The following is a 121,896-nucleotide window of genomic DNA, read 5'->3' as shown; positions in this document are numbered from 1 at the left end:
CTGAGTTTACCAAATCGACTCGTTGCTAACTCCCATTCTCGACAATGCTACTGCCATCTTATAAAAACAAGTAGGAAGTCTTGTCAAATACTAAAATTGTGCTAACATCCAAAGAATTATGTCTATAGAGTTCCCCATTTGTATCTAAAGAAGGGAATGAGGCTAAATTGATGTGACTTAAATTCTTAGGACCTAAGTCAGTTGCTCATTACATTTTCTCCTAAATGCTGACAAAATTATCTAGTACTTTTAAGAGTTTTCAAACTTCCCAGACTTCAGTCTTGAAAATTTTTATTTCCCTATCCCCCAATCTTTTGGCACCTCATATTTTCTGTAGTTTTCTAGATTACTGACAGTGACTATACTCAGGAATATATCTGATCCCAGGTTTATGAGCTCATTGAAATAGCTTTGGTGTTTCTTTAGCATTTTTCACCTAAACTAATATTTTCCTCACAAAATCTGTTTCAATAAGTCTGGAGATACTTTTCCTTTGTTAATATTATTATAAGGATGTTATCTTTTCCTAGCAAGTAGAATTTGACTTCCCTGATCTTAGTTCAGATAGTAAAAGCCCTTTTCATTGTTTTGAGTGTTCTTGTTGACACTGTTATCCTGCTATTTTGTTTTGTGTGTCCGATTTCCAAGCTTGGCGTGGATCTCTAAATTTTATTCTCAATGATTACAATCCCTCATTGTTCAAGATCAACCCTGAGTTTTATTCTCTTAGCGTTTCCAGAAGTAACTAGTCATAGCTTTGTATTTGCCCTTTTAAAAAGTTGAATGTTCTGACATTAAAACTTCCTAAAATGACAGATATGACACTAATTATAGCAAACATTCTCTCTTTCCATGCTTTGAAATGCCAAGAAGACAGGGGTGCTTTTTCTGACTGATCAGATATTCAAGAAGAAGCACAGGAAATGCTGAGCAATGTGTGGCTAGATTGAGCTATGTGTGGTGCAGAGACAGTTCTCATGGATGCAGAGAAGACAGTGTAAAAAGAAAGTCTGTGCAGCACAACTACTATAGAACAAAGATAAAAAATGCAAATTATTACACTCAAATTCACTCCAGAGAAATAGTTAACTTTTTTTCTTTAGGAAAGCTTGAGTGAAACTAAAACTAGAAAAAAATTTCCAAACCTGCTTTGTAAAACAGGTTGCCCAATACAGATGTTTCCATTTATGTAACTTGTCATCTACTTTGTATTATCTGAAATTTAGCACATTCAAGAACAAAATCATGACATTTCTCTAGTTCACATACCAATGAGATATAACACACTATACACCTTAACTGACCATGAAAAGATTGTTTTATTCCATGAAAATATTCTCAACAGAGAACACTATCTTAAACAAAGCATTTACCATTAAGAAATCAACATGTGCACAAAAAGAGTAAAAATTACTGAAAAATTAAAGATTTTTTTTGGACAAGTCACATGTTCAAAATTTAAGAATGATTTAAACTGTGCAAGTACAAATGTCTTTCCTATTGTAATAACCCATATACAGGTTGCACTATTCCACATGAAGGAACTTGCCTCCTACGGAAGCAAATCCTACTTTTAGAAAAACAAACAGTAGCTTGAAAAGAACAGTTAGTCCTTACAAGAAAACCTTAAACTTTGCCCTCTGTGGCTGCTAGCCAAAAAAACACAAGCACTTCAGGCTTTGTACAGAAGACAAACACAGCCAGATCACATTTCCTCCTCATTGCTAACCTTTAAAATACAAATAGCACTAGGATTTAAAACTACTTTATGTAGTCTGTCAGTATTGAATAATATCACATTATATAAATAACCCTGTAACGAGATTCAAAATCTAAACTTTATAGTTTACTAGCCTCAAAAGTAATACACTATATGTCAGCTGTGTAACAGGAGCACACTTGATCTTATGAAGGCATTAACTTTAAAATTGTCATTCAGCTTTAGTATAACTGGTAGTACGATTCAAACAACACTGGGAAAAAATTATTAAAGCAGTCACACGGCTTCTAAAATATTGCTTAAAATCCAACAATACACAGACCATTTCACGTTCTCTTTCTTCCCTCAAAACAGTAAAGAACCAAATTAATGAAGCTTCCATTGGTACAAACAGCCCCCCACCCCCACCCATCTCCCTATTAAACACCACTAAGAAATTAGTTAAGATACAAGTCATTAACAGAACCACAAATGTGAGGCAGGACAACATGAGCAACAGGGCACTAACAACAATTATATTTACAAGTATAAACATACAGAAATTTCCATTTTACAAGTAAAAGTGCACATAGATCATTACAAAGTTCCACTAAATTTTATCTGGTTCAAACAAAAGTCTCACTTGGAAACATTATAATTGTAAAAATAAAATGAGAACATGATAACCCCAATTAAAAGACAATGGGGTAGTGGGGAGAGAAAGGTCCATAAAACTTCTCATAAAAACACTAAGTAAAATGGACTTGAACATGTCTTTAGTTTGATGCAGAAATTTGAAGATGCACCATCAAACATGGCAGAGCTCTAAAAGCCACCTACCGAAGCTACATCGGCAGCTGCAGCAGCCCTGCCGAGTTAAAGGAGGTCGCACTGAGCTGACATATAAAGCCCTTGTGGGATACTGTAGTGGTAGTGTTGGCAATCAACAGATTTAGGCACTCTAGTTTAAGGCAGCATTTGAATGGAAGCAGCTGACTTCTGACAATAGTCCTTTGTCTTGAGGTGGTGAGTATCTTCTGTGTTTATTATGCCAGGATTTCAGTGCTGACTATAGATTCTTCCCAGACTGGGGTGCTGAAGATGTGTCATGTCTCAAAGAGTTCTTTCAACTGGGCTGTAGGCTAGAGCAGAGATGTTTTCTTTTTCTTATCATAAATACTTCAGGTTCACAAACTACTTCTTCATAATGCCAAAACTGGAATGTTTTGCAGTGGGGAAGTTACAGCAGCATACACAAACACTAGGATGGAAACATTAGTGCTGGAGATGTTTGACAAAGTGATGTGCACTACAAATGTAAAACAAAACAAAGGCTTTGACAAGAACAAGAGATTAAAAAGACATGCCTGAAAATCTAGCCCGATCACTCTAAACATGCAACAGGATGTTAAGCAAGCAGAGGTGGCGCAGGCAGACACTGACAAATGGCAAGGATTCTAATAGACAATGAGACTAAAAGCCAATTAAAACAGAGCTGGGATGGAGATGGTCCTGGTGGGACAGCTAAATGTAAGAAAAATTTAATGACAACGCTGCGCTCTGATTTAGAAATCAGTAAAATAAATGGAAAAAGTTAGCCAATTATTGGCTTTCTCCCCTTCATGTCAAGTAACTGTGAATGAGAAATTTAAGAACTGGTATTACAATGATTGTTTAAAATAATGTATGGAAATACTAATGAAGTTAGTAGAAAATAATGTCTGCATGCACTCATGCAACTTGCTTCTCTCACTCTCTCTTTGAGCCTGACAACTCTAATACCCTCCCCCCAAAAGCAGCTGCATGTAACCTCCTTCAACATCTTGCCCATTTCCTCTGAAACCCTCTTCAGGAACCTGCAGTCCAGGAGGAAAAAGAAAAGAACAATTACTGAAGACCTTTGGTAAGACCAAAAGGGGTGCTCAGTTTAAAGTGTCCATCCTAAATGTCTCTAAAATCATTTTATAGTCAGCTTTTGAAACACCAGAAAAATCTGGAACATGAGCAAAACTAAAGACCAGTCTACTTCCTCACTTCACTTCACATAACTAGCACTGCACAATCCAGCAAATGCTTGTTGAATTTAATTAGGCGGGGGGGGAGGGGAATCTATTTTAATAACTGATGATTCAGCTAAAATGAGGCAATGCCCTAAATGGTGGCACAGATATCTTCTTCCAACTCAGTTAGTTAAAAAAAAGCTGTCTTTCTTTTCAAAGAAAAATGTGCCAGTACTTCTCCTCCATTCACAATTTCCTTTCTAAGTTTAGGTAGAACCTATTTTCATATAGATAACCACTACAAAATAAATAATCACTAAAGTAATATTCCCAAAAGTATTTTCAGGATGAAAAATATAAACATTAGATTAATTTGGAAGGAAGCCTGTACATTATTGCAAATTACTAGTAAGCCTGAAAATATTTTCGGGTCTCAAAGGAAAGCCATATTATTCACATAAGAGCTACATCAGGTTGATTTATTTTGCAGGTCTCTTGATTTACCTACTACTAAAATAGATTTTGTGCTATATACTGATTTTCTTCCTTTAGGAAAATTAGTTAAGAACAGGAAGAAAAATGAAAATGGTTATATTCTTATTTTATCCAATTAGCCAGCTATTACTTTTATTCCTAGAAACTAGCTAAATTCAAACTCCTATGCCAAACCTCTCCTTTGGGAGTCAGCTTTCTATAGCATCTCCAAGAAGTTTTGCTTATTTGAATTCACTACAGTCACTGTGTTCTCTAAATGTTTTCCGTGTGTGTGGGGGAGGGGGGCGGGTGGATTAGGAGCTGAGGAGCTTTTATCTACGGATTCCTGCCTAATAGATCAAATTATATGATTTATAAGGCAGAAAACATAAATCCTTCAAACAGACTTAAGCAGGACATAAAGCAAAAGGCATCAATTAAGCTTCACACCAACATCACTCAAATGGTAAAGCGTCAACAAGAGCAGTTTCTTGGGGTAATATTCACATCTCCAAAATCGTGCCTACATTCAGCTCACATAGTGAACAATAAATCTTGGATGCCCTTTAAGTTTTCTTATGTTTTCCCACCCGCTGAATGTGTTTTCATTTTATTTTATCGTGCTTTTGTCACACATATCACAAAGCTGCCTGGTTAGTTCAGATGTAAGTTACTGCACCTTTACTGTTTTTCTCTAGAGTTACATCTATGTATGATGTGGGAACGTAGCCTTCTTCACCATTCTGTCTCCGAGCTCTTGTCCATCCGTCACCTTTGTCCTCCTCAATAATGTATAGAACTTCACCTTCTTTCATTGCCAGAGTACCTTCATTATGTCCTAGATAAGAGTTTTCATAGTACAAGCATAATTAAGCACAGCAACAATTTCAAGTAAAAGTTACAAACACAACACACAAAATAACATGAAACCCTACTAGATTTCAATGCACCTAGAACTATGGGTCCGAGGATTCTTATTAGCAACATTTTGATGACACTTTGTAGTTTACCCAATACTTTCATATATATTATTCCATTTAAGCTGCAATAACCTTGCGAGGCTGGCATTAACATTCTCCCCACATCCCATGTAACAGATGAAGGATCTGAACCACAATGACATTATATAATTTAAAAGGATACTCTAACTCTTATTTCACTAATCCAACTCCTTTCCTAAATTTGACTAGTGCTGTTATCTAAAAATCCAAGCAATAAGGATCAGAAAAATAGTAAGAAGACAGTGAGCAGTGAGAGGGCGAAGAGACAGACAAAAAGAATGTAGTTCAAAGAAAGAGCAGAGAGCAATGCACAAGTTCAATTCTGGTGATGGTAGAAGAAAAATGGTCATAGCTACAAAGCACAAACTTCCTTCAAACCCTTATTAACCTCCAGGCTCTCTTTTTTCTCAATCCCCAATCACTCTCAACCTGCTTAGCATTAACAATTTTTCACAAATGAATCTTTATTGAACATATGCTGAATTCCTTCCCTAGATTACTCTCTAGATTACATTATAGCAAGATCTTATTTAATATTATTTTCTTAGAATGAGGAGTAACTAAAGATTTTACTCAATTTTAAAACTAATACAATGAATGTTGGGGAAGGACCTTAAATCAAATACTATCTTAAAATAACTTATTTGTAAAGGTGTTACGATGTTCCTCTATGAGTTCCTCTGTGAGGAAAAGGATTTTTCAGAGTTCAAGAGAGAGAAGGGTAACTAAAACTCAGCAGGAGAGGGCCACAATGATTTCCTTCCCTCAAAAAGTTTGTCATCCAACAATCACAGAGGAAAAGGTGGCACAGTCAGACGCTACCACATTTTCTCCTTCCCTCACCTGAAAATGTGGCCTACAGCATCAGGATATGATGATGGCATTCAGATATGCCATTTGCCTTGTTCCTGTCTCCCAATGTTAGCAAGTTACAGAGGAAAGCATTAAGTGACATCTATCAGCCTTCTACTTCCTGGGTTGGGCTACATGCTCAAGTTGCCTCAACTTTGATGATTATGTGTAGCATTACTCAGACCTCTAGGGGAAATTCTATATTGACCAAAGTTGATAATTAAATAATAATCTGTATTAGGATGCTGATAACATAGGTAATTTTCTTTCAATTTCATGTATGGAAAAAAAAATCTCTATATTTGTAATACAGTTAAATAAAATCAATCATACTAAAGAACTAGGATTATAATTTTCTGACAATGTATTATTTAGCTGAGGACTCTAAAGTGCATGACTCTTGTATGTAGACTCTAAAGAACCAATTTTAGCAAATATATTAGAAAAATCATACCATCAAAAGGGTAAATAGCTTTGCAGTGTCCAATAGCAGGCAAAGGGTCGTCATCTTCAAACTCATCATCAAACTCATTATGGTGTCCATGCTGTTGGGGTGGTCCACGAACTTCTTGGTTTGCATCATCAGTGTAACTTCCCTCAGGGCTATAGAACATAAAATGATTTCTGATTAAGTATCATAAACATGGGAATGTTTTATGTTATCTACAAGTTGATCTCACAATCAATTCAAAGAATCTATCAATGACACAGTTACAATTAGGCCTTTATTTTCTTAAACGCTGACTATATATATACATATATATAGTGTATATATAGTATATATATAGTGTATATAGAGTATATATATAGTGTATATATACTCTATATACATATATATATAAATTGCTTCTAAAACAAAATGCTTTGTTGAATTTCCTGAAATTAAAAAATTAGAAGACTACACTGTTCTAGACACATAACATGTATTCAGTAAATATGTCTCACTATCACCAACCAGGTCCAGAGAGAAAACGTAAAGATGTAGTGAATGTTTGTCTTTCATCATTCTGGATTCATCGCCCTCTCTTTTGGCAAGATAACCCTAAAATTCCTTAGGGAGCCCAGCCAGACACATGTTTAGTTCACAGGCTTCAGGTAAAGTTGTTCTGTCCTGGCTCCAGAGGGCCCATCTTAGCACAGCACTTGGATGGCCAGAGTGAAGAGTTCATGAGTAGGTCTGTAACCCAGCTGGATATAAGAGATGCACAGAGACCTCAGCTTAAGATTGTTGAAAGAGAAGCTCCCTTCCTTTTCCACTGGACTTTAACCTGAAGAAATGAGCCTAGACCTTTGAAAGATCACCAAATTTTCAGATCATCATTTTTAGCCTTAAAATGAAGCCAATACAGTGGAAGGTAGAACTTGACACGGAGAGAAACTGAGTCCTGAGGATATCATCTGAGCTCCTAGATCAAGCTCTCCCTAAAGCCAGCCAATAAAATCGCTTTTTAGTTTAAGCCACTATGGGTAGAGCAATTCATTCTGTCACTGAAAACCAAGACTCCTAGTAAAGTCAATTTCCAATTAATCATGTTAAGAAGGAAGTTAGTAACTAGAAAATCCAAAAAATGTAGGTAATCCAAAGGCATTTTTTTCTTAAAAATCTTTTAAATCAAAGAGAGAAAATGTTAATTTTTCTAAAGAATCAAATAAGATTATAATAATTTTAAAAATCTACATATTTAGATTTAGCATCACTTTCAGTATGCCTGGAAGCCATTCCTCAAATAACATGAGCTAAGAGATCAGATCATTTTAATCTGGGTTTTACCTAATAATAAAAACTAAAATATTTTTGGATATCTCTTGATATACTAAAGCTAGGTACGCTTTCAAAAAGTAGTATCAGAAGAAGAGAAGGAGGAACTAACGTCTGTCAAGAACATCTTGTTACCAGATATTTTACTAGTGGATACTTAACGTACATTACTTCGTTTATTATTAATAACCCTGTATGATAGGCATTTAAATCTCTATTTTGTATTCTAGAAAACTGAGACTCAGAGAGCATTAAAAATGAACTCGCTCAAATTACACTGTAATTAAGCAGTAAATCAAGATTTCTCAAATTCTTTCTAAGGTGAATCCTAATTTGTTCGGCTTTATTATAAAAAAGAAAAATATTATACAGAAGGGAAATGTCACTAATAGTATGAAAGGAAACTTAGCAAAATGCCTTTTAGAAGCTCTGGTCCAAACTAATGATATACATTTTTTTCCCTTCACAAACATTTGAGTAAGTTGACAGTTAAATTTTTCTTTGGCATTAGATACCCAACTCCATCTAAACCTTAAGGGAACCTTCCCAGCCTAAGTAAGGCACTTAAACCTCCAGATTGTAGCTCCAAGAATTTTCTATGTTCCTACCTCTGTTTTTGGATGCATGACAAACTAGAACTGAGCAGAAATATGAAATTTTATACTTCACCTGTAGCTGTTGTAAAAAAACAAAATTGTTTTGGTTCAAAAGATTGATGATGTTATTAAAAGCCAAAGTTGTTAAATGAGGAAAAAAGAAAAAAAAACATTACATGAAATTTAGGACAATAAAGTAAAAAAAGTCTGAGGGAAGAGAAGAAATACAATACAAAAAAAAAAAATGACCTTTCTCGTCCCTGTGTTACGAGATGATTTATGTCACTGCTATGTCTTCTGTCTCCTCTCCCACCTGTTTTGCCTTCAACTTCAGAGAGCCAAGCCTTAGGAAAAGATAAATAAAACTGAGAATAAATATTTTTAAAAGCATATAAGAAATTCTACATTTAAAATCTGCTTTGAGTTTGTATGATTATGTAATTCTTAAGTAAAAGAAACTTTTATTCCAATTTGGTCAGTGGTCAAATTTATAGCTAATAAAAACTATTCTAAACATTTAGTTCATAGTTATATAAAGTTTTAATTAAAAAGACTTTAGTGAGGGACTAAACATTATAAACCATAATACTTTACTTTTAGATTATGAACCTTAAAATTAAAAAATATTTGAATTATAGCAAAAATCAATATATCATAATGAAGTTTATACAAATGAATTTATCTTAGATAACTGCTAAATAACAAATCTACCTCATTCTTGTGGATTTCCATTCGTAGGCGGTCAATGTTATTCATGGTCTCTGCTAATTTAGGCTGTAAACTTCCTGGATCCCCCATTTGTGGATTTTTCTCATACACATCTTTCATTTTGTTGAGTGCTTCTCTAAAAACAAAAAGGAAGTCATAGAATTAAGTATTCGTTCTATATGTTCCCAGATAAAAGTTTCATTTGATGCGGGGGACCCACATGCAGCCTAATCTGAAAAGAGTCATATATCTATTCAAGTCTAGTCAAATATTACCTGATTAAAGATAATGTGCATAAAGCAGAAAATGTATATAATAGAGTCTGTAATTTATGGAGACAGTCTTTTAAAACATTTGGAATATCAAAAACAAAACAGATTTCATTTCTCATTTACTTCCTAAGTGAGAGTAAACACACACACACAACACACACGTTTAATCAAAGGCTGGAAGATATTCCTCAATATTCCTAAACTCAAACTCACTATAAAAAGACATATTATTCCACCTTTTCTCAGTTCACAGAATCACTGTCTTCCCACTCATCTATGCTAAAAATAGGAATGCCATCTTTAACTTGCCCCTCCCTTTAAATTCAGTTATTCACCTCCTCTTCACTAACGCATCAATCAGCTCTCCTTGACTCTAAATCTTATATTATTGACTAATATTCCTTAATACTCTTTTCTTCTTGATCTCCTGGAAAATACCTTTCTTTTCCCTTCTCTCTTCTACTATCTCATAATCTCCCTTACTGGCTCCTTCTCTTCCTCTATTCATCTTTCAAATATGTGTTATATAAAATGACACAGGTTTCTTCTAATCTTATCATACATTCCTCCTTCTTCAGAAGGGTTTTCCCAGTTTCACTGAGATATAATCAACTCTTATTATTTTAATATCGCCTATCTTCAGATGACTCTCAAATATGTATCACCAGTCCTCTTTAAGCTCAATTTCCAAACCCAACTAGATTCCTTCAGATGGATTTTTCAACATATTTCAAAACTCAACATAAATAAAACCACTATCTTTGCTCCACATTTATTTTTTCTTACTGTTTCAATTAAGTCTTCATCTGTAATCCTGAGCTAAAAAGCCTGTTGTTTTTTTTAATGCCTCCATTTTTCTCTTCTTCGACTTCCAATCAGGTGAAAAGACTGACCTACTGTGTCTTTGAAATGACTCATATCTACTCCTCCTTTCTATTCCCAAGACATGTCTTATTTTAGGCCCTCAGCATCTCTCACTCAGATTATTATTAAGCCTTCTAATTGGTCTCCTTGCTGCCAATGTCTTTCCTATACAATCTACTTTTCATACAGTTTTCACTTATCTTTCCTTAGAGCACAGAGGTGATAATATCACCTCCTCTCTCAACAACTTCTGGTGACTCTCCCATCCCTACAGAATTCCACAAAAAAATGCATTCAAGACTTTTCATAATTCATCCTATGCCTTTTCATAGTTATCTTCTGCTATTACAGTTCACACAATTTCTAATCAAGTCTCCCTGGCCTACAGCAAATTAATTCCAGGCCATGCAAGGAAAATATATACATTTCTGTGCCTTTATTCTTGTTTTCTCTTCTTCTTTGAATGCTCCCACTCTCCTCTTACTGTTTAACTTCTTATCTAACTGACAAAACCCTACTCTCCCATCAAGGTCTAATTCCAATGTTCTGGAAACAACAGGCTACTACTGTTTGGATGCCAACTCTGACATTTACTAGCTACCTCATCTTAGACACATTATGGATTTATTTGATACTCGATTTCTCCATCTATATACCAGGGACAATAATTTCAGAGGGCTATTTTAAGGAGTTCAATGACATACTCCATGTAGAAGGTATAGCTCACTTCCTAGTATACAATAAATCCCTCGATAAACATTAGTTTCCTACACCATCACCCTTCCTCTTCCCTCAACATCTCCCTAATGAAGTTTTTAATTATGCCAGTAAGAATTTATTATTTTTTCTCTAGGTTCCCCCAGAATTTTATTTATATCTCTATTAGCAGCTATCATAATCCAGCTAATACAGAAATTGAAGTGTTTGAGTCTTATCTTTCCCAATCAGAATGTGGGCCTCTTATGATCAAGGACTGTTTTATTCCTTTTCATATCTGTTTACAGTTCTGGCAATCTATTACATATGGTTAGCCCTAAATATTACATTATAAGTTACAATTTTCCAGATACCACTTGCATGTTGCTCTAGTATAAATATTTTAACATTTAAAAATTATTTCATGGGGACATAATGTACACCAGGGTGAGTATAGGTTATAAAAATATTGTATTATTTGAAAGTTGCTAAGACAGTAGATCCTCATTACAAGAAAAAAAATTTTTAACTATATATGGTGATGAATATTAAATAGACTTATTGTGGTGATCATTTTGCAATATATACAAATATCGAATCATTACCCTGTATACCTGAAACTAAATGATGTTATATGCCAGTTATACTTCAAAAAAAAAATCATATTTTGAGTTTGATCCTCATTTTCTACAGATCAATTTTTATGAATTGCCCACTTGCTAAAATTTATTTGTAATCCCTTAAAGGAATACTCATGGCACTTTCATAGTCATTAGACATCCACAGAGTTGTGAAAAACTTGAGTCATTTGATGCACAAGTACATTCTCAGCTGAGGTCAAACAAGAAGATGCTCTAACTTCTTGTTTCTCCTCTGATAGTCTGAATAAATGTCCTTTGTGTGGTCTGGTGTCCTCTTTTTTTTTTTTTTTTTTTTTTTTTGCATTATTGTGTTCTTTGTTGGTGATTTTTTCTGTTTAAATAACCCCTAAGAATAGTGCTGAAGTGCTATCTAGTGTTCCTAAGTGCAAGAAGGCTGAGGTGCCTTATTCAGAAAATACATGTGATATATATGTATGTTACATAAGGTCTGTTCAGACATCAGCCCTGAGTTCAAAGGTAATGAATCACTATATATTAAATAATGTTGTCTTTTAAAGGAATACACATAATAAAAGGTTATGTACATATCAGTTGATAAAAATGTTGTGGCCAGATGCTAAATGGAAACCGACCCAATATTTTCTGTTTCAGGATTCACTAATTCAAGTGTTCATAAGTGACTTTATAAAGCATAACTGCCCCAAGTAATGAAAATTGACTGTAATGCTGCATTTCATTTATGATTAAGCATCCAATCACAGATAATGTACAATTCTTAACATCAAAACCTTAATGGCTCATGTTAAGAGTTTAAGCTCCAATTTTATCTTCAATGTAAAAGCAAAAAGTCAACAATCCATGTAATAACCCTTCATTCACCTTAACTGTCTGTGTTCATTAAAACAAAACGACTAAAGAAAACTTTATGAAATTAACAATTAAAGCTGTGAGTGAATGAATATGAAGCCATAAGTAATCAAGCACTGTCGATATATTTTGATGCAAACGAAATAATTACCACTTCAGGTTTTTACTGAACTCAATCCATATACCAAAGCAAAATGAAAATTCACCCAACCCCTCTTGATAATGAGTCATCAACCAATTTTGTAAATGTATGGAAGGCATAAATATATGTTAGCATCCAATAAGCAATCTGCAACCTAAGAAATTCTCTTAACATTTCATTTTCACTTGCAGTATGGCAACTATAAAATTTTTCGAAGATTAGGAGTGTGTTTTTTCCCCTCAAAAGATATTTCAATTAGGATGTATGATTTTTAAACTTTTTATACATCACATTTAAACACATCATTCGGAGTAGACCCTGAAAGAAATAATAATGATAGAGAGGAGTTAATGGAAAAATACTTTTGGTCTGATTCTTTTTGTAGTTCTCTGTTAAGTTCATCAATGCGCTGCTGTAGTTTTTTACGCCTCTGTTCTGGTGGCAGATGACTGAAATCTTCTAGTGCTGGGCCCTGAAAAGAGAATCTAAATCATTACAAAAGGTATTTTCAAGAAATGTTATTTTAACAAATACCCATTATAAAATAAAAATACATGTTAATTTTAAGTTTAATTTCAAAGTAGCTAAAACAACCCCTTTTAAGAAAAAGAAATCTACATAAATATGTGTGTATTAACTAAAACAACTATATTAATAAAATGATTCAAATTCCAGTCCATTTATAAAATAATTTAAGAGAATGGTAAAAATATCACCAGATACAGATAACTGGTAATGACCAATATAACATTACTCCTAGGTCTTGGCAGAGTTAAAATACATACGAATCTTCTCACAGCAACAACAAAATGAAAACACATAACATTTCTCATCTATACAAATTATTATTTATATATAACATATTACATTCCCAAATCACACTGACTGTCATGACAGGAAATACAAATGTTCAGACTGAAAATCTGAAGTTCATATAACTGAATTAAGTAAACAACTTACCTCATAAAGACAATCTAACTAATAAAATGTTACTACTACATATACTCTTTGAATGATTACATTTATTAAACCATTCTATTCTTTAGAAACAAAACATACTTGATCATTAAAAAACAAAAGCTAGAACTATCCACTGAGTAAAGTTTAAGGAGAAATTAGATTCCAATAAGAAGTCTATTTTCAATTATCCTTTTGTACAACCAAATAACATACCTCTTTTGTTCCTGAAAGAACGATATAATCCAGAGAGAAATAATCCTTCTTTAGGAAGTGGAAGTACACTTGATGTTTAAAATTCTTTTTAAAATTTAATATAGTTGCTTTGATATTCAAGTAACTATACCATTTAAGAAAAAGTGCTAGTATTTAGATATAAATCTCTGATTCAAATGTTATCTTTTTCTCATAAATGTTAATCATGTCACTCTTTAGTTATCTTATCAGAGATTATAAAACATAGCCAATATTAGCAACTATTGATTCCATTTCATATAAACCCATATTTACATAGAGTTTTTGTACAGTCCAAACACTGATGACACCTATCTCATTCTTCATTTTTCTTTTTAAATTGATAATGTTAAGAATACACAAGTTCAATTTTTAAAGTGTTGTTGAAATGAGCTTCCAAAATAAATTCATCCTTGCTCTTTGGGCCACTTACTCCTATAACATATATGCTAAATAGATTTATTTCGCCATCTATAAGAATGGTTCCCTTACTTTTAAAAAAGAGAAAACTCACTTTTAGGATGAGCCATGATCATATGTAATATCTAATGAATAACAGAATCTTTAGAATTTTTCCCAAGAGGCCTGTACATTATGGACATTCAACAAGCGTGCTTATAAAGAAGTAGGGCACTTTATCTAAGTTGCTTTTGTTTTTTAATCTACCAGTAACCACACATAAAAATCTGTCAATCAACCAAATTTGACCTAAATAAATGGTAAAATTTCCTATCCAAGGTGTCTTTAAATTTAGCGGTCAATTGTCAATATAAGTTTTCAGTTTTACTCTAACTTATGGCACAGGTTTTAAAAACTATTACATGTGTGCCAAAGATAAAACTTTCTAATCTATATATTTTTATTTATTATTTATTATTTTTTTTTTAGGCAAGGCAACCCCTGGTTGATCTCACAGATTGCAAGGATCTTGTCATCTTACAATTCCTGTTTTTTACACCTACAGCACCTGGTCTTCCTAGGTGGTCTCCCATCCAAGTACTAACCAGGCCCAACCCTGCTTAGCTTCCGAGATCAGACAGGGTTGGGCTTGTAAACTAATCTACATATTTTCAAATATTCCTTAAAATTCTGAAAAACTAATGAAGTGAAGAAACATATTCCAACGTAATTTGATAATATTATAATAAACTCAAAACTACCTTTAAGTAAATCCACCAAATTTCCAGTTATGCCTAATCAAACCTTGTCAATTTATGAACAGTATGTACCTAGGCACTTGCATATCTAATATCCGATTGTGACTTTATAACTTATTCTTTTATAGAATATGAGAACTAAACCCACTCTATTTCCTGTAGGTATAAAGAAGACCACTGATGCATTTAACCACCTCTCCTACAAGGGAATTCATAAAAGGCCACACTAAAAGAGTGGTTTATTTTCTAAAAATGAGAAGCTATGTAAACACTCAGTAATTTTTTAGTTAAGTCTTCACAATGTACTTCTATTAATTTGTCTGAAATAAATGTGTAAAGGAGCAACAAGCATACATACACATACACACAATATCTAGTTTATTTGTGCTTTTACTCCTGTTCACAGTACAGAAGCAAGCACTAAACTCTATAATGAAATCAGTAGAAAAATTTTCATTCTTAGTGTTTGGAAAATCCAATGATTCTTATGATAAACTACAAATCAAATTTATAAAATTTTTTTAAAGGGTGTTAAGAAAAATCATTTTTGTTTAATTCTCCTTCTATAAAAACATAAACTTTGTTCTACCATGTAACTTTCAAAATAATGTTTAACTATAATTTTATTCTCTGTAACATGACAAGGACTATACACAATAACATTTAAGAATTTAATGGGTTGATTACAGGTTAAATTATTTTTGAATTTTTATGACATTAAGAGGTACTGGCATATGTTGGACTATGAATTAAATTATAAAAAGACATGTACAAGGTGAAATGTAGGGATGTACCTTACCACTTGTTTTGACTTAAAACAATGTTTTGAGATTACTTAATGTTGGCACAGTATATAAATCAGCACATAAGGCTTACCATCTTCACCGACCACTGAATAGTTCAATGAAAACAGAAAGAAATGGTAAATTATTCACATGAAACCTTTAATACAGAAGATGCAATAACCTATATATTTTCAAAGTATTAAAATAACTCATGTACATTTCACAATCCAAACAATTATGCCAGAAAAACAATTTTAAGTACATGTTTCAGAAAGTAAATTATTGCAAAAAAAATAATAATAATAAACATACAGTGATGATAATGGGCAGATATTTTCTAGGTGCAAATAAAACAAAAGTAAATAGTAATCATTCTATCGGTAATCATGTTATTTTCTTTAAAACACTTTTATCCATGTGGATTTCATTTATATAGCTCTTCATTCTCAGAATGTTAATATTTGAAGAGTCCAATGTTAAAGACTGAATATTTGCCATTTTAAAAGAAATCTCACATGAAGTATTAAAAAATGGAATGCTCTTCCCAATGCATTAAACATAACACCATTATCTGAATTTTTATAGTTCAAAATACTGCTTTGAATTTAAATATATCATGGGTAAGTGAGGATAACATTTCTACTCTAGTTTTAAGGTGCTTTTAAAAAATGTACAAACACATTACCAAAATAAGAAATGAGTCACCCAGATTCAAATTTCCCATATGTACTTCCTAATAGACACAAGTATATGGATTGAATTTTGCTTTGAAGATACAGCTTCTATTTTTCATTTTTTATTCTGAAATCCATATGTTCAAAAAGCAACACTAAAAATATAATTTCAATTTTTAGAAAACTAGTTAAAATTTATGCTTTCTGAAAATAAAATGACATAGCCAGAATACTCTCATAGAGTTATTATATATACTCATAGGTATACATAACCCACATTCTATGGGTTAGCAGGGTTCTGCAACTGGCATTGCATCTATCTAGCATCCCAACCAAATGTGTTAGACACGTGCTTGTGCATGCACATGTGCACGCGCACACACACACACACACACACACGCACGCACGCACAACCTCATGACCCTGAAAATACAGGAGAGCTCTACAATGTTAACCTTCACATTTACTTCATTTGATTAGCATCTTCTAAAATTTTTCTTTCCCTGTTTTCCAAATCATAATGTTTTAAAGTTTGAGGAATGTCAGGTAGAATTTCACATAAAAATATGAATTTCGATAAATAGCTAACAAAAATATCTACCCCTTATCTCTGATGAATTGGCCATATATATTAATGGTTATAATGATAGGAAAAGATGACATATGCTATCCATTATCTTTCCAAATTAAGCTTAACATTCTTTAGACTGTCAGTAGTTTTGGGGAACAAAAACCACAATTTATTTTGCTGTGACAAAATTCCTGATGAGATAAAAGGGTTTAAATTTTAAAGTTATTCATGGTCTTGTTACCAAAACAAGTTTTGATTTATCTTTTATAATTTTTACCAGCTAAATTTCTAAGTGATACAAATTATTTTTCTAGTTTTTATATTAATGTTTTAGAGAAAACATTAAGATAATTGTAACTAAAATATCAGCTGTTTTTAATCAAATTTTACTATCAATTAGAATATAAATTTACAGCTAAATAACATCATATTAGGGGATACAAAAAACTCAAGTTCTCAAAATATTAAAAATACATTGTTTTTCTTTTTTTAAGTAATTCATGTTCAATACAGAAATACCTTATACTCTTACATGCAATTATCCTGTACTTCCAACAAGAAAATCTCACATGCTCACTACACCTTAATAAATATGCAAGGAGCTAAAAAAGAAATTAGGATATTAAAATTATTAAGTATATTTCATTTAAAGATGGAAAAATTCTGAAAACTGTACTATAGACAGATAAAACCTTAGAAAAATGACTCTAGAAGTCTATAAGATTCTGAAAATATAGACATAAAACACAGACTTGCTATTGCTACATAAATCTACTTCTAAAAAAAAAAATAAAAGAATACCCCATAAAAGTAGTTAAAGGGTAAAAATTATTCATTTCCATATTAAGTAGTTAAGTTTAGGTGTGCACCAAATATTCATTAACGGATAATCTTGATGTCGCAGAAGGAATTTATAGACCCTTATCCCTCAGAAAAGGTATCACTGTCAAATTAAGAAACATTAGTCCAATATAACATTTCTCATATCCTTAAAGATACTGGGAACTATATATACTAGGTTTTCTTTTTAAAAATTTATCAATTTTTAGAAAAGCCAAAAAGCATGTATTTAGGAAAAATGATGTAACAAATATAGAGATAGTTTCTGATCTGAATGGTACACTCATCAGCTTTAAGAAATGTTAAAACTAATAATTTCACAATATATGTAGCTTGAAATATTCTGCTCTATATCTTAAAACTTATACAGTGATATATATATATTAATTATTTTTCAATAAAACTGGGAGAAATGACTATGAAAATATTCTATTTTTACAAAAATACCTGGAGATTTAATTTTTTTTTTTTTTAGGAAATTTACTTGGCTGGCTATTTCAGTGGAAATGTAAAAAGTGCCTAGAAGTGACTTAGTATAAAGTGTAGTGAATTCTCTGCTGTATGATATACAGGGAAGATGTTAAAAGAGAGTAGATCCTAAGAGTTCTCATTGCAAAACTTTTTTCTTTTTATTTATCTATATAAGATGATGGATATTAACTAAACCTATTGTGGCAATAATTTCACAATATATGTAAATCAAACCATCATACTGCACCTCTTAAACTTACATAGTGATGTATGTCAATTATTTCTCAATAAAACTAGGGGGGAAAAGAAACTTTAAGACTTAACTTTGTCAGCTTAATACACTTAAATGTAAATCTATGTAAGAACACATAACCTGGCTTCTTAAAATTTATCTTCTTTTTTCTATTTTGAGAAAATTCTTAAGTGGAAGAAAAACATTTCTAAGGGTTAATTTTGAAATGTATCTACCAAACTACCAAATACTAATCAAAACAAAGAAATTTTTCAATACCAAGGTTGTAATAAACTTTCCTTCTTGCTTTTCATCCAAACCCCTACTTGGTTTTCTGTCATATTTTCTATCTTGTATATGGCTTCTTTCTTTGGCATGATAGCTAATTTTAAAAGGGAGGATTCTGGCTTTCTAGAAGTAGGACCTCCAAAAAACTAATGTACTATATTTAAAATTAAAGCAATATGTGAAGATAAGACAAATAATCACAAAGCAAATACTTTTAAGTTCTACAGTAATAAAATTCTACCTATAAATTTTTCAATAATGAATATGTCACATTTTTAAGTTTCTCTTTCTAGGGCTCACAGTTCTAACTGCTTAAATCTTTTTTAATAGAATTATATTTACTTCATATGTTTACAAATATACTGTGTAGAATACTGTAACTGGGCCAAGTAGACTCAATGTGTAGATATATAAATGGTTACAAAAATGATTAATAGTAATTTCTCATGATTTATTTAACAACATAATATTTAATGTACTTTCAATCATCATACAAAGATGGGAATTAATTTTACCCTCAATTCAAGCAACAGAAACCCAAAATATGATTTCTATTGCCTATTACCTATTGCCCATAAGTATAATGCACACTCATTCACAGGAACTTTTCAAAATATCATGTATAATATTATCTACATACAGAAGTAGGTAAGGTAAACACAAAAAAGTTCATGTCATTATAGGAAAAAGAGAGTCCAAAAAGAGACAGAATACACTAAGACATTTCTGCTCCACTACTGACATCAGTTAAGTGTAACATATTGTTTTACTGGGAACACAGATAATAATGTAATCTTGCTCTAAATTAACATATATTGTTCTACATGTGGCCAAAAGAGAAACTCAATTAAAGCAATTTGAAGATAGGAAGGGCTCCAAACAGTAAGAAAAACAGACAGGCTAAGCAGAAAAGGAAAGAGAAGAAAGAAATGAAAGAGAAAGAAGGAAGAAAGGCAGAGAGGAAGGAGGGGACGGAGGGAGGGAAAAGAGCACACCAGCAAGAGGGAACCCAATTGTGCATATTACTGTTAATGATTAGACCTCATCTGACACAGATTTTGAGTTCTTATCCATGGGTTATCATACCTATGGTTTTCCTATGTTCAAACAAATCCCATAAATGTATCTAAATTATGAGCTATGACTATTACAAACACTCTCTTAAAACCAAGCATAAACAAGAAAAATTGGCCTCACTAATATAATGAAATAATGCTAATTTATCAGTAGTATAACAGATGTTGCTAAGTTTAATATTTGCTTTTCACTATTCTAGATTTTTTCAAATGCAGAGTATCTTTAGTTATAAGTAAATTTTTAAAAAGAAAAAAATTTTAAGTCAAGAAAACCAATTCCATGTAAATATTACCCAATAATATCTAGTATTTTAATAGGCTTTACAATTTACAAACTATCATCTATTATTTGATCTACAATTTTGATATTTAATATGCCTATCTTTAATTTTGTATTTAATTATTGAAAACTGTGCTTTATGCTCCTAAAAGTAGGGCAATTAAAATTGAACTTAATTTTTGGCAACAAAGTACTTTATAAACTGGCAGAAGTTATCATCAGTGACAATTACATGAGTAACTCCAGTGACAAATTACTGAAAGTCTTAAAAATGTAAATACATTACAAGACAATGGTGGACATGATTTCACAAACAAAAAAAAAATAGCTAACATGATTGTACCCAGCACCCTCTTTATAATACCATTCTTTTATGGTTGAGCATTTCAAATGTTATAAAGAGGAGTTGATTTTAACTTGAGGGCAGCTATACTTAATTCTGTGGTGTTTTTAAACTACATATTTATAGGAGAGCCTTATAATGAGGGTGGAGAGTATTTAAAGCCACACTACACACACAATAGGCCATCATGCATTTTAACCCATTTTTAAACTTACCCCTCTTTTGAGGCTTCTGAAAGAAGGAATTCTGGGCTTCCCTGTTTTTATTTCATTCATACAATAATGCACAGGCTCAATGGAGAATGTGAGAAACTGGGACCCATTAGGAGTACTGGATGTGAATAAACTAGTAGGGGTTAAGGGTGGGGACTGTGGCTAATATGGAAATAAAGAAAGGAATCAATAAGCCAAATGTGCATAGTTTTTTCCTAAATGAAATTTCTATTTTTGGCAACATACTTTTCACAAAATATATCTCAAATAAAATTTTCTATAAAAATATTATAAGAAAGTTAACATAGTTTTGCCAACATTGTCATTTTAAAAAGTCAAACTTACTTTTAAATAATGTATCATTTCATCACTTGATAATTTTTACAAACTTACAGATTAGAATTATAGAGTACACAAATTATAATGTTAGAGAGAGCAGTATGACCTTCTGATTTCTCTTCTGGTTTCTAGAATATTAACCACCACCACCTAGTTATACCTAACCTTTACCTGTCAAGAGATAAAGGTAGCAGCTACAGTTAAAGTTATCTAAATAGGTAATGTCTATGAAAATAATTTATTAAAACTGATTACCACAAGTAGACAAAAAATTTCATTACAGTTGTGGTTTTCCACTCAAACTGTTTCTATTTCACCCTTATTGCACCTCGTTTTTTTTTTGTTTTCTTTTTCTTTTAATCAGTATACCTTGTTTTTCTAAGCTCTCCTAGTTACTCTGATCTGAACTTTAAAAAGTCTCATCTCTCAGCTTCTTGACTGGACAATACTATTAAAAGCATGAATAAAGCTTGAGTTAACTATAATTGTGCTTTTAAATATATTTATAGGTATAATTTGAGCTAAGTTTTACCTACATTCATGTCAAGGTCAGAAAAATGAATTAAAAGGATCATGTGTGCTTTAATTTAGCACATCAGATTAAAAGTTATTATCTATTTTCCTACTGATATACTATTATAATCACTAAATTGATAAGAAAGATTAAGCACTCATCTATTCCATCTGCTCATCTGGTAAGCTATATTTATCTAAAATAAACAGCACGTCGAAAGAAAAGGTAGGTTCTAACAAGAAGTTAAGAGTGAGATCTTCTTAGTAAATCAGAAATTTTTAAAACTTCAAATAAGCACAAACATTGAGCCCTTCGCATTAAATATTCATATGGATAAAAATAACTTCATTAGTATAATCTATAAAACCTAATTTGACATCTATTACTGCTGTGGCCAATCATCCATTCTAACTGAGAACTGCAATTTTAGCGGTCATATAGGTAGATAATGATGTTTCCTTAGAAATTCTGACTGAAATTATATACAAATGAAATTTCAAAAGCATGTAATTTAAGAGATATTAACAACTTATTCTATTCATTATTAAGAAATGGTCAAATGCTAAATCTAATAATAATTTTTGCTATTAAGGTATAAAACTCTATGTTTCTAAAAGTGAAAAGTTCAATCATTCAAATCAAAATACTCTCTAATAATAAACATTATCCATTCAATACCTATACTGATTTAAATAACAAACTAAAACAAATTATTGGCACACAAGAATTTTATTACTCTTACCTTTGGTTTCTTTCCAAAGAGCCACAACTTGCCCTTGGCCTTTCCTACTGTGGTTTTGGCATCCACCTTCCCACTTTCCTGTTTGGATGCACTGATAGTCCCATCAGAAACTGTTCTATAAATATGCTGACTGAAATCTTCAAATGGAAAGTCTCCTGGAGGCTCGAATCCAGACTTGAAGGAGTCTACTACCATTTGAGAGTCCTATACACAAGAAATATGTTTTAAAAACCATTCTGTCTGCTCATAATACCACATTAACTTTCAAAACTTTAATCAGTGAAAAAAATAACAAATAAAAATTTAAAGAAATATAGCACAGTAATCATGTAAGGGTTAAAATGAATAATTTCTTCCTGTGACTTTGTAAAAACCTTATTTTAATCCCAATAGGAAAAAAACACTAATTTACAAATTACTTTGTTAATCTGTAATATTAATTAATGTTTTTACTCCATGCTTTAACCCACTGAAATTTATCAGAGGACTAGCTGGCAGATAAGAAAGGCCTGACTGACAAAAGGAATATAGAAAGAGGCTATACTCAAGTAGAAATGCTAAGCAGTTTCAAAGAAAAAAGGCTTTTTGTTTTACAGAATGTCTACAAAGTTGACCTTTGGAACAGATGAAAAGGCAGCTAATCGTAAAAGAGTTAAGACACAAGTAGAGAGTCTTTCATTCATCCAATGGGGAAAGGATAAATGAAATACATTAAATACATACTTGAGAATGTTAACAGAGCAATGAAGAAAGATCTCACAAAAAGTACTAAGTGCAAAATGCTACTTTGAAAATATAAAGTTCAATATATTTACCTGAAACTTTAAAACTCATATAAGTATTATATAGTATTTTGGGACATATATACTCTATCTGAATGTCCTAATGACACCTTAAACTCATTACTTTCAAACAAAATTTTCATACTCATCCCTATAAATTCCTCCCCACCTCTAACCACCACCTTTCCTCTTACATTCCCTATCTCTGTTAACAGTACATTTTGCCTGAAATGTAGTCCAAAGTCATCATCGAGTGTTATCTTTTTTCACTGCCACCACTACCAATCATTTGCTGAAGGGTAAGACAAGTGAGAGGAGGAGGAGGAACCTAGCTATGTTTGTAACTTTGGACCCAGCCATACCAAAATACAAATGTACTCTTGACTTCCCAGTTAAAGAATCCCAAAATCCTCTTTTCTTTTTAAAACTTAAGTCGGAATTCTATTTGCTATAGGAAGGATCCTCACTAATATAATACCAACTTTCTGTGAAGACTAAAATATGTGGTACATATTTGACACTCCCCAAACACTGGTTCTCTTCTCTTGCTCTTCCCTCATATCTTCAGTGTCTGCCAAGTATCCTTTTTGGTCACTCAATCAGCATTTACTGAGCAATAACCAGGTACAAGATTGCTAGACCTTAATCAAGATATAATGTGAGTAGAGATATTTCCTCAAAGGGAACAGGGCTGTGTTGTTCCTTCTACTTATAATGCCATCCTCCTTCCTCTTTCTCATTCCATACATTATCCATGCTTCAAAATCCAGTTCCAGTGCCAACTCTTGTGTTAAAAGCAACTCTTAGAACTCTAGATCTGACCATTTCCTTCCCTAAACTTTAGAGTAACAGAATAATAGAGATAGGTCACAGGTTATTTATACTCTTGGAGTAGATTGAAAAATTAGGGTGGGGTGAGGAAAGGGTTAAAACTCTTTTCTTTTAAACAATTAGAATGTAATATTTAGAATGATCCTCAGAGCCCAAAGGAGTACAATCTATTACCAGACTTTCTTTTATAGAATATAATTTAGAATCAACTACTCATCGTTTACTTCACCCCTTTTCTAAATCACTGCACTAACTTAAACTGCACATACATTTATTCAAACTGCAAATACATTTATTCAAATATAATTATATAGTACTTACTCTTCTTTCATCAACTGATTTTGCTGCAAGAATCATTCCTTCCAAACATTTTGAAATGATAGGAATAACTTTGCGTTCTGAGTCTGCAAATCCTCTGTAACACTCACTGAGTTTAATAGTCCTTCGTTCATCCATTTCTTGTAGTTGCTAATTAGAAATTATAAAAAAAGGAAAACTAATTTTTTTCATTCTGAAGCGATCCCCCCAACCAAAAGAAAAAAGAAAAAATTCAAGTTCTACCCTAATAGTTACACTATTATTAAAACCTTGTAACAAGTGCTATAGACTTATAATACTTACAGGCCTGTTAAATAACAAAAGAAAAAAAACCAGGATAACACTGGTTTTCAAACCTTCTAAAGCGACCCCATACAGGCTCTCACTCCCTGCCTCATACCACCTCCACCTTTCTTCCATTCTTTAATCAGAGCAGTTGTTCCTATTAATGTTCTATTCTATTAACATTCAAAATTCTATTTGAAGATAGAATTTTGATTTTTTTTTTTCTTTTTAAGCAATTAACCTATAACACATAAACAAGTCTGAGACATCTAAGCCCATTTAATTAGCTCAGAATACTTTGGGAAGATCTGGCTGGACTAAGAATCCATAGTTGATTGCATACCAACGGGTATCCAGACCTATCACAGTCTACAGCTCAGACTGTAGTCACTCTGAGGGTTGAGGCCACAAGTAGAAAAACAGAAAGTCACAAGGTCAAAATGATACATAAATGGAGTTCCCGCAATTCAAATATTCATTGGCATATGCCGCTAAGAAGTATGCTGGGACACACAGGAAGCCAAATAACTTAAAAACACCTTTGCCACATGCTATTTGCCAACACTTGAATTTTCTTTCTCTTAGGAAGCAGCTACACTGCTCAAATGCCCAAACTCCAATAGCTTTCAAACCACGTTTTCATCTTTAATTATTTCCCGAAGCCCAGGAATTTATTTTGAGACCTGCGATTTTAGAAAAGAACTGTTCCCAGCATCACACAATGGCAAAACTGCTCCTGCTCCATAGCAAGACCCAAAGAAAAGGAGCAAGTCCCAGAATACAAAAAGTGGCTGATCTCCAGTTTAAGGTCTCCCAAGAAGATGAAGGTTTAGCTAGTAAGCCTAGAAAAGCAGCAGAGTGAGGAGTGACAGTTTAGACACCCTGGAATAAATGACCAGAATCCGATATTTACTTTAGTCCACCATTTCTCACTATGCTTCCTTCGTACTAACTTGTCTTACAAAGGGAAAAAAAAGTATTTTGGGGTTGACACTCTTTCCAGATCTATTCTGCTCTCCCGGATACTATTTCTTTCAACACTGTGTCACTAAATTTCTTTTCTCTAATTTCTCTTCTTTCAACAACAGGCAGTAACATAATATAACCCTCATGGAAATTCTGGGGTCTTTACCTGAGGTTTTTGGCACTTGCCATCATCAAGTGATGATGGATGGGATTTATAAGAAAGCTCATACCCTGGATTACATTAATGATTTGGCAGCTAGAAAGACAAGGAGGAAAAAACTGGGAGAGCAAATATGTTTTATAAGATTTATATATAACACTTGGACTAATGTCAACGATTCTGGTAGAGTATCAAAAAGCTACATCCTAATTCTAAAAGAGCCAATTACAAAATATAATTTCAATGAACTTCCTTCTATGTCATAATAATTAATGATACAGCATTAAAACTGATCTAGAAGATTCATAAATACTGGACTATTTATTACACTAATAATAAATCTGTAGGAAAATATGTGATTTCAAAGTTAGGAAAAGTTTAGTTTTCAAATCTATAATCAAAGAAATTCCTTATCACTAATCTTGATGACTAGTAAATCTAGAAATACTCTGATGCCTGAAATTTAAGTTTTACATTTAAAGAGTAGCTCTTCCAACTCTAAAACTAGATTAATTTTATATATTTAAATTTACCTTGTAAATCTGAGGAATCACTACGTAGAAATGTTTGTGCTGTTCTCCATTAAAGTTTTGTAATTGTGCAGCATATTCATTTTTATTTTCATCAGCCATATGAGTACGCAGATTCAACTGCTGTTTAGCCTAGAGGCAAAATGGTCCAAATCATTATCAACAAGAAAAACAAAATCATAGCTGATTCATTCTTCTAAAAGTTATACTAAAATTAGACATTTTCTAACTATTGATATTTAAAATTTAAGGATATGTATGCAATCTTATGGCTAGAACTGCAATATTCCCTTTCTCTTATTACAATAGTCCCTCACCGCTTGCAATAGTCCATTCAAATAAAGTTTCTCCTTATCAAATTAATTTATTTTGAGATCTGCAATTTCAGAAAAGAACTGTTCCCAGCATCACACAATGGCAAAACTGTTCCTGCTCCATAGCAAGATCCAAAGAAAAGGAGCAAGTCCCAGAACACAAAAAGTGGGTGATCTCCAAATTGTTAAATTATTGTAATTAAAAAATTAAATAAATACTATATGCCTTGAAACAGTAAACTTTTAATCAGAATAGAAAAACATCAGGAATATTTTAAACACTTAAAAAGTTAGTAGTAAAACACTTATTTAAGTGTGATACACTTCTATCCAACTTAGAACTACTGTAAAATCAAATAAAGATAAAAAGGTGATTTTTAAAAATTTTATAGTCAATGTTTATTATTTGCTAATTATTATTTTCCAATTATTATTATTTGCTGTATGTTAAGTGTATCCGCAAAAAGTAATGAACTGTTATGCATTTACTTTCTTATGCACATGGACAATGCCATGCAGCATGCCAACTACTCAGTTCTAAGTCCTGATAGGTTGAAGGGGCCTTTGGTGACATCTGCTCTCATCCCTTTCCAGCAGCAGAGGAGCTCTACAAGAAGGTGCTGACCATCACTGGCATCTGCATCACCCTGCTAGTGGTTGGCATCATGGGTGTGGTGGCCTACTGCAATGATTTTTATCTCTATACAAAACCACAGGTACTTTAAGTAATGCTTATTTAGAATACAGTTCTGTTCATCTCGAGCTCTTGTGGAAATGCTTTTCAAATGAGTCATATTAGTATCATCTACACTGGTAAATGATATTAGAATACGAACTTAAATTGTTAATTTTAGATTTATTGGAGGGGAATCTAAAAAATGTCTCAATTGTTCTAAAGTAACAGGAAAAAAAATAAAAATAAAAATTGAGCTCAATTTTTCAGTGTTCTAAAAAATAAATTATGTTATATGAGAGTGCTCTGAAAATTGTAAAGCACACTGTGAATACACTTCATGATTCCAATTCCAGGTTCTACAAATGTTCCTGACCTTCTAATAGTAGGTCCACAAATTAGTTCCTCTGAACTCAGGAACATGCCCTATGAAAATACATAGAAGCCAAGATTTCACATAAGCCCACAAAAATCCATAGTGTACTTGAAGCTTACAATAAACCCTATGGAAACTAAACACCATAGCCCCAAGTACTTCTATGGAAAAATACATTTGAAGTTCTAACCTGGGACCCTAAATACACATTCACTCACTCCTTCCCCTTTTCTCTCTCCTCCTATAAACTATGATGAAATAGAGGATTCCAAATAATCCCCTATCTACAATGATTCTGTCAGGAGAAACTCCTATTGTTCCAAGTCACTGGTTATGATTCTCAAAGCCTGGGGCAAAGGTTCTAGCATAGTATATAGGAGTATAAAGCTAGAAGCTAAAATAATGGAAACCTCCTCTGGCATATTCTGGGCTTCACATTTACTACTTTCCTTTACTTTCTTTAAATAACGTATTAAATTTAAAATATTTTTAGTTGTGGTAATATATACAATACATATAATATAAAATGCATCATGTTAATTATTTTTAAGTGTATAGTTCAGTGATGTTATGTATATTCACACTGTTGTGCAGCTGCCTTCCATTTCTTTAGGAAAAATTAGTAACTGACCTGCTCCCTCTTCACCTTTTTTAAGCTTTTATCAGTAGTTGCTTGAAACTATTTTCCCTTACCTCCCTACTTACTTACAACAGAATTCCTCTACTCTCCTGTTCCTAAAAGCAAATCTTCAAAGTCTCCCTAATTCTCTTCTAACAGGGTTGCAAACAAATAAACATAAAAATAAAGCTATAAACATTAAATTCTGAAAAAGTTAGGTTACACTAACTATAAGTAAGGCGTCATATTTGGATTTCAAGATGTCTGACTAGTCTCTAAAGAAACCTCTGCAGACAAAATGAAAAAACAAGTTCATTAACTTGCCTAGTAATAAACTATGACTAGAACATAAATTTTGTATCCAATCAGTGTTTGACAAGTCAAGTTCTTTAGGAACCAAGGCAACCAGCAAGGAGCTTCCCATATATAAAATAGTGCTGTTTTCTTGTTTTGATCCTCATTGTTGTCCACATTTTCATCAAGTAGTAACACATTATGTGTATGATGACATATTAGGAAGGAAATTAATATAGATGACCAAAATCAGGATCTAACAATCTTAACAGTAGGATTAAATCTAATAATTGATACAGGTATACATATGCATTTAAAATAACAACAGTACAAATTCTGTCTCAGACACACATTCTCATAACAACAATATGGTAAGACATGGAGGTTTCATTAACCGTGAACTTAATAAGATTCAATCCAAATAATGTGATTGCCTAAAATATTAATATACATTTAGACTATAACTATCATAATATAGTGTTCAAAACAAAGGAGGTAATCACATTTAGGATTCATCAGATCATACATGGATTATACCCAACTTGAGCTAACATTGTCTAAGCGGGATATTTATGAATTAAAGGGCATCAAAAGGAAAGTAGTCATAATGAAAGATAACTTGAAACTATTTCATATGTGGAATAGTTGAAGAAACATAGTATTTCATGTAGGAGTATATAATCTATTACAAATATCTAAAAAGCTATTATAAGAAAAAATTTTAATATTTTTCTGATACCTCAAAGAAACTTAAAACTGAACACAAAGATGAATGGAGTCAGTACGTGGAAATGTTGAAGTTGATTTAAAAAAAAAAAAAAGAACAGACTATCTGAAGACCATATAGAGGCATAAGTCACTAAAAATAGAGTAGACAATATATAAACATTACAAGTTATACCAGAAGAGCTTTAATTTTAAACCGAAATTTAAATGATTTTAGGGTTACTATTGTTTTTAATGTAAAGAAATGGAAGACAGAAAATAAATTACAGTCATCGCTTGAACAACACAGGTCCACTTATATGTGATTTTTTTTTTCAATAAATACTGTAAATGTATTTTTCTAATGATTTCTTTCACATTTCCTTTTCTCTAACTTACTTTATTGGCATACAGAACATACAAAAATCAACAATTTATGTTATCAGTAAGCTTCCAGTCAACAGCAGGCTATTCAGTGGCTAAACTTTAGAGACGGCAAAAATTATATGCAGACTCCTGACTGTGTGGATGTTGGCTCCCCCAAGTGTGAGTTGTTCAAGGGTCAACTATATTTTTCTCTTCCTTCTTATATTTTCTTGTTCTGATCCTACAGAGAATTAAAAATCCTAAGGAGAAAATATACTAATGGTGGGCCTTTGTATATACAAAAATGCAGAGTAAGCATCACCTATATTTCAAAAATCCAACATTTCACCAGTATCACTTTATCAAATGTTCCAAGATAAAGAGCATATGGCGGGGCAGAAGGAAAAGCTAATTAAGCAGCAGCCTAAGTTATAGGGGTGATCTACCAAGTGTTATGTTGTAGAGTATCTGGCCCAAAATCTGTTAATAAATGACAAGAGCGCGTTCAGTTTTCCAAAATTAATGAATGAACAAACAGCTATTATGACATCTGATAGTTCTATATTTTCCTTCTGTAAAGTTGGGGAAGCATACCCAACATCCATTTGCATACTCCATCAACACAACTTAGCCTTTATACCCTATTTTGGAATAGGATAGAAGCTCATTCTCAACAGCAACTAGGTCTTTCCTATGCATTTTGAATGAAATTAAAACATTATAGTAAATAAATTTACATATATTATTTACTTTCTCAGGTAAAGCATGCAAATATTTGTATATTTTAGATTTGTATATTTTAAGAGTGTATCTCTTGGGGATACAAATATTACAACTACTTTCCATATGTAAGTAATAATATTTTGATATCAAAGTCAGTTTGGATTATTTCTTACCTTTTCGACATCTGCCTTGGTTGCATTAGTATCATTATCCAATCTTTCATAACTCTGTTGTGCCTTTTCTGCCTCTCTACATTCTCTTTCAAATTTCTTTTTACTCTGTTAAAATATCACAATGAGAAATAAAATTACTTATCTCATTAAAAAAACTTTAAAACACTGCCACTATGTATTGTGTATAATTACACACTAAAAGAAAAACTTTTCTAAATAAGAAATTTTACTATTACAATCATTCCAGGTGCCTTAGATATCAGATATTATAGACTGTGAAGAAAAAAAATCACAGGGATGACTGAATGTTTATTATATATCTCTTCTCAGTAAGAAAAAAAAAACACATTTATTTTATAATTTTTTATTATAAGCTCATCTTCAGCAGGACTTTTGGGTTTGTTTGTTTTTTTTTTTTTTTGGCTTATTTTGTTATGTTTATTTGATTAGCTGGTTGGTTTCAGCATCTGCTTGTTTTTATTCTTTTTGGTGAGATCCCAATGTAGCTTGGGATGTGTAAATGCCCCTCCAAAGTGGCTTTATGTTGCTTATTCCGGGTATCCCAGGAACACCAGTAGCCCAGAACCCAAGCCTTTTAAACTTTTTTTTACATAATTGGAACTACTATGACTTTGTATAAACTATTTACAGCTGAACCATATTAATATATTTCTTTTCCTGCATAATTTTTGTATCCTGGAGCTAATATCTTTTTTTTTATTATTGCTTTGTTTTCAACGCACTTTTCTCTAATTCAATGCTAAAGTTTCCAAAGTTCTTTAAATCTCTCCTCAGTTAACTCAAACACATTTAAAATTCTATTATTTTCTTGATGAAATCTCTCCCAAAAGCTTTTGACCTGCCGAAATTTGGACTAGTTGCCAAACTAGGCCTACCACGCAGCTGTTACCTTGGGATTTCCCTTCACCATTATCCTAGGGATTCCTTTCACCTCTCCCTTGATTCAAATCTTCTATTTCCAAATTCTAAGCCTTCCCCCCTTTTCTGGTTCATATCCTTATTTTGCTGAAACACATTCAGCAGTAGTTTCCTAAAAGAAGGTCTGTGGGAAATAGTTTTTTAAGTCTCCATGGCTGAAAATGTCTTTGCCATCACTTTTAATTTATAAAATTTGGCCGGGTATTATTAAACTCTTCAGTAGGAAATTATCTTCCTTCAAAAATGTAAAAGTACGATTCCAATGTCTTCTAGCTTCCTTATCCTTTGCATAAAACATGTTTATTTTGTTTTGGTTTTCCTCTCTGGAGGCTGATAGGATCTTCTCTCTCTCATAACTGTTCTAAAATTTCATGAAGTTATGTCTTGCCACGAGTTCACTGTGCTAGGAATCTGAAAAATTCTTTTCATCCAGAAACTCATGTGTTTCTGTTCTGGGGAAAGTTTCTGGAACTGGTTTTATCTGTCCATTTTCTGTATTTTCTCTTTTTAAACATGTTTCTTATTTTAAAAATGAACCTAAAGGATGAGCCCTCTTAATTTTCTTATATTTTCTCTCATATTTTCAATCTCTGTCATTTTGCTCTACTTTCTGAGATTTCAATTACATTGTTTCTATTGAGTTTTTCATAAAGTTTTTTTTCTTTATATGTTCCTTTTTTAATAGTATCTTGTTCCTATTTCATGGATATAATATCGTCTTTATTCCTTTCGGGAATATTAATAATAGTTTTGAATATTTTGCTTATTTATTTTTGCTTTTTAATTCCCATTCCCTTTCATAGTCACTGTTTCAAAGTTGCTTTTTTATCTACATATTAGTTTTAGTCTCTGGTGTTTACATTAGATGCCTTCTTTAAATCTTGAGGATCCTTGTCTATGTTCTCTTATTTAAAAAGCCAACTGAAAGTTCTACAGGTGGGGTTTGTGGATCATAGTCTCCTCCTCTAGGGTCATATGCCCAGGCAGCTTTCTGGAAGAAACCCTCATATCTGTATCTATAATTCTTTCCTCTCGAGCGGGTTAGATCCCTCAGAGGAGACTGTTCCAATTCCTGCCTGGAAAATATATGCCTTGCTACCTATATTCTGTGAATTGCCTAGAAGAATCCAGAGGGTGTCAACATTTTCTATTTACCTAACCCCCTTATTAGAACCACTTACAATGTCAATTTCTCATCTTAGGGACTACAAAACTATATAGACAGTGCAAATTTGGATTCCAAACCTCCACTTCAAGGTCAAAAGGTTTGAATTTCTCACAAGATATCTGTCCTCCTTTGACCTTCAGACAAGTTTCTCTGATGCCTCCCTTGGCCAGTGGGCAGAGTTCTTATAGTCCAATTTTCACTAAAGGTTTAATTCTTTAAAGTTTCAAATGTTACACAGGGGTTTCAGGCTAACTCTCCACAACATATAGAGCTAAAACCTACTCTCTCTATTCCTGTGTAACTATTAAAATCTGAGTCCTTAGCAAGGTCCAATTAACTACCATCCCTTACACCTCTGTCCTCATTTTTCAAATGCCACAGTAACACCTCATATACCTATTGCTCTGGCTTTTAGTTCTCCCTTAGTTTCTAGCAGTTAGAGGTTCAAGATAAGATAGAGGTTCTGCTAAGATCTTAAAACACAATATAAAATATTTTAGATCAATCCAACTTTTGTAGTCAAAAGGCTTCTGAGTTAGCTCAGTCTGCTATATACATAAAACCAGACATACCTTAATTCACATAAATACAGTCAGAAACTTTTTATAAAACTTTTTGAATGTACTTTGATTAGTAGGAGCTATCAAATGAGATACAATTTATTCAAAGCACATAAATATATATGAATATATAAGAATGTCACTTTCCTGTGACAAGATTAAATTTCCACATTTAATTCTATGAAACTCAGTTCAGAGTTGTGTTTTCAAATTTAGTACCTACATGCTACTAATTCTGGTGCAATTTGAGGCTATTTATATACTAAAGTATTTTTATATTAAGTATTTTATTATTTATGAAAAAACTACCTAATAATTTCCTGGCAATAGCAGAAGAATCACTAGTACTATAACACAAAAAAAAACTTCCCTAAAAGATATATCTTTACACAATATAGGTATACACCCCAGAAAACAGTCTCCATACTTTATTCTTTGTATGGCAGACTAATCAATGCCACTTCTACTCTCCCATCCTTTCTGAGAAAAGCCCACCTCCCAGTACAGAGGCTAAAAGTAGCTGATGCTTGCTTTACCAGCCTTCCCACAGCGGGGGCATGGTTGAACAATCTATTCCTGTTGAAGGCACCCATGAGGAAGTCTGCTGGGGGTTTTGTGGGAAAGTTTCCCTTCCCTGATAAAAAAAAAAAAGGAACAGTTGGAAGATGTATGCTCCCTTTATCATGCTTCTGCACACAGCTGAATGTGGTACATGACTACTTAAGTCAGCTGTTGACCACAAAAGACAAGACCGAGGAAGAAACATGGCCAAAATGGCAAAGTAAAAAGATAGGAGAGGCAGCCTTGGTAACATCACTGAACCACTGACCAACTCTGGAACTCTTATAAACTTGTATAATCTGTTACTTAGAACTGCCTAAACTGACAGACCTGGCATCTCTGATGATTCTATCTTCTTAATTTCCAACCACTCCTTCAAGGTCTTCACACACTAATCTCTTCTGTCTTTATCTTAAACAACAGTACTACTTGTTTTGTTTATCCTGAGATAAATGGCTGTCATTTAAATTTTTTTTCCAATTTCAACACTGTCACAAATTTAACTTGTCTCTCAGTTATTTAAATCTTCTCTCAAGTATTTCAAACATGTTAGATATTTCACAATTTCGTTTTCCTGATCAAACAGTAAGATGCAGAACTATGAAATGAGATTCTGCACTTACTTCTACATAATACACAGAAATCATACTTGTCTGTCTTCTTTACTAGACTACAAGGTCCACAAAAACAAGAACCATGTCACATATAGTTTTGTATCTCCAGGACCCAGTACATGTCAAAGATATCTTCAATAAACATGAGCTGAGCAGAACTCACTTTTATTTCATGGTATTGTTAATGCCCTAAAGAAATCTCTCCTACATTTTCTGATGCTTCTTTCTTATGACTCCTGCAACTTCTGCTTAATAACTGCCAATTGTTCTAAATGCAAGTCAGCACATGTTAACAGAACTGATATGAGCCAACACCAGTTTTTAAAGGAACCAATAACTCATAAGTGTAGGAGTCTATTATTTTGTACAAATGAAAATATGCACGTGTGCACACACACACACTTATCAAGTGGAAGATACTAAGGATGTTAGTTAAGGCAATTTAAAATTTAATAAATGTAAACACTCCACTCCCTAAAAGTCTTGTTAAATCCAATTAAAAAGAAGATCAAAACAAAAACAAAAACAGACTATTAATATGCCTCAGCACTGGCAATTAGAATCTTACATCAATGACAGTTACATAGAAATTTTTAGAAATTTAAAAATTTTATAGCATAAATCTTTTAAAAGGAAAAGGGTCAAAATAATGCACATATATGTGAGTTATTTTTAACCTCAAACTTAAAAGCCCTTTTTTCCAACCACAAACCAAATTAATTAACATGAAAAACTCCCTCCAGCATAATTTTAAAGGAATACAATGTCTATTATAAAAATACACAGGTAAAGAGTAAACTGTTTGCTAACCTGAGGGTACAAAAAGACTATTAATTTTGTACTGCAGAACAGTATTTGGTAGAGCATTTTAAGTAAAGGAGATGCTTACAATGTTCCATGTAAGCATCTTGTTTTTTTTCAAATGACTGTATGCTAGAACATTAAACACACACACACACTGCAAGTACTCTTGGAAAGCTTTTAAATAGTTATTATGCTTTTATAATTTTCCCTCCCTATGAAGTATTTTATTCCCACAATGGGATGGTCTATGAAAGCAGCCCAATACTAGGAACATTTATGTTATTAAAGAGTCACTGAACTAGAAGAAACATTTCACATAATATAGTCCATTCTTCATTTTTCATATGCTAAAATGAAGTCAACAAAAATCAGGTACTAAGTAAAATACAGAACTAGAATCTACATCCTCTTGGTCTCAGTCAAATGGTCTTCTAAGATCTAGCACCATTACTCTATCACTTCTATCCTCTATCAATATTTTATAGTAACTACTATAAAATCAAAAAGAATCTAAATGTTTACAATTATTTGAATATTAGAGATGGCACAAATAGAAAATCGTATAGAAAAAAATGACAAAATGATCTCATTCCCTATTTACACCAATGTCAAATTATGAATAACACACTGAAAAATATTAAATTCAAATAGATGTGAAGCATAAGAGAATTTAGGGCTCAACAAGTCTACATTTTATGTTAACCATGAAACACTGTAACTCACATTATCCATCTGCTTCCAGCACATGTCAAGGTACTGTTGAGCTTTTCGTCCCTCCTGAAGATGCTGTAGATCATAACCACCAATACAGACAATTGAAACAAAAATTACATCTAAATACTAAATAAAGTCTAAAATCTCAAAAAAGACTTTTCACTTTATCTTTTCCAGGTACTAATTATGTAACATTATCAAAACTTAGGAAGAGATCATTAGTAAACCAAAATTCTAAAAGGCATTTTAAATATATGATATTATTTGAATACTTTAAATATAACATTTAAGACATATATAATCTCTAAGAATATACATGACCATCTTGAATAGGGTTCAACAAGTGTCTTCTATAAAAGATAAGTATTTTATGCTTTACAAGCTATGTGGTCTCTGTTACAAATATTCAACTATTCGACTCCACCGATATAATGCAAAAGCAGCCACAGGCAAAACTTAAGTGAATAGGTATGGGCCTTTTCCAAAAAAAACTTTATAGTTGTTGAAATTTGAAATTCACATTTCACATATTATAAAATATTATTCTTTTGACTTTCTTCTCTTAACTCATGGAAACTAGGAAACAAAAACAGGGAGTAGGCTACATTTAACTTATGGGTTATAGATTACCGAACTTTAAACCAAGCCTTAGTCTTAAATCCAAAAGGATCATTAATTAGCAAGAATATCTTGATATAATTTTAGCTATAAGAAATTTAATGAGATAGAAAACCAGTTTACTCTGAATATACATTATTTTAAAGAGCAAAGCAATTACTTTATTTGGAAAAAATTTCATATACTATGATAACTGGATAAAAATGATAATTACCATTTTTCTTTCAGTTTTCAGATCATGGGCATATCTCATTAATTCACCATAAACTCTGTGTGCCATTTCTTCTGCTACTACTTCTCGTTGTCCTGCATAGTCATTTAACTCATTAAGGATGTTAAAAAAGGCTATACACGAGGTAAACCTGACAAAAACATATTAAAAAAATGGTGAAGTTTATTTTTATTTTCATTACAAATATTCTTTGTGAGGTATGGATTGAGCCTGACACTTGACCAATTTTAACTTACACAACCTAAATCTTAGCTACTAAGCTCTAAATTAACTTTCTACGAAAAGAATCCTGCATTAAGTTCAAGTTGTACGTGTCTGTATATCTTCAAGTAGTCTTAATTTATAAACAAGGGGTATTTGAGGTCAAAAAATAATAAGAATACTACCTGCAGGCTCTTTTGGCATACTGGAATCTCTTAAGTTGCCAACTGACTGGCCTGAGCTTGGGAATGGACTTGGTTGGATTCCTAGGCTTGGCAGCTGAACCTGTTGCAGAGATGATGTGCTTGTTCTCGAGGACAGAACCTGCCAATCATACCACTCAAATGCATCTCGATGGCTGATCTATAGAACAACTTTGCTATCAGCTCTGGACACAGCTGCCTGTATGCCTGCCCACATCCTGAATGGAAGTGAAGTACCATTATGGTGGGCACCAAAGGGGGGTAAGAAGGAGCAAAAATAAGGGTAAAAAAATGTGTGTGGAGGGAAGGAGAGAAACAAAGAGAATCACTGTATTAAAATGTACAGATCTACTTTGAATTACTATACTGCCAGAATACATACAATTGAAGGTGGACAACTCAGGACTGCATTAACACTAAATTTGAGAATCCTAACAACTGATAATTATACACAAAGTTGTTTGATTTTAAGTCTAATCTCTTTTTGTTTCTGCCATGAAGTTGACAGGCAATTCCTAACTTCTCACACATTCAAGATTTCAAAATTGCCCTTCTTTTCATTATCCCTTTAAACCAGCCAGCCAAATCATTTTACGACATGAGACTAAAAGCAAGAACATAACAAGATGACAACTACAAACTGAAATATGATAAAAATACTCTTTGTTCTAGAAACTAAAACACTCAAGTGGAGTTCTAATTCACATCTTACTTGGAAACTCACAATTTAACTACTCTAGAAAACTATTTTCGAATTAGAATAATAAAGTATTCATTCTTATAATAGCAGTTCCCTCTTTCATGAACAGTGATTTTTTATTAAAATAAACTTTTAAAAAATCTTTAAGAAAAGTTAACAGTATATTTACTGTACCTTGGCTCTTCATCTTTGGAGGAACGTTTGGGACAGTACTTCTTAACCAGATTTCTATAAAAAAAAAATTTGTAAAAAATTATTTAAAATACTGTTGTTAAAAATGAAATGTTCTATTTCCAATTTCATTAATTCATGAATTTAACGATATAAAATAAGATAGCAATATGATCATCTACGATCATTTACATATGATCATTACTTATATTTTCTTCTTAAAATACTGATACCTATAAAAAATATTACTTATGTGTTTATATGAATGCATAGCAATTTGGTTGATTATACTATCAAATAAGAAAAGAGGTGATCTTTTTTTTTTCCTGCTTAAAAGAAGACGTAAACACACTTGCATTGGGGGCAAAGAGGAAATAAAGAAAGAAAAATTATCCCTGCCTTTCTAACAGTTTTCCAGAATTGTACATATACAGCATATTTAAGTAAACATTACCCACATATTCACAAAAATTTGGCAATCATTCTATATTTTATCACGTTTTTCCCACCTTAAGGTGTTCAAGTCATATAGATTCTATTTCCTAATTAACTCTTAAAATTTTTGGTGACAATTTTTATAATAAAAAGAGGAAAAATATTACACAAGCAGCAGCCCCTTCTTCACATTTTTTGATTGCTTTGAATACAGATGTGTGAGGACAGGATGAAAGAAGCTAACGAAACATCTTCCAACCATGAGCAGGAAGACCAAGAAGTTTACAAGAATGCCCTGACTATCACTAAGCTCTAGAATCCTGTTTCCAAACTTTTTGTTATGTGAGAAGATTCTTATTTGAAGCTGAACGCTCCTTAACTGACAATAAAAAACAGCTAAATAAAAATATTCAATAGAGAAGTGTAGCAAAAACTGGAATTAAAAACAAACTGCTGGGATCAAGGTATCAAAATACAGATGTGGGAGTCAACATGTGTGAGGACAATTAAAAAATAAAAAAGCAACTGTTAACTCAGAATTAATGTACCTTTTAAGAAATGCTTCTGGTGCCTGACTGGGCTCAAATTTAAAAACAGAGCCTAGAGGACATTGCTAAACAGGGGCCTCTCATGGAAGCCATGCTTCGGGGAGAAGCCTGCACTGAATTGCCTGCCTGCACTGTGCTCCTGTAATCTGAGCCAATGCTTATAAAGGTGTTCCTAGAATCACATTTCAACCAAGAGGACTGAGACTTTCCCTGTCCAGTTGAAGCTATGTAGCTACATCCTCCATCAGAATGGCTCCATTCCAATCAATTAGAGCAGTGCTTTTTGAACCGAACTGTGAGAATTTGGAGTCTTCATTTGCATAAAGGTGGACCAATCAGAGACTAGGGGCAGAGATTCTCTTTATATAAGTCAGCTCCCCTTTGGCACAGGGAACACAAATTTCAGTTTCCAGTGAAGACTGTGTTTCCTGCAGCTGAAGCAGAAACTTCAGAGTTGTCTCACTGGAGTGGCGCAGAGCTTAATACCAGGGCTGCCTCACCTGAGCTGTTCCACAGCCAAGCTGTTTCACAACTGAGTTGCTGACACAGAATAAAGTCTCTCTCCCGCTTCACCATATCCCAAATCGGGGACTCCCACTGGCGTTGAACAGATAACAATGACGTTTGGTTGACACTACCATTTGTCAACCATATATTACTTGCCAATCTCTAAGCTAAGCACTTTATGTGTAATCTTATGCCTACAACGAACCTGCAAGCAGATATTAACCCTATTTTACAGGACGCAGACACATTAAGTAACTTGTCCACAGTAAAATAGCTAGTAAAGGACAAAGCCAAAACCTACCTAAACCCTGGTTTCAACACCTGAGATAGTTAAAATAATAAATGAGAATGAGGCTACTTAAGAAGTGTGAAATGAGAAGACAGGCTAAAGATAATCTAGGAATACACATTTAATAGGGAAAAAGAAGAGATGCTTATGAAGAATAAAAATGAGCAGCCAGGTAGATTTGAGGAAAACAAACTATGGCTAGACTAGAGGCCTATTTTTGTAAATAAAATTTTATGGAAACACGCCACACCATTCATCTATGTATTGTCTATGGCTGGTTTTGCCCTACAACAACAGAGATGAACAACAGCAAAATTGAGTATTTGTGACATACGGCCCAAAAGACCAAAAATATTTATCTGACACTACATAAAAAAAAGTTTGCCAACCCCTAAGATAGATAACTCAGAAAACCCAAGAAAGCATATTGCTGATGACGAGGATATTTACTTTTATGTTCTAAGAAGGCAGAAATAGTCAACTCATCAAAGATATATATATAAATAAAACTGGTAACAGAAATATCCACAGAATTTAGCAATTATAACTGATTAACTTATCAACAACATGGTTATAATAACCAGTCTCCAAACTATAAACTGGTTGTATTATAGAAAGCACTTTAAAGTCAATGGTTTTCATGCATGAATTCATGCATTACTTTAAATAAAAAGGACAAAAAAAAAATATTTCAAAGAGCAAGCAAGCTTCAAACTCAATGTATTTTTATATATCAACAATGTAAAGCATTGTTCAGAGTTCCAGGACATTTGCTGTTTTATCCACCTGCGTAACTCTCTACCTTTTTTTCTGTTCTAACAGCTTCTGGCAGACACCTTTCTGCTTATCAGAAAAACCATGTCATTGTGCAGATTTCCCAGCCCTTCTGCAGTTAGGCAGAACCACATGGCTAATTCTGTAAAATGGGCTGTGTTAACTACCTTCTGAAGCATTTAGAGCTTATGTGTAACTGAGTTCCCTCATTCTCTGCTGAACTGTAGAGGCTTCATGTTGAGGTAAAGATGGAAATATTTTGGATTCTTGAATTACTACATGGGCTACTCTAGAGAGTCATCGTCTGGACTTGTAGCTGACTGTGCATGAGCAAGAAACAAGATTAGAGGTAAACAAAGCATTTGCTGTATAAAGCCCCCTGACACTTGGGAGTATTATTCTAGTACAGCCTAGCATATCCTAAACTGTAGCTCCTCCATTGTCATATCTATGTAGTTGTGGGGGAGCTGGCCACATATTAAGATCCAGAAATGTGTTTGATCCAGGTCTATTATTCCAGGCCAATGAAAGTCAATTCTAAAATCTGTGTTATAATTCTTGGGAAGACATGTCCTCTTTCTAATGAAGTTAAATTGCTAGGACATACATCTAGAGCCACCATGTGGGAAATTCCTACTCAGGAATTGAACTGAGAGGAAAGCAAAAACCGAGAAAAGAGAAATTCTTAACACTTTTCTGAGTACCTGGATCCCTGAACTTTTCACACAAGCCAATAAACGTCTTTCTTTGCTTAAACCAATCTGAGTGGGGCTTCTGACACTTGAAAGAATTATGACTACCACAGAGGTTAACCAAAAGTTATAATAGCCTGAACACGATATAAACACCACTTATTTCAAATCTAGCTTCTGGGAGGAAGAACATATATCACAAGAGGGAGAGAATAAAAAGAAAGTAATTTACCTTTACTTTTAAGCATGCAGGGTTAGTCCTCAGCAATTTTTAAAATCACTCTTGCCTCTCCTTTGTGTAAAAGTCGCCAATCTATATAAGCAACTCTTCTTAAACCCCAAGTTTCCAGAGCCTTCAGAAACCATATACAAGCCACTAAAAGACACCATCCAAGCCAATCCCATCACTAGAAAAACTACGGCATGGTCCAAAAAATTATTGTATTTCACCAAATCAAAACTTCTATCCTAGGAAAATATATGTTCTGAAAGAAGATACAACAAAGTATTAATAATACACATTTCTAGGGAGAGGATATGGGAAGGGACTCGAATTTAAATGTGCTACAATGATCAATGCTATTTTTGTAGGGTTTTTTTTTTTTTTAATTAATGATAATAACATAGAAAAAGAATTTATCCTCTCAAAGCAACTGATCCCAGTCTGGCCATCTAAGAAAAATAGTCTAAGTCAGCAAAAATTCATACGAAGGTTTAAATGGTTAATAAGTTCCACAAATGCCTGCTTTGCATTTTTAACATAATATGCTTATTAGGTCAAATAAATCTCAGAATGGATGTCTTAAATTTGTAAGTGTAAGGCATTCCTAAACTAAAAATATGTTAGGCAATTCATCTCTCTCAAGAAATGTGCCCTTAGTATCAGTTCCCCTAGGCTATGCTTTTCTTCTTAGTCCAGAGATTCTCCAAGTAACCAATTATGATAGCAGTTTATATACATGTCATGTTTTTTGAATAGGGTGTTATAAATCAGGAATTAATTGAAACACAAAGTTTTATCCAATATGCAATACATATTATAGACATTATAACAGATGTCATAGATATGGTGGTACTTTATTTTGATGTGTGTATTTCATCCATGTTTTCTCAGTACCTTAGTATCATGCACTCTAGAGAGGAATTAACATGTTCTTTCAGTGGTCTGAGAAGGCTCCTAAATTTAATGGACTTCTTCCAAGATTACAGCAGTCTACCCATCTATCTATATCTATCTATCTATATATGTACTAGTTATAAGTGTGATATTAAATATATCATACTACTTATTTTACATTTAAATTACTAATTTTAATTTTCATCCATTCTACTTTTGTCATGTTTATATTTATTTTTGGTTTGAGTAAAAATTATAAAATATTCCAAAGAATTTCTCAAAACTTAAATTCATTTTTATTAAAACTACATTTTTACAATTAAATGACAGAGTATAAGATATCTCGAAAAAATTAAACATTTGAGAGGATATGAGTTCTAATTACTGTTTAACAAGTGATCAATATATTTATCCATAAAATATGACACAAATCATACTATTTCTTCTGGCAGAAGGGCAGTATTAAGATACCTTCCTTTTCTTAACTGCCTTACCTCTATCTAACAGTTAACATGCTTAGAAATGGCCAGATTAAGGAGGAAGCTTATCTATGAAAAAGCTAAGCACTATCACAAAGAACATAGGCAGATGTACAGAACTGAGATTCAGATGACTAGGATGGCAAGAAAAGCTGGCAACTTCTATGTACCTGCAGAACCCAAATTGGCATTTGTCATCAAGATCATAGGCATCAATGGTGTGAGCCCCAAGGTCCCAAAGGTGCTGCAGCTTCTTCACCTTTGCCAGACCTTTAATGGCACTTTTGTTAAGCTCAACAAAATTCGTTTAACATGCTGACACTTGTGAAGCTGTACATTGTGTGGGGGTATCGAAACTTGAAGTCAGTCAATGAACTGATCCACAAGCATGGTTATGGCAAAATCAATAAAAAGCGAATTGCCCTGACATGACACACTGATTGCTAGTTCTCTTGGTAAATATGGCATCATCTGCATGGAGGATCTGAATCAAGAGATCTATACTGTTGGAAAACGCTTCAAAGAAGCAAACAACTTCCTATGGCCCTGTCTTTTCCATGAGGTGAAATGAAGAAAAAGACCACCTATTTTGTAGAAGGTAGAGACAATGGCAACAGGGAAGACCAGATCAAGAGGTTTATTAGAAGGATGAACTAAGGTGGTTATTTTTGTAGTCTGGTTAATTAAACAGTGCCTGTTTCAAACTGAAAAAAGAAAGAAACTGCCAGATAAATACAAATGGCCCTATTTGTGGGCCTCAGTTAAGTGATCCAGAGATAGAAAACTGTATCTGTCTGGGCCAAAGAGTTATCTTCCTGGAATTTTTAAGTCTTTGGACCAGATACAGCTTTGAAGCCAAGGAGAGCAGAATCTATGACTTAAAACTGCCACTGTTGGTGACTGTGTTTTCTGCCAGACAGAGAAAGCCAATCTACGTTGAAAAAACCAACCCACCAGAAGCAGCCCAAAAAAAAAAAAAAAAGAAAAAAGAAAGGAAAAAGAAAAAGACCATGACAACAAAGGGCTCTGGCTATGTTTCAAATACTATTTTTCCCCTGTGACTTAGGCTGCATCCCAGATCTTCCAGCAGCTTGACTATTCAACTTCTTGAACTCAAAAAAATCAAATTCATAAAAATATAAATAAATAAACTTCTCTTGTCAATGAATCCCCCCATTATATTTAAACTAGCTCAAACTGGGTTTTTCATCACTTAACAGCCATGAATCTTTTCTCACACAGAGGAAAATGTAAAAGATATCCACATACAAAAGAATAAAGCTGTACCCTTTTTTACCTTACACCACATTCAAAGATTAACTCAAAATGATACCATCTCACACCTGTTGGAATAGCTGTTATCAACAGGACAAGTAATAACAAGTGTTGGAGAGGGTGCAGAGAGAAAGAACCCTCACGTTCACTGCTGGTGGGACTGCAAATTGGTACAGCCGCTATGGAAAACGGTATGGAGGTTCCTCAAAAAACTAAGAATTGATCTACCATACGATCCAGCAATCCCTCTACTGGGTATTTACCCCCAAAGACTTGAAAACACATACATGAAAAGATATTTGCACATGGATGTTCACAGCAGCATTATTCACAATGGAGAGGACATGCAAGCAACTGAAGTGTCTTATGATAGATGACTGAATGAAACTGTGGTACATATATACAATGGAATATTACTCAACCATAAAAAGAGATGAATATACTGTCATTTGCGACAACATGGATGGACCTCAAGATAACCATGCTAAGCAAAATAACCCAGACAGAAAAAATTGAAAACCACATGATAGCACTTGTATGTAGGACATAAACCTAAAAACAACAAGCAAATAGGACAAACAAACAGAAACTCGGACAAGAGACTAGTGGTTACCAGAGGGGAGGGGAGGAGTGAGGGGAAGTAGATGGGGTAAAAGCAGTCAAATATGTGGGGACAGAAAGAAAATCTAACTATGGGCAGTGAACACCCAATACAGAGTGTGTGTGTGTGTGTGTGTGTGTGTGTGTGTGTGCACCCTACTGTTGAATTGTACACCTGAAACACTGGCTTTCATTAACCAATGTCAATAATAATAATAATAATAAATTAACTCAAAATGGATTAAAAATCTAAATTAAGAGCTCATACTATAAAATGCTTCAAAGAAAGCATAGGAAAAAACTTTATAACACTGGATTCGGCAATTTCTTAGACATGACACTAAAAGCAGAGGCAACAAAACAAAGAACAGATAAACTAGGCATTAAAATTCAAAAAGGCTGTGCAGCACAGTCCACAATCAAGAATGAAAAGGCAAGCTACGGAGTGCGAGAAGAATTTGCAAATCACATACCTGGTAAAAGGTTAAAATCCAAATATATAAAAAACACTTAAACCTCAATAACAAAAAAAAAATAATAATCCTATTTAAAAATGGGCAAAGAACTTGACAGCATTTCTCCAAAGATAAACAAATGGTCAGCAAGCATAGTAAAAAATGCTCAATATCACTAATCATTAGGGAAATGCAAATCAGACCCACAATGAGATCTCTTACACTCAATTAGGATGGCTACTATAAAAAACAAACAAACAAAAAATAAAACAGAAAATAACAAGTGTTGGCAGGCATGCGGAAAATTGAAACCCTTGTACATTGCTGGTGAGAGTGTCAATGACTGCAGAAAACAGTATGGCTGTTCAAAAAATTAAATATAGAATTACCATTTGCTCAAGCAATTCTTCTTCTAGGTATATACTCAGAAGAATTGAAAGCAGGATCTCAGATATTTGTATATCCATGTTCACCGCATATCATTATTCACAATAGCCAAAAAGCAGAAACAATCCAAACACCCATCAACAGATAAATGAACAAAATGTGGTATACACATACGATGGAATATTCAGCCTTAAAAAAGATATTTTGACACATGTCCCAACATGGATGAACACTTACAACATTATGCTAAGTGAAACAGCCAATCACACAAAAAATACTGTGTAATTTCATTTATGAAGAATCTGTCTAGAGTAGTTAAATTAATAGAAACATACAATAGAATTGCCTGGGGCTGGAGGAAGGGGGAAATGAGGACTGTTATTTAATAGGTACAAGAGTTTTAGTTTTTCAAGATAAATTCTGGAGATGGTTGCATAACAGTATGAATATACTTAACACTGCTGAAATGTACACTTAAAAATTACCTTAGGTAAATTTAATGTTGGGTACATTTTATCACAATGTAAAAGAAAAGGATTACTACAAGTAATATTAGAACCAATTCTGAATATTATATTTCTTTTTTAAAGAGATATGCTTCATTCTCAATTTTTATACCTATATCAGTGGCAGATGCTGAAATAGATAATAAGAAGAAGAGGACTTAAGTATTGATTTATGCCTGAGAGACCCAAGAAAACCAAACAAGCTTCTCTCTCTCTCATTTTTTCTCATTTCTCATTTTCTCTATTCTCATTTTTTAAATGCCAGTTCCTAGTTTTGCTTTATCTTTATTAACATGTTAAAGATACATTGTACCTGAAATGTAAATAGGATAATGCATGTATAGTATCAGCTTTGAGGTCTATACACAAAGAATCTTGCAACAATTCATTGCTATTTAGGATGTGACAAGCATAACATTGTGGTTTCTAAGCAACTGCAGATCTTTCAGAGAAGTATTTGCAGGTATGTTCAAGATAGAAAACAAAAAATTTCTGTTCTACAAATTGATGACTTCTGTTTTCCTTCTGAATATTAGATTCTTAAAAGAATCAAATAAACAGCTAAATCTGTTTGATTTGCCTATATTGTATACATGCAGGATGATGAAATAAACATTTTACCTAGGTTTAGTCCTGCTACACAATTCGAATGGCTACAAAAAAATTATTTGGAAATAAAACCATTGAAAGAACTAAGAAATTAACTAAGTGATCTATACAGCCAGCACCATTAACAAGCAATTTTTTGTTGTTGTTGTTTAAACAATCAGATCTTTTAAGTCCTTTTCACTGGAAAAACGCATTATGGAAGTATTTAAGACAACTGGTTAGAAATTATTTTCTTAAGAGATTTATGTTTTACTTGTTAGGTTCTGTTTCATCATTTAATCTTAGAAAAAAGTTAGTATAAAAATCAGGAATAGGCTTTGTGACTCTTAAGGTGTTGAGGCTAAGCATCTTTACTAGTAAAGTGTAGAGTTCACTGAATCATTCCACAAAAGTTAACTGTTGATGCTTATTATAGAACTTGTGCTGTACTCTATAGGTCTTGGAACAGCAAAGATCATTGAACTCGTGTGAAGATTAAATTAGACAGCGACATATGTAAACAGAAAATATTACTCAAAAAATCCAGTTGTTGCAAAGGTAGGTTAATAGTGGACTGTATAATTAAGTTGGGGTGGGTGGGTGCATCTTTTTAGGTGTAAAAGAATGAAATGAGATAAAAATAGAGCTCTATGGCACACAAAAAGCACAGGAATAGAAGAATACCAATGATCAAAAAACAAACAGCTAAAATATTCTGATACATATGAAGTCCAATCCAAACATATCATGAAAATATAGTTATATGACATTAAAAAAGGTTCTCTAATTGCCATGATGTTGCCTCTCCTCTGATACATCATCAAGAGAAAACAGCTAATAAAGACGAATATTAAAGGCAAGAATCAGAGGGAACTAAAATAACATTATGCTATCCCTAACTCCAATTTATAAAAGGTTATAGAAATAATAAGAGTTAAAATATTAATCTTAAATTCCCATAATTAAAAAAATGAACACTTTCTAAAAGAGTTTTTACAAACACCTAGAAATCATCTTAATGTCTCTTAAGAAGGAAACGAATATAAACAGGGCTTCTTAAAAGGTTCTTTTTTACCTTCTCTAATGAGATAAATATTTCCTTAAAAAGAAAAACTTTTAAAGTATTAACCTTCTTTGTACCTGTTTTTATCTTTATGAAACAACATACAAGACCTAAATTCATGAAGCACAAAATTTAATTTATATTTTAATCAAATTTCCAAAATTGTTACATTATAAACAGATGTGTTAAAGAGTATGTTATGTAGTTTTTAGATTATTATTTCCTGTAGTAAAATACTTTAGAGACCCAAAGATGTGTCTGTAGTACTAGGCACTACTGATAGAAAAAAATCCTCCTCAATAGAGAATTATTCATTTTCCCTATGTTGATAAGCAGCATAATGTAAAACCAAGAGCCCAGACTCTGCAGCCAGATTTGAATCTAGCTAGCTCTTTCTTAACCTCTTTGTAAGTCAGTTTCCTAATATATAAAATACTGACAATTCACTGGGTTTTTCTGAAAATGAAATGTATTAATATGTATAAAAATACTCAAAAAATTACTAACACTTTATATGCTACATAAAATATATATATAAAAAAAAAAAAAAGTGCTTGCTCTATGCCAGGCACTGTTCTAGAAGCTAGGAATAAGCTGTGCACAGAACAAACAAAAGTCTCTTCCCTCTGGGGAGCTTACATTTTGGTAGGAAGATTATATTCTAGAATTAAGAGGCAAAAATTATTTAGCCAATACATCGCCTGATTTGGACACCCAGATTTGTACCCATGCAAGCTCAGTAACAACGTAACAGGACTGACAGGGATGAAAGAGTTTCCATAGAATCCAAATCTGTGAAGAAAATTAATCTAAACCCCAAAATGTGAGAAACAGTTTCTCCTGCTTGTATCCAGATGCCACTATTAGGGTTTACTACACTAAGCAGCTGACCAAAAACTCAGTATGCCAAAGCAGTTGAGAGTTAAACCATGGCTGACCAAAGAACAAAAGTATCTCCAATTTTAGAAAGTCAGTACAAAGGTGAACTCCCTGGGTTCTTCTAAGACTAAATCGAGTGATAAAGAAACAAAATTCTAATAAAACGGCATGAGAAAGTTGATGTTAAACAGAAAATAGAGACTAGTATTATTTGGATTATTGTATATCCAAGACTACCCTAAATATTTGGTACAGCTCTTAGTAGAACAACAGCTTCATCACAACAAGGTACAATTTGACCCTTGAACGATGGGGGTTTGAACTGTGGGGATCAAATGAAAAATATCTGCATATGAATATACCATTGCAATCTGTGAGTCAACTGTATATGACACAAATGCTAGTCCCGATAGAAAGCAGCATTTGGTCAAAGGTTCCGCATATGATCAGAGATCCTAATTTCTAAACTAAACTGAAACACAAATCACTCAATTTATTCATCCAACTTATATTTACTCAGTTCTAGAGGTACCAGCTATGGCAGGCTTGGCAATGAACATAAGACCAAAAAGAATTTGGGGAGATTTCTGCTCTGGTTAAGATAAGAGTAGCTTTTAGGCTTCTGTCATCCAATCTACTTCTCTTGCAACATGTGAACCAAAATGAAATGGTGGAAGTAGAGTAATACAATTTCACACAGCAGTCTCTATGATAGAACTAATGCTGTAATTATTTTTACTAGAAAAAAATAAAATGATACATGTATCATGGATAGAGCTTTTATTTTTTACATAGAAATTTTAGTTTATCTCTGCTATACAAATACAACAGTATACATTTATTAAAAGAATGTAAGATATAAAAAAAAAGACTGATTTCAACCTTATGTCTGCAAACAAAAAAGACACTCCACCAAGTTATTTGAAGTCACTGTTTACCATCAATCAAAATGGACATTATTCAATTGTCTCTAACTATGTCGCCACACATCATCAGTTGCTTTATTTTCTATTTATTCCCATCCCCAAATCACTACCAAAAATCAACCAATACCAAAAATCAAAATTAAACCAAAGCCATCAAAACAAACAAACAGAAGAGAAAGAAAATATACTGGGAATACCAAAAGTTGAAAAATTTTAATCTTGCAATATATTTAAAATACAAAGCTTAACATTCTGAATATAGTTATTTAGAAGGAAAAATAGCTTCCTACTATGAAAGAAATTGTCCTCTGCAGTAGCATAAACAGGAGGGAGCTAACAAAAAAAAAATTTCCCATTAAAGAAGAGGAATTAAATAAGGGAAACCTCTTCCCTTTGGATAAAACAAATACTATAAAGAGTAGCTGATAATAAAATCATTTACTAAGTTTTCATCTAAAGCAGCAAATCTCAATGTAGAGGGATGGGAGGAGGGAGGAGGTGGTTTCAAGATGCCTCTTCCCAACTAGTCCTTATTGGAAGTCCAATACCCCTGCTCATGTTGAGAATCACTGCAAAATCATTGATTTAGAGCATCTGTACATGGTAAACTCTTTCTCACTACAAAATTATATTTTTCATATCACGTAATTGTGGGTTCTAGTCACCCTTGCTTCCACGAAGTGGTGTTCAAATCTCTCTGTGCAAATAAGTGGAAATTATAATTATTATTAGTTACAAAACAGAAAGGTAAACAAGTCTGCTGTTTGATTAGTGTCCTATTATTCTGATAAAACCTTGGTGATCCTGAAAACCTTCAGGCCTGAGTTATTCTGGACAGCTAAATATTCCAGACTGCAGAAGTATTACTTTATACATTACCAATTTTTATTTTATAATTTGTTGTAAGATTTTTTGAAGTATACCATCTTCTTTGCTTAAGAACAGTGTTTTAAACTATAAAATAATACACAATTGTTGAAAAGACTTCAACAACTCCAAAATATAAGTTAAAAAGTTCCTTCCCTTACCATTCCTCACTCCTCTTTCCCAGGAGGCAACCACTGTAAAATAACTTGGGGTGTACCCTTCTAGATCTCTTCAGAATACATACAAATTTTTACACATAACTGTACGCATAAACTAAACAAGAGGGAGATTTTGCGGTCATTCAGTTCTGCAACTTGCTTTTTACACTAACAGACTGAATAGCCTTTTAAGGTTGAATATGCTGGTACACCTGACTTATTTGAACAGCATATTCCACAGTATTTTTTCAACATTTCCTTACTGACACGTACTTTTAGGTTGGAAACTATTTTATCTGTTTTTTTGTAACATTTTCATCTTATCCTTTATTGTCATTTCACACTGCCATTACTGTATTGCCTATAGCATTTCTTCTCCTCACTTCTATTGGAAAACTTGGAAACCAGAGAACTTACTAAGCTAGAATTGAGATCAAATTAAAAATCAAATGAGAAAAGTTTTCATTGATCACATGTGAATACAATTTTGATTGCTATTTTGACTTCTCAGAGGTCCTTAATGCTTCTAGATTCTTGAGGGGTAAAGCTCCTAGATCATTAACTTTCAGACAGGTGAAATATCACTATTATTACTAATATACTAATAGATTCTGTTTATATTCTCAATTGGAAAATACTTTGTTTAAAAAAACCAGAGGAAGCAAATCAATCAGGAAATTTGCATGATGCCACTATTGCAGTAAATGTCATAATAGTATGTGCATCATTACAAAAATATTATAATCTATCAATCACACTTAATCTAATTCCATCCCTATACCCAGTCAGTTGATTACATAAACCACTACTACTATAGTGGACACCTGTGGTTTTTGTTTTAATTAAAAAGTACTGGGGTGACACTGATTAACAAAATCAAATAAGTTTCCATTGTAGCATTCAACAGGAAGTCGTATATATATTGCATTATGTTTTCACCACCCAGTTAGATTTCCTTCTGTCACCAAATATTTGACCCCTTTTACCTCTACCTCACCCCGGCCCCCCTTCCCTCTGGTAACCACTAATCCACTGTCCATGTCCATGAGTCTCTGTTTGTCATGTTTGTTTGTTTATTCAGTTTTATATCCTACCTGTGAATGACATCATGTGGTTTTCAATTTTTTGTTTGACTTATTTCGCTTAGCATGATTATCTCAAGATCTTTCCGTGATATCGCAAATGGCAGCATTTTCTCTTCTTATAGCTGAGTAATATTGCATTGTATATATGTACCACAGATTCTTTATCCAGTCATCTGTTCTAGGACACTTTGGTTGCTTCCATGTCCTGGCCACTGTGAATACTACTGCTATGAACACTGGGGTGCATGTTTCTTTGTGGATAAATGTTTTCAGATTTTTTGAGTAAATACCCAGCAGAGGAATTGCTGGATCATATGGCAATTCAATTCTTAGTTTTTTGAGGAACCTCCACACTGCTTTCCATAGTGGCTGTACCAAATTATAATTCTCACCAACAGTGTATAAGGGTTCCTTTTTCCCCACAACCTCTCCAACACTTGTTATTACTTGATGACAGCCATTCTAACAGGTGAGAGATGGTATCACATTGTGGTTCTCATGTGTACTTCCCTAATAGCTAATGAAGTTGAGCCTCTTTTCATGTGTCTGGTGGCCATTTGTATGTCTTCTTCGGAGAAGTGTCTGTTCAGGTCTTCTGACCATTTTTTAACTGGACTTTTTTTTTTTTTTTTTTTATACTGTTGAGTTGTATGAGTTCTTTGTACACTTTGGATATTAGGTCCTTGCCAAAGGTGTTGTTTGTAAATATATTCTCCCATTTGGATGGCTGCCTCTTTGTCTTGTTGACATCATTTTAGTTATAGTCCCATTCATTTATTCTTGCTTTTGTTTCCCTTGCTTTTGAGGTCAAATTCATAAAACCCTCTCTAAACCCAAGGTCCATGAATTTAGTCTCTACATTTTCTTCTATGCAATTTATTTTCAGGTCTTATATTCAAGTTCTTGATCCATTTTAATTTTGGGGTATGGTGACAGACAACAGTCTAGTTTCATTCTTTTGCATGTGGCTTTCCAGTTATCCCAGCATCATTTACTGAAGAGGTTTTCCTTTCTCCACTGTATGATTTTGGCTCCTTTGTTGAAAATTATGTGTCCATATATACGGGAATTTACTTCTGGACTCTCAATTCTGTGTGTTTTTCTGCCAATACCATGCTGTTTTGATTACTGTCACTTTGTAGTATAATTTGAAGTCAAGCACAGTGATACCTCCAGACGTTCCCGCCCTCCCCCCCTCAGGATTGCTCTGGGTATTCAGGGTCTTTCAATTTCTTTGTATCTTCTTCAATTTTTTATAATAGTGTCTTATAGTTTTCAGTGCATAGGTCCTTCACAAATTTCATTAGGTGTATTCCTAGGGACTTTATTCTTTTTGTTGAAATTGCAAAAGGAATTATTTTATTTTTCTGAAAATTCATTATTAGAATAAAAAATTCTATGGATTTTTGAGCACTGATTTTTTTAATCTTGAAACTTTACTGTATTTTTTTATTATTTCTAAAAGTGCTTTAGTGGAGTCTTTATGGTTTTTTAGATAGAGAATCATGTCATCTGCAAAAAGTGATAATTTGATTTCTTTCCCTATTTGGATACCTTTGATTTCTTTCTCTAGTCTGATTGCTCTCAGTAGGACTTCCAATATTATATTGAATGGACACATGTTGTTTAGTAACTCAAATACCCCCTTCCTTCTGTGAGCCATTATCTTAATTTTTTTGTGTGTAACCACCCCTCCCCTATCATTAGCTATATAAGTCATTCTCATTTTCTCATCTTGGTCAGCATGACAAAAGGAGACCTTTGCTGGAATTTCTGGAGAAAGGACGCTGGTACAAACTTGCACTCTGCTTTCCCTCTATCCTCTTCCTCTTCCTTCCTTTACTTCCTTTCTTCCCCCCTTTTCCTTTCCTCTCACCTCCCCCAAATGCATAACAGAGAAGACCATCATTCTTCCCCAGGATGTGAGGGTATGAAGATATGAAATCTAGAGCTAAGAGGGAACAGAAAGGATGGTACTAAATGAAACCTGAGGACAATGGCAACAAGGGAAAACAGCCCAGAAATGGATGGCTGGACACATTTGACTCCAGAATCAAAATACGCCTGGACTTTTTAGTTATGTGTGCCTGTTCAGGTTGGATTTTCTGTCATGTGCAATATGAAGAATCCTAACCCCTACTGTTAGAATTTTATATTACAAAACTACTTGTCAAGTTGTGGTCTAACAATGATTTTCTGCTTGAACAAAATCTCAAGATCAATTCCACTTATTTTAAGACTAAAACCATCCCTTTAAAACTTTTATCTTCTAACACATTTTCCAAAATTACTTTCATCAATAATATATATGATTTTTAACAAAAGAAACTCAGCACAGTACACTCAATTTCCAAGTCTTAGAAACTGAAGAAATCGTCAATGTTTTGGAAAGATTACTAAAGCAAACACACACACACACACACAAAACAAAAAAACAAAAACAAAAACATGAAGTACAGAATTTCTATCCAGGTTATTTCTTTTTTCTGCCATTTTGCTTTCTGATTCTAGGGTTTTGATTATCTTTCTGGAATGAAAGCTATTCGTAATCTAGTTAGCCAATATTCTTTGTGGTACCAGGCAACGATTTAATTAAATCAATCATTAAAACAAGCTAGTTACATAATTCAATCTAATTCTGATGAAAAACAGAATTTAGCCTCTGATATAGCACATTTACCTAACATCCAACTTTTTATTCATGTAATTGCACTTCTGAGAACTGAAAAAATTTTAACTTACCTCAATTGTTTCGCATAGTTCTGTTCGATTTCTATCCTCTCTTTAACAAATTTGGCATATCTTTCCAAGAAGTCAATTCCCCATTGGGTATGCTTGTCTAAGCTGTCGAACTGATCCTAGAAAAAGAAAATAAAAGCACACTGAAATGTCTAAAATTTTATCCACAAATGTTTTAACCAGCTTCTGATATTTGTCCAGAGAGTCAAAGAGGTACAAAAGGAAATACCTAGGTTCTTCTGCTGTTCTCTACCCATCTCATTCTTTAAGACCTAGACAGAAGTAGGTTCATCAGCATAAAATCACTGTCAGGTTTATATTTTTAGAATCCAAATGAATAACTGTTGTGAACAGTTATTAAAAATGGTGTACTTCTTCTACCAGGAGAGAAAGATAAGGCTAAAAAAATTGTCGGTCACTGGGGAGTTTCAATGAAAGGAACAAATCAAAAATCTCAGAGTTAGAAATTACCTAATACAAACACACACTGAATACTTAAATTCTGTTTACAACATTCTTAGTAAGTCAGACAGCCTTTCTTTAGTGACCACACACCATTAGTGATCAAAACAAAAACTCCAGAAGCATGAGAGAAGATGGCTGGAGACTGACAAATAGTTTTTACTACCACAAAATAAAGTAGAAAGCTCTGAACTCAAAAAATAAAACTCAAAATCATAAAAGCCTTAGGTCTTCAAAGGTAATACCCTCCAACCTCTTTAGGTTCAAAATCTGAGATCATACTTCTCCCTAGTCTATTCCACCTTGGACTATGGAAAATGTTGAGGAAAGGCCTAAGACAAACTAAAGTGAAAGAATCTAAGCAGAATTCTAAAATTATGAATTAGAAATAAATGAGATTAAGTTGTCAAAATAGGAAACTTATCTTCCTTTCGCTATTCTACCTGTAGCACTGTAGCACTGCTCTTATTTCTATGGATTTATTCTAAATTGCTAGCTGAGCCTAGCTAGCTTCTTTCATTTCTTTGCCTTAATTATCCATCCCCTCACCTCATTTTCCAACCAATTCATTTTTATCACAGTTTCTGTGAAATGCATCTCCCATCTTATCATCTCATATTTAAATTAAAGAAAGTTCTCGTTGTTTCCTTCCTTTAAATGTTTTTTAAATTTATAAAGTGTTTAGAGTTACTTTACCTTATTCATTTGAGAACACAAAGAAACTATTTTAAATTAAAGCTGGTAACAACACCAACTTAAGTCCACACTAATCAGTATAAATCAAATGAATTATATGTTGCTCCAAGGGTCTACTATATAATAATGTGTTAATAAATACTATATTTACTTGATCTTCTAATTTTTATCTTTTATGACATCTTCAATGTAGTATAATTTTAAAAACTACCTTATATATCATAAACTGTTATAATTTTTTTAGAAGTCACTATTTAATATTCGATCCTTGTTTTTCTAATTACTTTGACACAGACTTGCATCCAAATTAAGTCCCAAAGTACTTCTGGTAAATCACAAGGGTCACAATTGTTTTAAAAGACTTTCTTCTCTAAAAAGTAGAATAATGACTTTGCTGTCCTAGTTTGGGCTTACTCTTTGACTCTGATTTTTTGCCAAAGTTTCTCTAGCACTTCTGAATACCAAAGTACTGCCAAAAACATTTTTTAAGGTCTAACACAAATGACTTTTCTCATTCTTTGATTTATATAGGACTGTAGAAACTTTTTCTTTTTGTTTAAGTCTCATGGAGCTTAGAAATGAATTTACAATTCAGGGTCAACAATATCTACCCCCAAAGTAAGTTGAGGAATATTTTAAGTTTTAAAAAATCAACTTAATTGTTTGGATTTGTTTCCTAATAGTTTTACTTTGTTTTTAAAAGATAGATGCAAACTTGAATATGTAGTAAACTCACCTGACATTTTGTTTTTATTAAAAATTGTACATAAATTTTAAGTTAAGCTCTTAGTGACTTCAAAACCTATCCAAATGATCCTTCCAATACCCTACTGTGTATTTTTTTTACTTCTCCTCCTACGACTTTCTCTTCTGCTCTACCTCAGCAACTTGCTCTACCTCAGCAACTTGCTCCAATGGTCATTTCCATTGTCATTAGCAATAACTGAACACCTCCCACTTCCTCCCAATAAATTTCAAGAATCTCATTTTCAGATACTAGCTCTACCTGTCAACTCACTCTAGCACCCTAAGGCCAAAATTTTTTTTTACCCCAGAGAGACCTCGATCCACTCACTGATCCTGACACATTATTACTATCTCTCAACCCTCTCCCGTCTTCGTTTCCATCTTTATACAGCTTGAATTCCATGAGACATCATTATAATCACTTCTTGCAAATGGCCTCACTCTCCTTGCCCTCTCTTGCTTTGCCAAATTTCAACCCTAGTTTTATATTCAACTCTTCATCCTGCTGAAGGTGAAAAGAAAAATAAATAATTAATTAATTAGAATGCCTGGAGATAGGGTGGGTGGGAGGAAGGAAAGATAGAAGAGAAGATGGACGGGCAAACTACACTGACTGGTCATACTTTGAAGTTTGTGTCTATTAACCTAATGGGCTTTAATGCCTAACCTATTTGCTATCTATCCCATTATCCTGGCCAACTATCTCATACCTTTTTTCAGCTTAAACTTACACCACCTCCTAACCATCTCATTCTCAGCCAGTACTTTTAACTTTCCTCCTTCACTAAAGCAATCAGAAAATAATTTCTCACTCTCCAACTCTATTTTTACCATAAACACCTACATATGCTTTTATTCTGCTTTCCTGCCTATTGCTTTGAGTAAACTGTCCACAAACCTAGTGCTTCTGCTTATTTGAAGAACTAGTGAAGTTTCAAGTTTAGCTGTTAAAATGCTTAAGACGCTAAGCCTGTATATGCTTAACATATATTCCAGGAAGAAGCAAGCTCAAGCTGAATGAACAGAGGGAAGAGAAGAAGTTGAAATGGAGGTGTGGAGGGGTCAGAAAACAGATCGCATGTGCTTTATCTTCCACTGTAGGAGCTTGGCTTGAACCATGAGTGAGATCCCTGTTGCAGACTATAAAAACACTGTTCCACAAGCCCTCCCCCTTGCTTCCTTCCAACAGGGTTAGAAACAGAACATCGAAGCTGTCAATGCTGCTCCATGAACAGGAATGTGCGACAGACTGATTGAGAATATCGAGTAGAAACTGGCTGGGTGAGCTATATAGATTATGGGTCCCCAACACCTAGAACTGGGGTTGAAACCAGGCCAATCAGCAGGAGTTGAGTGACAGGCCAGCAAGTGAAGCTTCATCTGTATTTGCAGCCACTCCCCAGTGCCACGGCATCACTGCCTCAGCTCCACCTCAGATCATCAGGGATTAGATTCTTACAGAAGCACGGTCCCGTCCCTAGTGCCAAGAAGGCTGGAGACCGTTGGTGTAGATCACCGTAATAGGAGGGAAAGTCAGCCTGAGTATCAGAAGGAAATAAGAAATAAAGATGGAGATATAATGGACATAGGGGATTGTCATAGTGATGTGGTTCTGGCTATTGCATGCTGAAGCAGTGATCAGATTAAGTAACTTTGTGGCATCCATTAAAAAAAGAGAGAGAGAAGGTGTTTAACATGGAGAGGGTATAGAACTGCAGAGTCAGCATTCTGACTGGAAATCTGTTTTTGGTTCCACTGACCCTATCTGGCAGAAAGGGCTCTCTCTGGCATTAAACTGATGGAAAACATAAAACTTATCAATGTTTTACATCATTACTACCTGAAAATATTTCCCAAGCACAGGGACAGACAGGCTCCACACTATCACGGAAAGCTTTTACTACAGTGGCCATGGCACTTAATACTCATTAAGGTAGTTTCTACGGACCTGTGCCCCTGTACAGGACCTTAGGTTCTCAATGAAGAATTTATAGCAATGTTCTCTAAAGACCATCAAGCTAGATCTGGAAGGACTGTAGTGCCCTCTAAATATGTAATGCTAGGGGCAGGCTCCCCTGTGCTGAAACAGGTCAGCGGCTGATTAGGATGTAATCTATGTACTCAAAATTGAGGTGCTGTAAGAGGGAATCTATTCCCAAGCACCAAAAAGAGTGCTACTGTCAGAGATAAAAAAAGAAATTCCTCCTGAACCACATACTCTATTTCTTACAGGAAATTCAGCTCTATTATATCCTTACAGAAAAATCATTAAAAATGTAGTCCATAGTTGAATGAAACATCATTATGTGGCACATGACTACTATGGATGTCTCATATATAAGTGGAATCGCACAGCATTTTATGTCTTGTTACTGGGTTATTTCATTTAGCATAATGTCTGCAAGATTATTCCATATTGTAGCATATGTCAGTTTCCTTCCTTTTTAAAGCTAAGTAATATTCCATTGTATGTACATACCATTTTGCTTATCCAATTCATCTGTCAATGGACACCTGGGATGCTTCTACCTTCTGTCTATTATCAAAAATATTGTGAACATAGATGTACAAATATCTCTTTAACCCTTTTCCCATTTAAAAGAAAAAGTGCAGCTTGCTGGCAGCATTCATTTAAAATCACACATAGGAATGCTACATTTTCTAGGATTTGACACTTTCAGAGACCGCACTACTGAAATGGTATCAATAGAATGATGCATTTGTTTCCAAAGACTATCAATATACTAGACCAATGCAAAAATAATAAAAGCGAGATATTTCATGGCAAACTTTGAGAGTAAAGTTAGAACTGTAATCCATGAGTTATCGTGGGGCAAATGCTGCAGCCACAAGTGCCACCGGTGAGTATTCCTATGGCAAACATGAAAAGGGTTAAAATTCTGCTTTAAATTCTTTTGGGTATATACCCAGAAGTGGAACTGCTGAATCATATGGTAATTCTATCGTTAATTTTTGAGGAACTGCCATACTGGTTTTTACAGTGGCTGTACCATTTTACATTCCCACCAACAGTGCACAAGGGTTCCAATTTCTCCACATTCTTGCCAACACTTGTTATTTTCTATTTTTTTCTGATACAGAAATCGTAATGGGTGTGAACTGGTGTCTCATTGTAGTTTTGATTTGCATTTCTATAATGATTAGTGATCTTGAACACCTTTTCATGTGCTTACTGGCCATCTGTAGATCTTCTTTAAATAAATGTCTCTGCAAGATCTTTGCCTACTTAATAGGGTTTTTTGTTGAGTTGTAGGAATTAATTATATATTTTGAATGCCAATTCCTATTCAGATATATGATTTGCAAATATATTCTCCTAGCCTGTGGGTTGCTTTTTCACTATGTCATATTGTTCTTTAATGCATGAAAGTTTTAAATTTCGATGAAGTCCAATTTACCTACTTTGTTTTGTGGTCCATACTTTTGGTGTCATATATAAGAAATCACTCACTACCAAATCTAATGTCATAAAACTTTCCTCTATGTTTTTTTCTAAGAATTTTATAATATTAGCTTTCACATTTAGATCTTTGATTCATTATTCATTTTGAGTTAATTTTTTACATGCTGAAGGTAAAGGTTCATCTTCATTCTTTTACATGTGACTATCCAGCTGTCCCAGACCCACTATTTGAAAAGACCCCATTAAATGGTCTTGGTACCTTTGCTGAAACTCACTTGATCATATATGTGAAGGTTTATTCTGAACTTTCTGTTGTGTACCATACTATAGCTCTGTAACAAGTTTGAAATCTGGAAGAGTGACCTCCTCAAGCATGTTCTTTTTGAAGATTATGTTGGCTATTCAGTTGGCTATTCCCCTGAGCACCCATATCAATTTTGGAATTCATTTCATTGTGATTTTGAATTACACTGAACCTGTAGGTCACCTTGAGTAGTATTAAAATCTTAACAATATTAAATCTTCCAATCCATGAACATGGATGACGGTGCCTCAATTTCTTTCAGCAGCATTTTGTAGTTTTGGATGGATAAGTCTTTCGCCTCCTTAATCATTTATTCTCAAATATTTTATTCTTTTTGATGCTATTTATTAATGGAACTGTTTTCTTAATTTCCTCAGGTTGTTCATTGTTAGTGTATGAAAATCCAATTGATTTCTGCATGTTAATTTTGTACCCTACAATTTCAATGAATGTATTAGTTCTAAAAAAGTTTTTTGTGGAAACTTTAGTATTCCTTATCTATAAGATCAAATCATTTGCAACCAGAGATAATTTTACTTCTTCCACATGAGAAAAGAGTGAAGAAATAAAATGGAGTCACTATACTCAAGCCGTTAAATTACTAAAATTAAGTAGGATGAGCTATGAGAAAACAATTTTTGCTTTTACCTAAGAAAACTTTTTACATTTTTAATTGTGCCTGGAGATATAGATATATAAATATATTAATCCTACAGACAACCCTCTCATAATCCTCTGAAGAACTCAGAAAAGTATGTTTACATGGCCAGACCACCTGTCACCCATTATCCAGACTGCGTGAAATCTAGCTGATGACCATTCTGAATTAATCCAAGAGTTTAGAATGCAGGATTGATTTTGTCTCAAGAATATGACTTTTACTATAAAAACTCAGCTTTCCTTTCTTCTTTGGAACACGCTTGGTATTAGGTATTGCCTAGTTGCCGCCTCGATTTATAAATTCAATGACTCTTAAATAACTCTGTCATTTATTTCTATCCAAAGCTTTCTGGCTCTTTTGTACTCAGCAGACACTTTCAGGTTTGAGTATCTTTTTCTGCATAATTGCTCTGGCTAGAACTCCCAACACAATGTTGAATAGAAGTGGCAAAAGCAGGCATCCTTGTATTGCTCTTAGAGGGAAAGCTTTCAATCTTGCACCACTAAATATGTTAGCTATGAGTAAGCAGATAAATTTTAAACTGGGCCCTGAAAGATAGGTAGATTATGGACACCTAGAAGAAATGCATTTCAAGAGGAAAGAACTACATAATCAAAAGCAGGAAGAGAGAAAAGATAGTAATTTTTTTTAACACTTCTGTTAAAATCAGCCGAGATCAAAAAGAACAAATTCTCTCTATTCTTATCAACCAATCAAATCATATGATAAACAAGATACAGAAATCCCTGTGTGCTGCCAATCTACAAATTCTACTGAGCAAGATGTATATCACTAGTGATAAAACCCTGTGAGATGCAACAGCATAAACTCCTCTTGCATTTGGAAAATGTGTTTCTAAGTTCAATACAGAGACTGTCTTATTTTAAAAGTGGTCATCTTTTTAGCAAGAAAAACATCAGGCTAATTTCTGAATTTCACTACGTAGTTCTTTGGTAAGTCACACTTAAAGGTTTTCTTTAAACTACAAATTTCTAAGGAACAGATCATGTATAACACTTGACATAAAATACTTTCAGAAGGGTGACTAATTTTTAAAACTCATTCTGTATGCTTTTAAAGTAATTAAATTCACTAAAGTTCTTTTTTATGAATATTCAAATGTAAAACATAGTTTATGCAGTGCTTCTTAAAATTATATAATTTTTTTTATTGCAAAATATATCGAACCTGTAAGAGTGTATGCAATGAGTATGTACAGTTTCTACTAACAAAACCATATATTTTCGTATTTCATTTAATACTATAATACTAATTTTAATACAAGTATTACTTATTTTGGCATTTACTTCATTTAATACTGAAATATCAGTTTTAGTACCAATACTTTAAGTATTCAGAATTCAGTAGCTCCTGTAAAACAACCAGTGAAACTAAAGCATTTAAAAAAAAGATCATAAACATATTTTATAAATATAATATATTACAAAATGGCGAATATAAATATAAATTTATAAAATAATAACGTGAAACATACATGGTTATTTTAACATAAACTAACATGTAACAACACATTCTAAAATGAATTATACATACATTGGTGACCATTTAATGACAAAACCTGAAAATAAAATTTCATTTGACCTTTTTTAAAGAGCCAATAGATCATTTTTACTATGCATATTCTCATGCAAAGTTTTCTAATATGTGATCCACTCTCTGAAGAGAGCAGTGAGGACACAGCTCCAAGCGAACACTACATATTTTCCTCTGGCGATTTAGTCCTTCAAGTAATCTCATGTCTTGCAAATTTTTGAGAAAATCTTTTAACATTCTTTTGTTTTCTTAACGGGAACTTTTTTACTGATAGAGAGCTATAGCTATTACTTCAAACTAGCATTTTGGTTTGGTCTTTATCTCCTTTAATTTCATCATGTAGAGAGAGGTTCCAACACGGTGACCTATAGCATTTTCAGTACTTTCATGTTCATATTCTATTTATTCAGAAAGTCTGTGAATTAAATTACAATTATTCTTGCTACTGAGCTATAGTTTCTTCCTCTTGAAATGTATGGGGTTATAGAATGGTGACCTTTGTTTAAAATTCTAATCTGGGCACATCTCAAGATGCAAATGATTCAGATTTTTGAAATTCCAAAATAACTACATACATCCATAAAAATAGTGGTAACATCAATACATTAAAATAGTACTTGGTATATCAGACCAAACATCAATACTGCAAGAACTATGCACAAATAGTATGTTAATGTTTTCTGTGTTCAGCTTTTAGTAAACTAAAAACTTTAGGTATAGGATCTATTTCTAAGTCTTTGTATCACGCACCTACCTCACTATCATTTACTAGTCCTTGATCTCTGAGCCTCAGACTCCACAGCTGTAATACTGGATTCTAAAGTGAAAATAGTAAGTGAAATTTAAATAAAGCATTCAACACAGTGCTTTAGCACTGGTAGCTATCATTATTCATTCAATTCAACAAGTGAATGCATGTTGAGCTTGACACTTGAGATACGATGTGTATTAATCAAAAAATCACAATTTCTCCTTAATTTCATTGGCTAGTACTCCTAGAATAATATTAAATACAGTAATGATAGTTAACAATTTTAAGTGGTCAGATTCATATATGTGAAACTGGATTAACATTCAGGTTTTATGTCTTCAAGGGAGCTCAATATACAAATGTTGTGGTTACCAAAAAAATTAAAGGATTGTTCTCTGCAGGAATCCTTTAAAATATTATGCATTCTTAGCACAATTAAAATGATTTTATTCATCTAAAATAAATTTACATACTATCAGACAAATCTAAAACTTGAACCCAGGGTCATTCAGTGGTTGCTTAAGGGTATAGCCAGAACTACAGTTAACTACCCTAAATCTAATTTTCTTTATGTTATACTCTTTTGCCCTGGCTTGGATTCCCTGGTCATCTGCTCTCATCGTTGTCCTTACTACCTACTATTCTATCACTGTTCTTCTGTCCTCACACCAACAACACAATACATATTCGTGTTGCTGACATTTTATCCTTTGTACTGAGACCAGAGAATATGATAAGCAAAAAGGAGAGTCAAGAACAGAGCCAATCTTCAGGTATGTGCATAAATTTATATTATGTATATGCATAAATTTATATACATAAAACAGTGCAAAGCATCCCTTTATGTAGTCTGATTTATTGGCTTTTTTCTCCCCGAGCTCATTTTTCCAAATATTCCAGTCTCTTTCCTTTTCTCCTCTTTTAGACTCAATCTACTCCATAAGTACAAGTTTAAGTATGAAATCTAATCATAGGCCTTTAAGGCTAGAAGAGACTTCAAAGAACAGCCTATTTACAGATGAGGAAACTGAAGTCTAGAGATTAAACTATTTGCCCAAGGTAACAGAGCTGAGTAACAGAGCTGAATCAAGGATCCAGATGTCTTAATTGGTTTTTCCTGTTTTGCTCCTTCAAATCAGTTCACTTAGTTAAGTAAATGCTCAGACTATACTTATTAAAGAGAGCAAATGGGGTTCCTGGCTGTAATCTAATCTGAAGAGATACTTACTTGTTGGTATATTCATGGGAATAAGTCCCAAGAGTGACCTCATACTACTTTTAGCATGTAATTATGTTTTAAATACTGAGATAATTTAACTATATTTGTGTATGTTCTATCACAATTTGGAAGAAGCAGAAGTGGTGCAGACAAACTTTCATGGTTTTTTTCAGAAGTGGTACTGGAAAGTCTTAATATTTAGAATTAAAAACTATATTTAATGTTAGTATTAAAGTAAATTTTTACATGGCAGATACAGAAGTATTGCACATTAATCAGAAGAGTCTCTAAGATTCAAATCAGGAATATTCAGAAAATACGCACAATATGTGCTTGGGTTTCAGATTATCTATTTTGCAGATGTGCTAAGAATGGTACATCTCGCCTCAATAGGTGAAATGTACTAAGAACAGCAGTATGCCAGGATCTGGAGTGTTGGCAGGAACTAGGAAGCAGTCTTAAGGCCACAGTTTTCCAGGGGGATTAAAATATTTAACAGAGGCAAGATAACCAATAAGAAACTAAGGCTAAAACTTAAGTTTTTACCAGGGATCACCACGGCATACAAGGTATTATTATGTAGAGTTACTATCATAGCACAGATCTGGAGAATGTGATTTATTTAAAGCCCTGTGATTATGAAGTTCTATAAGAATAAGCTAAGAAACTGCTTAGCATAGTGTTTGTGCATAATAAATGTTCAGTGAATGTGTGAATAAAGTCGATTTTTACTATTTTTACTTTAAAACATTTTTTAAAACTACTTTTCTTCCAGTCTTGGAATAGGTTTTGAGGTTCTAAGAAATGTACACAATTTAACATAGGATAGGGTTAAGAAGTTTAAAATATCACACTCGTGATTGCAACAAAGAAACCTTTTCCTTGTTGAAATACTCAAAACAAAAGTAGATAATATACAGCTTTCTCAGTTATCAAGTTATAGAAGAGAACAGTATTGTGTATGATTTTTTTAAGTCCCTAAATTTGACTCTAGAACACAGGTCACATTGTTTTCATAGATTTACTTTCCAAATGTTTTCCTTCAGCTGATATCGATATTACTGTGCATTTTTCGTTTTACACCTGTTCATTTTGAGAGACCTGGTTAGCAGAAGTTTCTCTTTGCAGACTAATATTTGAATCTATAGTCAAATTTTTAAATTATGAGCAAACCAAGTTCTATTTTCTTTTATTCTTGCTAATGTCAAGGTAGAATACAGAAGCTATAAAAATTAAGTATAGACTACACAGAAACTTCATCTCCTAATAGCAAATACGAGTTAATACTGGATGCTGAACAATCTTTGGCTTACTTGAGCATAGAAAAATGCATTCCAGATAGTTAAGAAATACTGTTGCTCAGTCATTATATATGTACATCCATGCAACTTTCTTTGAAGAAATTCGGATTTTTAAAAATTACTAAACAGATGAGTTAATTGCTTTAAGGAACTCACTAGCAGATTTCCTTGAGAATAAGCTGTCTTCATTCATTTTAACTCAGTAAAATCTATCAAAGGCCTGCTATATATTAGAGGTATTCAGATCACTTAAAATGCTTTTAAGTTTACAAATATTAAGCTTGTACCCAACTTTCATGAAGATTTAAAGATAAATCTGTTTAAATACATGTAGATATATGTCGGACTTGAAAACAGATATACAACCCTCACTAGTTAAAAAACAATTGGTCTACAAGATCGTTCTCAAACAGGATTGATTTTGACCCCTCCCCACCCAAGCAACACTAGGCAATGTCTGGAGACATTTTTGGATTTCACAATAGTTAAGGAGGGAGTGGGGACTACTGTTGATATCTAGTGGGTAGAGGCCAGGGATGCTGCTAAACCTTTTACAATGCACAGGTCAGCTCTCCTTCTGCCTCAACAAAGAACTAACCCAAATGTCAGTAGAGCTAAGGCTTAAGAAACCCTAGTCTATGCTTCCTCTAGAAGACACACTGGTAATCCCAAAACTGGAAGCCCAGAAATTATTTGAGAATCACTTAGACAGGAATGCTCTAGAGAACTGACTGGGGCAGGGGGAGCGGTGGGGAGCACTTAGGTGAAAGAAGCAGAGTGCCCTCTAAGAGCCCTCACAGGTTTAAAACACACATAGTCAAGATGAAGCCAAAAGTGTTTTAAGTTAAACTTTAAAGGATGGAAAATTGAGGGTGATGACATTCTGGGTAACATGCTAAAGGGGATGGCAGCAGCCAAAACTTCAAATTGGAAATGAGCACTGAATGTTGAGAACCATTAGTGAAGGAGACTCTTGACCTCCATGATGAACATTATTTTTGGTACAAGGAAATAAAATGTGAGAATTTAACAATTTCAAAATTGTAATATGTCCAGATAATGTTTAATGTTTCTGCCTCAGGATAAAAGCTATGGGGGAAGAGGGGTGTTAAAAACAAGACAAAAGGCCCAAACTGGAGTCACTTATGCTAAACCCCAGGTCATCAAACTGAGACTTTCAGCTCTCCCAGAAATGGAATCTTAAACCAGCCAATCAGAAATTGCCTGATCGGCACTAGTTAAATAATTTGCCTAAAAGATGCCAGCCATCCCCTAAAAGAAAGTAGCCTTGCAATAACCAATCCGCTTTTTTGCTTAGTATAATTTATTTGTTCCTACTCCCTTCTGCCTATAAATGTTAAATTTTGTCTTGGAGCTCCTTTCTCTCTGCTAGACTGGATGCTGCCCAATTAAGATTCATTGAATGAAACCAATAAAGTCTTTAAAATTTATTTAAATTTTTTTTAACAAGAAAAAGAATTCTCTGGCTTCCTAGGCATTCTTTAATGTACTGAATAAAAGTAATCTTAATACAGTTTGTACTCGGTAGGAAGTCTGATTAGTTACTGCTTAGGAAGAGCCAAACTAGTTACTTCTTTTCATGAGTCTTTGAAATAAAAATAAGCAATGAGAAATAAGTCCCCATTTCTGATACATCAAGTAGTCTCATTTAGTCTATAATAATCACTCCTTTAGAAGCATCCTCAACTCCTTTGCCCTTCTCTTGGTTTGCTGTACATCTGATAAATCCCAACCCTGGTTATATTCAGTTGTCTCTACTTCCTTCCTTTATATGCCCATAATTTAGTTAGCTAAAGGTGTCTGGAGAAAAACAGTCATCCATAGTGCTTGGTCTTACTTTTAAATTTTGACCACAAATCTCATGAGGCCCTTCTGGGTTGCACCTCAATCCTATTACATTTTTCTAGTCTGTTCACTCTTCTACTCTTCACGACTATTTGTCCTTTCCTCCTTCTTATGAAACCTCCAATACCATCTTTCCTCATTCTCAGTTGTTCATTTAGGTTCTAATTCACTGGGAAAGCTGAAGCAATCTATAGATAATTACCACATCTTTACATTATTAAACCATCAACCTGTACTCTGACTTCTCTGTTCCACTGGTCCGTGTTCCTAAGATCAATTCCTTCATGCGTGCACTGATCCTATGCTGTCTCTTAAGTACATTGCTTCTAAAATTGTACCCTCTCCTGCACTGTTGTTTTCCCTTTCCTCTAGATATTTTTCATTCATAAATATACATGCTGTAATATCATCAATGTCAAAAGGCAAAACCAAAAAAGTCCCTTACTCCATGCTCCCATCTAGCCCTTTTCTCTACTTCCTTTTTGAGGAAATTCCTCCAGAATTCTGTCTGTGTACTAGCTGTTATCTACTGCTTATACTTCCCATTTACTCTTTTTCTCACCTCCAAATGCTCTAAGGTCTATTTTCTACAAAGACATTCTCCTACATAACTACTATCAAATTGTGAAATTAACATGATACAACACTACCATCTAATTCTCAGACCCCATTCAAGTTTGGTCAATTGGTCCAACAATAATCTTTACAAGACCAGGTGTATATGTTACAATTATTGCCAAGTTTCTTTACTCTTCTTCAATCTATAACAGTTCCTGTCTTTCCTTGTCTTTCATGACTTTGACATGTTTGAAGGCTTCAAGCCAGTTGTTTTACAGAATGACCATCAATCTGAGTTTGTCCAATCTTTCCCTGATTCAGATTCATGATCATCAATATGAGTTTGTCTTATCCTTTCTCCTCATGATTCAGATGCATGATTTCTAGCATCTCTGGCAAGAAATGACACATGGTCCTCATTACATCCAATCAGGTGGCACATGACTTCAATTAGTCCCATTACTGATGATGCTAACTGATCACTTAACATAAATGTAAAGTTATTCTTTTTCCCTTTGTGACTATGAAATATTTCTTTCCTCATCAAACTTTCCACTTATTCATTTATTTATTTCTATCAGTATGGACTCAAGGGTTCCTATTTTTTTCCATGGATTATCATTCATAACTATCATTACTTATTTTTATGCTCAAATTATCCCACATTTGGCTAGTGGGAGCCCCTTTATACCGGTGTTTTTGACATGGTCTCATTATTCTGTGAGCACTTCCTTACTTTAAGGCACAAGATATTTCAGGCTCGCCTTGTACTTTCATTGCCACAGCCCTAAAATTAGCAATTTCCGAGGAACTCTGGTTCCTTTTAGTGGAGAAAGATATTCAGAAGCCTAGATTTGTATATTAGGTATGATCACTGCTACTGGTGTATTGCTACTACTGCCCCTCTTAAAGAACAGATACAGCGTATATGTATGTACGTACGTACACACACACACACACACACACACTCGATATACAGATAGACTTATACGTTTACCTCTATTTCATATCTGTATATACTGAAAACCAGAAGAGTCTACACCAATGTATCTAATTTTAATATAACACCACCAAAATCCTTTCGATATTTCTAATTCCTTTTTCCAAAGTAAAAACCTGGCTCCTTTCAGCCTTAACATATTTATTTACTCATCCAAACAAGCCTCGAAATGCAACCAATCTTCCATTGCTACTCCCCACCTAGGTACCTTCCTGGCTGCACTCAGTTTTCTCACCACTTACACTGCTGTCACTGCCCCCTTCCCTGATATTCTTGCATTGGGCTGATGACACTGCTCAACCATCCGCATGGATTTCCCTTCACTCCACCTGGAACAGGGCTGCCTTCCGGCATGTGTGCCTCATCAATTCACTTGAGCTTCAATACACTGCAATGAGTTACAGCTGCCACTCTTCTGACCCTTCCACATAGCCATCTTCATCCTACTCATGCTCTGACACCCCATACATTGAGCATGCCATCCCCTCATGTAGAGACCATCCTCGCCCCACTTAGGCTTTGACTTAACATTACAGGTCACCCTCCTGCACACAAGCCCTCCTGCCCTCCTTAAGACTCAAGTTCTGATACTCTGCTCCAGACCATCACAGATTCCAACACTGTGATGAAACCAACCTTTCTCAACGTCACCTAAATTGTTTCAAAGGGAGAAGGAAAAGATCCTGCCATTTACTCTAGATTGTTTTATAACCCCCAACTAGCATGTCCCTGTTTACTCCTAACTGGAAGGATTCTTAATTCATATAGTTCACTTATTTTAGAACCAAAGTGAATTTATTTGTGTTCCAGACTTTTTTAAAAAATTAAGTTTCTCAAAATTAAATAATTAGGTAGTCTGTGTCTATCAATGGTACTTAGAATTGTAAGAAGGATTAGAACTGATTAAAAAAACAAAAGGCAGAATATTAAAAACAGATGTTAATGCCTTATTACATCTTTTGGCTTTCTAGAATAAAAATGTTTTAACCACAAATGCATCAATGTAGGATAGAGTTACAGGAAGACATCTGAAATAGAAATATGGATTTTTCAAATTAAACCGAATCTGTCTATCTGCCTTTATTGCTCAGGAAGGCTATGATTCTCAGTTTTGCAGTGAGTGCATGATCATTTCCTTTAAATTCACTTATATTTAAAAAGCATTTCTCCTTTGCTTTACTCCCATATCTGAGAAGCTTTGTACTGTAATTTAATTTTGTTAAAGAGTATTTAAAGGTCTACTAAAAATTGGAAGAGCTTTATAGCATCAAATGCAGCAAGAAGTCTGTAGAATGAACATATACAAACTATTATTTTGTATGTTAATATCTTTTTCTATCATGTATTTAAGAGAAAAATCTTGGTTGGTCAAAACATAAATAAGTCTAAATGGGTTTATATATGCCTCAGCTTTTTCCAAAAGATAATTCATCAGTTGGCTTACAAATACTGTATAGTGAGACAGTATATTACCATACCCATACATCTGTTTCAGACTCATTCATTTTCATTTATTCACCCAAGACAGACTCATCCTATATAACAGAAAACAAACTACTTCTCTGTATGTCCCCTGTCACCACTCCAAGCTACAAAAACCTTTCTGGGACCACTATAGTAGCTTCTTAACTGGTCTGTTCCTTTCTAGTCATCCTCTAACCCATTTTTCATTGTAGCTACAGTGAATTTTTCAAAATGCAAAACTGGTATCAGGAAATACGGTACAATTATTTAGAGCATTCATTCTGGAGCCAGACTTCCTGGGTTCAAATCTAGACTGCCATTTATTGGCTGTGTTACCTTGGAAAAGCTGCTTAACCTCTCAACCTCAGTTTCATCATCTGTAAAATGGATCTGTCAATAGGTGTCTGTTGAGCGGTTTTAAGGATTAAATAATCTAACGAAGTGCTCTGTGATTGGCAGTCTGCCTCATCAACCTTGACCAACACATCTTTATCATCTTTTTCTGTATGTGTATCGTTGCATTCATACTGGTGAGTTTTTTGTTTTATTTTGTCTTTCTCATTTGAGAAAGAGCCACACACACTAACATTTGATGACCTTTGCACATGATACATCCTCTATTTGAATTCACCCTTCTGCCCTCTCACACACACCTTTCGCCTATTACTACCTGCCTAATCATTATTCAGATTTCTGTTAACATCCTTTCCACAGGGAGAGCCTCCCTGAACATAGTGGTAGGCTTGTTTTTTTATGTTGATATCATCTTAAAGAATTTTGTTCCTTTCCTTTATAGCACTTATTTCTTTGTTTTTTGCTCTCCTTTAGAATATGCTTGTCTTTGTTTAGTGCTTAGCTCAACACTCATTTACTGAATTAAATGAATAATAACTGTCAGTTGTGCCATGCACTGTGCTGAATGCTTGATATGTCATCTTATTTAATCTTCTCTGATGGTAAGTGTAATTACTATTTTAAGAATGTGAAAAGGCTCAAGGTTTAGGAGCTAGTAAATGACACTGGTCTAGGTGAGAAATACAAAGCATTAAAAGTATATCTTGCATTAAGAACTTATAGTTTACTACGATCTGAATAAATGCTTTAAGTGCACACAGAATAAGTTACATACTATTTGTGCATTAGTATTGCAATGTTGGCAGTTGGTCTAATATGTCATGTGATGTTTTAATGCACTAATAAACTAATAAAATTAAACAAGAAAGAATTTAGACGTATAAACATTGCAAAAGGAGAAGGCAGAATATCAGTACATGCAGATCTGATACAGTATCTGAAAAACTCAAGAAAATGACTGAAAAGGCTACTAAAAAAAATAGAATTCATTAAGATAGCAAGGTGAGAATATGGAGAAAGCAGTTACTCTAATATAGACAACTACCAGTTGGAGTTTCTGCATTAGCAAGGTAACTTGGGGGAAGGGCAGGGGAATAGCCAGTGCCTACCTACTACTTTAGAATAAGGTTCAAAAACTTTAAGAATGGCCTACAAGGCTCTGTCTAGCTTCATCTCACACCATCACCGTGACCCCATAACCTCTAAGCCCAAGGCATACTGGTGTCTAAGAAATTATTGATGAAATCACTTGAGTAAGATTTTTTAAAAAAAAAGAAAAAAACAAAAACTAAAAAACATATCCCCTAACCTCACTCCAGACCTAGTAAATCAGAATCTTTGGAGCAGGGGACCAAAAATCTATTTTGCTTTGCTCTGCTTTAAAAGAACCATAAAGAAGCCTTCTCAGATTTCTGACACATCTATTATACATTTCCACAGCACCCTGTACTTAGCACTCATAACAATAATTTGTTCGAAATCTATCTTCACAGCAGGATGGTATTCTTCAGAGCAAAGACTACACCCATTTTCCTTAATCTTTCCCCCTCCAGAATCATTCTCCACCTTGTATCTACACTTCTCAGTAGACTGAATCACCTTTATAAATTATATCTTTATTAAACTCTCCTCATTTAACCTGAGTGTGCTATTTCCTACCAGAGCTCTGATTAATCCAACGTCTATTCGAAGACATGCTAAGCTGAAGATAAGACCTTCTTATCAGTGTAGCAACTTCTACAAGGCAATACTAGACATAGTCCCTCCTACAAAGCAAGCCATCCATAAATTTTTGTTGGATATGAATACTCTCCAATGAAGAGTTTAGAAATTGTTGGGTGAATCAGATCCATCAGAGCAGTGGCCCCCAACCTTTTTGGCACCAGGGACTGGTGCTCCTATGAGAATCTAATGCCCGTGGTAGAGCCGAGGGAGTGATACTAGTGCTGGGTAGTGGCTACAAATAAAGATGAAGTTTCCCTTGCCTGCCTCTCACCACCTGCTGTGTGGCCCAGGTCCTAACAGGCCACGGACTGGTACTGGTCCATGGCCCGGATGCTTCCTGCATTCATTAGAGGCACTTAAAAAAAAAAGATTTGGAGCAAAAAAAAAAACACCTCAGTTCAAGTTTAGCACTGTGTGGCAAAAGTTAACCTTTCTTATTAGTTTTGTCTTCTATAGAATGAAACTATCACCACTTACTTCACTGAGTTGCCATGAAAATAAAATAACATCTACCAGAGTGCCTGGCACACAGATACATTACAAATTTGAAATCCTTCCCATCCCCAAATTCTATTCTTTCAAACACATTGGCCAGAATTATATAAAATAGTTCAAAATCATTTGCTAATTAACATTTTCCTTAAAATGACTCGTTACACAAGCTAAAATAAATTTTTAAAGAGATTAGAAAAATGAAAAAAGAAATTGAAATAAAATGATACCAAGAATGAATCTGCAAACAAAATGCAGACAAAAAATCCTAAACATCTGCTAATAGTGAACTAGAAATCTGACCGTAAGTTCTCTAGCAGCAAGTTCAAAATAGGAAATTCAAACAGTCATAGCAAACAGTTTCTATACAATAAAAAATCTAAAGAAAAATTTTTCCCATGAGCCACACAGAGATTACACTATAACACAGTGGACAATATTCTAAACAAAGTTCTTACAGTAAACTGACCAATTGTTACAACCTTCAAAAAATAACCTCTCTGCACATATACTAATAGCTGGCTTCTCAACAAAAGCAATTCAATAAAGTAGTATAACATTCATGGTAAAGAATGAAGGCTCTGAATACAGAAAGACCCGAATTTATATCCTAGTTCTACCACTTTCCATGAAGTAGTTTTGGACAAGACTCTTAAGCTCTCTGAGCCCTCAAAAGTAAGATACACTGCCTCATATAGAGTAAGTATTCAATAATCATTAGATTACTCCTAGTGGTATTACTAAAAGCAATTCAATGGGAGTGGAAAGAGAATATGATGCACTCCAAGTACAAAGAGTTTCTAATGTCCTGGCTTAACATAAGTAGAGCTTTTAGAGCATGTAAAGCAACGGTACTCAAATCTTGGTATTATCAAAATCATCTGGGGGCATTTTTCAAAAACACAAATTTTTGACCCTCATTCCCAGAGATTCTGATTCAGGAGGTTAGAGTAGGGCTTGGGAGTTTGTCTTGTTACTGCCTTTCAATTTCTGAGATGATTCTTGTGATCATCCAAATTTGAAAGCTGCTAATTAACAGCAACATTTCTCAGCCAAGGGTAAGAACTACAATCACCAAAGGAGTCTTATAAAACTCCAAATGCCCAACCATCCAACAGCCCCAGGACTTAATAAATCAGAGTCTCCAGGCCAAACTGGCCAAATGACCAAAAGCTGACTGAAGTAAGAAAGGGGGAGTTGGTATTGTTCAATTTAAAGGCATAAAAATCTACAAAATAAATCAGTAACATCTGGACTACAGAAGCTGAATGTAGGAACGATGAGCATTTTACTTAACCAAGGAATAAATGGGGTAGATAAAAAAAGAACCAGGTTCTTGATCTAGATAATACAGTCAAAATATTAGGAGACAACAAGAATGTGACTTCGATTAACAACTAACCTTCTATCTACACTATAAATAATTAAGTACCACTGTGGCATTTGTGATCTTGCACCACTAAAAAAGAATATTGTAAGAGCAATTAGGGGAATTGTTTTATAAACTATATAAATGTCTAACCAATGTACTATATACTTGAAATTAATAATAAAATTTTTTGAAAAAAAACAGAAAAAGACTAGTCATTACTCTTAGAACTGAAGAACCAAAATATCTTAGTTACGAACATTAACTGAATTATGTAATAAAATTCAGAATTCAAAAGGTCATGTATGAATTATGCAGAAGACTTTCATTATTTTAAAATATCTCCTCAACCCTAATTTTCCTGGTCTTTCATAGCTGAAACTACTGAGCTCTAATAACATAAGAAAACTTTCTACCTAGCCAATGAAGAGCGCTGCCATCATAATCAGAGATAAGAGAAGCAAGCCATTGGAGAGCCAGTTGGCTGGAAGCTTCTTAACCAAAGTAAAAGATAGCATAGCTAATATTTACACTTGAATTTTAAGTTTTTCAAATTAAATGTCAAAACCAAACTCCTCTTAGTTTAAAAGAGTGGCTGACAAGTTCAAGGAGAAATATCAAATACAGTACCACTACCATCAATATTGGTTTTTATTTATATTTTACTAATACATACTACCAAGGCAAAGTAAGGTGCCTATTTACATTTATAAGTTAATTGAAGTAAACAGACATTTCTCCAAAGATACAAAAAGCACAAAACAAGATGCTCAAGATCATTTGTCATAGGTAAATGTAAATCAAAATCACAATGAAATACCACTTTACACCCACTATAATGGCTATCACCAAAAACTCAGATGATACCAAGTTTGGCAAGGATGTGAAGAAATCAGAACCCTCATGTATTTCTGGTGGGAATATAAAATGCAAAACAGTTTGGGAGTTTTTCAAACAGTTAAATATAGTTACCATATGACCCAGCAATTCAACTCTTAAGTATATGCCCAAGAGAAATAAAAATTTATGTCCAAAAACTTATCCATAAATGTTCACAGCAGCATTACTCACAACAGCCAAAAGTAAACGACATATCCACTGACTGATAAATGGGTTTATAAAATACAGTATATGCATACAATGAAATTGTATTCAGTAATAAAAAAGAATGAATTACTGATACACTATAACATGGACAAACCTTGAAAACATTATGCTTATTGAAAAATGCCTATCATAAATTACCACATTCTACATGATTCCATTTATATGAAATGTCCAGAATAAGCAAACTTTAGAGAAAAATTAGTGGTTTTCTAAAGCTGGGGCTGGAGGAGAAGGAGAAATAGAAAGTGACTCCTAATAAGTACTAGTTTTCTTTTTAGGGCAATTAAAATTCATGGAAAAAAGATCAATGGTCAGAAGGGTTAGGGAGGAGTGAAGGATGAATAGGTAGAGCACAGAAGACTTTTATGGCAGTGATAAGCTACTCTGCAAAATATAATGGTGGCTACGTGTCATGCATTTGTCTAAACCTATAGAACGTCCAACACCAAGAATGAACACTAATGTAAACTATGGACTTCGGGTGATTATGACGTGTCAATGTAGGTTCATCAATTGTAATAAATGAACCACTCTGGTGGAGAATGTCGATAATGGAAGGCAGGACCATGCATGTGGGTGCAGGAGGTATATGGGAAATCCCTACCTTCTGCTCAGTTTGGCAAAAAATCAGTGGCTGGGGTAGTGAACAGTTATAGCACAGGGTTTTTTGGGGGAGAGTTGTTTTTTGGGTTTTTTTGGCAAGGAGTAGTTTTTTTATTGCAGTAAAATCATAACACAAAATTTACCATCTTAACTATTTTAAGTGCACAATTCAGTAATACTAAGCATAACCATATTGTTGTGTAACCATCACCACCATCCATCACCAGAATTCTTTCCATCTTTAAAAGTGAAACTCTATACCCATTAAACAGTAACTCATTTCCCCTTCCTCGCCAATTAACATTTTACTTTCTGTGTCTACAAATTTGACTACTCTAAGTACCTCCTATACATGTAATAATAGAGTATTTGTTTTTTGTGACTGGTTTAATTTCATTTAACATAATGTCCTCACAGTTCATCCATGTTTTGTAGCATATGCCAGCATTTCTTTCCTTGATTTTCAAGGCTTAATAATATTCCTTTGTATCTATACACAATTTTGCTTATGTATTTATCTACTGATGAATACTTGGGTTCCTTCTAGCTTCTGGTTACTGTAAATGTTATGAGCACTGATGTATAAATATTTCTTCGAGACTCTGCTTTCAACTTTTCTGGGTATATACTCAAAAATGGAATTGGTGAATCATAACGTAATTCTATAGTTAATTTCTGAGGAACCGTCATACTGTTTTTCATTGCATGATTTTATATTCCCACCAACAGTGCCCAAAGTTTCTAATTTCTTCATATCCTCATTAACATTTATCTTCCATTGTTTTGATAGTAACATTCTAACGGGTATGAGATAGACCACAGAAGATTTTTAAGAGATGAAGCAATTCTACATGAACTTGTAATAGTGGATACATGACATTATACACTTGTCAAAACCTACAGAACTTCACAGCACTAACAATAAATCTTTATGCAATTTTTTTAAAAATCACTGAAAAAGTCAGAAGAGTCCCAGGAAAGAATGCAAACTGTGATAAGAAAATCTAACTGTATTACAAATTTATGAAAACAACCTCATTTAAGAGGATGGGGAGAATGGTACTGACCTAAGTAAATCTGAAAATTTAGAATATGTAAGACTAAAGGGAAAAAGAACTGTACATAAGTACTGTACCCTAGTTGGTAATGTTGTTCCCCAGAGGGCTGTAGGTTAACAACTTTGATATTTCTATGTTTATATACTGAAAAGAATAATTACGCAAAGGATGGCAGGTGAAGGGAGTTGTTAAAATGGGGATTTACAGATAGGCAAGTGGAAGAGACTAGAAGGATACACGTAGTAATGGATTTGAGTTGGAGACATCAGTAAGAACTCACGTTTAATATAGATGGTTACACACGGAAATACTTATAATGTGTGTATATACTCAAGTTAGTATGTACACATATATTTCTTTGTTTTATCAGCTGAGAAAGACTAAAACAAATGAAATCTCAGTAGCAACAAGCACATCTAGTATCCATATTTTGGTTTCTAATATCATTCCCCAATAAAATAAACCAGGACTCTTGGGGAAAATTCCTGATTCTAGGACTGGGGCAGGAAATATGCAAGGTGAGTCTAAATCATCTTGTCCCAGAAAATAAGGAAGTATACAAAAAGTCATTTTTGATGGAAATGTGTTATAGAAGCACAGGAGCCAACTGAAAGAGTGTCCAATGGCAAACGCTGGAAGAATACAAGCAAAATAAGTGAAATAGTATTGGATTATAACCTAAAATATAAATATCCTTGAATCCATACTGATATAAATACTGAAAAAATAAATGGAATAGGGAGACAAATAGCCCATGCAGAAGAATTCCAAATTAATTATGTAGATACTCCATTCTAAAAGAAAAAAACATAACCTCTCTAAGTGTGAGTTGCACTGTGACTTCATGCCAGAGAGACAGTATGGAAAGAGAGGAAAAAATAACTTTACAGTGGAATAACCTGACAAACCACTATTTCAGCCAGATAACCAAGATTAATAACAGTGATAAATCATATTGATAATATGCACCCTGAAATGGGGATTGATGAAAATGACACATGTTCTTTCCCTCAAAAATCCATAATCCCAGTCTGATCACAAAAACAAACAAATTCCATTATAGAGGCATCATATATCTGACCAGTAGTCCTCTAAACTCTCAAGGTCATCGCACCCAAGGAAAGTCCGAGAAAATGGCACAGACAATAAGTGCCTAAGGAAACATGACAACTAAATGTAATGTGGAACAGAAAGACATTAAAGACTAAAGAAACTTGAATAAAAACTATGGACTTTAGATAGTAATAATGTATCAATATTGGTTCATTAATTGTAACAAATATACCATCTAATGTAGCAATTTAAACAAAAAAGAGCAAATGCCAGTAACCCTAAGCTGATGGCTGGCCTTTTACTCTCTGGAGACAATTTTATATCTTGGTATTACATTTAGGTGACTAAGAGATCTGCGTAATTACAGGGTATCTTTATTGTTTCCAACATTCAGGAAAACTTTCTACTCACAAAATAAACTTCTGGCCTTATTTCAGGACCCTTTTCTCAGTCCCTGCATTGCCTTCACTCAGTCTGGGATCAGGTCAACTATGCCACAACTTATCAATTCTAGACACTTGCTCAAAACACCCATCTGTTCTAGCAGGTGATATTACAATGGCATGGTGTGGCAACCAAGAAGCAATCCATAGATTCTAGCTAAGACACATAAGCCTTTCACCACCAGGCCTCTTAAAATGGGGATGGTCTGTGTTAGACCCCTAAAAGACCTCATCTCTAAAATATTTGCTCTGTCATATTTATGTTATTGCTTTTTCTTACTTCCCACTCTATTATTCAAACGCGCGCGCGCACACACACACACACACACACACAGTACAAGGCCAACATTAACTCACTGGGGACAGAGACCATAAATGCTATGTTTTAGGGTGCCTAAACCTTTCCCCTTTCTTCCTTTCTAATAGAACCCTAATTTTGTTCAAGTGGCAACATGCCCAACTTTGGACAGTGAGACCTAAAGGAATGTCTGTTGTGGGGACATCTGAGAAAGCTTTACCTTCCTGATAAACCGGCAGATATAGTTGATATTGTTCCTCTCGGGTTTTTTTGTTTTGTTTAGTTTTTATTATTTATGCCTACAGCACCTGGTCTTCCTAGGTGGTCTCCCATCCAAGTACTAATCAGGCTCGACCCTGCTTAGCTTCTGACATTGGGCTTGTTTAGGGTGGCATGGCCATAGACCATGGACCGTGGCTCCATTGGACACGAACCCAGGATCTTCTGCATGTAAAGCAGACGTGCTAACCGCTACACTATGGAACCACGTCCCTCTTGCTGTTTTTGTTTGTTTCTGTGTTTTTGCCTTACATACAGACATAATGATTGGAGTTGCAACCACCACCTTGTAACCCTGAGGGAAAGTCTAAAACAACTGCATAGATGCTGACCCTGATAGTGTTGAGTTCATGAACCCAAGCCAGTGACCACCTACCTTCAAATTTCTTATTATATAAAACAAACTATGTTTAAGTACCTGTTTAAAAAAAAAAAATCAAATGTGGCCCCCAACACCATTAACAGTCATGATAAATATAACTTCAAAAGAGAGGCTACAACACACCTCAGAAAGAATAGAAAGAAATATACACCTCCTGGGCTTTCACAATAGGCTTGGAAAAGAGGTAGAGGATCTGAACAATTCCAGGATAAACTATCAAGCAAAATCCCTTAAAGGGATCAAAAACTTCTAACACCCAAACCCTAAACTTAGGGCTTATCAGAGCTCAGTAGGCCCTAATCTTCGTAGACATCTTCTCAGAGTCCAGGGATCACAAAATATTTAAGGAAGGTCTCTCACATGAAAGACAGAGAGGAACCAAAACTCGCAAAAAGAAAAGAAGCAATTTGGAGGCAACAAACATTATGCAAGGATAAGAAAACTATAAACACTACAAAACAAAAATCTGTCTTTGATATACATAAAAATTTTTAAAAGATATTGCTCCAAGATGCAAGCAAAAAAAATGCTATTTTAAAAGTACATTCATGGGAGTGGGGCTGGAGGGCTGGGTGAAAAGGTTAAGAAATAGAAAATTAATAAAAGCACATTCGGGTAAAAAAACAGCTTAGAAATTAAAAAGTTACAAATAAAGTAAAAATTAGAAACCAGAAAGAAAAAAAGGCATACGTTACTTTTTCCCTGAGGATGTTTGCCAATCGTGAAAATGGGATCTTTGTTTTAATAACACAGTAAGTGTTATGGAGACAGAAATCAAAATCCAATAAGCACACAATGGAATTCCAAGTCTTAAACTTGGTTTAACGTGGTCCCAGGCTAGGACTGACCCCAGTTACATAGCAAAAGAAAATACAAATCCTATATATACAATAGAATACTACAAACTAACCACAGAGGATGATTCTCACAAACACCATGTTAAATGAAGAAAGTCAGAGGAAAAAGGGGACACATAGTGTGATATCAACCTATGTGAAGTTACAAAAAAACCTACATAAACAATGTTAATATAAGTCAGAACAGTGATTACTTTGGGGGAGGGGCTGTTTACTGGGAACAACATAAGAGATCCTGTATCTTGATCATGGTGGGACTCACATGAATATATTCATTAAAAAAAAAAAAAAACTCTTAAAGTTGTATATGTAAGATTTGAACACTTTAATATATGAATGTTGTATCTTAATGCAACTTTTTTTAAAATGAAGGTAAAATAGGAAATTTTAAGATTAAAAAGTTATTATGACTTATAATCAGCCTTGGCAAACAGTCTTAAATCCAGAAGGTTGATTCAAAAATAATGATTTGTTTTTGTTTAAAAGCAATTTACCATAGATGTTTCAATTATCTTGATTTTTATAATTTATACTAAAAAAATCTCAACTAACCATTAATTTTTGTCAAAAATCTCTCAGAATCACCTTAACACCTGTACTCTCTGAAATCAATCTTTTATATTTTCCCAATTCATTAAGTCTCAGACAATTTATATTATTCTTACATATGACCATCCATTAATACTCAAAGCATATAACCACAGAACATTCACTATTCTCATTTTAGAATTCAAAGGGCCATATCACTAATCATTTGTACTAAAATAACCAAGGAAATGAGAATTCGAGACTTGAATAAACTGAAATAAATTTCTTATGAACAGGCACAACTAGTTCTATTTCCAGATAACAGAAAGGATCCCTAAATTAAAATGAAGATATGAGGAATATACACCAGAGGGGAAAAAATTTTAGTATTCAAAACATAATTTGATGATAGTGATAGGAATCCATTGATTCCCTCATTCAATCAATATTTCAGTGCTTATTATATTCCTATTCCTATTCTACAAATTAGGGATACAGCAGGAACAGATGGCTTTCACTCTCTAGAAACAAAATAATGATGTGCCAAAAATAGGAAAATGACCCTATACATTGATGCTTTTTCAAACTACAAATATATAATAATACTATTTCACAAATTTCATGAGGTATTGTTTAAATCTGATGATTAGTTCTCTATCAAACTTAAGAAAAAATTGCTCCTAAGTCTCAATTTTTAATGACTAATTTGGGTTCGATAGGGACATTTTACAAAAACCTTTATTCTTACTATTCTAGACTTCCTTCTCTTGGGCTCCATACAAATTCTAACTGCTGAATCTCACATTACAAAAAGCAGTCAGATATTTCACATAGTGGTTTCGATGAACTAGTCAATGAAAATTCTATATAAGTAATCACAGAATTAACATTACTTATTGTAGAAAAAAAGAGAAATGCTGAAAAGCACATATGGCAATATTAAAATTAACTGTAACCACAACAGATTATTATTTAAGTACAATTTAACATTTTAAAGTATCTATCATTCTATCATTAATTAAGACTATTTCAAAATAGTCTAACCTATTTTTTTATGAGAAACTTAATCCACAAATCAGCTCATGAAGCTAGCCTAGTAATTAAAACAAAACTGGGGAGATAAAAACTTACTGCATTTTTCCAATGAACACCTCTCTCACGCTTAGAAAAAGCACTAGAACTAAACCTATATAAAAATAATAATATTGTCACAGATAATAAGGGAGGAAAAAACAGTATAAACAAGTTACAGGAATAACATGTTTTTAAAAAATGTAGCTGATTTCAGAAACAAGAACATATTATTAAAGAAACCAACATCCTTCAAATATTCTTGCAGAGGTGATAAAATCAATACAACTTTCATCTTCTAAAACCCAAAGGGGTTCCTCCTGGCACCACCAAAAGATTCAGAAGAGATAATCCCTTCCACTGACACAAAGTAAGATTTCCATCTGTGAATTTTAAATGCTCTAAAAATGGAGTTACATGTTAATGCATAACTATGCACACGCGATCTCTCTCGCTCTCCCCTCCCTCCCTCCCTCCCTCCCTCTATCTCTCTCTCCTCTCTCTCCTCTCTCTCCCTCTCTCTCTCTCTCTCTCTCTCTCTCTCTCTCACACACACACACACACACACACACACACACACACACACACGATTCATGAATCTGAATCAAGTATTCTTTCAGCCAGATGGACCTCAGCCTGTCCTACCGTTCATCACTATTTTCAGGCTCCTACACTCAAATTCAAGACAAACCTAGCCACTATCCCCAGGTCAGTCTAGCAAACATTCACTAAAGATCATGGTAGTGTCAGGCTCCATGCCAGGCAGTGTACTGATCTGAGGATATAGCAATGAATCAGACTGTGAATAAGCAATGAATAAGACATGATCTCTCCCCTCTAGGAACTTCTCAGGAATCCCCATATGCAAACCCCTCCTTATTCCAATTATCTTTTTCGTATGTCTGATATAATGTACATAGCCTGAACTAATATATGGAACAGCGTTTGGTTCCTATAAAACAAAGTCTTTATATAATCTTTTCCTCCTGCAGGTATGAATATGCCCCTCCCCCAAAGTGAATTTTTCCTTTTTTGCTATTGAGCTGAAAATGTTTAAAGACTCTAGATTATTAAATAAGAAGCCACTTATAGATATACATAGAAGGTGCTCCATAATTATAAGCCATTACTATTCTCTTGTCCTATTTTCTGCCTGCAAACATGGGTTGATTCATAGGAAAAAGTAGGTAAAATAGGTTTTTCAGTTTCCAGTCAAACCCACATAGGTTGGGGGAAGGAGAAAGAGTGAGTGTTTTAAGATAAAGACAGGGAGGGAAATGGAAACGAGTGATTTAAGGAAGTAGCAATACAGAGGAGATACTGGTTAGAGGCAGCTTTCCAGCTCCCACGTTATTATAGTCATGACAAAATGATGGAATGAACAAGTGTCTTGATTAACTCTAGCCCTCCTTAATGAATAACAATATAACAATTTCTACCAACAAAAGGGAACATAAGCTATAAATATTACACCATGACTATTTTCCAAAGATTTGAATGTATAAGAAATTACTAACTATAATATAAGGTAGTAGTCCCACAATGATATCAATTTAGCACAGAATTTAGAGTTAAGAATACTACATCAAAATGACTCAAGATTTCCTTACAAAGGGTTGTTATAAGCTTTCATAAATCTCACCATACATTGCACAGTGCCTGCTTCCCTAAAACAGCCACAATATTTATTTCATTTTTTAAACTAAATTCCTACAACAGTTTCATGGCCTTTGAAAAAGCAATATAGTTCACATTGATAAAGTTTTCTTTGTCAACCTCCTCTAGAGAATGCCTTCTAAAAAATTTGAAATAATAATGAAGTCAATAGTACAGTATAGTCTAACCATTATAGACTACAATGGGACCAAATTCCTTTGTTCTAAACAAATACATTAATCTGGCCTGATATTTCGCCAACTATTTTAGCAGTCCAGTCACCAAGTATCAGTCAGATAAGTTCAAAAGAACCACAATCTGTAAAAAATTGTTAACCCAAGTACTAAAATTTAACTTTATCATTTTGGTTTCAGCTTGTTTAGACCTTCTTGAACTGTTATCCAGACCACCTAATCTACCATCACCTACAAAGGCCCTCAGAACCACAAAAATGTCCTCCAGAATGCACCTATTAATCAGTAACCAACATTCGGGGCAATGCAATGAATTATTTATATTAATCAGGCAAAGCATGCATGATCACCTACAGGTATTGTTTTAGTCAGTAAAACAATGAAAAAATTAACCCAGTCCCTATACTCAAGGACTGAAAAATCTAATACACTTAAAACAGAAGTGTTAAAATAGCTACATAAAGTGCTATGAAGACAAAGGTAAGGAAGAATTAAAGGGTTAAGCCTGGGGGTGTTACATAAAGAATCCACTGACTGTATCATCCAATATATATTTGTTTCAATTTCTTCCGCTTTGTCAAATTCACTTAGCTAATAATATGATAAAAATAACAAATACTACACTCTTAAAACTAAAGGCCAAAAATCACACAAACCAGGAAACCAGGCATAAAATAGGTTAATAAACCCCTATAAATTAAGTGAGATATTTAAACCTACCTCCTAACTTCCAGACTAGTCTCATTTTCTGTGAGGAGCCAAATTTTTTGGCTTTCAAATCATGATATGAATGCAACGTACATAGCTATATTTTTTCCATATGTATACACACACTCACAACCCATATGCAATTTTTTTTTCTGCTAAACTTTTTAATTGGCTCCTCAAAAAACTAAAAAGCTATCTCCTAATAAATAAAACTTACTAACTAAACACAGGACTTCCACAAGGTCCAATTTCCTCACTTCAAAAAGAGCTAATAACAAAATCTGTGCTTTGTGAAATCAATTCATACTTGACCTATTTTTGATTCAGCCACTCTTCCTGTGATAATAAAGAAATCAACACAATGAACAATGCCTAAGATGCTACCTTAGAATTACACTGCACCTTGAAGAAATGAAGACACTGTCCACTCTTTGATATTACCAGAACAAAGAATCAAGTTTCTGGCACTACTTGACATAATTTCACATTTGGAACACTAGAAATCCCTTAAAACAGCTCAAATTTACTACCAGTTAATTCCTATCCCATCACGTGAAACTACACATCAGACACAATCCACTTGGCCTATCACTATTACTTCTCTCTCCCAGAATCAGTATTAGAGTGGTTCTCTAATTTATTACTTTGTTCTCAAATTTAACATGAGACTTAAGAAGTGTTAAGACAGCAACACAACTCCAATGAATATTATGAGAAATAAACTTGAGTACATAACTGCATATTATCATTTTTTGTAACAACGTGGTCTCGATAATTAAAACTTTGGGACAGTAATGTGATCCTAAACATGAAAAAAATATGAGAACTGGTTTCTAAATTCAAAATTTTAAGATAATTTTCCCAACCTCAAATTCCTCAATGGCTATAGAGCAGTATAGATGTTTGTTACAATCCACTGGAAGCACAATATCCTTTTTCAAAACTGAGAACACTAAAAACAGGAAATCTAGTGAAATTATTGTAAGGTCTTTTCTGGTCCTAACAATAGTCTTCTATACCAACTTATACTTATCTAAGATTTAAACATCCAGTTGATATTAGTTAAGTCTACATTACTTGGTTCCTAACAAATGTTTCACTCAAGCTCTCAAACTGCTAAAAAAATTTTAAACATGAATATTAAATTTAAAAAAAAATAATTTAAAATCTTTTTCAAAATTTTCTAAAAGACAAAACAATTTTTAGTTAGAATGAAAATTCTCATCTTTTTGACAGTTTACCTTTTGAAATTGCTGAGAAACTATTCAAATGCTGAAAGTAAATAACCAAATTACAGGATATAGTGGGAGACTGGTCATCGCTTCTAAATGTAGCATATTCTTAAATTTAAAATTTAACTTTAAAAATCGTATTTTAGTCTTCACTAAAATAGCATACTATTTCTCTTTAAAACTGTTTTTCTATAGTGTGAACAAAGAGTTTTTGAATCTAACTTAAAAGTTAAATCTAAATAATATTCCTCCACTGTTTTCTTGTGTACTTTTAAAAAGTATTGCTTACATTTTTTGCTTCCTCTGAAATGTGGGTCATTTAAATATGTAAAAATAAAAACGGAAAATAAGACTATACTCATCTCCTTTAATTGATGACACGCTACAAGTAACTATAGAATTACAAAACCAAATAATATAATCAACTATAAATGTACACCACCGAAGGGAAAAGACAATTAATGCCTGAGAATCTAACCTAAGTAAAAGGTTAAATTTTACATAATTCATTTACTACATAATCCTACCCAATATAAGAACAATTAAGGTTATCTAAGAAACGAAATGGAGAGGCTCCCAAGATATTTTTTCTTGGGTGGTGTTTACAGACTAAGGAAACACTTGTCTGGAATGTAACAGGAGATTCCTGGGCTGGCTAAATAGATGTTCGACCAGATAAACTCTAAAGTCTTTTCAATTCTAAAATTCCCAATCTGTAAAATGTGAAATATAAAAATAAGAAAACATTTTGCCCTTCAATTAACCGATCTCCCTTCATTCCCGTTCTAATAGCAAGTATGGAAATCAAAAAGTTCTTTCTCCCTTTTCTCTGCAGTGATTTCACGAGATCCTCGTTAACAAAAGGTACGTAAAATATGCACAGGTGGGATAATAAGGGGAGTGGCTGAGGCCAGGCTGCTCTCGGGACAGCGCCCCCACGCCCCTGTCTCTCCGCGGCACCTGAGAAATCTCTGCTCTCCACACCTCCACCCTTTCGTGGCGGCGTCGCGAGCAAGCACCTTGACCGGACATTGGGCATTGTCTGGAACCTCCAGCGCCCAAGAAAGGCAAGGAAGAAAGAAAGAGAAGATGGAAAACGAGTGAGAATAAAGAACGAAAGAGGAAATACAGCAATTGGAAAGCTGTACGCTTCTTTTGGGAAAATTGGCTTCCCCCATCCATCACTCAATTCAACTCATCCCAAAAGGCAACCCCCACGGCCAAGGTAGCAGCCAGGGTGGCCAAGCGGGAGCTCCCAAAGCTACGAGGGTCGGAACCACGGAGACAGGGAGAAAATGGGCGTGTGGGCTGGGCCCGACTGGCCGCAGGCCGGGCTCGAACAAAGCCGCCGGCTCCCCCTACCTGGAGCGAGAACGGCGGGCGGCGCCTCGCGGATCCCGGAGCAGCCCCGACCCGGCGACGCCCTCGCCCCGGGGACCCTCGCCCGGGCGGGGTACCACGGCGGCTCCCCCCTCCACGCCCGCGAACAGCGCCCCTTCGGGACAATGGGGCTCCCTTCCCCGCCTCCAAGCGGGGAGATACAAAGGCAGAGAAGCGCGGCCCGGCACGGAGCCAGGCGTCGGGAAAGTAAAGGCGGAGGAGGGAGAGGGCACGGGAGAGGATGGCGGCGGGCGCGGGAGCCCGCGGGCCGTGCCCCCGGCGTCCGGGCGCTGCCCTCAGCCCCGCAGCGGCGGCAGAGGCGGGAACGCGGACCAGCAGCCTTTCAACCCGCGGCCGAGAGGGTCTGCACACAAAGAGGAGCGGGACCCCCCACCTCCGCCCGGGCGCAGACGGCCGGACGCGCTCCTGCAGCCGACGGTCAGCGGCGCCGGCCCAGCCCGCGTCCCTCGGGGGCTGGGGGCCGGGGTCCGCGCGGGGCGCCCCCTCTCCCGGACTCACCCACAGCTCCGTGCCCCAGCTCATGGCGGAACTCGAAGCGACTCGGGCCGTCTAGCTGCCCCGCTGTCCGTCCGTCTGCTCTGCCGTCAGTCTGCCCGACCTCCCACTGGCTAGCCGGCGGGCTCGCAGCTCTGCTCCTCTGCCTCCGAAGGTGCCGCCACCTCAGGACTCCCCAGTGAGCGAGAAAGAGTCGACTGGACAAGCCGCCGCCGCCGCCGCGTCCCCGCCTCCCGGAGCCAGCAGGGAGGGGGCCGGGGCGAGGGGAGGCGGGACCCGGGGAGGGGAGGGGGCGGGGCGCGGTGCACCCTGGGATCGGGGCGGACTCGCGGTTTCCCAGCCCCTGCGATCAGGATACCCTTGCAGGAAAGTCTCCCACCCCTGCCGGCTCACCGCCGGGTCTCTTCCCGCCCGCCCCTCGAGTCTCGGACAGCCCCACCGTCGCCCACGCTCGGCTCTCTGTTCCAAGATGGAAAGGGAGAAGGAAGAGACGCCCACCGCCCTTCTCTGCCTTGAGCCCCCTTAGATGAGGCAATTCCAGTCACCCTCCCTTTCTCCTCGCCTCCTCCACTTGGCAGAAACCCTTACAAGGAAACCTCATTCAAATCCTTGCTTTTTAGATTGTGGAGAGTTGTGTTTTATTTATAAGAAAAAAGTCTTGATGGTTAAGGTGATCTTGGCAATCACTGAAATGTGTAGAGGTTGAATGTCAAATGTGAGTGCAACTTGCCCCTGATTCTATTTTTAATAAAACATTTTAATTGTATAAGTTTTGTCAGGAAATTATATAGTCAGATCTTTCAGCATTCGTTTGGAGATGTTGCCATGACACGAGATGGAAGACATGGACAAATGTGTCTCATCACCTGCAGGAAATGAGAACGGAGCTTGCCCTTTATCTGGAATGGGCACTTTGTGTAAGGGGGTGCAGGGGGAGCCAGATTCCTCCTCGACAGTGCAAAGAACTCATTCGGACCTCTCTCATTCACTATGTCGGAATCTTGGAGGCAGGTCCACCATTTCCTTTTTCCTCTGTGGAGTTACTGCCCAGCCTTTCTGAGCAATCATTAACTGCAATCAGCAAGTTTGGCTGCAGCTATTAGATATAAAGTATACTTAACGACTCCCTGACATATGCTTTAGCATTAATTGCTTGTCTTCTAAACACACATACACACGTTCAATCTAATCACTAGTAGAGTACTCCTCAGTGTGTCATGACAGCTGAGTGTCTTAAAAATTCTCCCTAAAAAAGGAACTCTCTCTCATACACTGCTGGTGGGAATGTAAACTAGTAGAGCCACTGTGGAAAACAGTATGGAGGTTCCTCTCAAAAAATTAAGAATTGAGCTACCATATGATCCAGCAAACTTTCTTATAGGTAGCTACCTAAAACTTTTAAAAACAATTATTCAGAAAGTTATATGTATTCCTCACCGCAGCATTAGTCACTGTATCCAAGTGTCCTTTGATGGATGATTAGTTAAAGACGTGGCACATATATACAAGCCATAAGAAGGATGAAATACTGCCATTTGAGACAACAAAGATGGATCCTGAGTATATCGTGCTAAGGGAAATAAGACAGAAGAGGACAAGAATATGATTTCACTCAGATGTGGGATATAAAACAGAAAGCAATAAACAAAACAGATGAATTTATATACACAGACAACAGTAGGAAGGTTACCAGAGGCAAAGGAGGGGTGAAAGTAGGATGAAGGAGATAAAGGAGTCAAATATATGGTGACAGAAGGAGACTAGACTTCGGGTGGTGAACACACAATGCAATATACAGATGACGTATTGTAGAATTGTACAGTTGAAACTTACTATAATGTTATTAACCAGTCACCCCAATAAATTTAATTTTCAAAAATAAAAAATTAAAATAAATAATAAACATAAAAAGTTCTCCCTACCAATGCATTTGAAACTCCTCCCCTATAGAGCCTGCTCTGGTGCCCCGATCTCTTCTGCTTCAATCCTTGTCCTGGCATAGCTGTGCTCCCTCTTGGGGTTGAAGCAAATAGCCTGAGGCCTCCTGACAGTCCAGCCATAACTCTTGCTAAATTCTTTGCTGCCCTTCTCTAAGTCCAGCTTGAGCACACAAACATCCTCTTCCAAATGGCCAAATTATAAATGCTTAAGTATGCTGTGGAGTGAAAAGGCTGTGAAGCACTGATTGAACACTTTCTCTTTTCAGTATTTTTATACGCTGTTTCTATTTCAACCAAAATTTCTTTAAGGTGATTTACATCACCTAACACTGCTTTCCACCTCTCATCTTCCTTCCTCTCACTGCCTAGACAGCATAAATATATTTAGCAATTTAATTACAAGTAATATTTACTAGTAATGGAAAATAAATTTATTAAATGAATGTCTCATTATTTAGCACCATTCCAATACTAATGTTAAACAAAAACTTTGGAGACCGCAAGTTTTCCTGAAAGAGAGTTTATTGTGACTAGCCAGAGAAAGGACCAGGCCCTGCAGCATGCAGTCTAAACCACGGGCAGCTGGGCTAGATGGAGAAGACAAACATGTCCAAAGTTCTGAGATTGACAGGGTCTTTTCATATAATAAGTTTGGAAAAGAATGACGTTAAGTTGTTTTGAAATAATGTACAGTGGCTAGAGATAAAAGGAGAAGGGAAACAGTAAAGCCAGGAAAGTTCTGGGGTAGGTGACTAGTCCAAAAGGAAGAAGCATTTGTTGCTTCTGGATTGGTTGTGGGTAACAGTCTGGAAAATTCATGTCAAGCACAATGGCTTGACAGCTGGTGGTCCACTATGCTTTCTAAAGAAGTGCCGAAATAATTGCCTGAAAGTTGATTCAAAGTTTCAACATACATTAAGGAATATGGGCAGTTTTTTGTTAGTTTTGACCTGCAGGTTGCTAACTCATTAACTTTCCTGACTCTTCCTCCCACCCTCTGGCCTGCTGTAGTTTAATTTACAACATCTCAGATATTTTTTTTCTAGTCACTAAGATTTAGTTTATCTAAGTATTGTCATAAAATTTAAGCCATACGGAACATAATTTAGATAAAAATTACATACTTTCCCTTAAAAAAGTAAAATAATCTATGGTTCACATTAAAGATTATCTCCTACATGAACATTTTTCTTCTTCCAAAGTTTCCAAACAGAACTCCTCACATGGAACAATTAATTTCTCTCCAAAATGTTAGGTTTGGGGGCATCAAATTCAGATAAAATTTATGTTATCCTACATAATTATAACATTTAAATATAATTCATATGACTGATTTAAATTGATAATCTCTTTGACATAATTATTTGTAATTTACAAAATTCTTTCATGATTTTAAAATTCACTATTTACTTCAACAACGTCTTTAACCAAAATGATTAAAAAGTGAAAACTATTACAACAAAAGAATAAACTGTTTTGTGTTATACTTTGTCAAAATAATAAAGATTAATTAGATTTCAAAATATTCCTTCTTATAAAAATTCTCTAAAATAATATATGGGTGTTTTGGTTAACAAACATCCAGAAATGTTTTACACACATATATAGTCACATACACAAATGTATATGATCAGCATGGCAGTTTATAAAGCTGTTGATTTTTTACATAATCAGAATCTGTTGGGTATTAAATTATTTTTATATATAAGATCTATGCTTTATGGACCCTGACAAGGCATTTTGTGAGCAATTTAAACACACCATTTTTATTCCTAAAAAAAGTAAAACATAAGTTAGCATCTTGAAAGCAAATTTTCTTTAGTACATTATCTATTATTAACTTATTCCAGATGCTACCCCCAATCATATTTTGCATCATTAAGTGATACAAAATTCTGTCAACCAATTATCTTACACCTTTTTGCCACTTGACTTATTTGGGCAATTTATTACCATGTTGTTTCTTTTTCATATTACATATTTTATAGGGTAATCAACACTAGGAATTAAAGAAATAATGTTATTCTAGCTTTCTCCACATATTTTGACAATGGAGGCACTCTACTGAGTAAACTCGAAAGAGCTCAAAGCATAAGGCTCGTTAGCAATTTTTAAAATTATTAAACTATCTTTTTATTAATTATGGAAAGTAAACTTTTACTGAATGCATTTTCTCTTTAAGCATTGTTTGAATTCTGCTCTATGATAAGCCATTACAGTGTTATCTTTTATCATATATTAATTCAAACATAAGTCCCTTTTATAAATTTTTTGTTATAAACATTTAGCTAATGCCCTTTCCAGTTTCGATTTTTCCCTGCATGAATTCCCTTTAAGTCATATTGTGAAACATAGTTGTTTGCTGCTCCATTCTGGAATGTAGAATAATTTAGTAATCCAATTCATCAACCTCCAACCATAAATCAATCTCTTAAAATAAATTTTTGCAAAAATTTATTCCATATATAAAGTTAATAATGTCTTAAGCACTTTTTTTAAAAGATGTTTTCAAAGAAAAAATGAAGCTTTATATCAACTTAATATTTGGAGTACAGAAAGATTTTCTTAGCATATACGTATCAATATCTCATCCATAAATGGTTACCGATCATGTAGAATTTCCACTACTGAAAGGAAACAATCTCTAAACAATAGCAATTTCTTTCTTATCATTCATTTATCTTAGGACTATTAAAATTAAAACTATAACAGCAGTGTCCACAAATAGAATTATTATCTACATAGGTAGGCCAGAACAATCACGCTAAAACAATTTTAAGAATATCAAAACAATGCACTTGTCACCTTCATTTTAATGCTTCGAATGGAGCACCACATCTAAAACAGGATGATAGTAGAATCTTAATCCATGCCAGCCAAATGAAGAATGACACCGGCTGGTTAACAGTCATCACTACTTTCTGCACTGCCAGTTTTCCTGCTGAGAATTGGAAGAAATCCAAGATTTCAGGAGCAGAGTTGAAGGTGGCTCACTGAAAAAAAAGAAAGAAAGAAAAGAGAAAAAAAAAGGAGGGAAGGAAGGAAGGAAGGAAGGAAGGAAGGAAGGAAGGAAGGAAGGAAGGAAGGAAGGAAGGAAGGAAGGAAGGAAGGAAGGAAACAACCTACCATTTTGTTTTGGGGGATTCTTCTCTCTGTTACTAAATCCAGTTAAAGCATTTTTAAATAATTGTTCCAATGAAACTTGGCAAAAAGTAAAAGAAAATTCTGTATGAATATAATAGATCTGTTTAAAGAAGTAACTCATTTTCACTTTTCTATGATAAGTTCCTTCCCACTGGTTATTAGAGAACCGTGCAACTTTAAAAGCAGTTAGGTATTTATTTAGGTTAAATTCTCTTTAGAGCCAGGAAATCTGGTAAAGCAAAAGTTACAGATTTCTACAGGTGTTTATTACACCTTCCCAAACCCATTCAAATTTCTACTAATTAAATTCTTTAAGTATTCCTTTTGTTTGTTTGATTGTTTGTTTTGTGGGGTTTTGGCCTCTGCTGACAAATTTCAGGATATGCACATCAACTAACAGAAAGAACACCTAGTTCTATTTTTTCTTTCTATGAAATTCAATCAGATTTCATATGCACTTGTAGAAATAAAACCAGCTTTCACAGGCTCACAAGAGCCAATTGTTACATTTTCAAGATTTTTGCAAACAAGTTGCTAAAAATGTTAGCTTTATATCAGCCATGGTGAGAGTATTTTTTACCACGGAACCTGATAAATGCTACAGATCAGGGTTGTTTTCTCCCTTGGACTACTAATTGTTAAACACTAGCACTGCCTAAATCCTATGCAGATTAACAGTGAAGGAAATGAAAATAAACCTTTAGCTGCTAAGTAAGAACAATTCCAAAATGGAATGATAAAAATTAATTTTATTGCATTCATTCAGATGTATTTTGGATCTCCAAGGTCTAATAAGATCATAATTTTTACTTCATTTCCTATGTAACAGAATTACCCATTATGGTAATACTTGTTTTTACTGTCAACATTAGATTCCAATGTTTGTAAGTCTTTGTCACTGGATATTTATTATAACACCTTACTGATTTACTTTAAAAAGTCATGTATTACAATTTTGCATCCTCCATGTACGGACTTTACACTACCTAAGAGTCAATGCATAACACTATTTTTCTTAATAATACAAATGATTTAAATAATCAAAATGAAAACTTCCCTCTAGATTGGTTCTCTTATCCTTATCCAAACACAGTTAACTAAGATTTTAATGCTCATTTTCAAGACCAAATACCTCGGAGTTTTGATATTTTAAGTTTTTTGAAAGTAAGATAATTTACTGCATGTAAATTCAAGCTATTTTTATTTCAGTGACCACTTCACGTTAACATTAGATGAAATAGTCCATTAGATAAAATAAGTTAAAGCCATTTATTTTGAAATAAGCCAACAGATATCCAGTTCCTGGTTAAACTCTGATTATTTGGCTTTAGCCTGAAGAGCCTGGTCATGTAATTGTAATCTAGATCATCTCAAATTAGGACATTCTAAAGAGAATTAGTTTAAATAGCTTCCGACGGATCAAAATTTTCTGCGTGGTTGCCATATTTAGCAAATAAAAATAGAAGACTCCCAGTTACATTTGAATTTCAGATATTGAAAATATTACATGGGACATTCTTATATTACAAATTTTTTGTTGTCTATCTGAAATTCAAATTCAAAAGGGCATCCTATATTTTATCTGGCAACACTAAGTACTCAGTGTGATCTTAAACCCCTGAGGTCAAGGATTCTTAACCAGATGAATTTAGTTAGACCATGGGTTTGAGGGAGTTGATGAACACCTGAAATTGGATGTAAAATATTTTTAATTAGTCTGTAGCTTTTTCTGGGGAACAAAAACATAGCTTTTTATCAGTGGTTCTTAATGAAGAGTTTGCTTTAAAATCTCTCAGAGAGCTTGTAAAAAATTTGTGACTGACAAGGTTGAAGACAGTGGGTAGGTGATGCTATCACTTTTCTTTAATAGAGGGAGGAACTTTTTACTATGCATTTATATGCACAGAATGCTTCCGGAAAGATACACAAGGAATTGTAAGTAGTGGTTACCTCTGGAGAAGGGAACTAGAAGACTAGGGTAAGAAGAAGTCTTATTTTTCACAATTATTTTTCACACTTTTGTACCATTTAATTTTATCACATTGTCCACATCTCATCTATTTAAAAATATAAAAACAATGGTGCCTATGCCTCTCTCTAGGCTTCTGAAGTCAGAATTTCTAAATTTTTAGTGGTTGGGTTGAGTTCATTCGTTTGTTTGTTTGTTTTAACTCCACAGCGTATTTTGATTATACATTGAAATCATTCACTCATTGTTCTGTGGCATTTGCCAAAAGAACAACAAAAACAAATACACACACTCCATACTCACGCACATACCGTTCTCTGTATTTCCCAGGGAAGACCCAGAAAAAGAATAACTCACTTCAGCACAACTGGAAAAGTTCTGCGTAGAACTGACAGGAGGTGAGTCATACCAGTCCACATTCAGAGGCAGAGAAACAAGAGACTGCTCAATGTTTAAGCTGAAGGCTCAGGAGAGTGAACTCCCAATTAATGTTTTTAGTCACTAAATTATACTATGGACTAATTGAGTACATAGTTGCTTATTCCCTCTATTAACTAACCTGCCTTTTCTGCACTTCTCCTAGGTGGGGCCAGGCTTAGTAAGGGCCTGCCATTCCTAGCAACTCTTCTTGTGTCCTGACATCACAGAAATTTGCCCAGCCTGGTTCAAAGAGACAGCCCCACCTGTTAACAATTTACCTTATCCTACCCACTACCCAGCATATGTCATTCAGTGTTCAAGGAATGACTACAATTCTTCAGGATTAAACCTGCAAAGAGGAAACATGCATCCAGCAGAGTATGCTAGAGCACTATCTGCATCATTCTCCTGAACTCAGCCTGAAAAAAGTATCTTTTCTTTATCTATACTTCTGTTCATTTCAGCAAAATTGGCAGGAAAGAATTTCTTCATAGACAACATATAGCTGAGAAGAAAATAAAATTTTATTCCCTTTTCTTAATGTTCTATTTCTGGTCCATTTTGTCCAAAGAAAAGGAATACCACAGATTACATGACTGCACCCCAATTTATGCAATGCATTTGATTTCACTCACAAAAACCTCTGAATGTTACTATGAACCTGTGCCCTAAAAGTAGTGTCTGGTATTCTTTAATTGATAGTAGTCCTAAGGATTTTCTTAGAGATCCTTCCTCAGCCTCCAAATTGGGTAATTTCTGCAGTCATCATGGATAATTCATTTATTCTTTGGAAGACGGTAGTCTAAAATTTCCCTTGATAATACTAAATATTTTCTTGGTTAAAAGTATATAGGATAGTCACCCTAAAATCCTTAAGTTGGTATGTTTAGAAAAAAGAAATAATACAGAACTGAGAATTGTGTATTTTCTCTAGGATATCGATATTCAAGAACCTTCACAATATGGCCTCGAAACTCTCCGCATACCTCCTACCACTCCCTGCCATTGTTCCTACACTCCAGCCGTACACAGCTGCACTTAGTTCCACAGCTTCCTGAGTACTCCATCATGTCTCTGCGCATGTGTTTCTTCTCCATCCGGTTAACTCTTACCCGTTCTCAAAGACTCACCTCACATGTGATGAATCGGAGACATCTTCCATGGAACTTCCTTTCCTTTCCTGACTTTGAACTTGGTGCTCCTTTGTATGTTCTTAGTATTATTTTTGGTACTCACCCCTGAGCAGATAACAATTCAAATAGTCTTTTAACTTGTGTGTCTCCTTTGAGGACAGGACTATTCCTGGCACAGAATAGGTACTCAATTAATATTTAATAAGTGAATATCAAAAGTTCTCCAAATAATAAATCAAAATTCACACTCCACATAGCATTAAAGTGTTTAATCATAGATGTAGGTAAGTCATGTTTCTGGGAGATTGATTTTCAGATTCTTTTACCTCAAACACCTACTTTCCCATTCTTATTTATTTGCTTTCAAATTACCAATAAACAAGATTTAAATATGATTCAAAAAATCTTAAAATGAAAATTATTTATGATTAATGTTCTTAACTGTACTCTTTTTTGTACAGGAAAAGCATTGGCAAGAGCTAATTATTTTAGCTGTGTAAAATGCGCAGAAATTTTTGTAGACTTTTTAAAATAATAAATCCTCCCAAACTTAATTTTTTGAAATTGTACATAAAAATGGCATCGATTAAAAAAAATGGCGTCAGTTACCATTTTTACATTGTTCAGAAATCCAGGTTAAAAGAAACTCTTTAAAAATTAATAAAAGAAATCAGGAAGACCAAAGCAAGCATGACTTCCGTATTCTTGGCAAAAGATATTCAGAGATGAGTCAAGTGCTTATTAAATAGTGAATAATTCCCCCCAAAGGAAGCATGCTTAAGGCTGATTTTTTTAAAGTATGGAGAAAGTCAATTCAATTCTGACTCCAAAACTTCTAATCTAAACATGTTATCTTTTTCTGCTATTGCTTTCCTAAAGAATTATACTTGCGAACATATAATTAATCAAAATAACACATTTAAATGTATTTAAGTACAAGAGATAATTTGGCAAAGCTTACATAGAAAGATAGCCAGATAAGGCAGTATGTGAAAATATATAATCATAAACTTCAAGAAATAGTAAACAAGTTAATCTACATTCAAGCATAGGAGTTATAAAGTACAGAAATAACTTTCTGTACTTTAGAATACAACACTTCTTGTTTAAAACCACATAATTAGATGTTTAAAATCACAGATCTTTTTTAAATATCCAAGGACAAAGATGCGTGTTTTTTGTGGGTTTTTTTTTTCCACCTTCTACCAAGCAAACTATAAAGAGGTGGGAATGAGAACACTTGATTTTATATTATTGTTTGTTTTCTAAAGGTTGAATGTGTTTTTCGAGTTTCCCCAGCTTGATGGTAACATCTTCAAAGGTTTAGATTAGGTCAGTCACAAGGCAGATTGATACAAGCTTTGAAGTTGATTAATTGATTTTAAAGTGTCAGCATGATCGTGTCTAAATCTATTAATCTGCTTCACTTCAAGCAAATTGTTTGTTTATCCTTACCTTAAATTCTCCCAAGAAAGGAGAGTTTGAAACTCCCTAGAAAATGCAATACATTTTGGGTAATGATGAAATTATCCCCTATTATAATCAAGTGTGTTTGGGTTTTGTCAAAACTATGCAACTGTCTATGTATTAAAGGATTTTAATGGGAATTTTTAATGGCATTTTTTCCCCAGAAAAGTTCTACCAAATGATGAACTTTGCTAAATATGGATATGCTCTAATTTACATAAACCTTATACAGCTAATAAATATCTGAACAAAAAACACCCATGTTGGTACTGCAGAGTAATAAAGCTGTAGCCTCTTTAACAAACAGTGCTGCATCAACTAGATACTCACATGGAAAAAGATAAGTCGACCCCTACCCCATATGATACACAAAATTCAATTCCAGGTAGATTTTAAATCTAACTGTGAAAATTAATATAGTGAAGCTTCTAAAACAAATCATATGAGATTATCTTCATTACTTGCTGGAGGCAAAAATTTTTTAAACAAGATACAATAAGCACAAATCATAAAGAAAAAATGATGAATTAGAGGACATTAAAGTTTATCGAAAAATACTTTTATGAGAATGTAAAGACAAGGTCAGAATAGGAGAATATATAGCAATACATATACCCAACAAAGGACTCATATCTTGTATACGTAAAGAACTCTTACAAAACAATAAGATAGATAACATGATAAAAAATTGGCAAAATACAAGAACCAGCACTTCACATAACATTTATATAGTCTACAAATATATTGAAAAGTACTTAACCTTATTAGATATCAGAGAAATGCACATTAAAGCCCTCAATGAAATATTGCTACATGTCTCTCACGATGGCTAAAATTTAAAAGATTGACAATACCAAGTGTTCATGAAAATATGGAACAATGAAAATTCTCACATGTTGCTAGTGGAAGTGTCAGTTGCTATAACTTTGAAGAACTATTTGGCAATATCATATACTATATGACCCAAGAATTCTACTCCTAGATATACACTCAAAAGCAATACATTCATATGTACACCAAAAGGCATCTAAAGGGATATTTGTAGCAACAATTACCTGTAACAACTAAATACTGGAAACAACCCAAATTTCCTTCAGAAATAGAATGAATAAATAAAGGTACATTCATATAATAAGTTACTATAAAGAAAAAGAATAAAATATACCTACAGGCAAAAGAACAAAAAATGTTCAACAAAAGAAGTCAGACATAAAAATACATAACCACATTTATAAAATTTCTCAAAACAGGAAAACCTAAATTATACTGTTAGAAGTGAGGATAATGTTTATTTCTTGGGAGAAAGGAGTGGGTAATGATTGAGATGGAGCACAAGAGGGGTCTTCTGAGATACTGGTAATGTTCTTTCATTTTATCTGGATGAGGCTGATACAGGTGTTTTCACTTTTTAATGATACTTCAAACTGGTGGTAGATTTGTCCATTTTGTATACATGTTATACTTAAAGTTTTAGAAAGTTTATTTTAAAAATATCTCTTCGGGATACTTATTTATCTTGTAAAATAACTCTGGTTTCCAAAAGGAATGTTGGATCATTTATAATGTCTTTCAATATGCACAGAACTTTTCAAAAACATGTCTACTGTATAACAAGTTGCATCTATGCAAACCATTATTAAACATAAGGGGAGTTTTAATCACTGCATTAGTTTTGACTGCCATCTAATGGCAAGAATGCTACATTTACAGAAGCAAACAATCTTCCTGCAGTGAGAAAAGTAACACTGACTTTGGCTACAATTTGCAGGACTGCTTTTCTGTAGAATTTATTATCTGCAAATATAAGGTAAATATTTTAATGTGATGTAAATCTTAAGTGTAATGTTAGAACTGAAAATATTAGGACATGATGTAAATATTATGATGTTCATTTAGGGTTATTATATCTGAAACAAAATTTTCCATTTCTTTGTGAAAGAAGTTCATGACCCAATCAGAATTTTTATCCTTTCTCTTGACCAGACTTTACAGTCCTTACAGATTATAGCCCACTTAGTACAGCAAATATCAGACAACAATACAATTCTTGTTACCATGAAAATCTAAAATGAGAAATAGACTTAGTATGTGTAATTCAATCCCTTGAATGCAGTATAAGCAGTGCTTAGTACAAAGCATTAGCTTTATATCCTGCTTAAAGCAGTCTACTTGAACTGTAGATTTTTAGTGGAGTTTTAAGAGCAGGGTCTATGTGCCATGGTACTATAGCCTAACCTATAAGGAATATGTACTGTGATAAAATCTACAACTAAAAGAGAAAGTTAGAGAAATCCAAGGTGAGCATTATAGGTTAGAATAAGTACTTTTGAGCCTCAGGTATTGACTAGATATTTTTGAAAGCAAAGAAAAATGTCTCTGGGTAGAACCTCCGAAATAATTTTTTAAGATAGCTAGCAACATTTTTGGTGAGTTTCAACAATTTCTAAGGAAAATAAAAAGAGAGAGAGAATTGGAAGAGAGGAAGCTTTGGTTTTATTTCTTCTAACACTCTACTTCTTATTACAACCAGTTTGATTATCAAGCAGTCAGGATAAACACAGTTTCATCCTCCAGCAAAATGCCCCAACCCTTTACATTTAATCCAAAATGAACCAATCATTTTGTTTGTTTGTATTAACAGCTTTATTGAGGTATAATTGACATAATAAACTGTATGTATGTAAACCAGTATATATATACTCATTAAACCATCACAACAGTCAAGATAATGAATATATGTAAACCCAAAAGGTGGTCATGTGACCCTTTACAGCTCAAACCTCCCTCTCCCTATCCTGTTTTGTCCCTAGGCAGTCATTGATTTGCTTCTGTTCATTCTAGATAAATCTGTGTTCTAGAATTTTATATAAATGGAATCATGATGTATGTACTCTTTATTGTCTGGCTCTTTTTACTCAGCACAATTATTTGAAATCATCTTTGTTTTTGCTGTATAAATAGTTAATTCCTTTTTATTCTTGAGCAGTGTTCCATTGTGTGGATATAGCATAATTTGTTTATTTGCTTGTTGATGGACATTTTTGTTTTACAAATAAACTACTTGTACATATTACAAATAAAGCTACCATGAACATATGTGTAAAAGTATTTGTGTGAATCTGTGCTTTCATTTGGGGGAATGATTATTTTAAAGTGTTTGCCAGACTGAATAATGACCCACCAAAGATGCCCAGAACCTGTGAATATGTTGCCTTATGTGACAAAATGTACTTTGCAGATGTGGTAGATTATCCTAATTATCCAAGTGGGCCTAATGTATCACAAGCATTCTTATAAGACGGAGGCAGTAAAGTTAGTCAGAAAATGAAGTGATGATGGAGCAGAGGGACAGAGAGACTGGAAGATGCTATGCTGTTGGCTTTGAAGATGGAGGACGGGACCACATGAGCCAAAGAATGTAGGCAGCCTCAAGAAGCTAGGGGCAAAGAAACTAATTCTCACCTGGAGCCTCCAAAAGAAACCAGCTCTGCCAACACCCAGTGAGATTTATTTTTGGACTTTTGACCTCCAAAACTGTAAGATAATAAATTTATGTTGTTTTAAGTCATAGGTCTGTGATAATTTGTTACAGCAGCAATAGAAATTATGTAATAGAATGTAATGGGTAGGTTATACAGTAAGTTTATGTTCAGCTTTTTAAGATTCTTCACACTGTTTTCGAAAGAGAATGCACCATTTTATGTTTCCACTAGCAATGAATGAGAATTCCAGTTCTTTCACATGCTCACCATACTTAGTGTTATCAGTCTTTTTATTTTTAACATTCTATTGACTACATGGTAGTACCTCATCAGAGTTTTAATTTGCATTTCTCTAATAAATAATGATGTTCAGCATCAGGTCATGTATTTATTACCATTCATATATATATCTTCTTTGGGGAAGTAACCATTTAAATCTTTTGCCCATTTAGAAAACTGAATTGTCTTCTTATTTTTGAGCTGTATAAATTCTTTATGTATTTTAGGTATCAGTCCTCCCTGGATATATGTTTTGCAAATATTTTGTCCAGTACATAACACCATCTTTTAAATTTTTCGAAGCTATCTCTGTGTCCCAGTATGTGGTTGATTCTTAAGAATGTTCCATGTGCACTAGAGAAGAATGTATAAGCAGCTGTTTTGGGATGGAAGGCTCTCTATATGGCAATTATGTCCAGTTGGTCTAATGTGTCATTTAAGGACATTATTTCCTTATTGACTTACTGTTTGGATGATCTATCCATATCTGACAGTCGGGTATTTAGGTCCCCTACTATGATAGTGTTTTGGTCTGTTTCTCCCTTTAGCTCTGTTAGTAATTGCTTTACATATTTTAAGGCTCCCTGATAGGGAACATAGATATTAATAAGTGTTATGTCTTCTTGGGGCATGATTCCCTTTATCATTATGAAGTATCTCTCAGTATCTTTCTTTACCTTTTTTTTTTTTTGAAGTCTATTTCACTAATATTAGTACTGCTACTCTCGCTTTTCTCTGAATGCCATTTGCTTGAAATGTCATTTCTCCCCTTTTACTTTGAGTCTATATTTGTCTTCGGAGCTGAGATGTGTCTCCTGGAGGCAGCATGGTTGGGTTTTGTTTTTTGATCCATTCTGCAACTCTGTGTCTTTTTATTGTTGAGTTCAGTCCATTTACATTTAGGGTGATTATCAAAACATGAGGTCTTCTTATAGCTATTTTATCTTTTGCTTTCTAGTAGCTCGGTGTTTCCATTGCTTCCTTGTCCATGTGTTTCTGTTTTCTTTGTTTTGGTTGGCTTTTGTGTGTTTTGCCTCTGTTTCTTCTTGTTTTATGTTATATATTTCAGTTCTGAATCTTTGGTGTGTGGTTACCATTAGGAATATGTAAAGAATAGTTATATTTTTCTTCTGTATGTGCCTTATCTCCATGCTCCTTTGTTAATTTGGATCTTTGAATCCTTCCCTTTTCATTGTTATCTCAATTTGTCCCTCTGTATGCTGAACGTTCATTACTGTGTTGCTATAGCAATTCTCTTCTTATTGTTTAAGCTTGTAATGCCCTGTTCTTAGTAAGGGTTGCACTCCTCTGCTTCTATTTGCCTGATAGTCACTTTACTCCTAATTATGTATTTTATTTTTGTCATTTTGTTTTAGGTGAGCTTACCCCTTTCAGTATTTCCTGTAGTGCAAGCCTCATAGCGAAGAATTCCCTCAATTTTTGTATGTCTGGAAAGGTCTTGAATTCTCCTTCATATCTAAAGGAGAGCTTAGCTGGTTACATTATTCCAGGCTGGTAGTTCCTTTCACTTAATAATTTAAATATCTGATTCCATTCCTTTCTGGCTTGTAAGGTCTGTGCCGAGAAGTTCAATGATAACCTAATGGGTTTTCCTTTATAAGTTACTGTTTTCTTCTCCCTGGCTGCCCTAAGAATTCTATCTTTGTTGTTGATTGTTGATAATTTTAATACAATGTGTCTTGGTGAAGGGCTTTTTGAGTTGAGCTAATTGAGTGTTCTGTTGACTTCTTGAATTCTAAGCTCCAGCTCATTCCTGAGATTTGGGAAATTCTCATCAACTATTTGTCTGAAAATGCTTTCTAGTCCCTGCACCTTTTCCTTGCCTTCAGTAATGCCCATTATTCTTATGTTTTCTTTCCTGATGGTATCAGTTAGTTCTTGTATTTCTCTTTCATTATTTTTCATTCTTCAGTTTCTCTCTTCTTCCTTCTCATTTATTTCTATATTTCTGTCTTCGATATCACTGATCCTTTCCTCCATTTGGTTGACTCTATTTCCCAAGCTTGCCGTTGTATTTTTTACCTCTTGCAATGTGTTTTTTCATCTCCAGAAAATCTCTTCTGTTCTTCGTGAGATTTTCAATCTCCTTGCTCTGCTCATCTAGTTGTGTTTTCAATTCCTGAAATTTTTGTTGATGCGACTTGTTTTGGAACTCATTGAGTTTTTTCAGAAGTACTATCATGAATTCTCTGTCATTTAAGTCACATATTTCTATGTCTGTAAGCTTATTTCTGGAGATTTTTCTCTTTCTTTCTGAGATGCCTTGTCATCTTGGTTGTTCATGGTGTTTAATGGACTGTTTCTCTGCCTGAGTATTAATGGAAGTGCATTCTGCTTTTTTTCCAGATTTATTATATGAAGGTCTCTCTTTAGCCTGTTGCAAAGAAGGCACCTCTCTTTTGGTTTCTAGTAGGTGGTGTCTAAGCCTCTTGGATCCCTGCTTTATATAAAGCCTTAATAATGCCTTTTTTTCTTACAGATGTTTAATCATGCTCAGTACCCTCAGTCTCAGTCCCTGTCAGTGTTAGTGACAGTTTCAGTAGCATTTGCTCAGATTCTCCTGGGGCTCTGCAGTGTTCACTCTCAGAAGATATGGGGGAAGGGGCTCTTTGGGTTGGGGTCTGGGAGCTGCAGCTCAGCCTCAGTGTTACACCCATGGCTGGTAGAAATCAACCGTTGTTTCTCTGCTGTCCTCGCTTCTCTGCCCTCCCCACTTCTTTGCTTTCTGCCCTGATGACTGGGCCCTGCCGCAGACCACATGGAGCTCACAGCTATTCCAGGCAGGGCTGTTCAGGGAACTCACTGAACCTTCTCCCCACCCCCTCCTCCCACAGTGAGCTCTGATAGGATAGGTAGCTACTTTGTTTCTCCCAGTCCACCACCTTACACCTGGGGTTCTGATCTGTGGTATCTCTTATGCACAGATCCCACACTCAGACATGCTGGTGTGCAGTGTGGGTGTTTTTGTTGAGTTTTAGATGTTCAGCTTATTGTTGTTTCAAGGGGAGAGATCTGGGGACGTCTCTCACTCCACCTTGCACTCCAAACCAAATGTTCATTTATTTTATCTTTGTTTAATATGTCTCATAGGTTAGTGATGCACTGACTATCTATCCTTAACATTTCTTGAGTTTTATCCATCTGATTTGTTTTTCTTGTATGATTACAGAGGCCAAGTAGTCCCAAAATCTGCCATCGGCAAGCTGGAGACCCAGGAAAGCCAATAGTAACACCATCTTTTGAAGAGCCAAAGTTTTTAATTTTTATGAAGTCCAATTTGTTATTTGTGGTAAGCATTTTCTGAAATGGTGTCCAATGATGCCCACCTTCTGGGCTATGCTTCTTTGCATAAACTCCTCCCCTTGAGTGTGAACCAGACCTAGTGATTTGATATCTAATGACATTTGTGGCAAAAGTGATGCAATGTCGCTTCTAAGATTACACTACAAAAGACTGTGACTTCATTCTTGCTTTTAGCCTCTCCCTGACTCTTCTTTCATACTTCCTCTAATGAAGCAAGCTGCCCCATTGTGAGCTGCCCTATTGTAAGGCCCACATGGCAAAACCAAGGGTGGCTTCTGGCCCATAGTCAGCAAGGAACTAAGGCCCTCTCAGCAACACTTGAGAAACTGAATCCTACCAACAGTCACCTGAGTGAGCTTGAAAGTAGATCCCAGCAGAGACTTCAGATGAGACCACAGCCTCAGTAACAACTTGATTATAGCCTTGTGAGACACTCTAAAGCAGGGGGTCCAGCTAAGTTATGTCCAGATTCCTGATCCACAAAGGTTATAATGGCCACAAAGATTTGAGGTAATTTCTCACAAAACAGTTGATAATAAATACAATGGATTTTTTTCTTTCATGCTTTTCGTGTCTTATTTAAGGAATCTTTGCCAAACCCAAGGTCATAAAGATTTTCTTCTGTTTTCTCCTAGAAATTGTAAAGTGTTAGCTCTTACATTTAAGTCTATGATCCATTTTGAATTAATTTTTGTATACAATGTGAGGTAAGGGTATATGAGAAACATATAGTGTGAGGTTTATTTTGTTACCTGCAGCTCTGTCCAATTGTTTCACCATCATTTGTTGAAGATTGTCCTTTCCCTATTGATTTGCACGATTTCTCTATGAGTAATTAATTGACCATATATATATAGTTCTAATTCCATATTCTCTGTTTGATTATCTATCTTTATACCAATACCATACCACTTTGATTACTGTAGCTTTATAAGTCTTGAAATCAAATAGCGTAAGTCTTCCAACTTTATTCTTTTTCAAACTTGTTTTGACTGTTTTAGGTTCTTTTCATTTTCATATATACATTTTCTAATCAGCTTTTCAATTTCTGCAAAAAAACCACTCCTGTTTGTTTTTTTTTCTAATTGAGATTGTATTGAATCTATGGTGGAGAATTGACATCTTAACAATGTTGAATGTTATGAACCATGAATATGCTGTATCTTTGATTATTTAGATCTTCCTTAATTTCTCTCAGCAATGAATGTATTGTCCTGGATTACCCAAGTGGGCCCAATGTGTTCATAAGAGTTGCAAGAGAATAGATTAAAGTCAGTATGTAAAAATATTCCCTTTGCTTAGAATTCCTTTGTGGGAGATTCCCCCCTACCACAATTTTTTAAATTGTGATTTCAAAATTATAAATGTTACCATCTTAACCATTTTTAAGTGTACAGTTCAGTGGTATTAAATACATTAATAATGTTGTCCAATCATTATCACCATCTATTTCTGTAACACTTTCATTCTGTATAACCGAATCTCTATATCCATTAAACAATAACTCCCCATCCTGACCTCCTTGCCCCCACACACACCTTATTCTGGGAATCGTCATTCTTCTTTCTTTATGATTTTGATTACTCCAAGTACTTCATATAAGTGAAATCGTGGAGTAGTTGTCTTTTTTCATTGGCTTATTTCACTTTGCATAATGTTCTTCAGCTTCATTCATGTAATACTATGTGTCAGAATTTCCTTCCTTATTAAAGTTGAATAATGTTCCTTTGTATGTATATACCACATTTCACTTTTCTGTTTATCTGTAGATGGGCACTTGGGTTGCACCCACATTTTAGCTATTGTGAATAATGGGTAATGAATAATGCTATGAACATGGGTATACAAATAGTTGATCAAGTCCCTGCTTTCGGATCTTTTGAGTATAGACCTGGAAGTGAAATTGATGAATCACATGGTAATTCTATGTTTAATTTTTTGAGAAATTACTATATTGTTTTCCACAGCAGTTGTATCATTTTACATATCATCAACAGTGCACCAGGGGTTCAATTTCTCTACATCTTCTCCAACACTTGTTATTTTCTGCTTTTTTGATGATAGCCATCATAATGGGTGTGAAGTGGCATCTCATTGTAGTTTTGATTTGCATTTCTCTAATGATTAGTGACATTGAACATCTTTTCATGTACTTATTGGCTTTTCGTATATCTTCTTTGGATAAATGTCTATTCAAGTCCTTTGTCCATTTTTTAATAGAGTTGCTTGTTTTTCACTGTTGACTTTTAGGAGTTTTCTATATATTCTAGATATTATTCCTTAATCAGATATGTGATTTGTGAATATTTTCTTCCATTTTGTGGGTTGCCTTTTTATTCTGTTGAAATGTCTTTTGATGTGTATAATTTCTTAATATTGTATGTTCATTGCTGTTGGCTGCATTTGCCAAGATATTACAAAAAGAGATAGGATGAAAAAAGAATTGACCGGTTTGCAAGCAAGAGTGAAGGGAATAAAGAGTCCACTAATTTGAGCACTTGTGGAGTTGAAATAGTCTACTACTTCTCAACCTCAAAGAGTTAAAGATAAAATTGCAAAATGCATGGCATGACAAAGGATAACTAAAACAGTCGGGAGGCAATGCATCAAATTAAGAGAATGGCTGTTTTACCACTTTTTTTTTTTTTTAACTCTGAACTTTTGGAACAGGTCCCAGATCAAAGGCCTAATCAACTAAGGCTGTTTGGACATAATAGCTCAGGGAAAAGAGGTGAAGGGAAAGTGACTCTCCCATCAAAGATTGATAAATCTCTGTAATCACTATGGGGAGGGAATAAGAGAGGAAGGGAAGGAGACAAGGAGAGAATATGAACAGCAGATAGAAAACAAAGAATTATACCAAATGAACATTATGTCTTGAAAAAAAGTATGGAGGTAGCTATTGGCTTATGGAGCTGATATAAATGACTCATTTGGTTCCCACCCACTCAGCCCCAATTAAGTTTTTGAGAGAACTGCACTTCAAAAATGACTACCAGCTTGGACTGAAAGAGATCATGACTATTCATCCTTAGAACTCCAACTGGCTATGGACAGAAAGCAGACTAAGAAAGCTCAACCCCTAAAGATGTGGCCAAGGAGGATAGTGGAAAAGGAAAAATTAACTACAAAAGAATCAGGAGCAATGGAGAATAATGAATAAGGTAGTCACTTCCAGGGAGCAGAGTCAGGGCTTAATGAAGAAATATTCCCCAGTACCCAGGGTGATAGAAGGTCTTCGAAATAGCTGCCCAACAGAATTTCAGATCTACCACAGATGAGTATCTATCTCTGCTACATGTCTCCTTCCAAAAGGGAATCTTTACTGTGGTTATCCTGTCCATGGGGACAGATAACTTGTCTTTTCAGGTATAGGTCTTCAGATCAAAAGAAGACACATTTGTAGCGCATGTAGAGATTACTACACATCACTCAGAGAATCTGGGCTTTGAACTGAATGCCCTAAGTAGAGCTTTTGGCTTGTCTGCCTTGGGAAGGGGGTGAGTGTATTTTGCATGCAAGAATATTTGGTGACAAAAAGGGGCGGAAGGAAATATTGCTGTTCCCCAGTATTTCTGATTTTCTTCCTTCTAGGCACATGGTAAAACTATACTTCCTTGCCCCCTTGAAGTCAGAAGTGGGCGTGTTATTTGTTTTAGCCAATAAAACAATATAAGCGATAAGAGTCACTTCCAGGAGGAAGCCTTTAAGAGCCATTGCATAATTTGCTCTTCTCCCTTTCCTTGCCATGGTTCCCGGTGATGTTTTATAGTGAAGGCTCAATCGACCTGCACCTTTTAGTGAGAACACCTTGGAGTAGAGACTCCCCCCCCTCGCCCGATGATCCAAGATGAACATATAGCATGAGTGAGAAATACACTCATGGTTTAAACCACTGGAATTTTGATGACATTAATGTAGCAAAATCTAGCCTATCCTGACTATTACAGAAACGAATAAAAAAAGATGAACAGAAAACAGCTTGTCTTCATCTAAAAAAAGAAAAGTATTTAAAATAAGAAAGTCTAATAATGACAATCTTTAAAAAAATTTTTTTCAACATTTGGCTAAGTGCCTAGAAACACAATCAATGCCTATAAAAATTAGAAAACCTTCTGTTCATTTTCGAGTTTGCAATGAACATTTTTAGGAAACTTCAAACCTTAATACTTAAAGCCTTGCAAAACGCATTAAAAATAACTATGATTCCCAGTTTACAAAAAGCCGAAGTGGAGTGGGATTGTTGAGAACAGATTAAATTCAATGACTCCTCAAAGTGGTAGCCGGGGTGACAATAGCACCAAGATTCTCAGTGAGAACAGAGACCTCATTCTCACCCCAAAACTTGACAGTGCCTGACATGTAACAGGCACATAATAAAAATCTGAAGTATTGAATTCAGCTAAACCCAGTTGCTCACTTGAAAATCTAGTCTCCAAAACCAGCTTATGGAACAGACTGTACTTAATCAGGGCTGCCAGTAAGGGTGATATAGAGGTATTGGGGGGAGGTGATCCTGATGTCATAGCAAAAGATGAGCTAGGTTGTTAATCCCCAGATCTTTATTCCAGGAATAACAAATATTTTTAAATCCTAGTCCCTACCATTCCTATTGCTAACTACTCTCCTGTCCTTGTGATTTAGTTTCATGAGACAATTGATTCTTCTTTATTGCCTGTGATAGTGATGTCAGGCTTTTGTTTACTATAGTCCTTCCTCAAGAAATTAACATAACAGATATGAATAATTGTAAAACAGTGCAAAGTGTTTTTGTGGAGCATATAAAAGAGCCAAACCTTAAAATCTAATGAAATAGTTGGATAGAGTAGATATTCCTGATCTAGGCAAAGCAAACTTTGAGGCTCAGTGACTTGTTGACCCTGGGAGAAGTGTCTGAATAATCTATCAACGGATCCACACAAATTAGTGACAGAAGTCTAGGAAGGCAAAGAGAGTCGAAATCCAGGAGGGTCAGTAAAGGCAAGGAGGACCAAAAGATTTAGTTGTTGGGTTCATATTGTTTCCTTTTGTGTGGAAGTAGTCAAGAACTTCTGCAAGTTTGTGTTTGCAGCTAAGAAAAAGAAGGGCTCCACAGATGCTGGGAGGATCGATTACACAGGGTGGAAGGCTTATTAGGAACAAGACTGTTGAGGACACAGCAGCCCTGGCCTCCTGGACCATCTGTAAAATGTATTTGGTCTGGTTCACTGATTGATTGGCTCTCTCCCAAAAGAGTAATACAGGTAGCTTCCAGATTGCAGCCAGTTCGTCCTACTGTGAAAATAGCTTAGGCTAAATCTATGGCTAGAAAAATAATGTAAGGTGAAATATTTTAAACTAGAAATACTATTTTTGACAGATGCTCTCTAAAATGAAGTAATTTATGTCCAATTATTCTAGGTAGCCTAACATATTTTAATTACTTATACATATATTGAAAATACTTTTATCACAAAAAATTTTCACATACACAGAAGATAGGTTAGTAGAATTAACTCCCACATACCCATCGCCGACTTAAATATTTATTGTTTTACCATATTTAGTTCATCTGTCCCTTTTATTTTTTTCATTGCTAAAGTATTTTAAGGCAAATCTCAGACATCATTTTATCCTCACGCACTTTGCTATACATTTTTAAAGAAAGGTCATGTTTTTACATGACCACAATGCTATCATCACACTGTAGCAAAGGATGTTGTTGATTTCTCCCATAACCCCTTGGCTATTACCATTTCAGTGTTATGTTCCAATTTTTTTCCTTATCTTTTAAAAATATTTTTCCAATTTTTAAATGTTTATGTTTTTTGTTTCAAATTACATGTATTTTTGAAGCTATCTCAAATCTCTTGATTATATTTAAAAACAGGAACAAAAAAATTCCCATATGAAGCTAGATCACATGTAAATCTAAGCTGGCACACAGTTATTTAAAAAAATGTTCTTAAGGAGAGTATGAATTTCATCTCTGCTATCAGCCAAATATTCCCTGAGGGAGAGTGCTGTGGGAGAAAGTGGAGTCAGAGATGTGCTTACATCCCAAATCTACCACTTCCTACCTAAAAGACCTGGAACAAGTTACTTAACTTGAGCTTAACCAGTTTCTTCATCTCATAAGTGGAGATAACAACTACTTTATAGACAATTATGAAGACTACATAAATAATGTCCAGCCCATAGCTCTTACAATCAATATTATACATTAGGCATATGGCATTCTTTCTTTGTTGTTATTGATGGTTCTGTCTTTTATCAACTTGCTAAAACCTTTGTTGGGTCTATTTGTTGTCAATCGAATCCAAATTAATTACATGTTCATTTTTCATTATGCCAATTATTACTCCCCAAAAGAACCTTTATTGTGTTTTCCCTTTAAAAAGTATCCCTCTAATTTCAATATTTTGAGTTTTAGTAAATTTGATAGTTACTGTCACAATGTTTATAACTTTGAGTTTGGGTTCTGGCTGAAGGCACTAGTGCCCTTAAACTATTTATTGTAAAGCTATTTCTCTTGCTCTATTGTTCTCCTAATTGCTTTACTCCAGGATTTAATTCTATAGCTTTTCCCCAATGTCCTTCCTAATGTGGAGACCAGGCCACCCACAATGTTCTTGGTGTTGATACTCTATGGTTTTACTTTATCATGAAGGCAATGTACATTTAAAAAAAAAAAAAAAAGCAAAATGACAATACAAAAATATAGAAAGGGAAATGTCTTCCAAATGTCTTCCTTTGCACTTCTACTTCCTAGAGATGCTAACAATTTTAGGCCTTCCTGACTTTTTTATCCTGCGTGTATGTGAATTTTAGGTTTTGTTTTTACAAAAAGAAGGTCATGGTATATACTCTGTTCTGCATCTTGCTTTTTGTTTCTCAACAATAAACTACAGACAATTTTGACACTGATTTTCCACTTTTAAAAGATGGCATAGTATAAGACATGGAAATAACCTGTGTCCATTGATGGAAAAATGAATAAGAAAATGTGGTATACAGATACAATGGAATATTATTCAGCCATAAAAAAGAAAGAAAAAAAACACTTGGCTTTTGTAAAATCATGGGTAAATCTTGAGGGCATTATGCTAAATGAAGTAAGTCATACGGAGAAAGACAAATACTGTATGAGTTCTCATTTATATGTGGAATCTAAAAAAGCTAAACTCAAAGAACTAGAGCAGAATGGTGGTTGCCAGGGGCTAGGGATGGGAGATGCTGGCCAAAGGGTACAAATTTCCAGCTATAAGTTCTAGGATCTAATGTACAGTATGGTGACTATAATTAATGATACTGTATTATATACAGTTAAACCTTAAACAACACAGGTTGGAACTCCGTGTGTCATATGCAAATTTATTTCAATAAGTATACAGTCAGCCTTCCTTATTCACAGGTTTCTCAACCACAGATTCAACCAGCCTTGGATGAAAGACAGTATTTTTGATCTTTGGCTGTGAATCCATCAATGTGAAGGGCTGACTGTATGCACTGTTCCACACCTGTTTATATAAAGGACTTTAGCATACAAGAATCTTGATATCTGCGGGGCTGCAGGGGAACCAATCCTGGAATGAATGCCCCCATGGAAGTTTTTGGGGAATCAAATCAAGTCGCATTTATATTTTTAACTGCATGAGGGGTTAGTGCCCCTAACCTGTATGTTGTTCAAGGATCAACTGTACCTGAAAGTTGTTAAGAAAGTAGATCTTAATAGTTACACACACACACACACACACACACACGGTCATATTATCTTTGGCTATAATCAACAGAGAATTGGCTCACAGTTACATTATTTCTTGAGCTGTCGTAACAAATTAACACATACTGAGTGACTTGAAACCATAGAAATTCATTTCTAACAGTTCTGGAGGTCAAAAACCCCAAATCAAAGTGTCAGCAGGGCCATTTTCCCTCCAGAGGATCTAGGGTGAATTCTTCTTTACCTCTTCCAGCTTCTGGGGGCTCCAGGGGTTCCTTGGATTGTCACTGCATAATTCTGATCTCTGCCTCCATCTTCACAATGCCTTCTCCTCTGTGTCCATTTTCTTCACTTTCTTGTGCATCTCTCCTCTGTGTGACTCCTATGAGGGCACTTGTTATTGGATTTGGGGCCCACCCAGATAACCATGATAATCTTAACATCTGTAACTATATCTGCAAAAACCCTTTTTCCAAATAAGGTCACATTCACAGGTTCTGGGGGTTAAGACATAGACATATCTTTTCAGGGCCAAATTCAACCATACAGTGGCTTAAACAATGAAGACATTTTAATTATCTTACATAAAAAGAAGTCTGTACGTAATAGGCAATATAGAATTGGTATGGCTAAATGGTCTCATCAAAGACGCAGACTCTCCATTGTTCCCTTTCCACAATTCTCAGCACATTATTTTTTGTTCTCAAGCTTGCTACCTTATGGTTACAGGACAGTTACCCTAGCTCTAGGCTTCACATCCCTCATAGAATAGTAAACATAGAAGGAAGGGAGGCAAAAAGAGAAAGTGACTCTCCTTTTAGAGAAGGAAACCTCTCCTTGAAGCCTCTGCAACTTCCCTCTATTCCCCATCATGCCTAGCCCAGACATGTTATTGTCAAAGGGTAGTGGGGATGCTATGACTGCCTTACATCTATCAAGATACATGCCCTGGGGTACACTGCCACAATGAAACTTCACTTTTGATAACAAAGAAGGAGGAATGGCAGTTGGGTAGGCAACTAAAAACATGTTACGATTCCTAAATGTGTTTCCTTAAGATTACTAATTTAAAAAGCTCACCAGCTCTTTTATCTACCAATTTACATAAATTCCTTCAACCATTATTTAAAAGAACTATTATATGTTGAGTATCGTGACAGAAGCAGGAGCCTCAAGATCATCAAGATATAGTTCCTGTTCTCAAAGGATGCTCGATTGAGTTGAATAACAGATAAATATAGCAATAATTTGAGGACAGCATGACAAATGCTATTAGAGATATTGTGCATGGTGCAGTGGGGAAACAGAATAGATGCAGCACCTTGAGAAGCAGTTCAACAGAAAAAGATAGAGAAAAGAGCACATAAAAAGACAATGACGATTGGCGAACATCACCACACCTTTGTGGGACCACAAACGTTTTAATGCAGCTAGAGTGGAGAACTGTATAGGTAGCAGGAGGGCAGGTCAAGCTAGTGAGGTGAGTGGGAGCAGATAGTAAAGGGTTATGTATGTTGAAATAAAATGACATTCGATCCCCAAAGTAAAGGATCTCAATCAAAGAAATGCTCAAAATAGATTGTTTTAGAATGATTACTGACAGTAGTTGGACGTTTCTGACTGAGTGACTGGGTAGATGGCGAAATACCTGGCTCAAATCGACCCTATTTTTTCTTTCTTTCTCTCTCAGCACAGACCTCACAAGCCAGAAAGGAATGGAATCAAATATTTAAATTATTAAGTGAAAGGAACTATTTCCCAGCCTGGAATAATGTAACCAGCTAAGCTCTCCTTTAGATATGAAGGAGAATTCAAGACCTTTTCAAACATACAAAAATTGAGGGAACTCCTCGTTACGAGACCTGCACTACAGGAAATACTGAAAGAGGTCAGCTCACCTAAAACAAAATGACAACAACAACAAAAACACATAATTAGGAGTAAAGTGACGATCAGGCAAATAGAAGTAGAGGAGTGCAACCCTTACTAAGGACAGGGCATTATAAGCTTAAACAATAAGAGAATTGCTATAGCAAGATAGTAATGAATGTTCAGCATACAGAGGGACAAATTGAGATAACAATGAAAAGGGAGGGATTCAAAGATCCAAATTCACAAAGGGGCATGGAGATAAGGCACGTGCAGAAGAAAACGGACGACTGTATACACACACACACACACACACACAATCTCCTTTTCATATTTGTAATGGTAACCACACACCAAAGATTCAGAACTGAAATATATAAAACAAGAAACAGAGGCAAAATGGGCAAAGCCAACCAACATAAAGAAAATAGAAACATGTGGACAAGGAAGCAATGGAAACACCGAGCTACCAGAAAGCAAGAGATAAAATGGCTGTAAGAAGACCTCATGTTTCAATAATCACCCTAAAGGTAAATGGACTGAACTCACCAATAAAAAGGCACAGAGTTGAAGAATGGATCAAAAAAAAAAAAAAAAAAAAACCCAACCATATGCTGCCTCCAGGACACATCTCAGCTCCGAAGACAAATATAGACTCAAAGTGAAACGGCAGAAAATGGTATTTCAAGCAAATAGCATTCAGAGAAAAGCAGGAGTAGCGGTACTAATAGGGGACGAAATAGACCTCAAAATTAAAAAGGTAAAGAAAGACACTGAGGGACACTTCATAATGATAGAGGAAATCATGCACCAAGAAGAAATAACACTTATTAATATCTATGCTCCCAATCAGAAAGCCCCGAAATATATAAAGCAATTACTAACAGAATTAAAGAGAGAAACAGACCAAAACACTATCATAGTAGGGGACCTAAATACTCGACTGTCCGATATGGACAGATCATCCAAACAGTTAATCAATAAGGAAATAATGTCCTTAAATGACACATTAGACCAACTGGACATAACTGCCACACAGAGAGCCTCCCATCCCTAAACAGCTGCTTATACATTCTTCTCTAGTGCACATGGAACATTCTCAAGAATCAACCACATACCAGGACACAGAAATAGTCTCAACAAATATAAGAGGGCTGAAATCATAGCAACCATATTCTCTGATCATAATGCTTTGAAACTAAAGATCAACTGTAAAAAGAAAGCGGGAAGAACCACAAATAAATGGAGATTACACAAGATCCTACTGAAGACTAACTGGGTCAGGGAAGAAATAAAAAGAGAGATCAAGAGATACATATAAATGAATGATAATGATAGTACAACATAGCAAAACTTTTTGGGACACAGCAAAAGCGGTCATAAGAGGAAAGTTCATATCATTACAGGCCTAGCTCTAAAAATAAGAACAAGTCCAAAAAAATAACCTAATGCTTCATCTTTAAAAATTAGAAAAGGAAGAACAAATGAGGCCTGAAGTCAGCAGAAGGAAAGAAATAATGAAAATTAGAGCAGAAATAAAAAAAATTGAAAACCAAAATAAAAAAAAATAGAAAAAAATAAATGCGACAAAGAGCTGGTTCTTTGAGGTTAATAAAATTAACAAACCCTTGGCTAGACTCACTAAAGAAAAAAGAGAAAGGACACAAATAAACAAAATCAGGGATGAAAGAGGGAAAATTACAACTGACATCGCAGAAATACAAAGGATCATACAAGAATACTTGTATGAAAAACAATATGACAACAAATTTAATAACCTAGAAGAAATGGACCAGTACTTAAAAAAAAATACAATCTTTCCAGACTGAATCAAGAAGATCTGGAAAATCTAAATAGACCGATCAGTAGTATGGAAATTGAATCAAAAACCTACCAAAAAGTAAAAGTCCAGGACCAGATGGCTTCACCAGTGAATTCTACCAAACATTCAAAGATTTAATGTCTACTCTCAAACTCTCCAAAAAATCAAAGAGGAGGCAATATTTCCCAACTCATTTTATGAGGCCAATATTACTCTGATACCAAAACCTGGTAAAGATAACACAAAAAAAGGAAACTACAGACCAATATCTCTCATGAACACAGATGCAAAAATCCTAAATAAGGTACCAGCGAACCGAATACAGCAACATATTAAAAAGATTATATACCATGATAAAGTGGGCTTCATTCCAGAAGCACAGGGATGGTTCGACATATGCAAATCGATTAATGGATACACCACATAAATAAATTAAAAAATAAGAATCATATGATATCAATAGATGCAGAAAAAGCCTTCGACAAGATACAGCATCCATTTATGATCAAAACACTTAACAAAATCAGTATAGAAGGAAAGTACCTTAACATAATAAAGGCAATCTATGACAAACCCTCAGCCAACATTATACTTCATGGTGAAAAACTAAAAACCTTCCCTCTAAGATCAGGAACAAGACAAGGCTGTCCACTATCGCCACTCTTATTCAATATAACGTTGGAGGTCCTAGCAAGTGCAATCAGATAAGAGAAAGATATAAAAGGCATCCAAGTAGGAAATGAAGATGTCAAACTGTCACTATTTGCAGAGGACATGATTCTCTATATAGAAAACCCTAAAGACTCCACAAGAACACTACCAGAAACAATAAACAAAGACTGTAAAGTCTCTGGATACAAAATCAATGTTCAAAAATCCATAGCATGCCTATACTCTAAAAATGAAGCTTCAGAAAAATAAATGAAAAAAATAATTCCTTTTGCAACAAAAATAATAAAATACCTACGAATAAATTTAATGAAACATGTGAAGGACCTATATAATGAAAACTATGAGACCCTATTAAGAGAATTAAAGAAGATACAAAGAAATGGAAAGATATTCTGTGTTCTTGGATTGGAAGAACCAACATAGTTAAATTGACCATATTACCTAAAGCATTATACAGATTTAACGCAATCCCCATCAAAATCCCACTGGCATTTTTTAAAGAAATAGAACAAAAAATCATCAGATTTGTATGGAAGCACTAAAGACCCTGAATTGCCAAAGCCATCCTGAGACAAAAGAACAAGACTGGAGACATCACTCTGCCCAACTTCAAATTATACTACAAAGCGACAATAATCAAAACAGCATGGTATTGGCAGGAAAACAGACACATAGACCAGTGGAACAGAATGGAGAGTCCAGAAGCAAACCCATATTTATATAGGCAAATAATTTTCGACAAAAAAGACAAAAACATACAGTGGAGGAAGGAAAGCCTCTTCAATAAATGGTGCTAAGAAAATTGGAAGGCCACCTGCAAAAGAATGAAACTAGACTGTTGTCTATCACCACACACCAAAATTAACTCAAATTGATTAAGGGCCTGAATATAAGACCTGAAAAATAAAATGCATAGAAGAAAACATAGGGACTAAACTCAAGGACTTTGGACTAAAGAAGATTTTATGAATTTGACCTCAAAGATAAGGGAAGTAAAAGCAAAAATAAATGAATGGGACTACTTCAAATTAAAAAGCTTCTGCTCAGCAAAAGAAACTATCAACAGGGTAAAGAAACAACCATCCAAATGGGAAAATGTATTTGCAAGCAAAGTCTCTGATAAGGGCCTAATATCCAAAATACACAAAGAACTCATACGACTCGATAAAAACAAAACAAATGATTCAATCAAAAAATGGGCAGAGAAATTGAATGGACACTTCTTCCTAGAGGACATACAAATGGCCAACAAATATATGAAAAGATGCTCAACATCACTAGCTATTAGGGAAATGCAAATCAAAACCACAATGAGACACCATCTCACACCTATTAGAATAGCTGTAATCAACAAGACAAGTAATGTTCATAGCAGCATTATTCACAGTGGCCAGGACATAGAAGCAACCTAAATGTCCTACGATAGATGACTGGCTAAAGAAGCTGTGGTACATATATACAATGGAATATTACTCAACCATAAGTAGAGATGAAATACTGCCATTTGCGACAACATGGATGGACCTAAGATAATCATGCTAAGTGAAATAAGCCAGACAGAATAAGTTGAAAATCACATGATATCACTTATATGTGAGATATAAGCCTAAAAGCAACAAATGAACAGGACAAACAGAGACTCAGGGACATGGACAATGGACTAGTGATTACCAGACGGTAAGGGTGAGGGAAGAGGGAATAGGTAGACAGGGTAAAAGGAGTCAAATATAGGAGTGTAGAGGCAGGGTGAAATGGGTAAAGGGGATCAAATATATGGTAGCTGAAGGAAACTGGACTTTGGGTGGTTATCACACAATAGACTATATAGATGTCAAATTATAATGTACACCTGAAAATTATATAATTGTATTAACCAATGTTACCCCAATAAATTAAAAAATTAAAAAAATACTTTTCAGTATTTCCCCAAGTGAGCATTTTACACACATTTGAAGACCAAAGCCCTTTAATTCTAATTGCCTGAGATGTTTTTCATTCATTCAAGAGCCAGTATTTTCCCCTTAGACATGGCATCTTCTTAATTTTAAGTAAACTCCAACTTTCTCATTGTCAATTTTAAAATTTCATCATTCAATTTTTTAGTTATACTTCCAATTTCTTATCAACACACTCACCACAATCTTGCAATCATTTGCTTATCAGTCTTTCCTCATGGATTATGAGGACCTCATAGGAAAAAATCTGGCCTTATTCATCTTGGTAGACCCAGTACCTGATAGATATTTAATAAGTATTTACTGAATTTGGGTGCATAATATGCATCTTTGTGTCTCCAGTTTACAGCACAGTGCCAATTCCTAATGAAGGTTAGTGAAGCTGTATTTCAGCTTTTGGCAAATATACTACCAAAATCATACAGTCAGTGGGTACCAAAAAAAGAAAATTCCATTTGCACAAATTATAATATTCTTTTTGGTATACAATATACTATACATTAACACACATACACATTTGTATGTGCACATGCATAACTTTTCCCCCTAATAATCTTAAAGATCCTTCTACATCTGTATGTTTGAAAGACTGCCAAATCAGGTAATTTTTCTAATTTACTAGTAAGAAAACTAAAGTTGAAATTTTAAAAAAGATCACTTAGTACTCCAAAAGCAGAACCGATTCTAGACATTGGTCTTAAAAAGCTCTTATTTATTGTATTAAATATTTAAAAGCATGAGACAGAAACTCTTCTGTCCTAAAATTCCCATCTAGGCAGAACTTTGACAGCCGCTGTAATTACTGTACTTCTTTTGTAAGCTATGTTTATAATGCCATGTTATGGATATTGTGAAGCATTCAGCATCATTCATTCCCCATCCTCTTACCATATTGCAGAAGATGGGAAACCTAGAAATTTCTTCAGGCCTCCTTTCCAGCAAGCTTTCTTTTTAGGGTTCTGTCAACTGTGGGCATATGCAAGAGATTGGAAGTGAAAGGAAAACAGTAACTATCTTCTAGCTCGGTCAGTGATGGCATCAGCAGATTTTTGCACCCTCTTTAACAGTAGGTTCCTGTGGCACCTGGGTAGTTAAATATGGCCTCCTTGTAGTGGCTACATCAGGTGCATGTGGGCAGAGAACACAATTCCTTTAAGTCATGGGCAGTAAGGGTCTTTGCATGAATTGAACTCTGTAAATATAGGATTCAGGGGAAAAAGTAGCTTTCTATAGTTAGTTCCTCATCTCTGGGCAACATTTCTCATTTTGTCCTTCTAGCCTTTCCAAAAATTTTATCTGAGTTCCTGTATTAATCCCTCCTTAAAATACCTCAAGTAACTTCTATTTTTCTGATTATATGGTATAACATTTTATCTAGCATTCCTACAACCATACAATATGCTATGCTCAGAAAATGATTTTTCCAGATAAGTTTAAAACTTTCAGGATTAAAATATCAGTTTTCCTGAAAATTTTTACTAAATGATTCATATGTGATCCCTTCTTCTCAAACAGGGTACTTGAAATGCAATTCCCCCTGATCCTTTTCCATTAGTATCATCATTGAATATTCACTGAGTATCTCTCTTGTTTTAGGTGCCACACTGAAGTTCTAGAAACAGATGGTATGAAACACTAGGCTAAATTCGTACTGATCACAAGGAGATATTTATAAGTTCAATTGCAAAAACCTTTACTATAAATTACTAGAGATACAGACATGATGATGACCTGATCAATTTCCCCTAGACAGTCACAGAAAAATATGTAAGCAAATAAATTATAATAAGGAATGGTAGATACAAAAACAGACATACATACCACAGGAACAGACTGTATAGAGGGAGGGGTTACTGACTATGCATTGTGGGTATCAGAGAAGGCTCTAGATGTGGGCTGAAGTATAAAGTGGATCTTGCAGTATGAATAAAAATTTGCCAGGAAAAGAAAAAGGCATTCTAGAGCAGAGAAGAAGCATGTGCAAAGACAAGCATGGTAGCTAGTCTCCAAAGACAGGGGAGGGGGAAGGTTTTCTGATAATTACAACCCTTTCGGTATTGAAATACTATTTCCTTGAAAGTTTTTCTTAAATGATTTATACATATATTTACATATGTATATAATATAAATATTCATATATTTATATAGACCTTTCTTCTTAAATATACACATGAAATGTAACTTTTTCTCCTTTCCATTATTATTATCAAATACTTACTGAGTTGTCTATTGTATTACAGATCTAGGAGCAGAAGGTATAAAATATCAAGCGAAGTCAGGGCTGACCACAAGCAGATGTTTATAAGTTCAACTGAAAAATCTTTTACTATGTTAGCTGCTAGTGATACTGAGATAATGATGATATGGTTTCTGTCTTCTAGGAGCTCCCACTGTAATAGAAATAGATTATAAACAAATAATTATATGGTATTACAGATTCAAAAATAGCAGTATGTAACATCATGGAAAACTTTACATAGGAGCTAAAATTTAAGCTGGCTCGCTCTGTAACATTAGAAGTTTGCCAGGTAAAGAAAGGAAAAGGTTATTCCAGAGTGAAGAAGAATCATGTGCAAAGGTAACAAAGTGTAGAACAAGTTGAATCCTGCTGTGAAAGATATGTTATGTAATCCTTAGGAGTTTGGACTTTATATTATAATCACTGAGGAGCAGAGGAATCTCATATTCACATTTGTATTTTAGAAAAATAACACTGGTAGCTACCAATGTGAAGCATGGATAGGAACAAAAAAATTCCAAAATTCTGCAACATTTGAATAACATAAAACCTAATGCTAGGTCACATTTTTTAAAAAAAAATAAGCTTAGTATTCTGGCCAAAAGAAAAGTCATATAAAAAGCCTATACAATAAATCAACTTTACGAAATAGCTCTGTAACAATAGTTTGTATTCGGTATAACACTGAGTGAAATATTTGGACAATACTGGACAGAAATAGGAAGCTAAAAATATTACCGGACATTACCTCTGCTTCCTTAGAGTGAGCTCTACAATTACTTTGGAATAGCACACAATTTTGCTATCCTCAGGTAGGCTTATAATTTTTTAAATGACCTTCAAATAAAGGTATAAAGATTAATCCCAGTATTTTCTGACTACTTTTAAGGGAAAAGCAGAATGATGTAGTGGAAAATACATAGTCCTTAGAACTACTTAGATTAGGGTTCA

At 34.5% G+C, this 121,896-nt stretch overlaps 1 protein-coding gene and 1 pseudogene across 4 annotated transcripts; one reads left to right on the top strand and one right to left on the bottom strand.

Moving 5' to 3' along the window:
- Positions 1-1,300: 1,300 nt before the first annotated feature.
- FNBP1L (formin binding protein 1 like) lies at positions 1,301-87,766 on the bottom strand. Of its 4 annotated transcripts, XM_016134232.2 has the most exons (16): positions 87,532-87,766; positions 54,220-54,335; positions 37,851-37,904; positions 36,555-36,702; positions 35,732-35,794; positions 30,363-30,467; positions 26,123-26,251; positions 24,182-24,328; positions 22,248-22,451; positions 20,656-20,814; positions 15,757-15,771; positions 12,895-13,004; positions 9,093-9,225; positions 8,631-8,725; positions 6,481-6,629; positions 1,301-5,011 (listed from the first exon to the last, which is right to left on the bottom strand). In XM_016134232.2, exons 1-16 carry the CDS (start codon positions 87,553-87,555, stop codon positions 4,833-4,835), a joined length of 1,830 nt encoding a protein of 609 aa, XP_015989718.1. In that variant the 5' UTR covers positions 87,556-87,766; the 3' UTR covers positions 1,301-4,832. The 4 variants fall into 4 exon arrangements, with proteins under 4 accessions (XP_015989718.1, XP_036092434.1, XP_015989721.1 ...); XM_036236541.1 differs by lacking the exons at positions 15,757-15,771; positions 20,656-20,814 and having other exon boundaries at positions 1,301-3,555; positions 4,913-5,011; positions 87,532-87,764; XM_016134235.2 differs by lacking the exons at positions 15,757-15,771; positions 20,656-20,814 and having other exon boundaries at positions 1,301-3,555; positions 4,853-5,011; positions 87,532-87,727.
- On the top strand, positions 42,698-43,345 carry LOC107504766 (annotated as a pseudogene).
- Positions 87,767-121,896: the final 34,130 nt, after the last annotated feature.

This window comes from Rousettus aegyptiacus, unplaced genomic scaffold (assembly GCF_014176215.1).
Source record: "Rousettus aegyptiacus isolate mRouAeg1 unplaced genomic scaffold, mRouAeg1.p scaffold_m13_p_1, whole genome shotgun sequence".
Classification (NCBI taxonomy): Eukaryota; Metazoa; Chordata; class Mammalia; order Chiroptera; family Pteropodidae; genus Rousettus; species Rousettus aegyptiacus.
The sequence above is the reverse complement of the archived record's forward strand: the minus strand, read 5'-3'. Positions and strand labels throughout refer to the sequence as shown.

Coding starts and splice junctions, on each gene's coding strand:
- FNBP1L (XM_016134232.2), bottom strand. CDS start 87,555: ATGAGCTGGGGCACGGAGCTGTGG. Junction 20,815..22,247: donor TCTTTGGAAAGAAACCAAAG/GTAAGAGTAATA, acceptor TTTCCATATTAG/CCACAGTCCCCACCCTTAAC. Junction 6,630..8,630: donor GTAACACAGGGACGAGAAAG/GTCATTTTTTTT, acceptor TATGTTCTATAG/CCCTGAGGGAAGTTACACTG.